The sequence below is a fragment of the Hemitrygon akajei genome, chromosome 19 (genome assembly GCF_048418815.1).
Source record: "Hemitrygon akajei chromosome 19, sHemAka1.3, whole genome shotgun sequence".
Lineage (NCBI taxonomy): Eukaryota > Metazoa > Chordata > Chondrichthyes > Myliobatiformes > Dasyatidae > Hemitrygon > Hemitrygon akajei.
The window spans coordinates 28406997-28537531 of NC_133142.1; the positions used below are offsets into that span (position 1 = coordinate 28406997).

At 41.5% G+C, this 130535-nt stretch overlaps 2 protein-coding genes across 2 annotated transcripts; one reads left to right on the forward strand and one right to left on the reverse strand.

Annotated features, from left to right (window-relative positions):
* Positions 1 to 21344: 21344 nt before the first annotated feature.
* On the reverse strand, positions 21345 to 99279 carry LOC140741846 (cadherin-related family member 3-like). Its single transcript, XM_073072308.1, has 19 exons — positions 99163 to 99279; positions 95760 to 95962; positions 90868 to 91033; positions 85786 to 85877; positions 84385 to 84476; positions 72910 to 73017; positions 69066 to 69262; positions 64111 to 64288; positions 58567 to 58729; positions 56964 to 57069; positions 52082 to 52180; positions 49134 to 49366; positions 39875 to 40046; positions 29947 to 30182; positions 28520 to 28722; positions 26237 to 26256; positions 26100 to 26131; positions 23216 to 23264; positions 21345 to 21830 (listed from the first exon to the last, which is right to left on the reverse strand). Exons 1-19 carry the CDS (start codon positions 99206 to 99208, stop codon positions 21697 to 21699), a joined length of 2529 nt encoding a protein of 842 aa, XP_072928409.1. The 5' UTR covers positions 99209 to 99279; the 3' UTR covers positions 21345 to 21696.
* Positions 99280 to 120441: 21162 nt separating this feature from the next.
* On the forward strand, positions 120442 to 127829 carry LOC140742108 (putative uncharacterized protein C3orf49). Its single transcript, XM_073072927.1, has 5 exons — positions 120442 to 120605; positions 124446 to 124906; positions 127148 to 127278; positions 127370 to 127480; positions 127638 to 127829. The coding sequence occupies exons 1-5, from the start codon at positions 120472 to 120474 to the stop codon at positions 127827 to 127829; spliced, it is 1029 nt and encodes a 342-aa protein (XP_072929028.1). The 5' UTR covers positions 120442 to 120471.
* Positions 127830 to 130535: the final 2706 nt, after the last annotated feature.

Consider the following 130535-nt stretch of genomic DNA (forward strand, 5'->3'; position numbering starts at 1 on the left):
AGGAATGATTCAGTAGAGGTACATAATAATTTTGTCTTTGAAGATGGAGAAAATTTCAATTTAAAGTCAATAATGGACAGATTTGAAGTATTTTGTATACCTAAGTGTAATTTAACATATGAACGATATAAATTCTTCACATGTGTGCAGAGAGCTGCTGAAATAATTGATTGGTATGTTACTGTGTTAAGAAAGCGTAGTAGAACATGCAAGTTTGGATTGCTCACGGACTCTCCCATTAAAGATAGACTTGTTTGTGGCATTCGAGATAATGTTCTGCAAGAAAGACTGTTGAGAGAGCAAAATTTAAATTTTGAAAAAGCTTTGGCGCTTTGCAAAGCTTCTGAGATTGTGACGTTGCAGGCTGAAGAGCTTTTTTATCAAATAATGCAATGTAAATGCTGTAAAAAAGCGTGAATATATCAAGAAATATAATAATACGTCGACAAAACGGACAGAGAGCAAGACGGCATTTGAAAGAAAAAAGTCATGTATTGCTGTACGCTGGTACATCGTCCAAATCAGTGTCTGGCATATGGCAAAAATTTTCAATGACTGCGGTAAGATTAATCATTTTTCACGCTGTTGTAAAAGTAAAAAGAAGGAAAATAAAATGAAACAAGTAAATGCAGTGCTTGAAGATGAACATGAGGAATTTTATATAGATGTGCTTTGTGAAAATAAACAAAGTAAGAATGACTGGACTATTCCATTGCAAGTGAATCAAAACAATATTCTGTTTAAACTTGATACTGGAGCACAAGTAAATTTTCTTGCAGAATCTGAGTTTAATGCTTTAAAGCCAAGACCGAAGTTACATCAGACAAATATAAAAGTGACTGGGTATTCCGGTGCAGACATTCCAGTTAAAGGAACATGCATGGCAAAGGTGTCACACAAAAATATTGTGCACACGCTTTCATTTGTGGTCATGCCAAAAAATATACAGTCGATTCTGGGTTTATTTGCCTGTGAAAAACTTTTAATTTGGTGAGAAGAGTTTTAGTCTTGGATGGTGACACACAGCTGAGGTGACAGAATGTTGCATTACAGTTGGTGGAAGTTGACGTAACTCGACTGTAGGTCCAGCTCATGGAGGCAAGTGCTGACATGGAGAATATAAAAGCAGTAGCTGCAGTGTCTGAGACAACCAAACAGGAGGCAATTGATGATATGAAACAGCAATGGCAGGAGGAGGTTGCTTCAATGCAAGCGATAATGAAAGAGACACTGGGAGAATATGAGAATCAGTTTCATCACCGTCTAGAGCAAGAACGCTCACAGTGGGCACAGTATAAGGAAGAAGTGAAAGCACAAGTGAAGGAATTGAGAAGTTTTATTGAAATGATCTAGTCTCAGCATAAAACAGAGATTACACAGTTAATGAATGAATTAGATGAGGAAAAGAAGATTCATATTTCATTACAAATGGAAGTGGAATGTGAATTGACTGATCTACGGAGACATTTGTCTGAAGGACAAGGAGACAAAGTGAGGATACAAGATAAAATGAACACATGGACACAGCCCAGATCATACATGGTCCAAACAGAGGAGGGGGCAGTGTTAAGAAGCAATCACAAAGACCTTAATAAAGAGCCAACTTCAGAGTTTTAGTTATCTGATATAGATGTGTTTTGACTAACGTTGTTAATTGTTTTTTTCTCTTTTTAAGGAAAGGAAGATGTGGTGATATCACGTGCAGTGATGTGCCAGTACATGATTGGACAGAGCACTGAGCATGCGCAGGATTGCTAGAAAGTTCCAGCACGTGGCTGGGTTAAGACATGTTTGTTTATTACTGTAAATCATATATGTCAAACTCAAGGCCTGCGGGCCAAATCCGGCCCGCGGTGGAATTATCTTTGGCCCGCGAGATAATATCTAATTACTATTAAAGCTGGCCCCAGTAATCGAAGCGCCTATGGCGTATGATATGGCTAATGCTGAGTTTATTCAGGTACCAGGTTTTCAGGGTTTTTAGTGTTTATTCGGCAGTCTTCTTCATAAGAAACGGAATTTGTAAAGTGAAACACTTTGTAGTTATAGCAGAGACTGAGACACATGAGAGCAGGCTGAAAAAATGGAGGCAACGAAAGCTGCGTTCGCACGCGTCCGACTGATCCGGCCCGCATGAAGCTGCATTTTGCTCAATCCAGCCCGTGACCTAAAATGAGTTTGACACCCCTGCTAAATAAAAGTTCTCTAATTCTTCCAGAATATTATTTTTCATTGTTGATCCACGGTACATTTAAACAGAAGTAACATAACAATAATGTATTTGTTCTCTCTCTGCACATTGGGTATTCGACGGTCTTCATTTAATGGGTTCTGTTATTTTTTTATGGATTCTATTTTTACAAACATGACGTGTTTTTTTTCTCTGCACATTGCGTGTTCAAAGGTCTTTCTTATGGTTTCTTTTGGGTTCTTTTGTTCCATGGCTGCCTGTCAGGAGATGAATCGCAAGATTGAATAATGTATGCATACTTTGATGATAAATTACTTTGAACACAAATGTGTAATGCCAACTATTGGATGGCCCGGAGGACTGGCAAGTGTCATGCTCTTCTGGTAAACAGGCAATATAGGCGGACAGGTGCACAGCATTGAATGTTTCTAAACAAATTCCCAATGTTTCCCTGTGTTTTTGGCACAGAAGTGCTGAAAGATTTTTATAGCTCATTTTGGTAGCATTGATAATATTTTTAAAGATAAGTCAGTGGAATGTTATGGTACCAACATTCAGGAAGGGTGTCCGGCCAGTATTTGACTACCTTTTCTCTGGATGGGTTACTTACACAAAATCAACAGTGTGGTTAAATATTCAAACCCTGGAATTTCCATCAAGCTTTATAATAGCAGACCCCATGAGGAGCTTCCTTTTCTTAGGCCATCCCTCAGAATCGAGGATGACCTAAACCACCCCTGTTTTGTGGACTGTGAGCTGACTGATGGGATCAAGAGGGTACCCTTGCCTGACAGGGCAGGCTGGTAGTAGCTCATGGGGTAGTCCATTCCTTTTGCTACTTATTCAGGCTCCTGCTGATGGACTCAAACTCCTCAGCACCATCCCTAATATTCCGTCTCCGCTTTGAGTGCTCAGTTCTTCAGGGAGGTTTTGATCACGTCCTTGAATCTGTTTACCCACTCCACCTGGTCCCATCCCACAATGAGCCTTAAATAGGGCATCAGACCCAGGAGTCTGGTATCGTCGGGATTGCAAGGGCAATTCTCTTTGATTATTCATGCTTTACACCATCCTGCCTGTTTTTAGAGCTAAAAGTTTAGAAGTGGCAAAGTCAGCTCGTTGACAGAAGTTTCCGTTAATAGATTTACCTAATTTACAATATGTAGACTGTGCTTATACCTTTTACTGTTCTTTTTGAATGTTCTAACAATATCCACTAGGTGATCACTTCACTAATCAATTATTTATTAATATGGCCTGATAAACTTCTACTTAACTTTGATGCTGGAAACTAGCAACTCTGCATGTTACCATGAATAGTAGTTGCGGGCTTGATGTGCCAGCGGCTAATATTGAACGTACTTTAGGAAAGCATGTCATGTTTTTGGAAGTTCGAACATTTCTATTATACTCATAATGTGCACCTGGCTTATAATCAGCTGTCAAGTTGTTGAAACCCAATCTCCATGTTTCCTGGGGGACTGCTGCAGAATAAAGATCACAAATCCAGATTGGCAGCTGAAGTTCTTAAAAGAAAATATGATAAAGCATCAACGAGCCAATCTTTGAAAACGTGGGCAGGTTTTACTTTGAATAATATATTCAGAAATAGTCACAGGTGAGAACTATTAGAAAAGGAAAATATTGTAATTGCTGCAAATGTAATAAAACACAGACAGGGCGGGAAGAGGTATAGGCAAGACAACCATAGGAATCAGTAGGTTTATAAAAGATGTCAGTCAACTGTTTGTCTCTAGAGATGGAGACAGAGAGAGCGAGAAAGGGGAGTGAATTAAAGGGCAAAGTTGATGAAATTGACGAGCTCAGCACAGATGCTTGAAGCAGCACCAATGCACTCATCAATGTTACAGAGGAAGAATTGTGGAGTATAACCAGGGAAAGCTTCAAACATGCACTGTCCTATGTAACCAAAGAAGAGGCGGGCACTGCTGGGGCCCATGCAGGTGCCCATGGCTACCCCTCGAGTCTGGAGAAAGCGCGAGGAGCTGAAGGATAAGTTGTTGAGATTGAGGACCAGTTCTGCCAGATGGAGGATGGTGGTGAAGGAGGGGAACTGGTTGGCTGTTTTACTGAGAAAGAAGTAGAGAGCATTAAAGCCTTCTTTATGGGGAATAGATGTGTATAGAGTCTGGACATCCATGCTGAAAATGAAGTGGTCAGGACCAAGGAATTGGAAGTTACTGAGAAGATCAAGAGAAGTGTTGCAAATATAGGTGAGAAGGTCTAAATCTAGGGGGATAAAATGGAGACAAGGTATGAGAACATGAGTTCAGTGGAGTAGAAGCAGGCAGAAATAATAGGCCTATCTGGACAGTCAGGTTTGTGGATCTTGAGTAGGAGGTAGAAGCAGGAACTGCGGGGTAAGGGAACAATGAGTTTGGTGGCAATAGATGGGAGTTCTCCAGAGCTGATGAGGCCAGTGATGGTGTCGGAGGCAGCTTTCTGATGATCTGGAGGGGGTTTCTCTTCAAAGGGGTAGGATTTGTGGAGTTGTGTCTGACAGCTGCCAACTAGCCTCAGCAAGGAAGGGGTCAGACCACCATAGTACAACAGCACCCCTTTGTCTGCAGAATCCCCATTGTCTTTGCAGGAATCAACTTGGTAACTGCTAGCTTTATAAGAAAAATATTCCACTCGATGTTTAATTTGCTTCTCTTTGAAGAGGTTATGCGTAAATGAGCAAATAAGAGCCAAAGAACTCCTGTAGTAAGTCTGAAAATCCGTGTACAACTCATCAGTGATGTATACCAGGTCCATTGACAGGGTATGCTGTGATTAGAATTTATTTTCTAAAATCTCTTCAGTTTCTTTACCTCTCATACTTCACACACATGCTTAGATTTCCTTCACATCAAAAAGCAGGACCATCACGTGGGGCAATAATGAGCAAACTTTTATTTCAGACAGCTGCACAGAACTAACAGCAGAACATCCGTTTCAAGTCTTCTCCAATTATTCTGTCAGCAAAGGGGGCATCATCACGCTGAACTTTCATTAATTTACACAACTGCCAAAATAGGAGGCGCCTTCTTTTGTTTAAATATGCAACAGAAAACCATACCGTAGGCTTCCAGCGCCTCACCATACTTATTAAGAGAAAACAAATAACATGGATGCACTTTCTGTTAACAGCTGTTTCCTGGTGATAAGTGGCAGTAAATGAACTGTGACCTTCAATATCATCAATTAATTTTGTTATTTACACCTCATGATGTAATCAAAAATATCCAAAACATTCAACTGCAAAGCTACCGATCAAAATCTATATTTGCTGACTGAAAAGAAATTTGCACATTTAAAGTAATAACATGATCAATATCTTACTGTAATGTTCCCTCCTGTAATAGAAAGTGAACTGTGTCCAAAATCCATAAAAAATTAAGGAAAAATGTTTTAATTAATATTATGATATCTGAAAGCAAGGCAAATCTGACAATAATCGACACCTATATTCTGGTAGATGCTGTCACTGAAGAAGTCTGCACAAGTTTATAAAACTTATTATGAACTTATAGACCATAAGACCATAAGATATAGGAGAAGAATCAGTCCATTTGGCCCATTGAATCTACTCCACCATTTCATCACGGTTAATCCATTTCGCTCTGAACTCCAATCTCTGCCTGCTCCCCATATCCCTTCATGCCCTGACCAATCAAGAATCTATCAAACTTGGTCTTAAATATACCCAATGACTTGGCCTCCACATAAGGCAACAACTTCCACAGATTCAACATTCTCTGGCAAACAAAATTCCTCCTCATCTCTGTTCTAAAAGGGCGCCCCTCTATTCTGAGGCTGTGTCATCTGGTCTTAGACTTCCCCACCATAGGAATCCTCCTCTCCACATTCACTCTATCAAGGCATTTCAATATTTGACAAGTTTCAATGCGATCACACCTCATTCTTCTGAATTCCAGTGGGTAGAGGCCCAGGGCTATTAAACTCTACTCATCTGGCAAGCTTTTCAATCCTGGAGTCATTTTCAAGAATCTCCTTTGAACCCTCTCCAATGTTAGCACATCCTTTCTTAGATAAGGGGCTCACAAAACTCCAAGTGAGGCCTCACCAGTGCTTTATAAAGCCTTCACATTAAATCCTTGCTTGTATATTCTAGTCCTCTTGAAATGAATGCTAACATTGCATTTGCCTTCCCCACCATTTACTCAACCTGCAAATTATCCTTTAATGCATCCTGCATGAGGACTCCCATGTCCCCATGTACCTCAGATTTTTGAAATTTTGCTCCATTTAGAAAATGGTCTACCCTTTTATTTTTCCTACCAAAGTGTATGACATGCATGACCATACTCTCTCTGGTACTGTACTTCATTCCATCTGCCACATTTTTGCCCATTCGCTTAATCCATGCAAGTCCTTCTGTAGTCTCTTTACTTCTTCAAACCTACCTGTCTGTCCATCTATCTCCATATTCCCCAGTGGAAGCTGGACCAGTTATCCAACAATGAAAGAAGGAGGAGCAGTAAGATTAGTATGATATGCCGACTGTTTTTCCTCTGATCATTAAATTGGCAGAGCAAAATCACAAGCTGATGAACAAACTATTTCTTATAGAAAACACAATATCACATCAATAATTTAGAAGCATTTCACCCAAGGTTGAAATATTGCTTTAGTCACGTTTCTTGCAGTTACCTCCAGGTTGAAGGAGGCAGGTAACTGGGTGACTGTCAGTTGAAGGACATGAAAGGGCAGCCAGTGCAGAGTTCCTTTGTGGCCGATCCACTCAATAATAAGCATACTCGTTTGGGGGCCTGACCTACCGGGGTGGGGAAGCCACAGCGACCTGCTTTTTGGCACTGTGGCTTGGAAGAGAAGAGCGGTGAAAGCTACTGCAGCAGTGATAGGAGAAGCCATAGCTAGAAGAATGGAGACGAGATTTTGTGGATGCAATAGAGACACCTGGATGCTATGTTGCCTCCCCGGTGCCAGGGTCAGGGATTTCTCACATTGGATCCATGGCATTCCCAAGGATAGGGTGAACAGACAGAAGTCTTAGTGCATATTGGCACCAATGACACAGGTGGGGAGGTGTTGAAGAGAGGTTTTAGGGAGCTAGGTAGAAAGCTGCCTAAAACGTTTAAACATTTAAACTAATTCAGCAAGGGGATGGGAACCGGAGTGATAGTGAGACTCCTAGCAAGGAGAGGCTGATGATAGCTCAGAATTGCAGTCAGCAGGATGAGTTGCAATATAAAAGGTGGACAAAGTTGAAAAGTGTGAATACAGGACTGGAAGTGTTATATTTGAATGCGCACAGTACACAGAATAAGGTTGACGAACTTGTAGCTCAGTTGCATATTGACATGTATGATATTGTAGGCATCACTAAATCATGGCTGAAAGAAGATTATAGCTGGGAGCTTAACTTGCAAGGGTACACATTGTATTGAAAGGACAGGTAGAGGGGGTGGTGAGGCTCTGTTGGTAAAAAATGAAATCAAATTGTTAGAAAGAGGTGACACATAGTCTCAGATCAGGTCCACGGCATTCTAAAGGGGGAGGGGGAGCAGCCAGAAGTCTTGGTACATCTAGGTAGGAAAGGTGAGGAGGTCCTGAAGAGAGCTGGGTAGAAAACTGAAAAGCAGGACCTCCAGGGTAGTAATCTCTGGATTGCTGCCTGCACCAGAAGGTAAGAATAGGAGGATCTGGCAGATGAATATGTGGCTGAAGAACTGGCAGGGGTTCAGATTTCTGGATCATTGGGATTTCTTCTGGGAACGGTATAACCTGTACAAAAGGGAACTCGAGGGACACCAATATCCTTGTGGGCAGGCTTGCTAGAGCTGTTGGGAAGGGTTTAAATTAATTTGGCAAGGCGATGAGAAAAAGTGTGATAGGACTGAGGATGGGGTAGACGGTTTACAAACAGAGCCAGTGTGTAGTGAGACTGTTGGCAAGGAGGGGCTGATGATAGGACAAAATTGCAGTCAAAGGGATGAGTTGCATTGTAAAATAGGGACAAAATCAAAAAAGGTGATGAATACAGGACTGAAGCTGTTATATAAAATCATAAGATATAGCAGCCATTGAGTCTGCTCCACCATTTCATCATGGTTTATCCAATTTGCCTCCCGGCCCCAGTCTCCTGTCATCTTCTCGTATCCCTTCACACCCTGACCAATCAGTAATCTATCAACCTCTGTCTTAAATATACATAAAGGCTTGCCCTCACAGCTGCCTGTGGCAAAGAATTCCACTGATTCCCACTTTCTGGCTAAAGAACTTCCACCTCATCTCCGTTCAAAAAGGACACCCCTCTATTCTGAGGCTGTGTCCTCTGGTCTTAGACACTCCACATCCACTCTATCAAGGCCTTTCACCATTTGATTGGTTTCAATGAGGTCACCCCTCATTTTCAGGATCCCAGTGAATACGGACCCAGAGCCATCTAACGCTCTTCATATGACAAGCCATTCAATCCTGGAATCACTTTCATGAACCTTCTTTGAAACTTCTCCAGTTTCAGCACATTCTTTCCAAGATAAGGGGCCCAAAACTGCTCACAATACTCCAAGTGAGGCCTCGCCAGTTCTTTATAAAGTCTCAACAGTACATCCTTGCTTTTATATTCTAGTCCTCTTGAAATGAATGCTAACTTCACATTTGCTTCCTCACCACAGACTCAACCTGCAAATTAACCTTTAGGGGATCCTGCACAATGTGAATGCATGCTATATATGTAATAAATATTCCTTCCTCCACCATCAACACTAGCCTTACCCCATCCACCCTCCTCCACATCAGGGATAGGGTTCCTCTTGTCTTCACCTACCACCCCACTAGCCTCCTCGCCCAGCACATAATTCTCTGTAACTTCCGCCATCTCCAACGGGACCCTACCATCAAGCACATCTTTCCCTCCCCCCACTTTTCACAGGGATCGCTCCCTATGTGACTCCTTTGTCTTCTCATCCATCCCCACTGATCTCCCTCCTGGTACTTACCCTTGCAAACAGAACAAGTGCCCCACCTGCTCTTACACCTCCTCCCTCACTACCATTCAGGGCTCCAAACTGTCCTTCCAGGTAAGGTGACACTTCATCTGTGAGTCTTTGGGGTTATCTACTGCCTCCTGCATATTGGCGAGACCCGACATAGATCGGGAGACCACTTCACCAAGCACCTTTGCTCTATCCTCCAGAAAAAAACCTGGTGGCCACCTATTTCAGTTCTACTTCCCATTCCCATTTTGACATGTCAGTCCATGACCTTCTCTACGGAGGTGATGAGGCCACACTCAGGTTGGAGGAACAACACTTTAGATTTTGTCTGGGTAGCCCCCCCACCTGATGGCATGACCATCAATTTCTCGAAATTCCAGTAATTGCCTCAGCCTCCGCCTCCTCTCCTTCTCCATTCATCATTCCTGTTTCCCTTTCTCACTTCATCTCCTTACCTGCCCATTACCTCCCTCTAGTGATCCTCCACCATCTCTTTCTTCGATGGTCTTCTATCCTCTCCTATCAGATTCACCCTTCTTCAGCCCTTTATCTCTTTCACCAATCAACTTCTCTGCTCTTTACTTCAACCCTCCTCCTCTCCTGGTTTCAGCTATCTCCTGCCACCTTGAACTTCTACCTCCCCTTCCCCCGACCTTCTTATTTTGAGGTGACTTTTTAGAGCAGCTCATGGGTGACCCCACTAGAGCAGCAGTTTACAATGGAATAAAGGGAATTACAGAGGCATGAGAGAGAAGCTTGCCAAAATTGATTGGAAGGAAACGCTAGCAGGGATGACAGCAGAGCAGCAATGGCTGGAGTTCCTGGAAGCAATTCACAAGGGACAGAATAGAAGATGGATACGAAAGGCAGCATGATGCAACCGTGACTGACAAGAGAAATCAAAGCCAAAAGAAAAGCCAAACAGAGGGCATATAATAGAGCAAAAATTCGTGGGAAGATAGAGGATTGGGAAGCTTTCAAAAATCAACAGGCAACTAATAAAGTCATAAAGAAGAAAAAGATGGAATACAAAGTTAAGCTAGCCAGTAATATTAAAGAGGATATCAAAAGTTTCTTCAGATATATAAAGCGTAAAAAAGAGGCAAGAGTAGATATTGGACTGCTGGAAAATGATGCTGGAGAGGTAGTAATGGGGGACGAGGAAATGGCGGATGAACTGAATAAGTAGTTTGCACCAATGTTTACCGTGGAAGACACTAGCAGTATACTGGAAGTTCAAGAGTGTCAGGGTGCGGAAGTGAGTGAGGTTGCTATTTTAAGAGAGAAGGTGCTTGGGAAACTGAAAGATCTGAAGGTAGATAAGTCACCAGGACCACATAGTCTAAATCCCAGGATTTTGAAGGAGGAGGCTGAAGAAATTGTGGAGCTATTGGTAATGATCTTTCAAAAATCAATGGATTTTGGCATGGTTCCGAACAACTGTTTAATTGCAAATGTAACCCACTCTTCAAGAAGGGAGAGAGGCTGAAGAAAGGAACTTATAGGCGAGTTAGCCTGACCTCAGTGGTTGGGAAGGTGTTGGAGTCAATTGTCAAGGAGGTAGTTACAGGGTATTTGGAGGCACATGATCAAATATGCAGAGTTGGCATGGTTTCCTTAACGAAAATTTTGCCTGTCAAATCTGTTAGAATTCTTTGAAGAACGAGCAAGCAGGATAGACAAAAGAGAATCGGAGGATGATGTGTACTTGGATTTTCAGAAGTCCTTTGACAAAATGCCACATATGAGGCTGTTTAACAAGTTAAGAGCCCATGGTATTACAAGAAAGATACTAGTATTGATAAAGCATTGGGTGATTGGCAGGAAACAAAAAGTGGGAAAAAAGGGAGCCTTTTCCGGTTGGCTGCAAGTGACCAGTGGTGTTCCATGTTAGGACTGCTTCTTTGAACATTATATGTCAATGATTTGGATGATGGAAGTGATGGCTTTGTGGCCAGATTTGTGGATGATACGAACATAGGTGGAGGGGCAGGTAGTGTTGAGGAAGCAAATAGGTTTTAAGGGGACATAGACAGATTTGGAGAATGGGGAAGGAAGTGGCAAATGGAATACAGTGTTGGGAAGAGTGTAGTCATTGACTTTGGCAGGAGGAGTAGAAGCGTAGACTACTTCCTAAATGGAGAGAAAATTCAAAAATCTAAGGTGCAAAGGGACTTGGGAGACCCTAAAGTTTAATGTGCAGATTCTGTTTGTGGTGAGGAAGGCAAATGCAATGTTAGCCTTCATTCTGATGGGACAAGAATATAAAAGCAAGAATGTAATGCTGAGGCTTTATAAAGCACTGGTGAAGCCTCAATTGGAGTATTTCGAGCAGTTTTGGGCCTATTGTCAAAGGAGGTTCATGAATATTGGGATTCAGGAGAATGATGGAGATCTTATTGAAACCCATCGAATGTCAATAGAATGAATGTGAAGCAGATGCTTCCTGTGGTGGGGTGAATCTAAGACCAGAGGACACAGCTTCAGAATTGAGGGAAATCCATTTAGAATGGAGATAAGGAGGAATTTTTTAGCCAGAGAGTGGTAAATCTGTGCAATTTGTTGCCACAGGCAACTGTGGAGGCCAAGTATTCCAATTTGTCAATGTCAATATTTCAGGAAAATATGCCAGCCCGCAAGAAAGCAAGTTCCTTGGGGGAGGCAAGATACCAATTTCAGTTCCAGAAGCCATCAAGTGTCATATTCGGCATATCCCTTGAAAAGGTGAGGACGCAGATCGGTAATGCTTATCACTGTCAATCTGCTAAGCCTACTAAATCAGGAAACCCAGATATAAGATATTAATGCACAGGCTAAATTAAAAAGACATTAACTTGTACAGAAGCTTCTGTATTTCTCCATATAGTAACACCCCAGTACAAATCACCTGCTGCCTGCTCCTGATTCAATGAAATGTTAACATTCAGCCCCTGAAGTCAATTGCAATAACAAAAAGTTGGAGTTGTTGATAGCAGCATATTGGTGTGAGTTGAGCTCATGATAAGCAATTATGTTCCCACATTGTGAAATGCAAAAAGATAAATAGGAGAGAGGGAAGGATATACCCTAGGGTATTTGTGAAATTGCCATGTAGTGTTAACAGAAAAAAATTGTTTAGAAAATGTAATGACTGATTTGGGAAATGTTATAAAAAGGGAAATGAGAGATGAACATGACTGTGGAGGAAAAAAGATGATGGAGAACGGAGTATTGAAGAGGACAGAGGGGCAGGGAGCTGAAGTCACAGTGACAGCCACATGGAATGTTATTAATGACATTGACCTTTACAGACATAATGCCAAGAGCTTGCTGTAGGAATTCAGAGAGTGGAGGGAAGACATACATATAAAAACTTGTAGAAAAATGAGCTTGTAAGAGACAGATAAAATATCAGAGCTGGGGTACATTTTCTGAGGAATGCAGGTAAGATAACAATGATATTATTTTAGAAGAGAAGAACACCTGATGGCAGTGAAACATTGGGACAGTGTCAGCCAGCACGCTCCAATGAAAGGAAAATGATCTGATTAATTCATTTCATTGAAGCTAATGAGAAAGAAAATGGAATAATAAAGACCACATCAGACAGTACCTGTATAGTGATGAATAGAGAGAATGACTTGGAGCAATGGCCTTTCATCAGAACTAGGGAAGTGTCTGAGGTAAGTAGGTTTTAAGTAAGGAAGAAAAAGCGGAAAATTGATAGCTGGGGAAAAAGGAAAGAACAAAAGGAAATACTGTGATAGGGTGGAGAGATTTAAATGACAAAATAAGTAATGGTGTAAGGCAAAAGGAAGTGATCATGAAGCAAGTGAGGAAACAATCAGAATACCCCAGGGAGGTTTGTGCAAGAATGGGAAAACCAATACCTAGAACTCCTGAATTTACTTTTGAGATGCAAAGGAAGGACTTTGTTCTTCCAGGAATGGAATCCTAATAGAAAGCAAAATGGAAATAACTGGTATTGTAGGAGTCTTTGAGTGAATGTGAATTGACAGCTTATTTCAGGAAATTACAGAGAGTTGAAATGGAGATGGGAAATTGAATATATAGTACACATTGGAATCAAACAATGACATTGTGCACATTGGAAGGAGAAAAGAAAACAATGACAATATTCATTAAAGTCTTAGATTATGCGTCTGAGGAGGTGACTGGATTAGAACCAGAGTACAGAATGCATCATTTCAAGTATCAGCGATTGCTTGAGTGCAAGAAGCTTCCCACAGCAACACTTTTCATTTGCAGAGAGAGTAGAAACAAAGGAAAATTGATCCTATATTACAACAAGTTCAGAGAGATAAATGAGTCTTGGTGATTATTTAGAAAGGTGAAGGGTCCTCAGTTTGTTGAGGGACGGAGATGTAGTGGATTTGGTGACAACAAGACAATAGCAGAGAAAGCAGAAACTAGTGTTGCAATGGTGGACTTCAGAAGAGCTGGAGGTAAAGGCTGAAAGAAGCTGAACAGGGGAAGAAAAGGTTTAAGTGATAAGCTTTGCAGGGCAAGCACAAGCTGAAATATGAATCTACCAGGGAAGTACAGTTATGGGAATTGGAAAGAATGTAGAAGCAGATTGTGAGAGTTTGGGTAAGAGCAGCGCTGGAACTTGCTATCTTTGACATTAGAAAGAAAGTTACTTTTGTTAAAGCGCAGGATGAGCCAAAATTGTCATGAATCTGGAGAGGTCTGAGATAAAATAAGTCAGTGCTATTGAAGTAACTAATGCAATAGGAAAAATGGGTGCAGTGTAAAATGGAACGTCAACGGGGTTGAGAGGGATAATAAATTAACCACGATGGAATGGTGTAGCAGACTCGATGGGCTGAATGGCCTAATTCTGCTCCTATGTTTTATGGTCAACCATTTGCTCTGGCAGTTCGTTTGTTTCTCCAAAATCCAACATCTGCTGGCTTTTGTGTCTCCATTTTGCCACATTGCTTAGCAGATAATTAATGTAGACCTCAAAAGTTTTTGTTACCTTGACAACTACCATTATAGCAATATAGAGACAATAAGATGCTGGGGCTGGAGTAACAAACAGTCTGTTGGAGGAACTCAGCAGATTTAGCAGTGTCTGTGAGAGTAGAGAAATTGTCAAAAGTTTGAGCCAAAATCTGTGTTTTGGAGTCACAGTATGACCTTCGCAAATGTCTACAGATGTACCATAGGGAGCATTCTAACTGGCTGCATTACCATCTGGTATGGGGAGGCTACTCCACAGGATCAAAGTAAGCTGCAGAGAGTTGTAAAATTAGTCAGCTCTATCATGGGCTCTAGCCTCTGTAGTATCCAGGACTTCTTCAAGTAGCGGTGACTCAGAAAGGTCCATTATTAAGGACACCCATCACCCAGGTCATTCCCTCTTCTCATTGCTACCTTCAGGAGGAAGTACAGAAGCCTGAAGGCACATACTCAATGATTAAGGAACAGCTTCTTCCTCTCCGCCATCCAATTTTTGAATGGACATTGAACCAAAGAACAAATCCTCACTACTTTTTTATTTTCAATTTTTTGCATTACTTATTTAATTTAACTATTTAATATGTGCATACTTACTGTAATGCAATTTTCTTTTTTCTCTACTATCATTTTGTATTGTACTGCTGCCTCAAAGTTAACAGATTTCACAACATATGTCAGTGATATCAAACTTGATTCAGACCAATGGCTCTAGATTGTGGGTGGTAATTGTACTGAAATCAGTTTAGAAAAGCCAATATCAAGGTTGTTTCTGAGTTTGCAACTAAGGACTGTATCAATCTCAATGTCGTAGCTGAGGTTAAACCCTTAAGTAGTCTGCTTTTGATCTGTAAATTACAGTATTTAGAATGAACAATTTTACACCTATTTTCACCAATGCAGTCCAATTTTCAAGTCACATCAGAGCCATTGCAAGTAAGTGTAACCCTCAGGTTCGGCTGGCGGCGTTAGTCTAGGGAAGCCCATCAAATGTGTGAAATCCGAGGAGCAAAAGCTCTTGTTTGTGTGGATGCTGTGTGATGTGTTCCCGTTACAAATCAGTACCACGAAATAACAGACCGTTCACCATATCTAATGCCCTTCCCTTGGACAACATCGGTGGTGTGGAGAGGGAAGACTTGCAACTTGGGCAACTGCTGGTCTTCCATAAAAAAAAACCTTGCCCAGGCTTGCGCCCTGGAAACTTTCCAAGGCGCAAATCCATGGTCTATCGTGACTAATGGAGGCCTACACACACTACACACACCATATGCAATTAAATGATTTAGCTTTATAATTCTTAATTTGACTGGAGGGTTAATAAAGAAAAACAAAAAGAAAAAGGCCCATTTTAATGAAACAATCTAATGTGCACTTTGGAGCTCACAGTTTCCTGTCCGTTAGTCCCCCATCGATTTCCCCTGAGTGTCATCGACTCCCGGCTCCACTCCAAGTGCACTCCATCCTGCAGTTTACTACCGCTCCGTTCTGGCACCTTCTCTCTCCATCTTCCGGCAAAACAAAGACCTCAAACAACTCACTCTCAGGCACACAAGAGAAAAACACTCCCTTCATTGGATGGCGCACATTCCAAAGCCCCCGTTATCTCAGACCTATACCCAAACACTGCTGCTACAGAGAAACCATTACATTGGCAGTGAAACCTTTCCCAGGGTGTTTTTGAGTAACTTTGAGTGAACTTGAATTATTTTCATCTATTTCTACTGCAGTATTCAAATTAGGTGCAATAAAGTCACCCAGAAATTGGCTGCTTGCAATAGTTCATTTATTTTGATTTTTATTTATTGAGATATAGTATTGAGCAGGCCCTTCAGCTCGACAAGCCGGTACCACCTAATTACATTTACAAAGTCAGATCTCTCTACTTCCATCGATAATTAGTCAGTCAGTAGCATTGCATTCTATCTGTTTTGAATCGTTATTAAGTAATTATGCCCAAAGGCTAGCTCCAAAATAATTTTTATTTTATTTTCTGTGCTAGCAAGAAGTGTGACTTCTTACATGATGCAGAATCACTATATCAACACATCCATCCAGAAAGGCGGCATTCTAGGCTTTTCGGGGTGTCTGGAACACACTTCAATGATTAGCCATTTGATCTGTCAGACCAAGCAGGAAAAAACGACCTAACAATTGTCTGGTTAGACCTCGCGAATGCCTACCTCTCTATTCCACATGACTTCATTCTAAAAGGACTTGACCACTACGACGTCCCAGTGGTTATTCAAGACATGATCACCAGCTACCTAGGAGGATACAAACTCAGATTTACATCAGCCCATTTCACTACTAGTTGGCAGGACCTCCAGATGGGGATTCCAACAGGGTGCACCATCTCCCCCACCCTATTTATTATGGGAGTGAACCTCCTAATATCAGCAGCAGAAGACATAACCCACGGCCCAACGCTGGAGTCGCCCATTGCCCAGCCGGCTCTACGAGGGTTCATGGATGATATTACCATAACAACTGTGTCACATGTCCAAGCAAGATGGCTATTGGAAACCCTGGACAATGTAGCCACTCGGGCAAGGATGTCCTTCAAGGCCAAGAAGTCCAGGTGTATGGTGATCGGAAAGGGCAAAGTTACTAGAAAGTTTAGCCTCCAAGTTCAGGGTGAGGTCAACCCTTCCCTCGAAGATAACCCAATAAAATGCTTGGGGGAAGTGGTTTAATGTGCCACTGACAGATGGGGCCAATGTCACCAATGCTGTGAAGCAGACAGACGAATGGCTGAAGAAGATCAACAAATCCGGACTTCCCAGTAAATTCGAAGACTTGGCTGTACCAATACGGCCTTCTGCCCAGGCTTCTCTGGCTCTTCACACTTTACGAGTTCCCCATGACTGCCGTAGAGGGCATCGAGAGGAAAACCAACAAGCACCTGCGGAGATGGTTAGGAGTTCCCCCGGGCTTCTCTTCAGTGGGCCTCTCTATTCGATCCAGGCAGCTGCAGCTTCCCCTGTCATCTGTTGTGGAGGAATTCAAGGTAGCTAAATGCAGAGCCTTATTAAGCTTGAGAGATTCCAATGACGACCTGGTAAAGCAAGCAGGCGTTACAACCAGATCTGGGCACAAGTGGGCAGCCAACGCAGCAGTAGAGCAGGCAGTGTGTTCTCTAAAGCTGCGAGATATCATTGGCAACCCCCACGTCGGGCGGCAAGGCCTCGGTTCAGTTCACTTCTAGCAGTGGGGAAACGCAAGCATAAGTAACAGGCGAGACATGGTACAGGCAGAAGTACGGATCCGTGAGGAAGAGAAGCAGGTGTCAAAGGCAGTGGAACAAGTGTCCCAGGGTGCCTGGACAAAATGGGATCTGCCCAACCGCAAGATCTCATGGGCAGAGTTATGGAGACTGGAGCCCTTCCATATTTCCTTCCTCTTACGATCCGTGTACGACACCCTTCCTTCGTCATTACATCTGTACACATGGGGGATGAGAGAGGACCCGAAATGTAAGCTCTGTGGTCAGAAGCAGACACTGGCTCGTATACTGTCCGGGTGTAAAACAGCTCTAATTCAAGGGTGGATGGTATAGGTGGATGATAAGGTGCTGTTGGCTCTTGCTGACACACTAGAGCGAGAGAGATGCAAGAAGAGGATGGCTGGCACAGATTTGAGGAAGGCCATCACATTCATCAAAGAGGGAGCCAGGCCTTTCGTAACCAAACAACCAAAGCCAAATCTGCTGCTAACGGCCAGGTCCTGGGAGATGATGGTCGATGTGGGAAGGAGGCTGCAGTTCCCGGAGGTGGTGCACACAACCCTCCACCCGGACATTGTATTGTGGTCAACTGAAGACCGGAAAATAATTCTGGTTGAGCTGACGGTGCCGTGGGAGGAAGGATGGGATGAGGCCCACGAGAGAAAGGCCTTGAAGTACCAGCCCTTAGTGCAGGAGTGCAAAGACAAGGGATGTCAGGCATGGTTGTTCCCTGTGGAGATCGGCTGCAGAGGTTTCCCAGCCAAATCAGCATATTAGTTGTTGTCAGCTCTGGGCCTGGATGAAAGGAGCAAAAAACAAGCAGCTCGTAGGATGGAGGAAGAGGCAGAACAAGCCTCTTGTTGGATTTGGAGTAGGTGAGAGGAGGGAAGCTGGAAGCCAGGAGCAGATGGGCAGTGATTTGGCCACCACTGCCGGCCCACCAACTGGAGAGTGTCGTGGTTAAGGGTCGAAACACTCTGCGAAGGTTGGGAACCACCTGATGACATCTGTTCCTGGCTGAAGGCTACGGTTACCTCATAAGGTATCTGGAGAATGCACCCTAACAGGTGTATGTAACAAGTACATTTACAAAGTCAGATCTCTCTACTTCCATCGATAATTAGTCAGTCAGCAGCATTGCATTCTATCTGTTTTGAAGCATTATTAAGTAATTATGGCCAAAGGCTAGCTCCAAAATAATGAACTTTTTTGTAAAGTTTCTACCTGGCAGGAAATGAATGGTAGTTAATAGAAACGGAAATAAATTTATGCCTGGAGGGAACGGTTGAAATTGACCTCATTATCACAGGCAGAGCAATCTTATCAGATGGTTTAATTGGTATTTAACAAGGTATTTATTTAAGTGACACAAATTCACAGGATGCAAAAAAAATCCATATAAATAGCTTGAAAGGTCAGCGTTTAAAGATCATTCTTTTCCTCAGATGACCAACGTTTCTGCTGAGGCACTAGAGGTGACGGTCAATTTCGTCATTCATCTGCCTTGTCTGAGAGGTGGCTCCCACATTTTGCATGGTCTAATCCATCATTGTTGTGGGCTGAGGGGAGAGTGCTTCATTGCGACACCCGTCCATACAGAGAGCTCGCGTCATCTGCTTGCTGATGTTGGGCCGGTTTTGGAATGGAGGCGAAGGTGGTCGGTTTCCACTGTGAGACTTACTGGAGGTGAGGTGCAGCATTGTGGGGAGAAAGACTGAGTAAAGTGTTGGAGTTCAAAGTACATTCATCATTGAAGAATCTATACATTATATAACCTTGAGATTTGTCTCCTGACAGGCAGCCATGGAAACAAAGAAACCCAAGAGAATCCATAAAGAGATTGTCGAACACCCAATGTGCAGCGAGAAAGAAAACAAATCATGCAAACAATAAACACAAACAAATAGCATTTTGAACTGAAGTCCTCAAAGAGAGTCTGAGACCCATTGCCAGCTGCTCCCTTGCCTTGTGCCCTGACACTCTGAACTTTTCAACCTGGCCTGCTGCCTAAATCAACATCCAAACATTGGGTTCAACTGCCTCAAATCATTCTGCGGCCTGGATCCTGCCGCCTCAATTCGGCCTGTACCTGACCTTTCCAATCGGCCTGGTTCTTAAAACAATTGAACCTCAGGACTTCCTTGCCTCGGTTTTGCCACGTCGAATTGCCTCCAAGCCCAAAGGGGAACTACAGGCTATTACTTGCAATGATCATTTGCCAGAAAAATGTGAATAACAAAGTACTTAGTTGTTTTCCTTGTCTTGTCATGAGAACGCCTTCTTTGACAGTGGTCTGCACTAAGATTGGGCATATTGCGAACCCATTGGATTAAGGTCCTGGCTTGCAAACATAAATTGGAGATGAGTTTCTGCAGGCAACCGAATCTAAGAAAAATTTTCATTATGTGGAGGACTTTCCTCATGATGGACAGCAGGCGGACCATTCTGTGGTTAACATAATCAACTTTGTCACCTTCCTTGAAGATGATAACATGTCTAGTGTGTTTCTTTCTTCCAAGACATGAGGGATAGATTTAGGAATGGTGACTGCTGTTTTTCTCTGGCAAGTTTAAGAAATTTAGCAGGGATATCACCTGCTCCTAAGGCCTTACTGTTTCTGTGTTGGCACATAGTCTTTTTGCTGTATTTGGGCAGGCCTGGTGATAATAGTGCACTCTGTTTTGCAGATTTTACAGTGAAAGACAAAAAAAGGGCTTGTACTTCTCTACAAGAAGATACTTAAACAAAATTACAAATTAAAATGATGTCAGCAGGTGATGCAAACTTGTCTGTCAGTGTTTCTATTTCTGGCAACTAAATCTGAATCTTAGGAGACTTCAATCCACAGAGAATTGGATTTTAATGAAGGACAAGCATCTTACATGTACACATCCGTAAATTGAAAAGATTAGAATAGGCTCGTTATTAAGGTTATTTTGAGAAGCTGAAAAAAATACTGATATACATCAAATATATTGTCCCTGCATCTCTTCATGCTTTTTGCCACATTTTCAAATATTGTGCCTCACACTTTGGTTATCAAAAACGTGAAAGAAATGTCACAGCTCCCACTCCAGTTCTCTTAGCTTGCGGCTCTCCAGTAACTGGGTGGCGACGTCAAGCCTTATCTTATGTTTCTGTTGCTCTCACCCGCCAAGCAAAAGAACATTTAGAAATCAAGTTGAAATAGAATATATGAGGATTTGGGATATTTAATTGGAATAGGGGTACAGCAGTCAGCGGTGCCACCTCACAGTTCCAGTTATAGAAGTTGTTCAGCCATCCCCAGGTTACAAAAATCCAAGTTACGGACACTCCTACAGATGACGGAGTTCCTGTATTATTATTATTATTAAATTTAAATGTTCAACATACACACGGTACCTTCACTCCTGCAAACAGCAGAACAAGTTTCAGCTCTCCCTCTACTTCCTGTAATTGTCCTTTCTTCTCAGTCATGTGTGCTTGTGCATCATTTAGTACAATACTGTGAAGATAGGGCTACCATACTGAATCAAAGACTGACTTGGCATCTGATAAAGAAGGAAACCGTTTGCTACCCAAGAATGGCTTTTACTTTTCTAATGGACATGGTTTGAGCTGCTGTTTGCATTGGCTTTCCATGAACCCCTCACCATCATGTACTTCTCCCAGTTTTGGGCTGGGAGATTAATTGGTTAATATAAATTATCCACTGCATTATTTAAGAGGCAAAAGAGACAAGGGTGAGTTAATGGGTATGAGACAGATGAAGTTGCAAAGAAATGGAAATGGGACTGACAGGTTGCACTACTGGAAGCCATCACAATGTTAATAGCCTGAATGGTCTCCTTCTATATTAGTAAATGCACCCAAGAAAGCAACATACTTAAACCAATTCTGTACTGTTATAGTTCCACTGGTAATGAATTGATAAAACAATAATACAGACTTCATAAATGCTCCACTAATTTGATTAAATCAAGGAATGACAAGAAAATTGCTTCATTATTTATTCATGAAACTATCATTATTTCCGTTACCCTGTAAAAAGCAGGTTTTTAAATTACAGCAAAACTGTACTTTTATGATATTTTGGAAGTCAAACAATGACATTTGATATGACCTATTGGTTGCAAAGTAAAGCTAAATCAGTAATTGTAATCAAATCTCAAAATCCAAACTTTTTAATTAAAAATATAACTCAATAATATTCTGAATGCATATTGTAAAATGTCTCCCAAACTATTAACAAGCAATCCTATATTGATTAAGAGGATAAACCTAGATCCTTTTTCAGGATAAACCTATTTATGAGATCTCCTCTTCCTATTTGTTGTAATAATTTCTCTTTATTTCGGAGAGGGAGATTTCTCAGGCTTTTGTACTTTGGGTGCCGTATTTCTGTTTTCCACGTCTGGTACATTTTCTTCCTTCCACTTCCTGGCACCTGTTGCACTGTTGTACTCATACAACCTTCCAGAAACTGAAGAAAGTAGATATATTTTCAGTTAGAAAATTATTATTCAGTTATTAAGTCAGAGTTTTTAAAAACAGCTCATCAGCAAAAAACAAAATGTCATATTTCAGTTCAGCACCTGAAGAAACAAGCATAAAAAACCTGGTAATCCCAACCCCAAGGCAACAGGAAATGCTATTCCTTCATCCTCAAGGGGTCTAAATCTCCATTATTTCTTCTTGTCGGTATTGTGGGAGTACCTTCACTGGAAGATGCACAGTGGTTCAAGGAGGTGGCTCAGCACCATCTTCTCAAGGGCAGTTAAGGATAGACAATAAATTCTGGTCTTGCTGTAATGTCCAGGAATGAATAACAGAAGACAGAACTGATTTTAACAGCCTAATAAATGATAAAAGTTCGATGTCTTCTCTGAAAGTACGAGAAATAAGAGCAGGGTCAAGTCATGCAACCACACAAATCCTGTGTCTCCAACCATTCAAGTCAAGTCAAGTCACTTTTTATTGTCATTTCAACCATAGACTGCTGGTACAGTACACAGTAAAGAACAAAACAATGTTCCTCCAGGACCATGATGCTACATGAAACAACACAAAACAACACCAGACTATGTGAGATAACTCAAGGCTACACTAGACTGCACAAAAATAGTGCAGGGCAGTACAATAATTAATTAGTTAACAAGACAATAGGCACAGTAGAGGACAAATTTCAATATAATAATAAATGGTGTAGATGTCAGTCTAGACTCTGGGTATTGAGGAGTCTGATGGCTTGGGGGAAGAAACTGTTGCTCAGTCCGGTCGTGAGAGCCCAAATGCTTTGGTACCTTTTGCCAGATGGCAGGAGGGAGAAGAGTTTGTATGAGGGGTGCATAGGGTCCTTCACAATGCTGTTACCTTTGTGAGTGCAGTGTATGGTGTAAATATCTGTAATAGGAGGAAGAGATACCCCGATGATCTTCTCAGCTGACCTCGCTATCCGCTGCAGGGTCTGGCAATCCGAGATGGTGCAATTCCCGAACCTGGCAGCGATGCAGCTGCTCAGGATGTTCTCGATACATCCTCTGTAGGATGGGGTGAGGATGGGGGGTGGGAGATGGCCTTTTCTCAGCCTTTGCAGAAAATAGAGACGCTGCTGGGCTTTCTTGGCTATGAAGCTGGTGTTGAGGGACCAGGTGAGATTCTCCTCCAGGTGAACACCAAGAAATTTGGTGTTCCTCTTGATTCTAATTATTATTCAAAGAACCTATATAACTCAGAGATCAGCAGCCACAGACCACCTAAGTATGCACATACAAAGATTTATAACCATCTGCATAAAATTTTCAGCCTAAGATTATATGTGCAAATAAATATTTCAAATCATTGGAAAAAGTATTTGTCCACCATTACCTGGATCGACTGCTTGCCCATTGAAAACAGTGTCGTATTTAGTTACCTCCTGGGAAGAGCAAACAGTTACGCATTAGTCAAATTAATTGGATTTAGTCAAATTAAGAAATTAATAATATTTACTTCATTGTGTAATCTTTTATTCTGCAGTCTTTTCAATCTTTATATTAACCTTAAAATAATTCAGAGTTCACATCCTTTGGGCAGGGTGTTGTGATCAGCAATTTCCAGCTGATGGAGACATTTCTAATGTTAGAGTAGAGTTGACAAGATAACGATCTCTTTCCCGTGTTAAAAACACAAAGGTAGTAGTTTAAAAAGTCATTTTCACATTTTCGCTCTAGAGACCAGGTAGTCTTCCTGCCAACACCCTTTGCTAATTGCTGAGAAATTGTTTGCACAATGAGAAAGCTTTAACTACTACATCAGTGTCAAGCCTACAGTCTTCCTCACCCATGCTGGGAATGTTCCGGTTGCTATGAAATATTAAACTTGATGCAAAACAAATTTATGAAATTTAAGGTAGCACACACAGACCGCTGGAGGAACTCAGCAGGTCAGGCAGTGTCTGTGGAAAAGAGCAGACGGTCGATGTTTCAGGCTGACAACCTTCTTCAGGACTGAGAAGGAAGGGGGAAGATGCCAGAATAACAAGGTGGAGGGAGGGGAAAGAGGCTAGCTAGAAGGTGATGGGTGAAGCCAGGTGGGTGGGAAAGGTCGAGGGCTGGAGAAGAAAGAACGTGATAGGAGAGGGAAGTGGACAATAGGAGAAAGGAAAGGAGAAGGGATCCAGGGGGAAGTAATAGATAGGTGAGAAGAAGTGAAATATCAGAGTGGGGAATATAGCAAGAGGGGGAATATTTGTCTGGTGTTCCCCCCCCCCATCCTCTATTCCCCACCTTGACCTTTCACTTCTCTCCTGCCTATTACTTCTCCCTGTGTCCTACCTCCTCCTTCTCTCCTTCCCTTTCTCCTATTGACCATTCTCCTCTCCTATCAGATTCTTTCTTTGCCCTTGACCTTTCCCACCCACCTGACTTCACTCATCACCTTCCAGCCACCCTCTTTCCCTCCCCACCCCACTTATTATCCTGGCATCTTGCCCCTTCCATCCCAGTCTTGAAGAAGGGTCTCAGCCTGAAACATCAACTGTCTACTCTTTTCCACAGATACTGCTCGAACTGCTGAGTTCCTCCAGCAATTTGTGTGTGTTACTTTGGATCTGTAGCATCTGAAAACTTTTTCATGTTTATGAAATTTAGACAATTTTAACTTTAACCTTTTGGCTAAATCAGCCACATAACAATATTCAAGAAATTATCTATTGTCTTGTATGTCACACTGTGTGCACTAAGAACCCAAACTAATCCGTACTATAGTTTATGCTGCCTCTCAAACCTCTTCACATCTCATTTAACCCTATTAAAATAGCATTCTAGTTTCTCTCCCTCATATATATAAATATACCTTCTCCCATACAATTCACCTCAGCTCCAGTCTCACCATTCCCCATTTAAATTTTTTCTTCTGAATTCACTATTTTGTTCTTTTTTTATATTGACAGGCTCTACGTTTGCTCTTGCCTGCATGTGTAAACATAAAAATCTTCCCTAATTTAAATAGTCCTATATTGTTATTTCTGTATTATATGAGGTGTACAGGGACACCAAAGTGGTGCAGAAACATTTAAAAAGCTGGTGCCAGAGAAAGCGAGACAAAAAGACTTTACATCTGTGCCACCAGCTTCAGAAATACTTCTGCTCCACTCCAGTAGCCTTATACACTTCCTATAACCACAATTGAACACAACATTCAGAAGTAGATTAACCGTGGTCAGATAAATCATTGTCCTTTTCAGTTTACATTTTCTACAAGTAGTGCTTAGATTTTTTTCTATTAACCTGCATCATTACTTTAACAAATTGTATATTTGTGCTTCCAAATCCTTTGAGTCTCATTTTATTTTCTTATTTTTCAAATAACATGTGAGTCTGCTTATTGTTCTCACAACTGTGTAATATCTTACCCTTACTCTATATTGGCTCCAATCAAACTGATTGATGTTGCTGTCTGTCTAATTTTTTTCCAGATCAGAGTCATTACTGACAAAGATCCCTCCAATCTGTTTCTACAATGTGCCTTAATGACAACCTGGAACTATCATTCATACTGCTCCCTCACACCTTCCCAGACCCTGCCTCACTCTCACCACTCCACTCCCACTGCATTAAATATCTAAGCAAACCTTCGACATGAATGGTAACAGAACTGTGAAACTCTGTGAAAGGAAATGGACTCAATTCAAGAAAGCTTCAAAGTAAATTTACTATCAGAGTACAAACAGTTGTGTCACTATATACTTCCCTGAGATTTATTTTCTTGCAGGCATTCACAGTTAAACAAAGACTTAATCAATGAAAAACTACACACAAAGACTGACAAACAACCCATGTGTAATAGAAAGCAAATCTCAGGATTATCCACTGTGGCATTTATGTACTTCGATAATAAAGTTTACTTTGAACTTTAGAATGCAAATTGCGCAATACAAAACTAGTTAATAATAAAAACAATAATTAATAAATAATACTGAGAACATGAGTTGTGGAGTCCTTGAAAGTGAGTCCATAGGCTGTGTTCAGTTCGATGTTGCGGTGAGTGAAGTTATCCATGCTGTGTAGGACATGTAAGGAATAATTCTCTCTTTTGCCCAGCTTCCAGATTTCCATGAACTTACTAGTGTAAGCTTGGTCTGGTGTCACACACATCACTAGATGCTGCTCATTGGGGAGGAGTTTATGAATTCGTACATATGAGACTACCCTCAGCACCCCTCCATTTCCCATCATTTTGTTTAGTAAAGTCAAAATTCTGCCCTACTTACTGTTAGCACTTCCACTTTTTCTTTCTTAGGTTCTGTTTTAAAAATGAATAGAAACTTGTCAAAATTAACACCACATCATTGAATAGTATTGTTTGCATAACAAATTTTTGGTTTTATTTATAATCTAACATACACACCTGGTGCATAAATCTTCACTCTACAAAAGTAGCAAGACGAGAAGTTAATTAAAAGAAATACAGCTTATCATAAAACATTTTACTAGATTCTCAGAGAACAATCAAGCAAACACCTTAGAGGGCGCTGGGATCATGATCGGTCTCCATTGCTTCTGACGCAAGTGGCCTTGCCTGCTTAGTTCAGATGAGGAACTGCCACTAAGTGGTTGTTGAGTGACTGTTAGCCTCAGTATGGGGCTGGAATTTGTGACAGGCTGGTGTTATAGCCAGCTAGGAAGTGTTAAGGAGACGTCCATTATGTCTGTAGCAAGTGTCTTAACTGAAGTGCAAATACCTCTGCCACTTTATTTTGATACCCAACCTAAAAGCCTGCATGTTGAGGTTTACTGAGAAGAACTGTGATGTGATCACACTGCGTACATGTGGCCTCACGCTGCAAGATTCATGTCTCCTTCTTTTCTCTCTGGCAGATTGAACTGTGAGCTCCTGGGGAACGTCTATACAAGTCTACAGCATTTGGTTGTCGCAGAGGCCTCGAAGTCAATTTAAAGTCCTTCAGCCCCTCCCACACAATTCCGCGTTGACCTTTGTAATTATAGAAACTCTCAAACACTTTAACAAGCATGGTACCCGCTTGTCAGAACTAACGTGAACACACTGATCCCTTTAAATAATTATCATGCTGAAGACATATTCAATGATGCATAATTTTAAGGGACATTGAAACCAAGACAAGAATTTACTGTTGAATACTGACACAAGAAGCACGTGGCAGGGAATTTCTGAAGATTACAGACTACGAGTCTACCCTGTGCGTCAGCAACCAGGGTGCTTCACTCCGAGAGGCTGAATGTCTTCTATGCCCAGTTTGATGGACAGAGCGAAGTACTGGCAAGGCAGGCACCCCTCCACCCCCAGGGGAGCAGACACCGTCCGGCTGAAGCAGGGGTGAGGAAGATTCTGGCCAGAGTCAACCCACGCAAAGCTGTGGGACCCGATAACGTAGTAGGTCGAGTTCTGAAAGACTGTGCTCCCCTGCTAACTGAGGTGCTGATGGACATATTCAATACCTCTCTGGAAAAGTCCACTCGGCTTTCAAAGTAGCAACCATCATTCCAGTGCCAAAGGTGGTGGCAGTAACCTGCCTAAATGACTATCGTTCTGTGGCATTAACATCAACTATTATGAAATGCTTTGAGCAGCTGGTCATGGAGTACATTAAAGCCTTTCTCCCAGCTACATTGGACCCTTTCCAGTTCACTTATCGCTCAAATCGATTCACTGACAATGCCATAGCCTCTGGCCTCCATTCTGTCCTGTCCCACCTGGAAATTGGGGTCTCATACACCAGACTGCTGTTTATAGACTTCATTTCAGCACTTAACACCATCATACCCCAGAAGCTGGTGGGAAACTGACCTCGCTGGGTCTCAATGCCTCCCTTTGTAACAGGATCCTGCACTTTTTAACAGAAAGGGCACAGTCAGTCCATGTGGGCAGCAACGTCGCTCGTCCCATTACGCTGAGCACTGGAACTCCCCAGGGCCGTGGGCTCAGCACACCGCTGACGCATGACTGTGTCGCAGGACTCAGCTCAAACCGTGTCATCAAGTTTGAGATGACACAACAGCAGCTGACCTCATCGTCAACAATGTGCAGAGAGGAAGTGGAGTGGCTGGTGGACTGGTGTGAGAACAGCCCAAGTCTGAACATGGAGAAGACCAAGGAGATGACTGTGGACTTTAGGAAGCTGCACAATTTCCCTGTGCAGATACATGGCTCCTCCGTAGAGAGAGCTAAGTGCACTATGCTCCTGCAAGCTCACATCACGGACAACCTCACCTGATCCCTCAATATCACCTCCACTACCTGAGGAGACTGAGGCAAGTGAGGCTCCGCTCCATCTTAATCGATAGAAGAGAACCCTGCATTAATGTAGCACCCTTTCAATGCAGCTTAAAGAGGCTTACAGCCAATGACTAACCTTCTTTTGATGTTTACTACTTGCCAATATAACATCCAGTATGACTCAGTTTTCAATTGCAGGCAGGCACATGGTATCACTGAAAAACTGCATGGTCTGTATTTGCATTTTCCCTTTGTCCTCACATTACAGATTTCAAATCCGTTAAACAAAGAAAACTTAATTTTGTCCCATGATCATGGCCTAAAGCAGCATAACTTTAATATTTCTACAAATGAAAGTTCTAAACACAAGTCTCCTAAATTAAAAATGCAACAAATCTAAAATCATTTCAATGTAATGAATTTTAAAGAACTTACTTCTTGGGAGGTGGTTTTGGCTTTTTCGTGCATGCTTTGCTGCAGCATTGTATGCATTTAGTCCGGGTCAAGATAAGATAAAGAGCCAGGGCAAACAGGATAGCCAGCATGATTGCCAGCAACGTGAAAACAAAGGGAACATACCACCCTGATCCATTATAGGTATTCACGGCACTCTTAATGATAGTCAGTCCTTTTCTTTCCTGTTTAAAAAAGATGAGAAATTCATTACCATACACATATGATGAATTAGTGCAGAACGGATTTACATGTTTCAGTCTCTTTAATTGAAATCCCCAGGGCCATCATTAAAATGAGAGTCACTATTATTCCAGCGGAGGTATGAAAGAAGAGGGTGAGATTAATTGAAGTCGGCGTGACATTAATTCTGTATCCAGAAAGGAATAGTTGGCAGGCAGAGGACTCTCCGTCCCAGCCAAAGGTTAAGGTGCCAGTCAGAGGGAAGAGAAAGCAGGTAGTTCCCTAGTGGAGCTGAGTATCAGGTTAGGTTTGGGAGTGGACGGAGAGGGTAGGTGGAATTTCTGGAGAGGGAGGTGGGTTGAGAAGGAGCCATGAATGTGCAAATATGTTGGTATCTTGTACAAAGTATATTGAAGCATTTCTAAAACTGGAAGAGTCACAGAGATGATGCAGCCAGCATCCGGGCACCCTACCTGGCTCCTGGCCTCTCTCATGGACTCCTTCAGTGTCAGTTGGAATTACCATGACCCAGGAAACTCTTCCAGCAATGACAGGCCATTCTTGAACCAACTGGAGTCCACCTACTGGACTCACTCTCATCTCAGCCAGGCTGTGCGCAGGCTTCGGAGGTGCGATTAGGGCACAGGACAAGCATCTCGGCCTGATTGTTGGCATAGCTCAGTGGGATGGGCAAGACCAGTAACTGTAACACATCCCTGTCTGATTCCATCAACAACGGACTGTGTGGTTTGCAGTCAGGGAAGTCGCACACAGAATACCTTAAACAAGAGAAAATCTGCAGATGCTGGCAATCCAAACAACACACACAAGATGCTGGAGGAGCTCAGCAGGGTTCCCCTCCCCGTCTCCCGATTTCACCCATCACCTACTATCTTGTGTTTCTTCCTCCCCTCCCCACACCTTCTTACTCTGACTTCTCATCTTTTTTTCTCCTGCTGAAGGGTCTCGGCCCAAAACGTCGACTGTTTACTCTTTACCATAGATGCTGCCTGGCCTGCTGAGTTCCTCCAACATTTTGTGTGAGTTGTTTGATAGAATATCTTAACTCGTTTTTAAACTTGCAGTTACCAAAAGAGTTAAAATAGTGACTGTGCCCTAATTAGTCACTTTCTACCACATTATCGGTGCATGACACCATTACAATAAAGTAATAACAATATGAAGATTAACGGGTAGTATGCTGTCTTAAAAAATAAAGTACCCACATAAAAGGATGTCGTTGTGGGAGCAGTTGTTCTTGTCTCAACTACGGTAATGTCAATCAGCACAGTTCCTGTCCTTGGTTTCACTTTATTAATATTATCATCGATGATGTGAACAACAAGATGGTATTGATGCTGAATGTCTACTTTCCCCTCAAAGTCAAATGGAGCTGTTACTATCAGCTTAGGAGTATTAAGTCCACGGACAGGATCGAAACCAAAATGATGGTTCACATTTCCTGTATATAAAATGAAATGGAACAAAACATCGTGGTGAAGAATGGATTGACAGATTAATCTCCATCTTACTCTAAAATGTTAATTATTAAAACACTGATGGAACTATGACTAGTTATGAATATGTGGGATTAACTTCATATGAGGGAAATTCATTAAGTATGCTCGCTCGAAACTGTTAGCTTAGTTAAAGCGTTTAGTATCAAACATGACATGAATTCTAAGTCATAATTGAATATATAATCTCTTCAATACAGAAGAACGTTCAGTGAGATTTTAAGTAGTTTTTGTTATTTGATAATCAAACTAAACACCCTGCAAGTTTTTGGCACTTAGTGGTGACCAGTGGTGTGCCTCGGGGATCTGTTCTGGGGCCCCTACTCTTTGTAATATTTATAAACGACCTGGATGAGGAAGTGGAGGGATGGGTTAGTAAATTTGCTGACGACACAAAGGTTGGGGTGTTGTGGATAGTGTGGAGGGCTGTCAGAGGTTACAGCAGGATATTGATAGGATGCAAAACTGGGCTGAGAAGTGGCAGATGGAGTTCAACCCAGATAAGTGTGAAGTGGTTCATTTTGGTAGGTCAAATATGATGGCAGAATATAGTATTAATGGTAAGACTCTTGGCAGTGTGGCAGATAAGAAGGATCTTGGGGTCCAAGTCCATAGGACTCTCAAAGCAGCTGCACAGGTTGACTCTGTGGTAAAGAAGCCAAGAGGTAATGTTGCAGTTATATAGGACCCTGGTTAGAACGCACTTGGAAAACTGTGCTCAGTTCTGGTCGCCTCACTATAGGAAGGATGTGGAAGCCATAGAAAGGGTGCAGAGGAGATTCACAAGAATGTGGCCTGGATTGGGGAGCATGCCTTATGAAAATAGGTTGAGTGAACTCGGCCTTTTCTCCTTGGAGCGATGAAGGATGAGAGGTGACCTAATAGAGGTGTATAAGATGACGAGAGGCATTCATCATGTGGCTAGTCAGAGGTTTTTTCCCAGGGCTGAAATGGCTAGCACGAGAGGGCACAGTTTTAAGGTGCTTGGAAGTAGGTACACAGGAGATGTCAGGGATAAGTTTTTTACGCGGAGAATGGTGAGTGCATGGAATGGGCTGCCAGCGACGGTGATGGAGACGGATATGATAGGGTCTTTTAAGAGACTCTTGGATAGGTACATGGAGATTAGAAAAATAGAGGGCTATGGGTAAGCCTAGTAATTTCTAAGGTAAGGACATGTTCAGCACAACTTTGTGGGCCGAAGGGCCTGTATTGTGCTGTAGGTTTTCTATGTTTCTATGTTTCTGTTGGACAATGAAACTAGGAACATATGCCAATGATTCCCAGAGTATGATCAGGACTTTAATGATTATCTTATCTGTTTCTAATTCCATTATAACATTTTTCTGTCCTTTTTTTAACAAAATAAACTTCATTCACAATAAAAAGATTATTGACAAAAATCGACTGTTTTATGTCTTTGCATTCTTTATATACATGGTCAATGCTTTCCATACTGTTCTCACACTCTGAACTCACCTGCCACTCTGGGGTTTTATATTAAACTCTACAGTAATTGAGAGGCTTCCTTCCCCCCACTTTGCCCCTCCCTCTCCAGCAGGAGAAGAAACCCAAACTGTGGTCTTTCCGCACGGAGCCTTTGCGGTGACTGCACCAAGTTTCAGTGGGTCCCCAGCACGTACCCCTGCCGCCTGGAAAGCGCCAGTCGACAGCATTCCTCCGCGACGTGCTGGCAGACCAACAAGTTTCGGGCCGACCAAAGAGCATCTTTCACTGAGTTGATGATCTGCCAGCAGCACCGGATGTTCGTCTCCGTGTGCGGCCCCGGGAATAGCCCGTAGAGCCGAGAGTTTTCTGTCACACTGCTGCTCAGGATGAAACGCGACACAGGCCCTTTCAGCTTCCTCCACACCTTCTTCACAAGCGCGCAGCGTGCAAGGAGGTGAGCTGCTGTTTCTTCCCCACTGCAGTCAGGGACGATGTTCCATGCACACAGGAAGGATCTGACTGGGAGGGCCCCTCTCACCAGCTAGGTCTAGCCTGGGGATGAGGCATTCTGCCAGATGGTCTGGACAGTCTGCTCAGGGATGCACCCCACTACCTCCACCACATCCTTCTCCTGCAGAACGTCCAACTGCCTGAAGGCCCTGTGTTCAAAGGTGTTGGTCTGTAAGAACTTTCCCACGAAGGACCGGTGGTGTGGCAATGTCCAACTAACTGGGATGTTGTGCAGACCCACCCTTCGCTACACCAGGGACAGGTAGAACCTCGGCATGTGCTAGCACTTGGTTCAGATTCAGATTCAGTTTATTGTCACTTAGAAACCACAAATGCAATGCAGTTAAAAAATGAGATGAAGTTCCCCCAGAATGATATCACAAAAGCACATGACAAAACAGACTACACCAGAAAATCCACATAATGTTTGGCAATCCCCAATCCAGAGTCCGGAGAGGCTGCTGCGTATTAATATCACGCTACCGTCTTAGCGCATCCCCGGAAAGGAGCTCCAAACCACCAGACAAAAACAAGACCAAAAACTAAAGCTACAAGACCTGCACAAAACCACATAGTTACAACATGTAGTTACAACAGTGCAAACAATAGCATAATTGATTAAAAAAAAACAGACTATGGGCACAGTAAAAATAGTCTAAGATGTTAAAGAACTGTAAGTTCAAAAGAAATCACCACAGTTTCCACAAGTCCCCAGGGTCCCGACAGACTCGTCATCCCACGCCAGCGGCAGAAGGGAGTACCCCCACTATGGATTTCCAAGGCGCCGCCCGACTCAGCCTCACAGACGCAGCACACAATGGAAGCTCCATTGAAACCAGCCTTGCAGACGCAGCACACACCGAATGCGACCTGAGTCCGTCGAAAGGACTCCGAGTCTGTCGAACCTCTGAGCCGACGACCATCCCCTCCGGCACAGTTTCTTCGAGCACCATCCTCCGCCGAGCGTATTAAGACGGCCCGCCAACGGCCATCAGCAACGCGACCCCGAGGACTGGGGGCCTGTTCTTCCCAGCAGAGTCCCAGACTTCACAGCAGCAGCAGCAACGAAGAAGGTCTTCCTGGAATTTCCCGATGTTTCTCCGTGCTTCCACGTCCGTTTTCACTCGATTATGATTGCCACTTCACAAATAACAGATAATCAGTTCCGGAGTGGCCACTGCAAGCTGCGTCGCGCCGCCATCTTGGATCAAAGTCCACTTATTTAGGTTCCACGTTCAGCCTGATGCAGTCACGCACAAAGGTGGTCATCAGGGTGAGGGCAACATTGCGAACATCCTTGTCCCCAGTGTCCAGGGACTTGTGTGTGGTGACCCACCTGATCTGCTCTATCTTGGATCCCTTGCTGAACCTGCAGACACCTCAGGTGATTCTCAAGTTGGGGGAGCAGGGCATGGGCCACACCGGCACTAAGCACAGCAGCCCTGAGAGCAACTCAAACCCGATATCCTGGTTCTTCCCCGTAATCGACAGGGAGCGCCCTCTCCCACAGTCCCAGTCCGCTCCAGCCAGCTCTTGTTGCATGCCTCAGCCCCTCCAAACCAGATCCCCAGCACCTTCACGTAATCAGACCTGATGGTGAAAGGGATATAGCCTCACTCTTCATGCAGTTAACACGGACGCCAACTCAAACTGGTCGCAGATGCTGATCAACCTGTAAACTGGCCTTGGACGTGAGCTGAAGACAGTGAGATCGTCCGTGTACAGGACGGTTTTCACTTGTATGCTGGTAGGCAATTAGAATTGCAGCAGATCGATTCTCTGATGGGTAGATGCATCAGCAACTAATTCACTTCCTTTATGAGACCCAGTGAAACGTCTCTGGTCTTTCAGATTATTCCCAGAAAATCTGAATAGAACAAATATTTTCAGCTAAGGCATTTTCATTCAGCATTTCCCTTCATTATTGGTGCCATTTCTCCTTGTACTTGGGTGTATGTAGATCGATCTGACAGCAGGTTGCTGGGAATACGATGTCATGCTTCAAAAGCCTGGTCCCACTGGGCCTTGTATAAATGTCATTGTTGGGGATTCACCAGAGATAATGAGCAACACTCTGGGATTTCTGGTGACCCACTTCACATTTGAAGAGTGTAACACTCTGTAAGGTTTCACTGCTATTGTAATGGTTTCTCTGTAGCAGCAGTGTTTGGATTATGACTAGAGATAACGGGGCTTTGGAGTGTGTACCATCCAATGAGAGGCATGTTGTTTCTTTCTTGTGTGTCTGAGAGAAGGGTTTTGTGGTCTTTGGTTGGCAAGTGATGAAGAGAGTTAGCAGACCGCAGGATGGAGTGGACTTGGAGCGAGGGTCCAGGAGTCGACAACTGTCGGAGGAGGTCGATGGGGAACGAATGGACGGACAACCGTGAGCTCCAATGTGCACTTTAGACTGTTTCAGTAAAATGGGCCCTTTTTCTTCGTGTTTTCTTTACTAACCCTATAGTGAGATTAAGAATTATAAAGCTAAATCATTTGATTGCAAATGGTATGCTGTCTGACATTTTGTGGTACGAATTGGTAACCTGACAACACATCATGCAGCATCCACGCCAACAAGATTTCTCAAGTTTGGCCGGGCTGGAGGCTGTCTCCCTCTAGACCATATATGTCAAACTCAAGGCCAAATCCGGCCCGCGGTGGAATTATCTTTGGCCCGCGAGATAATATCTAATTACTATTAAAGCTGGCCCCAGTAATCGAAGCGCCTATGGCGTATGATATGGCTAATGCTGAGTTTATTCAGGTACCAGATTTTCAGGGTTTTTAGTGTTTATTCGGCAGTCTTGCTCGGCAGTCTTCTTCATAAGAAACGGAATTTGTAAAGTGAAACACTTTGTAGTTATAGCAGAGACTGAGACACATGAGAGCAGGCTGAAAAAACGGAGGCAACGAAAGCTGCGTTCGCACGCGTCCGACTGATCCGGCCCGCATGAAGCTGCATTTTGCTCAATCCGGCCCGTGACCTAAAATGAGTTTGACACCCCTGCTCTAGACAATCGCATGCGGGCCAAACCTGAGGGTTACAGCTGTAGACAGATCCTCTATAAGAAGGTGTATCATTCTGCTTAGTTGAATTCAGTATTGATACTGGGAGGATTCTTCAGTACTGTAATTCATTCATTTCTAATTTATTTAAAGATACAGCACAGAATAGGCCCTTCTGGCCCTTCGAATTTGCGCCACCAGCAACCCGCCGATTTAACCCCAGCCTAAACGCAGGACAATTTACAATGACCAATTAATCTACTAACCACTACGTCTTTGGAATGTGGGTTCACACACTGGAATCCCACATGTTCATGGGGAGGTCATGCAGACTCCTTACAGATGACGTTGGAATTTACGTCAGTAAGATGAAAGAGCTGATTGTGGACTTCAGGAAGGGTAAGACGAAGGAACACATACCAATCCTCATAGAGGGATCAGAAGTGGAGAGAGTGAGCAGCTTCAAGTTCCTGGGTGTCAAGATCTCTGAGGATCTAACCTGGTCCCAACATATCGATGCAGTTAAAAAGAAGACAAGACAGCGGCTATACTTCATTAGGAATTTGAAGAGATTTGGTACTTCAAATCTTCACCAGTCTGGCCAGATGCAGTGAATTAAAATTGCCTCTTGTAGTCTTTGGTACATTGCTAATAAGCAGGATAACTCCCGAGAACTAAGCTGGTTTTCATCTGCTGTTCTTGGCAAGTTACAAGTACTGCTGCAAGTCTGCAAATTACAGATCCTCATAAAATGACATGCTATCTCAGAAACATCCGATGGCTCGCACAAACACATCTAGTTAGAAAGATAAACACTCTCAGCAGTAATTAGTCAACATTTTTCTGTACATAACAGAATTTATCCAAAAAACTGAATTGTAGCTTTGTATAGAAAACTGGGTTACTATGTCATAGGCAAGCAAGAAACTCAAAAGTAAAAGCTCATGAACTAGGTTATATACAAAACCCTCAATCTCCTCAGCAAATAGTTACTTAGAGGATGCTGCCTGGCCTGCTGAGTTCTTCCAGCGTTGTGTACGTATTCTTTGATCTACAGCATCTGCAGTTGTATTTTTGTGTTACTTAGAGTAAGCTAGCCATTTTCATAAGATGCCAAACCTGTGTGTTTTGTGGAGAGCAATTTACCAAACCTTATATTAACTTTTAGTAGTTGCATGCAGCTGAAATAGCACAGACTAACTCAATAATAGAAATTCAAAAAAAAACAAAATAAATTGTAAATGCTAGAAATCTGACAGATAATGTTCTTATAAGTTCATAGGTTGGCCTACATGAAGAGGAATAGTCATGTTAAAATTCCAGTCATGCAATTGTATATCAGTAGTTCGAATCACAGTTAACGTGCAGGGTTCTTTTTCTCTGCACAAACGCTGACTTGCCTGAAGACCATGCACTTCAATTGATTTCTTTGGATAGTTTTCTATTCACAGTTTTTCAAAGACAAAGAATGCTCCACTAAATTGGAGTGATTTTACTATGCTAAAACAGGTATGAATATTTCACAGAATTATGCTACCATTTTATATCATCGTCTAAAATGTGCTAGACTGAGAAAGAGAATTCTGATGGAATTTTATAAATGAAGCATTATTATAGCCATACAATGGCTTGGTTAGAGCATATCTGAACCAGAGTGTTTGGTTCTCGATCTGCGTCTTCCTAAGGTTATATTTGCCGTGGAGCAGAGATTCACCAGAATGTTAGCAAGGATCTAAATGATAAATTACAAGATGCAACTAAAATGATAGATTTATGTTCATTGGAGCATGGAAAATTCAAGGGTGATTTAGTTGAGGATTTATGAGTTTTGAAGGAATTGTTATAGAAAATTAAACTTTTACCTATGGTAGAGGGTGGTGGGGAGGAGATGTAAGGCACTCCTTCAGTCCGCTAGCCTGCAGGTCACCCTTGGGCAAGGGTGCTTAGCCCCCTCCCACCCCCGACCAGGGTCATGTGAAGCCATGGGACCAAATGATGGGTGTTATGAGCAGCTGGTGCATATCACAAGTTGTGTGACCACTGATGCCTGGCAGAGAATCTCTGAATGGTATTGATAACGGCTGGGGTCACCCGTCTTGCCCAAGTGAAGGCAATGGCAAACCATTTCTACAGAAGAATTTGCTAAGAACAATCATGGTCGTGGAGACCATGACTGCCCACGTCATACAATGGTAGGAAAATTCTTGTCAGAGCCAGACTATTGGGAGAGAAATTCGTAAAAAGTCTCTTTTCAGCAAACTCTCCGACACACTGAATAGCATCTCAACGATAAAGATATTAAATCTGCGACTGATGGGGCAAGAACAGAAAAGCAAATAGATCAAAGTGAGTTAATAGAAATGTAACAGCATTTGAAGGCCCAAATAGGCTGGAGGGTTGAATGGTCTGTTCCTGCTCTTACATTCGTATGAACCTGCAGCTTGTCTCTGTATCTGCGGTACTTAAGCTAATGTAGTAACTAATCCATCAAAAATATTGTTATCGAATTTTTTTGAAACCCTTTAACAAGAACCATTTAGCATACATTTGAGAGTTCAATCTGCAAGAACAAAGCACTTGACTTGAATAATGGATGTCAAACTGTGTATCACAAATTAGAAAGTATGTCATGTCAGTGGCTATTTGTGCTTAGAAAGGTTGCTGGTCAAATTGTGTCATTGATCATATAGTATTAATACACATTGTTTACTACACTTAAAAGTGATAAGCTGATATTTAACTGGTATTAAGCTGGTATTTTCTAAAAGCAGCCTTGACATCTTAAACCGCTTATTTTTAACACAAAATATAAAGGAAAAGCCTATTGTCAATCAGGTGATTTTTTTTACACACACAGAAGAGACTTTATTTTTTCAAGTCAGTCCAAGGATTTCAGCCCAAGTTGTTTGCTGTCCCTTTGCCTCCACTGATGCTGCCTGGCTCGCTGAGTTCCTTCAGCAGCTTGATTTTCTCTTGCTGCAGATACCAGCATCTGCGATCCCTTGTGTTCCTGTACTTGCCCTACCTGCTATTTTATAAGGTTTCTGTAAACTTCATTTAATATTTTCTGGAAAAAAATAATGGTGAAGATGCAATGCCAAACAAATATTTGCCAGCAATGGCATCAAGAAGCTCAGAAGGCTTTCACTGACAAATCACAATGGCACCATAATTGTCAAAGCAAGTACATGCCTGTAGTTATGCAGTGCGCAGGCTTCCTCCTGTGAGTATTGCTGTTCTCCTTCAGATGCCTATCTGACCTCCTGTTAACTATCGTTTAACTCACACTTCACTACTCTAGTTATGTTCTTCCTACATGAAAATATTTTCTCTGAACCTATCAAAAATTTTCATAATCTTAAAGACGTTATGATGTCACCCTTCAACCTTATTTTCTAAAAAAAACACCCAAATGTTCACCCTTTCCTTTTATATATATCTTCGCACCTTGCATCATCCTTGTAAACCTCTCTGGTGCCTCTCTGTAATAGACGACCAGAAAAATATGCAGTATTAAATATGATCTAACCAAGGTTCAATGCAGACTTTGCACAACTTCACAGCTTTTCAATTCTATTGCTCTAGAAATAAATCCTCAACTTGCTTTACATTTTTTTTAATTTGCTATAAAATTTTGTCCAACTATAAGTGAAATAAAGTTCAATAGATTCGGCTCAACTTCACTACTATTGCTCTAGAAGTAAATCTGCATCTTCCTTTGTATATTTTATAAACTTGCTATGATTTTTTTTGTGTAACTTCATGAATCTAGAATTTATCCTTCAAAATAAGATTCAGGGTGAATTCATAAAGCTCTTTAAAGCTATTTGAAAGTTTTTGATGGATTGAATTCAGAAAAAAAAGATTCCATGTGGGAAAGCACATAACTAGAGTGGTGAACTATTAGTAAAACTGCAGTTCACAGGAGGTCAGGTAGGGAACAGAGGGAGAAGGGACTAAACAGAGTTCTCAAAGGAAGAACTGAGCTAGTTTTATTATGATCCTTCAAATTTCCTTGGTTGGTTCAGATAATTTTATAATGCTACTGTGAAACACTTTGTAACACCTGACTACATTAAAAGTGCTATATACACATGGATAGCTGTATTAATGCCAATTTGAGGAAGACGAAAGGGTCAGCCCATTCGTAGAAGGCAGCTAATAAAGTTGGGGTAGAATGGTGGTATGCGTAATGCTATTACATCACTTGCGCCATTGTCTGTAGGGAGTTTATACATTCTCCCTGTGCGTGTCTGTTTCCTTTGGGTGCTCTGTTTTCCTCCCACAAGACTTATGGGTTAATAGGTTAATTGATCATATGGGTGTAATCGGGCATGTAATCATACTGTAAGAATTTATATTTTAAAATATCAAGGAAAAGTAACACTTTTACTTTTAGAACTATCAATAATAAAAATGCTAATTTCTGAAGTAAAAAAAAGAAAGCTGAAAAGACACAGCAGGTGAGGCGGAAAGAATTAACATTCCATTTCAGGCTGATGACCTGTTTGCGATCCATTTATATATGTGAACTAAAAACCGCACAATAGCAAGCACTGGTGAAAATGTTTCTTTTCATGCATGCTGATAAATATTTATCAAGAAAGTAATTTTGCATGTCAACCCATATTCAGACTTTTATTTCAAGACAGATGCAATATAATATACATACCTGATACAATCTCAAAGCGGGTCTCATTGTGACTGGAATCTCTGTCTTGACAGCTCAGTCTGAAGCTGTTGATATTAGTTCCAACAGCAATGTTATCAAGAATAGTTGCTTTGTAAGTAAGTGGAAAGCAAATAGGTTTTTCATCATTTTCCTCTATTATATTGATGATGACCTAACAAGGAACAGATTTCAAATGGAAAAGAAATGCAAGATTAATATGAAAAAAGAAGAGTGGAGCTTTCAAAGTTATGTTGGCTTTCATGAACATGTACCCACATCTTTGCCAGAAAATTATATAAAAGACTGCTTAAGGATTATAAACTGATGTATCATGTTAATATCCAATTCCCAGGGGAATACTTTAGTACTCTATCTGAAAACTTGCACTTAATTCACATTTCGAGATATTCTGATTTCACAGGAGAATGACTCATATTAATTTTACAGAAAACAAAAAACAGATTTAATATCAGAAGCCAAGAAGATTTACCCAAACCGGCTGCTAAAACAGCAGTGTCAGCCATTAGTAGCTAACCAGAAAGCCCAAAGATCAGAGTGATGTCTACATCATGTCAGATGATGCACTTTGGCCAACGTTTGAGGCTCTCTCCAAAAGATTTTGTGAAGCTTTGTAGTATACCAGATAATAAACATTACTGCAAACAAATCTGTAATGTCACAATATATACCTCAACACCAATGAGTCTTATATTATCAATAAAAGATCATCAATAATCAATTATCTTTTTAGTCCTCTCTTACATGATCTTACTTTTATCTTCAAATGCAAACAGAAGAAATAGGGCAAAAAATAATGAAAGAAAATTCACTGACACATGATAAATCACAGCTCTCAGCTGTAAACACAGATGCACTCTCATTAAATCCTCCTGATCCCAACCTATATTGCTCTCCTTTAAACAGAGTGGGAAGGCTGTAGTCCCAGTTAGGTCAGATGCAGACAAGATAAACAACCTCTGATACAACTTTACTTTGGTCATTTTTCTGCCCTGTCCTAAATTTAGAATTAAGCTCTCTAAATTGAACTACAGACTTCACTTTAACCCCCGGAAAATTGCCTCAACAGGATCCAATTTGACCTCCAGAGCTTCTCACATTTTTTTTCTAACCCTACCTTTCAAACATTTGATTTGTCAATTTCCCAAGAACTACCTCACAGAGCAATCTCTTCCAGCCATGTATCACTTGCTTTCAGCCTGGTCCTTTGCCAATTGCTCACTGCACTATTCGATTTGCCAGTAACTGCCACTCAACCCATACTTACATCACCAATAACCCCTCCAAAGTTGGCAAAGTTCACTTAAACCCATTGTGTATATTTCCATCCTGTCATAGAACAAAATTAAAAATAGTAGAGTTTGATTTTGCTTTTGTTGAACCAGCTTATAGTTTATAGCACTTCACCACTCTACAGGAAGGATTAAGATTGAGTGCATATAAGAGATTGACAAGGATGTTGCCTGTACTGGAGAGCTTGGTTTATAAGGCGAGGCTGTGTCTGTTTTCCTTAGTGCAGAGGAGCCTGAGGGTGACATGATTCAGTTATTGTGAGAGGTATAGAGAGGTTAGAAAGCCAGAGTCACATTTCCCCATGACAGTGCGTCTTTAATGTGAGGTCATGGGTTTCAGGGGAGAGAAGGGAGGCTTAAAATGGATCTGAAGGGTAAATTGGGCACTCAAGGAGTAGTTGGCATCTGGATTGAGCTGCTGGAGGAGATGGTAGAGGTAGGATCAAGAAGGTTGGCGTGGATGTAGTGGACCAAAGGGCCAGATTCTATGTTGTACAACCCAATGATTCTGTGAATTCTCAGATATGAGAAACAGCATCTCCATATCCATGTTGTGGAGTCTTCTCATAATTCTGTGTTTCAGTGAGATCAGGTCTCAATCCACTCAACTTGAAAGGATGGGGATTTATTTTGTTCAGTAATTTCTCAAAAATCAAACATTTACATAAACACTCTGATGAGTCTTCATTGCATTCTCTCTAAAGCAAGTATCTTTGCAAAGCAGACTAGAACCATATACAATACTCCAATATTGTGATCTCAGCAAGGAAGACACTTACTCCTATACTTGAATCTTCCAGCAATCAAGGCAAATACAGAATATCATTTTCCTTCCTAATAGCTTGCTGAACCTACTTCTCAGCTTTCAGTAACTCATGTACAAAGCTACAAATGTCCCTTTAAACACCAAAATTTCTCAATCCCTCACTCTAACAATGCTTAGTGTTTCTATTAGTCTACTGAACTGGATAGCTTCACGTTGATCTCCCAACAAACAAGCGAAACTGTTGATGTGTCAGGTCAAAACCCTGAATCAGGTCAGAGAGTCTCAATCTCTTGTGTCCCACTCTGATCTCTACTGATTTCTATCGGACTCCATTACTCACAATGTGCCAACCTGTTGTTCCTTCGTCATGCTTTCTATTTGTTACTTGGCTTTTAACTAACGCTGACATATTTCACTCAGTTCTGTGCTCTCAGTTCTTTTATTTTCACCAAACTTCTACATGGAACCTTATCAAAAGCACATTGAAAATCTAAATGCACACATACATTGGCCCAACCTCATCTTCTTTACCAAATGCACCTCAAAAAATTCCAGTGGATTAGTTAGGCCTAATTTCCTTTTCATAAATACTCTGCTGAATCCTATCATTTTCCAATTACTAATTTCACAACCATTATGAGACCACAAGATCATAAGATATAGGAGCAGAAGTAGGCCATTCGGCCCATCGAGTCTGCTCTGCCATTCAATTATGGGCTGATCCAATTCTTCCAGTCATCCCCGCTACCCAGCCTTCACCCCTTACCCTTTGATGCCCTCAAGAACATACCTATCTCTGCCTTAAATACACCCAATGACTTGGCCTCCACAGCCGCTTGTGGCAACAAATTCCACAGATTTACCACCCTCGGAGTAAAGTATTTCTCTGCATCTCATTTCTAAATGGATGTCCTTCAATCCTGAAGTCATGCCCTCTTGTCCTAGCATCCTCTACTGTGGGAAATAACTTTGACATATCTAATCTGTTCAGGCCTTTTAACATTCGGAATGTTTCTATGAGATCCCGCCTCATTCTCCTGAACTCCAGGGAATACAGCCCAAGAGCTACCAAACATTCATCATATGGTAATCCTTCCATTCCTGGAATCATTCTTGTGAATCTTCTCTGAACCCTCTCTAATGTCAGTATATCCTTTCTAAAATAAGGAGCCCAAAACTGCACACAATGCTCCAAATGCGGTCTCACGAGTGCCTTATAGAGCCTCAACATCACATCCCTGCTCTTATATTCTATACCTCTAAAAATGAATGCCCACATTGCATTCATCTTCCTCACAACCGACTCAACCTGGAGGTTAACCTTTAGGATATCTTGCACAAGGACTCCCAAGTCCCTTTGCATCTCTGCATTTTGAATTCTCTCCCCAAATAAGTAATAGTCTGCCCGTTTATTTCTTCCACCAAAGTGCATGACCATACACTTTCCAACATTGTATTTCATTTGCCACTTCTCTGCCTATTCCCCTAAACTATCTAAATCTCTCTGCAGGCTCTCTGACTCCTCAACACTACCCACTCCTCCACCTATCTTTGTATCATCGGCAAATTTAGCCACAAATCTATTAATACCATAGTCCAAATCATTGACATACATCGTAAAAAGCAGCGGTCCCAACACCAACCCCCGTGGAAATCCACTGGAAATCAGCAGCCAGCCAGAATAGGATCCCTTTATTTTCACTCTCTGTTTTCTGCCAACCAGCCAATGCTCCACCCATGCTAGTAGCTTCCCTGTAATTCCATGGGCTCTTATCTTGCTAAGTAGCCTCTTGAGCAACACCTTGTCAAAGGCCGTCCAAGTGCACCACATTTACTGCATCTCCTTTGTCTACTCTGCTTGTAATTTCCTTAAAGAATTGTAGTAGGTTTGCCAGGCAGGATTTTCCTTTCAGGAAGTCATGCTGGCTTTGTGCCTCCATGCTCGTCATGTGCCTCCAGGTACTCTGTAATCTCATCCCTAACAATCTATTCCAACAACTTCCCAACCACTGATGTCAGGCTAACAGGCTAACAGGCTCCCACCCTTATCAAATAGTGGAGTAACATTTTGTAATTTTCCAGTCATCTAGTACAATGCCAGAATCTATCGATTCTTGAAAGATCATCGTTAATGCCTCCACAATCTCTCCAGCTACTTCCTTCAGAACCCAAGGGTGCATTCCATCAGGTCCAGGTGATTTATCCACCCTCAGACCATTAAGCTTCCTGAGCACCTGTTCAGTTGTAATTTTCATTCCACAAACTTCACTTCCCTGACAGTCTTGAATGTCCAGTATACTGCAGATGTCTTCCACTGTGAAGACTAATGGAAGTTCTGCTGTTATCTCTGTGTCTCTCATTACAATATCTCCAGCATCATTTTGTATTGGTCCTATATCTACCCTCAACTCTCTTTTACCCTTTATATACTTAAAAAAGCTTTCAGTATCTTCTTTGATATTCGTTGCCAGCTTCCTTTCACAATTCATCTTTTCCTTCCTATTGACCTTTATAGTTTCCTTCTGGAAGTTTTTAAAAGCTTCCCAATCCTCCTCCTTCCCACTAGCTCTGGCTTCCTTGTATGTCCTCTCCTTTGCTTTTACTTTGGCTCTGACTTCACTTATCAGGCACGGTAGTGTTCTTCTTCCCTTTGAAAATTTCTTCTTATTTGGAATATATCTGTCTTGCACTTCCTTCATTTTTCACAGAAACTCCAGCCATTGCTGCTCTGCTGTCCTTCCTGCAAATGTCCCTTTCCAGTCAACTTTGGCCAGTTCCCCTCTCATACTATTGTAATTTCCTTTATTCCACTGAAATACCAACACATTGGAGAGTTCTCCCTTCTCAAATTTCAAAGTGAACTCGATCATATTGTGATCACTGTTCCCTAAGGGTTCCTTAACCTTAAGCTCTCTTATTATCTCCCGATCATTTCACAACACCCAATCCAGCACAACCGATCCCCTAGTGTGGGGCGACAATAAGCTGTTCTATAAAGTCATCACTTAGACATTCTCCCTTCAGGTCCAGTACTGACCTGGTTTTCCCAATCCACTTTCATGTTAAAATCCCCAACGATTATCATGGTATTGCCTTTCTGACATGCCTTTTCTATCTCCTGCTGTAATTTGTAATCCACATCTCAGCTACTGTTTGGAGGCCTGTTACAACTGCCATTAGGGTCCTTTTACCCTTGTCATTTCTTAACTCAACCTATAGAGACTCTACATCTTCCAATCCTATGTCATCTCTTTCTAATGACAATATTATTTTTATACACAGAGCCATACTACCCCCTCTGCCTACTAACCTATCTTTCTAATACACCATATATCCTTGGACGTTCAGCTCCCAATGGCAGCTAGCTACCCTTTAGCCAAGTTTCAGAGATGGCCACAATGTCATACTTGCCAATCTGTAGCTGAATTTCAAGATCGTCCATTTTATTCCTTATGCTGCATGCATTCAAATATTACACTTTCAGTCCAGTATTTGTTGCCTTCTGTTTTAACTCCACCACACCTCCATTGCCCTGTAACTCATGCCACTGGCTGTGATTAAGCCTCATCTCCTGCCTGTACTTTCTATAATCTCTGTTGCATGCTATCTTTGACTTATTTCTGTTTTCCCCTTCCTCAACCCTATCATTCTTGTTCCCAATCCCCTGCCAAATTAGTTTAAACCCTCCCTAACAGTTCTATTAAATATCTGCTGGGATATTGGGCCCCTTTGGGTTCAGGTGTAACCTGTCTTTTTTGTACAGGTCGTACCTCCGCCAGAAGAGGCCCCAATCGTCCAGGAATCTGAAGCCTTGCTCCCTACACCAGTCTCTCAGCCACACATTAACACACCTGATTATGCTATTCTTGCACTCGCTAGCACATGGCACAGGCAGCAATCCTGAGATTACTACCCTAGAGGTCCTGCTTTTCAGCTTCCTACCTAACTCCCTGAATTCCCTCTTCAGGACCTCCTCCTGCAACGTGTACCAAGACTTTTGGCTGTTCACCCTCTCTCTTCAGAATACTCTGCACCTGATCCAAGACTTCCCGTACCCTGGCACCTGGGAGGCAACACACCATGCATGTATCTCTACCAGGCTGACAGGACCTCCTGTCTGTCCCCCTCACTATGGAATCCCCTATGGCTATCGCATTCCTCATCTTCCTCTTTCCCTTCTGCACCACGGAACCAGGCTTAGTGCCAGAGACCCAATTGCTGTGGTCGTTCTCTGTCAGGTCATCCCCCTCAACTGCATCCAAAATGAGGTAACGATTACTGAGGGGATGGCCACAGGGGTGCTCTCTACTATCTGAGCTCTTCCCTTCACTTCCCTGACCATCACCTACTTATCAAACTCCTGCAGTCTTGGGGTGACTAACTCTCTGTAGCTCCTCTCTATCTCCTGTTCACTCTCCCTAATAAGCTGTAGGTCATCGAACCACAGCTCCAGATCCCTAACGCAGTCTCTCAGGAACTGCATCTCGGTGCACCTGGCGAGATGGTCATCTGGGAGACTGGAAATTCCCAGGATTCCCACATCCGACACCCAGAGCAAAATACTAACCCTACTGACATGCTCTCTATTCCTCAAGAAAATGCAAAGAGAAACCAGAAACAAAGTCCACCTACCAACTTACCTCTTCAAAGGTTCAATTTAATGTCAGAGAAATGCATACAATATATATCCTGAAATGCTTTTTGTTTGCAAAACATCCACTAAAACAGAGAAGTATCCCAAAAAATGAACGACAGTTAAACTTGAGAACCCCAAAGCCCCCCCAGCTCCCCCCTCCCACGTGTAAGTGGAGGTGAGCAACAGTCCCCTCTCCCCCCACCAGCAAAACAAAAAGCACACCCGTAACCGAACACAAGCATGAGCTATGCGATAGCAAAGACACAGACCTCTTTATTATAGACTGAACTATTTTCCCACCTTTTTCAGGTTAATAGGTCAGTAATTCCTTTTTAACAGCTCTGTGATGGACATCCTCTGGTCTTTGGGATAAATCAGTTTTCAGGTTCATTAATTTCTCTAGGAATATTTACTAACACTTTTTTTTCCTCACTTGCACTGAACCTTTGTTGCCCACTATATCTGGATGTGTTCTATTTCTTTGGTGACAACAGACACAAAGTATTACCGTAGTTTATTTCTCTGCCATTTCCTTATATCCAATTATAAATTATCTTATATGTATGGGACTCACATTTGACCTCTCTAGTCTTTTCCTTTCTACCTATCTATGGAAGCTCTCACAGGCTGATATTGATTTTGATTCTCATTCTTTGCCAAATTCTAAGATGCTCATCACTTTCAGGTTCACTGTTTCTTCTGACAATTCTATAAACCTGCTCTTATAATTTAATGCCATCTTTAATTTCTCCTTTATTATATGTTTGGACCATGTTGTGTTTTTGTGTCTTGCAGGAATGTTTATTTGTTGCATTTTATGTATTATTGTTTCAACAGCTAGCCATAGCCTATCCATGGGAATCTATATAAAAGTGGTCCCCGCTCTCCCACAACCAACCCCACCTTATTATACCTTCATAACTTCCTTTGTTTAGTTTGAAAATCATGGTTTGAAATTACATTAATTTCAGGCTTAATGCAAAATTCTAGAATACTGTGGACTTTCTTTCCAATTCTCTTTGTATAGCACTATAACCCTTGCAGTTCCTCAACAGAAAACTATCTTATATAAATCCTAGAAATTATCCTTACTAATTTGTTTGGCCAATCCATGTGACACATTTAGGTTCTCCATAATTACTAAACGTAATGACTCATTTATATCATTCCCTACTGCACTATTATTCAGTGGCCTATTCTATCAACTTCTGCTAATGTTTTCTTGCTTCTGGCTTTACCCGACCCTCATTCTTCACTTTCTATAGGGATTGGTCTGTCTGTGATTCCCGTGTCCATTCATCATTCCCCACTAATCTTCCTCCTGTGACCAAAAAGCCCTCCAAGTTACCTGCCTATTTACCTCAAACTTTTACCTCCATTCAGGTCCCCAAACAGTCCTTCCAGGTGAGGCAACACTTCACCGCCGAATCTGTTGGGGTCGTCTATTGCATACAGTGCTTCCAGTGTGGTCTCGTATACATTGGTGAAGACTGACGCACTGTAAATTGGAGGACCGCTTTGTCAAGCACCTCCATCCACCAAGAGTGAAATTTCCTAGTGGCCAGCCATTTTAATTCCTATCCACATTTCTATTCTGACATGTCGGTCCATGGCCTCCTCTTTTCCCATGATGAGGCCACTCTCAGGGTGGAGGAGCAATACCTCATATTTCATCTGGGTAGCCTCCAACCTGTTGACATGAACATCAATTTTTCCTTCCAGTAAAAATTTCTCTCTCCTTTCCCTCTTTTTCTATCCCCCACTCTAGCCTCTTGCCTTTTCTCCTCACCTATCACCTCCCCCTGGTGCCCCTCATTCTTCCCTTTCTTCTATTGTCCACTCTCCTCTCCTATCAGATTCCTTCTTCTCCAGCCCTTTATCTTTCCCATTCACCTGGCTATACCTATCATCTTCTTGCTGGACCTCCTTCCTCTTCCCCCACCATTTTATCTTTCTCCTTCCTTTCCACTCCTGGGTTGACATTTCAGGTCTCAGCCTGAAATGTCAACTGTTTATTCATTTCCATGAGTTCCTCCAGCATGTTGTGTGTGTCGCTCTGGATCTCCAGCATCTGCAGAATCTCTTGTGTTTATGATTTTCTTGCTTCTGCTGCTTCATAGCATGACCCACACTGATGCTAATTCTATACTACGCCCTGCCAAGCTAAGATCCATTCTAATCACTGTGCTAATGAGATCTGTAATTAATAGCATTACCCCACCTCTTTTTCCTTCTTGCCTATCTTTCTAAATGTGGAATGCATTGAAATATTTAGTTCCCAGTTTTGGAGGATCTGTAAAGACCGACAATTGATTTATCCTTGGAGAGTTCAAGGACAGTTCCTTCCACATGACTTTTCTAACATCATTTTCAGAAGTTTAGTCTTGCATTTTAAGTACCTCACAGCCAAAGTCTACACATAAAGATAATGTGTAACATTTTAAAAAATACATGTACATAAAAGTAGATAAATGCTATTTATAGTTTTTATCTATTATACCTTTTATTCTTTCGAAAGAGTTGCCCATACCAAACACATATTCCTACCTGGGTGACTGCAGTTTTAGGTTGATTAGGATCACTATCCACAGCTTCGACAGTGAGAGTATACTCTTTGACAGATTCATAATCTAACTGTGTTATCAGCTCCAGAATTCCTTCTTTTGGATCGATCCAGAACCGTGTCATTACTTCCACGTCTCCAGAAATGATTTTGTAGGTCACGGAATTCAGTGGAAAATCATTATCTGTTGCAACAACTCTCCCAATCTTCTGTTTTGCTGTTCAGAATACACAATTTAAAAACAAACTCATTTGTGAGACGTGCACCAGAATCTAGAATGAGCAAGGAGTTGGAGTCAGTTTACAAGCTGAGATGAAACTTCAGCTGCAGAGGATGAAGATGTGGCAGATATGGTGGCCTATTTCATAACTTTTATTTGACGTATACAAGAGAAGGATCTGGAATGATTAATGTAAGTACCCGCAAAATATAATGCTACAGTAGATGAAGAGCACAGCCCCAGTATGTGTCGGGCCTCAGGCCAATATTGGAGACCATTTAATTCTCTATGAACTGACACCCCATCCATCACTTACCTTATTTCTGAAAGCACTGAAATTCTACATTCTATTCTCATGTAGAGCTTTTGTGATCCTGTGGACAACTCACAGAAAATTGGACTCAGTTCAAGGGGAGGGGCCCCCTCTGTCCTTTCTCAGCACCCATTGTCACGGATCTGTCTATGTGCTCCTCTAAGCTAACATTTTACACCTGCTCACTGCATTTTCACAAGACCTTAAGACAGAGGAGCAGAATTAGGCCATTTGGCCCATCAAGTCTGCTCCACTATTCAGTCATGGCTGATCCTTTTTACCCATCCTCAGCCCCACTCCCCAGCCTTCTCCCCATAACCTTTGATGCCATGTGCAATCAAGAACTTATCCATCTCTGCCTCAAATACACCCAAGGACCTGACCTCTACAGTTGCATGTGACAACGAATTCCACAAATTCACCACTCTGGCTAACAAAATTTCTCTGTGTTTCTGTTTTAAATGGACACCCCTCTATCCTGAAGTTCTGCCCTCTTGTCCTAGACTCCCCCAGCCATGGGAAACATCCTTTACACATCTACTCTGTCTAGGCCTTTTAACATTCAAAAGGTTTCAATGAGATCCCCCCTCATCATCCTAAATTCCAGCAAGTCCAGACCCAGAGCCATCAAACATTCCTTGAATGATAACTGTTTCATTCCCAGAATCATCCTTGTGAACCTCTTCTGGACCCTTTCCAATGCCAGCACATCTTTTCTTTGATGAGGAGCCCAAAATTGTTCACAATACTCAAGGTTTGGCCTCACCAGTGTCTTATAAAGCCTCAGCATCACATCCCTGCTCTTGTATTCTAGAACTCTTGAAATGAATGCTGACATGGCATTTATCTTCCTCACCACTGACTCAACCTGCAAGTTAACCTTTAGGGTTTTCTGCACAAGGACTCCCAAGCACCTTTGCATCTCAGTTTTTTGGATTTTCTCCCTGTTTAAAAAATAGTTCACACATTTTTTTCTACTACCAAAGTGCATGACCATGCATTTTCCAACATGGTATTTCATTTGCCACTTCCTTGCCCATTCTCCTAATCTGTCTAAGTTTTCTGCAACCTGCCTGTTTCCTCAACACTACCTTCCCTCCACTAATCTTTGTATCATTGCAAACTTGGCAACAAAGCCATCTATTCAATCATCTAAATCATTGATACACACCATAAAAAGATGTGGTCTCAACATCGACCCCTGCAGAACACCACTAGTCACTGGCAGACAACCAGAAAAGGATCCTTTTATTCCCACTCACTGCATCCTACCAATCAGTCAATGCTCTAACAATTTTAGTAACTTTCCTGTAGTACCATGGGCTCTTAACTTGGTAAGTAGCCTCAAGTGTGGCACCTGGTCAAAGGCCTTCTGAAAGTCCAGATATACAGCATCTACTGCATCACCTTTAGCTATCCTACTTGGATTCCAACAGGTTCATCAGACAAAATCTTCCTCGAGGAAACCATGCTGAATTTGTCCTTTTTTGTCCTGTGTCACCAGGTATTCCATAACATCAGACTTAACAATTGACTCCAAAATCTTTCCAACCACTGAGATCAGGCTAACTTGTGTATAATTTCCTTTCTGCTGCCTTCCTCTTTTCTTAAAGAGTGGAGTGACATTTGAAACTTTCCAGTCCTCTGCAACCATACCACAGTCCAATGATTTTTGAAAGATCACTGCAAATGCCTCCACAATCTCTAATGCTACCTCTTTCAGAACCCCACAGTACCATTCCTTTGGTCCTGGTGACTTGTGTATCTTTAGATATTTCAGCTTTTTTGAGCAGCTGCTCTCTTGTAACAGTAACTGCACTCAATTCTCTTCCCGCACACACTACAACATCAGGCACACTGCTAGATGCATTCCATGGACCATCTGTGAAGCATGAGTTAATGCCCTGCCAAAGAAACTGAATTTCTTAACTTAAATAATTTTTCCAGAGAGAATTGTTGATCGACATCAAATTAATAAGCTTTCACATAGAAAATTGATACTTACATTCTTAATTTCTCTGTGAATTAAAATACAGTTAATCTGTAGGCCCATCAAGTTCTTACAAATGGCAGCCCTGGACATTAACATCTAAACCATGAGCTGTCAATGCCCTGAAATCACTGTTGATATTGTGTGTGTGTGTGTGTGTGTGTGTGTGTGTGTGTGTGTGTGTGTGTGTGTGTGTGTGTGTGTGTGTGTGTGTGTGTGTGTGTGTGTGTGTGTGTGTGTGTGTGTGTGTGTGTGTGTGTGTGTGTGTGTGTGTGTGTGAGAGAGAGAGAGAGAGAGAGAGAGAGTGCACACACTATATATTTATCTTAGCAGTGAAGATTTTATTGCATATACACACATTGTTTGAAAATCATTAAATCTTCCATGGTGGGAAATGAGAATAACTCACTTGCTTCTGTTTCCAAAACATCAAAGCGATACGGATTCTTCTCAAATACTGGACTGAAGTCATTTATGGGTGTAACTTCTACAATCACTGTGGCAGTTGCTGGAGAAAACAATTACTGGAAGTTATTCCTTTCCAAATGTCATTTTCTGGCCTCACATCTAACAAGAAGAAATGTACAATTTGACAATGATATTATTCCATTTCACACATGTCACATAGTAGCTAAGCTGAGAAATCATTTCAGTTTGAAGCTTCACAGGTAAGCATTCTGAATCAATGCTTACAATCGTTGTTATCTACTCTAGTTAATTAGATGCTTGGCACCCACCACTGTGTAAAAACTTCCCCTGCATACTTACTTTGAAGTTACCCCCCTCACCTTAAGTGTGTCTCAGCTGGTATGAGACATTATTAAATCCACTTTCTGAACATCACCTTTTGTTCAGTCTATAAAATGAAACTGTAAATACCAATGACAAAAATGACATAAACTTTGACAAACTTCTATAGATGGAGAGTGTGTTGATGACTGCATCACAGCCTGGCATGGAAACACCAATGCCCTTGAATGGAAAATCCTACAGAAAGTAGTGGACACAGCCCAGTCCATCACAGGTAAAGTCCTCCCCACCAATGGACAACATCCATATGGAGCATCATCACAGGAAAGCAGTATCCGTCATCAGGGACTCCAGCCACCCAAGACATGTTCTCTTCTCACTGCTGCCATCAGGAAGAAGGTACAGGAGCCTCAGGATTCACATCACTAGGTTCAGGAACGGTCATTAACCCTCAACCATCTGGCTCTTGAACCAAAGTGGAAAACTTCACTCAACTTCACTTCATCCTTGAAACGTTACCACAACCTATGGACTCACTTTCAAAGACTCTTTACTTCATGTTCTTGATATTTATCTCTTTTTTATTTATTATTATTATTTCCTTCTATTTTTATATGTAGTTTGTGTCTTTTGCACACTGGTTAAACGCCCAAGTTGGTGCAGACTTACATTGATTCTATTATGGTTATCATTCTATTGTGTATTTATTGAGTATGCCCACAAGAAAATGAATCTCAGGGTTGTATATAGTGACATATACGTACTTCAATAATAAATTTACTTTGAATTTTGAATTGAAATGAATCACCACCCTAAATCTGTATTGAAACCTGGAGTAATCAATATTTTAACGATTTTCTAAGATGAATTATTCTGTGAGGAGGATCAAGGGGAACACTTTATTTTTCAAGTTCCTTCTTTACATTTTAAGATGCATCCTTTCTAACACATTAGAAGTTTCTATCTTGGTTCGCAAGACCCTGCAGCAGATAGTGAAGACAGCTGAGAAGATCATCCGGGTCTCTCTTCCCGCCATTATGAACAGTTACACTACACGCTGCATCTGCAAAGCAAACAGCATTATGAAGGACCCCACGCGCCCCTCGTACAAACTCTTCTCCCTCCTGCCATCTGGGAAAAGGCACCGAAGCATTTGGGCTCTCACGACCAGACTATGTAACAGTTTCTTCCCCCGAGCTATCAGACTCCTCAATACCCAGAGCCTGGACTGACACCTTACTGCCCTATTGTCTTGTTTATTATTTATTGTAACGCCTGCACTGTTTTGTGCACTTTATGCAGTCCTGGGTAGGTCTGTAGTCTAGTGTAGTTTTTTTTTCTGTGTTGTTTTTTACGTAGTTCAGTCTAGTTTTTGTACTGTGTCATGTAACACCATGGTCCTGTAAAAAAGTTGTCTCATTTATACTATGTACTGTACCAGCAGTTATGGTCGAAATGACAATAGAAAGTGACTTGACTTGAATATCAAATAATACTATAAAGAGCAGTAAGCGATAAAAAAAACTAAATCAAATCAAAATTTGGTGTGACGACCTTTTGCCTTTAAAACTGAACCAATTCTCTTAGGTACACTGTGGTGCAGTTTTATAAGAAATCTGGCTGGTAGGCTGTTTGCTCCAAGCGTCTTGGAGAACTTGCCACAGTTCTTCTGCAGACTTTGGCTGCCTGACTTGATTCCATCTCTCCAGATACTCCCAGACTGCCTCCCTGATGTTGAGATCAGGGCTCTGTGGAGGCCATACCGTCTGAAACTGTATGAAAAAATCCAGGGTGTCTGAGATCTTTGCACAGTACTGTGTCTGGGAAAAAAACACCCGGAGGCTGCTAAAAAAAAATAACTAAACTAATAGTTCTGGAGGCCAGGATTTTACCAGCATTGGTATCAAAAAGCATGCCCATCAAGTTTCAGTGAGTTGATGGAGTTTGGCTTTTTTGTTTGAGACTTAGTTCAAATGAATCTGTGTTATCCGAGAACTGATGCCAAGGGTCAGAAGAGCCAACTGGACTGAAGAAAACTGACAGACAGCAAAACTCTACTAAGTAAAAGGAGCTCCCATTTGGATATATTTAAAAGGCTTTACTGAGTGCAAAGAACTGGGTGTGCCTGTAGATTAAGTTAGAATCGTAGAATAGCTGCAGTGAAGAAGGAATCCACACATTATGAAAGAAATCTTGTTATTTTAAACGTCCATGTATCTTCAAAATAATCATGTTGAGGATATTAGACTTCACGTATGAAAAGTTTTCCTTTCAAGGTCAAAGTCATGGTTCATCAGTGACTATGGCTTAGAAATTCTGTTTTTTAACAGCTTAGAAATCTGTTTTTCGAACAGCAAGAATAACAGCTAAAAGGTTGAAGTTCACATCACTTTCTAATTGTATGTTGAATGCCTCAGCAATGACCGTAATAGCGCACCCTGTGGGGAAGAACAAATCACTGACAGCAGCTTCTGAGTTTTCACTTTGAACGTATTTCAGCTTGCATGATGATGCTGTCAGCGTTCCTCTAATATAATGGTGAGCACTAATTGTCACCACAAAGACCAGACCTTGATACAATAAACACAGCCGTGTACATCATTCTATTTGTTAAACGGCAAGCAGTGTGTTAAATAAAAGCTGCACAAAAATAGCAGTCGGGTGAGCATGCTGTGAGCAAGTCATAATGGTGTGGTAGAAAGAAATACTTGCTGCTCCTTGTGATGGGCTAATGGAGGTTTGGCAAACAGTGGTGAAAAACAACGCTCAGGAGGCTAACCACATGTTAATGGTGTAGGGACAACGTAAAGTGGATATGTGTGGGAGGGAACACAAGAAATGATAGCTTATAATTACTGGAATGAAGTTGAAGGTTGAACAATTTGAAATCCATAATTCCATAGCAGTGAGAGTGCAGAGGTAAAGCTGAAAGAAAAATTAGTGCAACACCGTTTGATAATACTTTTATAAATAGAAGTATAAGGGAATAACAAATTAGGAGAATTTATAACATGAAAAAGGCTTCAGGGCCCTGGGCAGCTTGGACTACTTAATACATAAAGGATATTAAGTCCAGATCTTCCATCTTGGAAAAACTCCAGAAAGCACAAAGTGTTTGTATATTTGCAACGATAGCCAGAGGAAATTTGTTAACAATTAAGAAGAACATAGTGGATAATTCACTTAAATAAAGCATGTGGAGGGATCCCTTCCCACTGCTTGGGCACTTTAGGCGGGATAAGGTTACGAGTGACGGCCAGAATGATGATTGAGACAGTGATCTGCTTGCTGTGTGATCTCCTAGTCTGCCAGGACCAGCATGATGCACAGAAGAGGAACACATGCACATATTTATCATTATTTTTGTTCCTTTACCTGTGAGCAAACAAATCTCAAGGTTGTATAACTTATACATTCTTTGATAATAAATGAATCTCGAATCTTGAGCAGCTGAGCCTGACTTCACTTCAACCGTTCCTTTGGGAAACGGTTACAAAGAATTGTCAAATTGAAGATGTCACCAGAAGAGAGAAAACTTTAGGAGATATTTTCTGATACAGATCATGACAAAGTGTGACTGACAACAGGAAAAATACATTTTCTATTAGTGTTTACGGACTTGTTTTAGAAGAAACTGGATATTTGAAACAGAATTCAACAGAAGTCTATGGTGAGCATATGGGCTAGTGAGATTAGTTGAAGATAACTCTAGCAAAGACATGACAGATTAAAATAGGTTTCCGCAAGGCTGTAAATATTCGCCATTCCAAGATGTTATGCCAATAGTTGAAGAAGTATTAACTGCCAACTCCTAAGTCTACTGTTGAATGTAAGAAATTTAAACAAGGGTGCACAAACACAGGAACTAGCTAAGAGTGCTCTGAGAATGGCACATTCCCTACCGTAGTTGAAGCTGTATGTATTCGGTGAGACAATACATGCATAAGAGATACAGCACTAGAGCTTCTGCATGCCTTTTCTGGGGGTATTTCTTGAACTAGGTTGATTAACAACTCTGACAAAGCTGCAACAATAAACCCCTCCCATGATCTTCATACCTCATTAGTCTTAAAGGTTCCTACAAGAATACCAAACAAATATATCCTGCTGGAAGGCAAATTGGAACTGAAAGCTGGGGTTGTGATCACTACTCAAGGTGATTATCAGAAATGGACAAAGAGTCTAGAAGCTGTTTCAGATGTGGCCAGAGTCAGATACTTTATTTTAGCTTTTCAATGTGGGAAACAGTGCATTTCTAGTTCTTAATATACTCATGGTCATCATACTGAAGGTTCAGGAAACCGTTTAGTATTTAGAAAACAGAAGATCGATGGCCATGTTTCTAACCTAAACTTTTAAATTGGCATTAAATTAATAAAAAAGTGGAATTCACAAGATGTGGAAATTGCTCTTTACATTTTCTTCAGACATGTCATATTTATTACTTCAGGAAACATTATCCTCTGATAAAAATTTCCCGTTGGTATGATGACTAGCTGACTCACAATGTCAAACATATGTGAAGAAATTACTTCACTCACCAGTGTGAGTGGAGATAGTTGAATCGGACACAGCTATCATCATTGTGTATGTAAAACCGACAGCAGCAACAGCTACATCTTCGTAATCCAGGTCTTTAGCTCCTACCTAAAAACCAAAAATACCATCTCAGAAATAGTTTAAAGTGTAATTGTGACAAGCAAAAGTGGCTGTGTGTGTATGTGTATGTAACTACCACACAAACAACAAAAGCAAAAACATCAGAATAAAAACTGAAAGATGGTATAGCACTTCAAGGGTTTCCAATTCTTTCAATAAGAAAGGGAACTCCAAATTTAAAAAGCCCAAAACTGAAATGTTGACGTCAGCCTGGACTGTGGCCTCCTAACAGTCAAATGCTAATTCCAGAGGACATACAGTACATACCTAACTAGCAGAGATACCCATTTTGCATTGGTGTTGTTGTTCTGTTTCTCCAAAGCGATGCATAGAAGACCCTAATAAAGTCTGGGATAAACCCAATGCAAAAGTCTCTTTTCCTTACAAAGAATGCAGGATTAGATTTTAGATAAGTTGCATTTATTCAGTGGGTGTGGAAGGAAAATCTTGGTTAGTCTCTGTAAGTAGTGGAGTCAGAATCAGGTTTATTATCACTGGCCTGTGACGTGGAATTTGTTAACTTAGCAGCAGCAGTTTAATGCAATACATAATCTAGCAGAGAAAAATAATAATAATAAATCAAATAAAAATAATAATATATTTAAAAAGTGAGTTAATGTCAAAGATTCAATGTCCATTTAGAAATTGGATGACAGAGGGGAAGAAGCTGTTCCTGAATCGCTGAGTGTGTGCCTTCAGGCTTCTGTATCTCCTACCTGATGGAAACAGTGAGAAAAGGGCATGTCCTGGTACAGTAGATTAATGGCTAAATTACTGGATCATCAACCAAATTTCTGCAGCATTGATCCGGGAAAGTGAGTTTAAATCTCACCAGGGCAATTAGGAAATTTAAATTCAAGTAATTAAATAAATTTAGTTAAAACTAGTCTTGGTAGCAATAACCATAGAACTGCAGGATTTTGTTAAAAATCCACCAGGTCCTGCAGCATCAATGTATTTCATGACAGGAAATCTGAGATGTCTGTTTAAGAATAAAAGGATTTTTTTTTAGTTTGGCATGCAACATCAAAACCCATTATTTAGTCTGTTGGAAAACCTGCTGTGTGATATTTATAGAGTGTAATGGCATAACTAAAGCAACTTCTCTCCAATGAGAAAGTGTTTTTATTAAATGTGATGATTTATGTATCTGTTAGAGAAAAGATATACATGTGCGGGGCATGAAAATTAATGACAATAAAGCTACAAAAACACAAGGTAATATTTCTATTAGAATCATATTAAACTTAATCAGACTCTGACGGACACAAGGGATATGGATGAGTTGCACACTCAGTTATTTGACTATGATATGAAATGCATATTCAGTGCTTTTAATTTTCTGCATGGTCATCAGCAAAGATTTGGCATTCCTTAGTTAGCACTCTTTATACAGTGAAAGATAATGAATTTAATAAAATCACCTACTCCACTATAAAAATGCAATAAATTTTTGTTAGCGTAAATTGATTAAATAAGGCCTACCTGTATAACATGATCTGCACCAGATTTTTGGACAAAGGTACTTCCAGGGCCAAGGGACCCACTTATGGGAAGATACGATAAGGTGTCGCTTGGAACATCTGAGTCCGTACAGATTAAAGTTGCTACCACTGTTCCTTGAAGGACTACCTCAGGATATGAAATTCTGAAAAGAAATAGATATCAGGGAAATTTTGAATCAGGATTCAGCTTGTGTGACACAACAACCCAAAAATATTTCAGATTCTGATGGGACCCTTCTTCTTTATTTGTATATATTAATGATAGAGGAATGAGTGTAGGAGATATAATTGGTATGTTTGCAGATGATCCAACATACACAAAGTGCACTGGAATTAACAACAATAAAACATGTGCTGGTGATAGTGAGTAGTCTTTGGTTGCAGAACAACATTGATCCTGCAGAGAAATAGCAGATGGAATTTAACTTTGATGTAAGGTGATACAATTTGGGATGATAAATAAGGCTAAAATACCAAATATGTTCAGGGAACAAGGGGAAGTAGTATACATGTCCAAGGTTTAGTGAAGGCAGCAGCACAGGCAGATGAGATGATTAAGAAGGCATATGGAATACTTGCCCTCATTACCAAAGCACCAAATATAAAAGCAGGGCAGTTATGCTTTAGCAATATAAAACATTTTCTGGGCCACAGCTGGATTATTGTGTGCAATTCTGGTCACACTATGGGGAAGATGTGATTACACTGGATGCAGAGGAGATTCTAGGCTTAAGATAAAGGATAGGAGATTCCTTGGAATTCTGTGGGAGAATTTTTTCCTAATCAAAGGCATTGAAATCTGGAACACAAAGCATAAAGTGTGGCAAAGGCAGAGACTCAGAAAGCATTGCTGCAAGCACTTTAGATCACCATGTCTGTGCTGGTGACAAGTTCCTTAAATTGGAGCGATTAAATAAATTTAGTTAAAAGTAGTCTTGGCAATAATGCCCATGAAACGGCGAGATTTTGATTCATGCTGGTCCTGCAGCATGGAATGTCATTCATGATAGGAAATCTGTAATGTCTGTTTAAGAATTAAAGGATTTTTTTTTTAGTTTGGCATGTAATATCAAAGCCCATTACTTAGTCTGTTGGAAAACCTGCTGTGTGATATTTATAGAGTGTGATGGCATAACTTAAGCAACTTCTCTCCAATGAGAAAGTGTTTTTATTAACCGTGATGATTTACGTACCTGTTAGAAAGAGAGAAAAATATACATGTGCGGGGCATGAAAATTAATGACAATAAAGCTACAGAGACACAGGGTAATGAGCTTCTGGAACATCTGGGCAAAGAAAGCTAAGGCTGAGCACTAAAAAATTGGATTATTGTAGGTAGGTGCTGATGGCCAGCACAGTCATGGCGATCTAAAGTGCTTGGAGCCATACTTCCTGAATCTATGAGAAGTTTAAACCCAATGGTACTTTGTGTGATGGGTCATGGCAAAATGTTGGAAGATGCAATGGACCAGTGATATCAATAAACTCCAAGAATGGATTGTTTTTGTTATTATGGTCATAGAATTTCTGATCTTCTGATTTACTGAACACTGATCCTTAGGCACTGGTATCCAAGGCATCACGTAATGAACCAGATTCAACTTCATACCACTGTTATGAATGTAACACAACTCTGAGGGGCCGAAGGGTACAAAGTCGCCCCCTCCTTTTTGAGAATTACAAGATCGCTATTAATTCGGGTCTGGGACCCAGGAAATGAGAGAGAGACACGCAGAATACACAGGGTTTGGAATGTGTCCTGGCCTCAGCAAAACGGAACCATTGATAGCGGCTATTGTCTCTTGGAGACGGAATTGTGTATTGAGTACTGTACTATTCATTGAAACCCCTCAGGGGACAATCAGAGTGGGCTGGTTGAGGGATTGCATCATCCCAACCTGATTGACATCTGAGACCCCGTGAGTAAGGATAAAAGAGGGTCTGGGGAACAACCCCTTTAGACGCACCAGGAGAAACACTAGAAATCCCGTGACAGCGTTTAATAGCAAAGCCGGTGGGGACTCGTGTGCGTCCTCCCTGGCCAGGATGGCGGGCTCACCACGGAAGAACGGTTTAGCTAAAGGAGAGGCCACAAGTGAACGGCCACACCAACGGGACTCCTGACGGATCGAAATCGTAAAAGAAAAGCCGGCAAGTTTTTTCTCCCAAAATCTCTCTCTCTCTCCAACCATTGCAAACCCAGCGGTCCCCAAAGGCTGCAGCCTACATGAACTGAGTGAACTTTATATTTCCATCGGACAATACATTATCCCCTAGACAACGATAGAGCTTATTTCTTATTGATTATTATTATACCCGCACTTTTAGATTTAGTATTGACAACGTATATTCTCTGTATATTTGCATTGATATTATTTTTGTGTATTTTTAATAATAAATACTGTTAAAAATAGTATCATCAGACTTCAACGGACCTCTCTATCTTTGCTGGTAAGTGACCCAGTTACCGGGTTCGTAACACCACACTGATGCAATATTTCTCTTTTTCTGCTTTCCAATTTTGGGGGCAGGTGGCCTTCCTGTATCAATTCAGAAGCCGATACCAAGAACAGTGGACTTAAATCATGTCTGGGCTAGACAGTCTGGGAGGCTCTCTGCTCCACACAGGAATCTTGGAAAAGAAGGAATCTGATAGGAGAGGAGAGTGGACCACAGGAGAAAGGGAAGGAAGGAAGGAGGGAAGGAGGAAGGGATCCAGGGGGAGTGATAGGCAGGTGAGAAGAAGTAAAAGGACAGAGTGGGCAACAGAGAAGAGGGGTGCAATTAACAGTTTGCCATGATGGGAACTCACAATCTCAAGGTTGTTAAATGTGTATCATTATTACTTTCATGTTCCAACTCTCCTGACTACTCAACAGTCTTTACCTTGCCTTCATAATCTTGATACTTAACTATACCTAGATTATGCTGCACAATAGAGGAAAAGTACCTGGGTTCTGATGAAGGAGCATAGGCCTAAAATGTTAACCCTGTTTCCCTCACCCCAGGTGCTATCATGCTTGTTTTATATTTCAGATTTATATTATCTGCATTTTGTTGCCATTCAAGAAAACACCTACGTAGATATTGTAAGTAACCCATTGCTTCACCCTGTGACAGAAGTCCACTCTGCCTGCCTGTGCTGCTGAGAACCACTGGAATTCATATTGGTCCCACCACCACTCCCATTGTTTTCACACCTTGCACCTCCACTGATATGCTGCATCAGAGAGAGGGTATCTAAGAACAAAACAGCACACTCATTATCCGCTCATTCTGCAGCGTCCACCATTATCAAAAGCCTTAAATGTACAAATCCGTTATCCACTAAACCGATCACAAGCTGCCTAAATGATAAATGAGTGTTGAAAGTACATTGCCTCATAATACCCAGAGACGAGGCCATTTTGACATGTCACATAATCTGATGAACATATGAATATAGTGTAGAAAACAGGAGAAGCAGAACAGGCCACCAAGCCCTTGACGATTAAAGCTGATCCATATCAATCCCACTCTTCCAGCTCAGCCTTTACTTTCCCAAATCCCTGGATTCCCATAGCATCCCAAAATCTGTCAATCTATTGATAAAGGTGTAAAGGTCTCCATAACTGATGATCTTATGCCTCCGTGCCTTATATGACACAGAAGCTAGTCCGGAGAGAGCTAAGTATATTATTGCATAATTTATAAGCTGGAAACAATGGAGGTTGGGGTCTTAGTCCAAAAAAATTTACAGTAAAGGAAAAAAGATCTTTATATTGAATAGAAAATTCAGTATATCAAAGAAAAAAAATCAGAACCAGGTTTACTATCACCGGCATGTGTCGTGAAATTTGTTAACTTAGCAGCAGCAGTTCAATGCAACACGTAATATAGAAGAGAGAAAAATTAATAATAATCAATCAATCAATTACAGTATAATCTATTTTCAATAGATTAAAAATCTAGCAAAAAAACAGAAATAGTATATATTTAAAAAGTGAGGTGGTGTCAAAGATTCAATGTCCATTTAGGAATTGGATGGCAGAGGGGAAGAAGCTGTCACTGAATTGCTGAGTGTATGCCTTCAGGCTTCTGTACCTCCTACCTGATGGTAACAGTGAGAAAAGGGCATGTCCTGGGTGCTGGAGGTCCTTAATAATGGACGCTGCCTTTCTGTGACACCGCTCCTTGAAGATGTCCTGGATACTTTGTAGGCTAGTACCCAAGATGGAACCAACTAAATTTACAGCTCTCTGCAGCTTCTTATGGTCCTGTACAATAGTCCCCCACCCCCCCCCCCCCCCATACCAGACAGTGATGCAGACTGTCAGAGTGCTCTCCACAGTACATGTGTAGAAGTTTTTAAGTGTATATGTTGACATGCCAAATCTCTTCAAACTCCTAATGAAGTATATTCGCTGTCTTGCCTTCTTTATAACTGCATCGATATGTTGGGACCAGGTTGGGGCCTCAAAGATCTTGACACTTAGGAACTTGAAGCTGCTCACTCTCACCACTTCTGATCCCTCAATGAGGATTGTTATGTGTTCCTTCAGCTTACCCGTCCTGAAGTCCACAATCAGCTCTTTCATCTTACTGACACTGAGTGCAAGGTTGCTGCTGCAGCACCACTCCACTGGTTAGCATATCTTACTCCTATACGCCCTTTCATCTCCATCTGAGATTCTACCAGCAATGGTTCTTTCATCAGCAAATTTATAGATGGTATTTGAGCTATGCCTAGCCACACAGCCATGGGTATAGAGAGAATAGAGCAGTGGGCTAAGCACACACCCCTGAGGTGCGCCAGTGTTGATTGTCAGCGAGGAGGAGATATTATCACCAATCCACACAAATTGTGGTCTCCCGGTTAGGAAGTCAAGGATCCAACTGCAGAGGGAGGTACAGAGGCTCAGATTCTGTAACTTCTCTATCAGGATTGTGGGAATGATGGTGTCGAATGCTGACCTGTAGTCGGTGAACAGCATCCTGACATAGGTATTTGTGTTGTCCAGGTGGTCAAAAGCCGTGTGAAGAGCCATTGAGATTGCATCTGCCATTGACCTACTGTGGCCATAGGCAAATTGCAATGGATCTAGGTCCTTACTGAGGCAGGAGTTCAGTCTAGTCATAACCAACCTCTCAAAACATTTCATTACTGTAGATGTGAGTGCTACCGGGTGATAGTCATTAAGACAGCTCACATTATTCTTCTTAAGCACTGGTATAATTGTTGCCTTTTTGAAGCAAATGGGAATTTGGTAGAATTTAAACTCATCTCTCTTTTTGATGTCATAAGATTTCCAAAGAAGAATAATTTAAGACCAGTCATGAAACTAAAATAAATGCCACAGTATGAGGAAAAGGGAAAAATATATATTCCCCTTATAATATGAAGATAATAAACTTCCAAATTTAATACCTTATGAAAAGGCATAAATGTGAACCTTGTAGTCTTACTTAGCTAAAATCTACATTTTAAGGTTTATTGCTCATTTGCAATAATATGCTGCATTGATGATTTGTATAAACCACTTACCTATAAACAGATGGGTTGCAAGAAGGAGCATTGTCATTAACTGAAATAATGTTCGTTCTGACTGGAATAGTTGCACACTTCAGATCTTCATCACATGCTTTAGCAGAGAACGTCTGGACTGCCTGAAATCCATTTTGGTCCCTGTCCATTTGAGAAAAAACAACCACCTTTCCTGTGTCTGAAAGATGAACAAAGTTGAGTCTATATTCTTTCTGACAGGTATGACAGATGTGATGATAGACACATTAGATATTGCTAGCCTGACAATGTGTAGACTAATTTGCTGTTAAATAAAAACTGTGCATTGCTAAGGGAGCATTCTCATCATTGACATTCAGGAAACTGTGGCTTGGTGCACTTAAATTGTCGTTATCCTAAGTGCCAGTGAATGTAGTATCATTACATATTTTTTTATTTGGTGATTCTTTAAAGTCTGCAATCCCTTTAAATAAAGTTACATTGGATAAACATTTCCCTAGGGTCATTGTTAATTTGACACATTAGCTTTTATAAAAATACCGCAAGATAATGAATGAGAGCTATCGTGAGGGTTATTTTTGTGATCATAACACTCAAATTCAACACTTCACAGAAATTTAGAACAAAGACATGTAACAACAGGCCTTCATTTCTGAGCCTGACATTAGCTTGTGACAGCCTGTGGAGAAAGCTTCCATAAGCAGAACTTTCATTATCAAATGTTAATAGCGTAGGATCGCTGTTATGCCTCCCTTGAGTCCTTTCTCGGCTGCATTCTAAATGCATATTACTTCGGTAGGATACACATATAAATGATTATCAAGAGTTGCTAGGTGATGAATAGTGCACCAAAACAAATTTAAAACACCAGGAGGAAAAAATAAATCAGTACTTCTGAGACAAATTCAGAATTACTTTCTTTATACAAACGGCTTCATTTGCCTTCAGCTGTTTAGTTTTCTATTCCAGCACCAATAAGCATCAACTAGAATTGCTATCATATCCAGCCCACTCTTAATCCCCCATTGAAGAAGATGATGCCTTAAAAAAAACAGGTCGTTAGAATATTTCAAACATTTGATTAATAGATTTTTTTATGCATATGGGACCAATAATCAATCCAGTCTAACTTAGGTCAACATAATGAACTGTATGTCTGTAAAATAGGTCAGCTTAATAAATAATTTCCAACTGCGTTTTATAAGCTATAGTCAGTAAACTGCAGCAGGAAATAACATATATATTGTAAGCAACCTTCTTCTACTACTGATGTCTAATTAAACTGCCAGTTTTTTATTTACATAATTTTTAGACAAAATACTTGAGGCACACAAAGAAAGTAAAGACAGTTTAAATTTGATACACTATTCATCTATAAAACCACCCTTCACAAAAATGTCACAAGTCTGAATGCATTTCCAGTTCAGTTTTGCCCTCTACTTGTTCATCTCAGTCAAGCAATGTTTTACTTCTTCATACATGAAGAGTGTGTTGACTGGCTGCATCACGGCCTGGTATGGGAACACCAATGCCTTTGAGCAGAAAATCCTACAAAAGGTAGTGGATTCAGCCCAGTACGTCATGGATAAAGCCCTCCCAATCATTGAGCACATCTACATGAAACGCTGTCATAGGAAAGCAACACCCATCATCAGAGATCACCACCATCCAGGCCATGCTCTTTTCTCCTGCTGCCATCAGGAAGAAAGCACAAGTGCCTCAGAACTCACACCACCAGGTTCAAGAACAGTTACTACCCCATAACCATCAGACTCTTTCTTAAAGGGGATAACTACACTCACTTGCCCATCTATTGAGATGTTTCCACAACCAATGATCTCACTTTAAGACTCTTTATCTCATTATCTCATGTTCTCATTACTTATTTCTACCTACTTATATTTGCATTTGCATAGTTTATTGTCTCCTGCACTCTGGTTGATCTTTCATTGATCCTGTTATGGTTAATATTCTATAGATTTGCTGAGTATGTCCACAGGAAAATGAATCTTGCGGTCATATATGGTGACATATGACCATATGTATATGTAATTTGATTATAAAATTTACTTTGAACTTCACCTTGTGTTGAAATTCCCCCATGATCTCCCACACCTACAAGTCTTTACTCTCCTCCATCTGTAGATTTTGCCCCTGGAAGTCTAGTCTTCTGGAGAACTTTTCTTCCCTTCATGCCATCAATGCCTTCAGTTGAATAGGCTGAGCAAATCTGCACATAAAGGCCTCTGCCTCTCTACCTTTATCTTTCCTCCTTGGAGCCACTCCTTTAACACATGCATGAATTGATAGTTTAGTCTTCTTCCCTTTCAAAAGTTGCTTGCTGTTTTATTTTAAATATTTTCTTCAGTGATACCTTTGTAAGTGAAATATTCAAATGACTGTAAATAAATGTGACCATTCAAAATGTTGAGAACAAACTACGGAAGTAATTGAAACATTATCATTCAAATGACGTGAATGCAGCCACTCATAGGAGGAAAGTGCAATGATTCACTGAAATGGCGGAAATGTAACCATTTATAACACAAACGTACAACCATCCAAAAATTGACATGTAACCATTTGAAACGTGAAATTAATACAAATGATCTGCAGTATTCTCATCATCCTCAGAGTTGGCAATTCAGAAGTTATCTGGGATCTCAATGCAGCAGAAAAAAAAACTTTAAAAGGTATAGGGAGTGGAGGAATAAAATTGTAAGAGAAATTTAAAAATCAAACAAAAGTTATGAATAAAAGTGGAGGGTTTAAGACTATAAGCCATGGGAGCACAATTAGGCCATTTGGCCCATCGAATCTGCTCTGTCATTTGATCATTGCTGATTTATTATCTCTCTCAACCCTATTCTCTTGCTTATTGCCCATAACCTTTGATGCCCTTACTAATCAATAATAATAGCTTTATTTATATAGCACCTCTCATACATTAAGATTCAGGCTCAAAGTGCTTTACATAGATTGTAAAAATAAATCGATACCTGTATAGTCATAAAATATGAAGCAAAATTAAAAATCTTAAGTAAAGACAAACATTATATAGAAAAAAATGTAATCAAATATACCAATTATATAAATGTAATCAACATCAACAGGCACATGAAGACCAAATGAAAAAAGTAGTTTTTAGAAGTGTTTCAAAACGTTCCACAGTACTTGCCTGGCATATCTCACTCAATAGAGTATTCCAGGTTTTTGGTGCATAAGAGCAAAAGGCCGTATCATCGGTTCTTATATGCTTAGCTCTAGGAACACGAAGCAAACCTGTATTCAGGGATCTAAGATTATGATTAGGGAAGTAAGGGGATAGACACTCCAAAATATACTTAGAAGCTAGATTATTCGGAGCCTTATATACAATTAAGAATATTTTTTAAATTCATCCTAAAGGACACAGGCAGCCAGTGTATGATGCCAAAACTGGTGAAGTGTGCTCAGATTTTTTTTTGGGTTAAGAACAAGTGGCAGCTGATTTATATCTCTCTTAGGCAGTCCTGAAAAGAGTGCATTACAGTAGTCTAATTGGTTGAAAATAAAATAAATAAAATCTTGAGTTGCTGTAAGAAATTGAACTCTTGCAATGTTTCTTAAATGAAAGAACATGATCTTAATAGTATGGTTAATGTGTGATTTGATATTTAGGTCAGAGTCAAGAATAACTCCTAAATTATTTACTCCTGCCTTGATTTGTAAGGGCACTGTATCTCTAAGATTCACGCTAGTCAAGAACCTATCAACCTCTGCTTTAAATATACCAAATGACTTGCCCTGTACAGCTGCCTTTGGCAATGAATTCCACAGATTCATCACCCTATGGCTGAAGAAATTCCACCTCAACTCTGTTTTAAAGAGACATGCCTCTATTCTGAGGCTGGTGCCCTCTGGTCCAAGACTCTCCCACTAAAGGATACATTCTCTCCATGACCACTCTGTCTAGGACTTTCAGTATTTGATAGGTTTAATGAATATTTTGCAACTGTCTTCACAAAAAAATAGGAGATTATTTTGCTGCAGTTATGGTGAATGTGCTAATTATTAAATGGGATGAACATAGTAGATGAGGAAATATTCAGCAATTTATCATCCTTGAAAATAGATAATGGAAAATGGATGATATAATGATAGGCAGGGCAAAGAAAAATATGGATCTAATGAGGACAAATGGGATTCATCTACATAGGTCAGCATGGACCTCAATGAATCAATGAGTCTATATGTCAACAGATCAATAAAGTTACTCAAAAGGCAAAGACTAGGAGATCTGAAATTAATACAGAAATTTCTGGATATCTCCAGTAGGTTGGTTAGTATCTGTGGAGAAAGAAGAATTAACATTTGAGATTTCATCAGAAAATTATAGATAGCAGAACAGGTCAATAAATGGTTCAACAGATAGAAAGAAAACATGTTCCCATAGTGGAGACATTGATTATAAGCAAGAGATGAAAGTGGAACTGTATATCATTCTAGTTAGTCCACAGCTTGAGTAGTATATCCAGTATTGATCACTGCACTTAACAAAGATGTGTTTGCACTGGAGAGGGTGCAGGGGAGATGTACAAAAATGATGCCAGGAATGGAAAATTGCATCAGTGATTAAAGGTCAATTAAGCTAGTGCTGTAATATTCAGAATATCAGGGCTTGAGCGAAGACGTTGTTGAGGTATATACTATATAATGATAAATACTTTCTATTTGAAATTATTAGTACAACAGTTACAGAGCAGATTCAATGGGCCAAATGGCCTAATTCTGCTCCCATGGCTTATAATCTTAAGATTTTAAAAAATAGAGCTGTTCACTGAAAGAATGACAAGAGTTTAGAATTCACAGCCTGAAAGAAATAGAAACCCCATAAAGTTAAACAGTGCTTGGATGTGAAGACCCATAACCTACAAACCCAAACCTTGCAGAAGTTATTAATATGTAAAGAATTGTATAAGTATTGAGAAACTTACTGCTGTCAATGGTGAAATAAGTGTTTGCAGGATCAAGCTGGTAGCTGATTTTACTCTTAATATCAACATCTGTAGCTGTGCATGTGGCAATAACTGTTCCGACAGCCAGCTCTTCATCTAACTCCATAATTGCTGTGTTCCCCGAAGTAGAATCTTCTTTCAACTCTGTTTCCTTGCCAACAGTTATACTTTTGAAACTATAAAACACAACAATCTTAGTTAGACTGAACTAAGACAGAACAGTTTTCAATAAATTCCTGAAAGATTATTCATCTGCTTTAAAAACCACAATGATTATGCCAGACCTTTACATTCATATTCTTTGCTTTAATAGATAAAGTATTTATAAAATTGCAATATATACATGAAGAGCATTTTCAGATGAAATTGAACATGGGCTAATTGTTTCCATGCTGAAGACAACTAACAGTTTGAAAATTTATTAGAAATTAGGTCACTCAAAAACTTCTATAGTTGTACCGTGGAGAACATTCGGACAGGCTGCATCACTGTCTCGTATGGAGGGGCTACTGCACAGGACCAAAAGAAGCTGCAGAAGGTTGTAAATCTAGTCAGCTCCATCTTGGGCACTAGCCTACAAAGTACCCAGGACACCTTTAGGGAGCGGTGTCTCAGAAAGGCAGCGTCCATTCTTAAACCCCTCCAGCACCCAGGACATGCCCTTTTCTCACTGTTACCATCAGGTAGGAGATAAAGAAGCCTGAAGGCACACACTCAGTGATTCAGGAACAGCTTCTTCCCCTCTGCCATCTGATTCCTCAATGGACATTGAACTTTTGGACAGTACCTCACTTTTTTTAAATATACAGTATTTCTGTTTTTGCACATTTTTAATAACCTATTCACTATATGTAATTGATTTACTTGTTTATTTATTATTATGTTTTATTTTATTTATTTTTTTTCTCTCTCTCTGCTAGATTATATATTGCACTGAACTGCAAATTTCACATGACATGCCGGTGATAATAAACCTGATTCTGATTCTGATTCTGTATCATGTTTTTAGTAATTTAAACTAAGGTGATGTTAAATCAACTCTAGGTCTACATCCAGCAAGACTCTGTATTGAATTTTGGATAAAAGCTTTGAATGGTTAACAACATAGCGAAGGCTTTCAATGACATAAATTAACACAATGAGGTGAAAATTTACATCCATATGTTAATTAAAAAACATATTCAAAAAGCTCTGAGTTTCATTTGTGCAAATGGAGCAACAGTTCAACATGACATCACTGCTAACAGTTGCATTTGTTTTGACAAATTTCTTTAATAAACGATTTACTTAAATAGTGTGGCAATAGCATGGGTGAGAAATTATATTGTCAAGTTAATTGCTGCCTGACAATTGCCACTAATAACTGCCATGGATGGCCCCAAGCCTGGGTGCAAAATGAGGGCTAGCAACCCCATCCCGTGAAAACCCAGCGCTACAGAAATGCCAACAGAACCTCCAAAGACTTCATCCCTGGAGAGGAAGGAGCCATTGTTGGCCTGTGTCTCAGTAGTTTTGGTTGGCTTAAAAAGAACTGCCACTAATATTAACACAATGTCCACAATGGTTGTGGGATATTAAATTCCCTCCTGTCCCATCCTAAAGGCTGAAAACCTCTGAAGAATTGGACAGTGAATGATTTGCATGAACACTCAAGTCTGTACAGAGATTCAGCTTACAGAAAAGTCCTGAAGTATGAAATGGAATTTTGAATTCAGATTAGGGAAGACCTAACTCTCCTTGTGAGACTCATTCCCAAGCAAAAATGAATGACATACTTTTCATAATTTCTTTGAATCTAAGGATTTCACCTGGAAGGGTGGACAGCAGACCACCACGGTACATATTTAATGTACTGGATCTCAATAGCCTTGGATAGGTGGCTTAGCCTCTTATCCCAAGTGCCAGTAAGAATTATAAATGGTTAATATTAAGAGTTTAGTCACCATATCAATTCACACAAAGGAATTTGAATTACTTGCACACACCCAATTTCATCTGTGTGAGTAGGATTAATATCATTCTAATGCAGTGCTGCAGAAGAGATGTCCCAGTTGGAAATGAACCTGACAGCTTTTTTAAAATACCAAGACATAAATAAATCCTGAAGAAATATGAATTAAGCCAATTTATAAATAATTCATATTTTTTCCAGTTCAATATCGGTTTATATATCCACATTTACACATGGCCATCCGACTATTGGTTTCTTAGTAAAGAACGGTAGATCAATATTGTATCTGTGACAGTGATTACAATAATTATAAAAATCAATTTAACAAAATTATGTTTTCTTTGCCTGCATTTCTAGAAAGGCTAAAAACAAATCTCTCAAAAGCAAGCTAACACTCAATTCATCAGTGGTCACTGGTAAGTGCAGGGACATTTGTATTATTGTTTCCTCTGTAAACAGGAAGTGAACAGTTCCAATCCTCCTGCTACTCTAAATGCAAAATTCTAACAAGAAAATGTGTGCGAATCTCTCAGTGGAAAAGTAGCTTCACAGTTGCTGTGGTATGATAGATAGATAGATAGATAGATAGATAGATAGATACTTTATTCATCCCCATGGGGAAATTCAACTTTTTTCCAATGTCCCATACACTTGTTGTAGCAAAACTAATTACATACAATACTTAACTCAGTAAAAAATATGATATGCATCTAAATCACTATTTCAAAAAGCATTAATAATAGCTTTTAAAAAGTTCTGAAGTCCTGGCGGTAGAATTGTAAAGCCTAATGGCATTGGGGAGTATTGACCTCTTCATCCTGTCTGAGGAGCATTGCATCGATAGTAACCTGTCGCTGAAACTGCTTCTCTGTCTCTGGATGGTGCTATGTAGAGGATGTTCAGAGTTATCCATAATTGACCATAGCCTACTCAGCGCCCTTTCTCTTTCAAGAGAAAGACCCATATTTTGGCATCATATTGAATAAAATGATAATATTTGTTGCAAACGAGAACTGACCACTATCCCCAGTGGCTACAAGAAATCTACCAGTCTGAATATTGAAACATGCAAAAGGCACAGTAAATGCTTTATTGTGGATTGACTGACATAGTGGATTGCAACACCGGCCCCTCAACTAGTTGTAAATTTTGATAATGAATGAACTTTTGAACTAGCATTCAACAATAATCTAAAGTATATTAACTATAAGTTTGGTCTGTCATTTCAGTTCCTGGTCAACTTAAAGCATTCAGACATTCAGAGATAATTGCTACCCACTGTAAGTTATTTTCAGAGCCAACTCAGCATGATAGCTGATGCAAAAACTGGATTTTGATCTGCCAGGGCACCACTTGAGAAGATGTGTTTGGTATCATTAAGATGGCTTAACTGAATCTCGACCTGGTTTTTCAAACCTGTGAACAATGAATCTGGATGCAACAAAGACGATGTATTGATGTCCAGTACAAAGATTTCCTCACTTAAATATGTACAGTACTCACTTTAAAATGTAACAAAGTGGGGAGTTTTAAGATTGAGACTTTACAACATAATGTTTACCAGAGATTTCAATTCTGAAGTACCTTCACCTGTGAAATTGTGAAAGTTTTGAATCAATAGTTCATAACTAAAGGCATTTATTCTTATTTCAGGTGAAGACATAAAACAGACCAATTTTGCATACATCCATTTTATCAGAAGGACTTTCCACATCAACTCAGAAATTCTGCTGGAAACCACTCAATGTTTTCTAGTTCTTAGGGTCAGGACATTGTAAGTACTTGAATTTGTGAAATGCTCTGGCAGTAAATGGGGCCATTGGCAGCAGTACAATATATCTTACAGCTCATTAAATAATTATCAGGACTTACGTGCAAGATAATACTGGACTGTTATCATTGACATCGGTGATGAATACATTCACGGTTCCAGTAACAAAGAGACCACTTGTATCATTTACCTTCACTGCCAAGGAATAGCTTGAAATTACAAAGATACGTATTAGCTAGAAAATTCTGTTAAGAAGATGCACATAATAATTGATATTATAAAAAGAACACCAAGATACATGTGAATACATACGTCCACATGTAGTATTCCTGGGAATCTCTCAGCTTTACAACATGCATCTCAATGACTTGAATGAAGGAACTGAGAGAAATCCAAGTTTACATGAAGCAGCATCTTCGGAGAGGAGTAATTAGCCGACATTCTAGGCCAACACCCTTCACCAAGACCTGAAACTTCAACTGTTTATTCCACCCACCCACCCACCCCCATAGTTTCTGCCTGACTTGCTGAGTTCCTCCAGCATTTTGTGCGTGGTGCTCAAGATTTCCAGCCTCCACACAGAATCTCTTGTGTTTCCAAGTTTACGGGTTGAACAAGAGGTTACTAAAGGGCATCGATGGGGAAACCAAGTGCACAGAAAGGTAGCAGATGGATTTCAATGTATGGACGTGTAAAGTAATCCATTTAAAATTTTTGCCTTATTTTTAAAAATAGTATAAATGGCAAACTGACAATTTTTTATTACTCCATGTCAGTAAGAGAAACTGCAGGAATTCTACAAAATGGATGTGAAAATCCTAAACTTGTCAGCAATCATCACCCCTACTCTGATGGTGCCTACAATACAAGTTTAATATGGGGTTCAATGAAGCTATTCAGTTACTTCAACGAAGTGATTCTTTTTATTTACTGTACAAAGCTAACTTAACTGAAGCTTTGTACCATTCTCTTTTAAAGGCAGAAAACAGCTGCGAGAAATCTAGTGGCAGATTTTAATTTAGTTTGTTTAGGGGAAAAAATAAAGGTCTTATCAAACCTCTCCCATGAATTATTAACTTAGATGATTTTAAAAGTTTCTACAAGTTCCATTAAGTTTTAAATGTGTGCGTAAATATTTTTATTTTATTTTATTTCGAGATACAGACCTTTCCAGCTCTTTGAGCCAAACCACACAGCAACCTACCGATTTAACCCTAGCTTAACCACAGAGCAATTTGCAATGACCAATTAACATACTAATTGGTATGTCTTAGGAATGAGGGAGGAAACTGGAGCACTCAGAGGAAACCTACACATTCATGGGAAGGAACACACAAAATTGCTTCCAGAGGATGCTGGAACTGAACTGCAAGCTCTAATTCCTCGAGCTGTAACAGTGGTGCACTAACCACTATGCTACCGTGCGCCTGAGTTTAGGGACAACTTCTGATTGTGTTAAAAAGTCTAACCATAATGCTGAACAAAGTAATGACCCAGAATAGGGCATGAGGTTTTGCTGAAAAATTTTTGGTCCTTTATTATTTGCTAGTGTTGGCGCATGGCCAAGTGCTTAAGACGTTGGTCTAGTGATCTGAAGGTTGCTAGTTAGAGCCTCAGCTAAGGCAGAGTGTTGTGTCCTTGAGCAAGGCACTTAGCCACACATTGCTCTGCGACGACACCAGTGCCGAGCCTTTCCCTTGGACAACATCGGTGGCATGGAGAGGGGAGACTTGTAGCATGGGCAACTGCCGATCTCCCATACAACCCTGCCCAGGCCTGCGCCCTGGAAACTTTCCAAGGCACAAATCTATGGTCTCTCGAGACTAACGAATGCCTATAAAAAAAAGTGGAAGGATCTTTGAAGGAATAGGGGTAGTTTTTATATCAAGGTCAGCACTGTTGCCTGCAAAATCCAAATCAATTCTTTCTTAATGGTATGTCACTAGAGACTGTTGAGGAACAGATCACAATTCTCAAAAGAAATTCACAAGTTCCAGTTCCAGTTTTTAAAGATCATTCTCTCTTTCATACTCTTACTTCAGGGAGCTGCTAGCTGGAAGGAAGCTAACAATAACTTCTTGTTCCTCTCCACACATATCTGATGGCAACCTTTGCCATTTCTTTAGCATTTGTCTGTTCTTTATTTAGGAGGCCGAGTCGCTGGTTTGACACTCAACCCAGCACGGATAAAAAGCATGCAAGGAGCTGGCCGGAACTGAACCCGGGACCACTCGCCTTGAAGTCTGGTGCGGATGCCATTACACCGGCAACCAGCAAACCATAACTTTTCGGTAAAATATTCAAGTTCAGATGGCTCACAGCTGTCTCAGCAGACCTTTTGGCTGACTTTCTACCTTAGCATCCATTTCCATTCCATCTGTCTTCCTCTACTTTGCCAGTCCCTGGGGGTTGAGACTGATTTGCTTCCATTCTGGGAGGTTTGATGTAGTGAGACGTGCAAACTCTGCCTTAGGCAGGACAACCGGCCGGTTGTAAGATGGCACACCCCTCCCACCATTTACAGTGGCCTTGCTCCAAATGAATGGAGTCCAGGTTTTCAAAGCTGTCTTGAATGCCCCTTCTCCATTTTGTGTAGTCCTGGGATAGGGGCTCCCATAATTCAGTGGGGTCATTACACTTCTTCAAAGAGGCTTTGAAAACAGCCTGTTAATCACACATTATGACGGAGCCTGAATCTTTCTTTCTTCAGTCTGCTGTTTGGCGTGGAGACAATATAACCTGCCCATTGGAACTGATTGAGAGAATTCAGACCTCAGTGCTAGGAATGTTACTTGGGAAGATGAAGCTGATAATTGGCATGTTATCTTTCCAGTGGATTTGGAGGATTTTGTCAAGACAGGATTGGTGGAACCTCCCTTATGAGGTGTAATCTATGACACAAAAGTGTACAGTCAACTGGATCTCTAATCCTCTGAGGCAGTGGTTCTACTAGCTGTGATTCTGTGCCAGCCTGTGCTGAAACCATTCTATGATTCTATCATTTTATATTTATGATTGGATTGGAATGTCATCTTGTATAAATCAATATTTAAATCTGTTTTACTACTAATAAGCGCCTGTATTTTATTAACCTCATTCCATTTCATATAAAAACAAAAGCTTGCATCTAATCGATGTCAGTTAACATTAGAAGGAATTAACTGAATTTATCCCTATAAGCGCTGAGCTGACATTCTCACAGAAGTCGGAGAAAATATGGCAACTTAGTAGTTATGATTTTCAATGTTGTGCATAAATGAAGAAATTTAAATAAAAACGTGGATACCTGGGAACTTTATTCCTACACTGACATTAAAATGTTGTCACAAGGGTAGAATGCAGTTTTTGGCACAGAGATTACTGCACAACTCCACATTTTGTTGCACTGTCTCTGAGGTTTCTGCAGGTACAGTATACTTCTAAGAACCACCTTCACACATGCTCATGGTTGTCTCAGTTACCAACGTAATAAAGCTAAAACTTGGCTCTCAGTTGCTACTTGGATCAGTATTCCGTTGGATTCAGAAGATTTTGGGTTCAAGACCCACTTGAGAACCCGAGCATGTAATTTCAGTCGTGTTCTGAATCTATTGTTTATGTAGCTTCATAAAACAACATCACACAGAAATATTTTAGGCTGTTCAGATGAATGTAAAATTTGCAGTCAAAGGACAGAACTTGTTTCTTTTACATGGCATCACCCCGCAACTAAAACAAAGTTATCTGTAACCACATTTGTTTTAGAGTTAGTGAACTTTGCCTTGTTCACCCCCAAACAACAAGACTTTGGTTGACTTTGAGCTGCATTCCAGCAGGCTGCAGCTCCCCAACAGCGGCCTATCGGAGGAATTCAAAGTCACTCGAGCCAGGGAGGTTATGGTGTACCGAGACTCCTCTGATGTTAAAGTCGCTTCGGCAGGAATCCGTGTAAAGACCGGAAGGAAGTGGCAGGCACAGGAAGCTGTCGACAGAGCGAAGGCACAGCTGCGTCACAACATTTTGGTAGGCACTGTAGCGGTGGGGCGGGCAGGACTGGGCTGTTTTCCCAAACCACGCCATGACAAAACCCGCGGAAAGGAGAAGCGTCAACTGGTTCAGGACGAGATACGAGCAGAAGTGGAGGAACAGCGATACAGCAAGATGGTCGGCGTGTACAAACAAGGTGCCTGGACTAGATGGAAACATGCGGAACCTCACGAGTTCACCTGGACAGAGCTCTGGAGAGCCAAACCATTGTGCATTAAGTTTCTCATCCAATCAGTCTATGATGTTCGCCCAAGCCCGGCCAACCTGCACAGGTGGGGCATGGCAAATACTCCAGCACGCCAACCGAACCAGAAGAAGGGCACTTTAGAGCATGTCCCAAATGGCTGCCCGAAGGCGCTGGGGGAAGGGCAATACCACTGGCGCCTTGACCAAGTCCTAAGTTCTATGGCGGACGCGATCAGCACAGCTATTCAAGACAGCAAAAATCAGCACTCTCCCAAACAGTCCATCACCTTTCTTAGAGCGGGAGCGAAGGCTCAACATCGGCCTAGCTCCTCGGGAGGGCTTCTTGCCACTGCACCAGACTGGCAGCTCCAAGTTGACCTAAGGAGGCAGCTCAAGTTCCCAGAGATCATAGCAGCTACTCCGCTCTGCCTGGACATGGTGTTAATATCGGAGTCTACAAAGTAAGTGGTCCTGCTGGAACTTACTGTCTCCTGGGAAGAGCAGATCGAAGAGGCCAATGAGCGCAAGAGGGCTAAATACACAGATCTTATTGCAGGATGCTGGAGCAGTGGCTGGAGAGCTCGCTGTGAGCCAGTCGAAGTTGGGAGCAATGGCTGGAGAGCTCGCTGTTAGCCCATCGAAGCTGGGAGCAATGGCTGGAGAGCTCGCTGTGAGCCCATCGAAGCTGGGAGCAATGGCTGGAGAGCTCGCTGTGAGCCCATCGAAGCTGGGAGCAGTGGCTGGAGAGCTCGCTGTGAGCCCATCGAAGCTGGGAGCAGTGGCTGGAGAGCTCGCTGTGAGCCCATCGAAGCTGGGAGCAGTGGCTGGAGAGCTCGCTGTGAGCCCATCGAAGCTGGGAGCAATGGCTGGAGAGCTCGCTGTGAGCCCATCGAAGCTGGGAGCAATGGCTGGAGAGCTCGCTGTGAGCCCATCGAAGCTGGGAGCAGTGGCTGGAGAGCTCGCTGTAAGCCCATCGAAGCTGGGAGCAATGGCTGGAGAGCTCGCTGTGAGCCCATCGAAGCTGGGAGCAGTGGCTGGAGAGCTCGCTGTGAGCCCATCGAAGCTGGGAGCAATGGCTGGAGAGCTCGCTGTGAGCCCATCGAAGCTGGGAGCAGTGGCTGGAGAGCTCGCTGTGAGCCCATCGAAGCTGGGAGCAGTGGCTGGAGAGCTCGCTGTGAGCCCATCGAAGCTGGGAGCAGTGGCTGGAGAGCTCGCTGTGAGCCCATCGAAGCTGGGAGCAGTGGCTGGAGAGCTCGCTGTGAGCCCATCGAAGCTGGGAGCAGTGGCTGGAGAGCTCGCTGTGAGCCCATCGAAGCTGGGAGCAGTGGCTGGAGAGCTCGCTGTGAGCCCATCGAAGCTGGGAGCAGTGGCTGGAGAGCTCGCTGTGAGCCCATCGAAGCTGGGAGCAGTGGCTGGAGAGCTCGCTGTGAGCCCATCGAAACTGGGAGCAGTGGCTGGAGAGCTCGCTGTGAGCCCATCGAAGCTGGGAGCAGTGGCTGGAGAGCTCGCTGTGAGCCCATCGAAGCTGGGTGCCGGGGCTGGAGTGCTCGCTGTGAGCCCATCGAAGCTGGGAGCAGTGGCTGGAGAGCTCGCTGTGAGCCCATCGAAGCTGGGAGCAATGGCTGGAGAGCTCGCTGTGAGCCCATCGAAGCTGGGAGCAGTGGCTGGAGAGCTCACTGTGAGCCCATCGAAGCTGGGTGCCGGGGCTGGAGAGCTCGCTGTGAGCCCATCGAAGCTGGGAGCAATGGCTGGAGAGCTCGCTGTGAGCCCATCGAAGCTGGGAGCAGTGGCTGGAGAGCTCGCTGTGAGCCCATCGAAGCTGGGAGCAATGGCTGGAGAGCTCACTGTGAGCCCATCGAAGCTGGGTGCCGGGGCTGGAGAGCTCGCTGTAAGCCCATCGAAGCTGGGAGCAATGGCTGGAGAGCTCGCTGTGAGCCCATCGAAGCTGGGAGCAGTGGCTGGAGAGCTCGCTGTGAGCCCATCGAAGCTGGGAGCAATGGCTGGAGAGCTCGCTGTGAGCCCATCGAAGCTGGGAGCAGTGGCTGGAGAGCTCGCTGTGAGCCCATCGAAGCTGGGAGCAGTGGCTGGAGAGCTCGCTGTGAGCCCATCGAAGCTGGGAGCAGTGGCTGGAGAGCTCGCTGTGAGCCCATCGAAGCTGGGAGCAGTGGCTGGAGAGCTCGCTGTGAGCCCATCGAAGCTGGGAGCAGTGGCTGGAGAGCTCGCTGTGAGCCCATCGAAGCTGGGAGCAGTGGCTGGAGAGCTCGCTGTGAGCCCATCGAAGCTGGGAGCAGTGGCTGGAGAGCTCGCTGTGAGCCCATCGAAGCTGGGAGCAGTGGCTGGAGAGCTCACTGTGAGCCCATCGAAGCTGGGTGCCGGGGCTGGAGAGCTCGCTGTGAGCCCATCGAAGCTGGGAGCAATGGCTGGAGAGCTCGCTGTGAGCCCATCGAAGCTGGGAGCAGTGGCTGGAGAGCTCGCTGTGAGCCCATCGAAGCTGGGAGCAGTGGCTGGAGAGCTCACTGTGAGCCCATCGAAGCTGGGTGCCGGGGCTGGAGAGCTCGCTGTAAGCCCATCGAAGCTGGGAGCAATGGCTGGAGAGCTCGCTGTGAGCCCATCGAAGCTGGGAGCAGTGGCTGGAGAGCTCGCTGTGAGCCCATCGAAGCTGGGAGCAATGGCTGGAGAGCTCGCTGTGAGCCCATCGAAGCTGGGAGCAGTGGCTGGAGAGCTCGCTGTGAGCCCATCGAAGCTGGGAGCAATGGCTGGAGAGCTCGCTGTGAGCCCATCGAAGCTGGGAGCAGTGGCTGGAGAGCTCGCTGTGAGCCCATCGAAGCTGGGAGCAATGGCTGGAGAGCTCACTGTGAGCCCATCGAAGCTGGGTGCCGGGGCTGGAGAGCTCGCTGTAAGCCCATCGAAGCTGGGAGCAATGGCTGGAGAGCTCGCTGTGAGCCCATCGAAGCTGGGAGCAGTGGCTGGAGAGCTCGCTGTGAGCCCATCGAAGCTGGGAGCAATGGCTGGAGAGCTCGCTGTGAGCCCATCGAAGCTGGGAGCAGTGGCTGGAGAGCTCGCTGTGAGCCCATCGAAGCTGGGAGCAGTGGCTGGAGAGCTCGCTGTGAGCCCATCGAAGCTGGGAGCAGTGGCTGGAGAGCTCGCTGTGAGCCCATCGAAGCTGGGAGCAGTGGCTGGAGAGCTCGCTGTGAGCCCATCGAAGCTGGGAGCAGTGGCTGGAGAGCTCGCTGTGAGCCCATCGAAGCTGGGAGCAGTGGCTGGAGAGCTCGCTGTGAGCCCATCGAAGCTGGGAGCAGTGGCTGGAGAGCTCGCTGTGAGCCCATCGAAGCTGGGAGCAGTGGCTGGAGAGCTCACTGTGAGCCCATCGAAGCTGGGTGCCGGGGCTGGAGAGCTCGCTGTGAGCCCATCGAAGCTGGGAGCAATGGCTGGAGAGCTCGCTGTGAGCCCATCGAAGCTGGGAGCAGTGGCTGGAGAGCTCGCTGTGAGCCCATCGAAGCTGGGAGCAGTGGCTGGAGAGCTCACTGTGAGCCCATCGAAGCTGGGTGCCGGGGCTGGAGAGCTCGCTGTAAGCCCATCGAAGCTGGGAGCAATGGCTGGAGAGCTCGCTGTGAGCCCATCGAAGCTGGGAGCAGTGGCTGGAGAGCTCGCTGTGAGCCCATCGAAGCTGGGAGCAATGGCTGGAGAGCTCGCTGTGAGCCCATCGAAGCTGGGAGCAGTGGCTGGAGAGCTCGCTGTGAGCCCATCGAAGCTGGGAGCAGTGGCTGGAGAGCTCGCTGTGAGCCCATCGAAGCTGGGAGCAGTGGCTGGAGAGCTCGCTGTGAGCCCATCGAAGCTGGGAGCAGTGGCTGGAGAGCTCGCTGTGAGCCCATCGAAGCTGGGAGCAGTGGCTGGAGAGCTCGCTGTGAGCCCATCGAAGCTGGGAGCAGTGGCTGGAGAGCTCGCTGTGAGCCCATCGAAGCTGGGAGCAATGGCTGGAGAGCTCACTGTGAGCCCATCGAAGCTGGGAGCAGTGGCTGGAGAGCTCGCTGTGAGCCCATCGAAGCTGGGAGCAGTGGCTGGAGAGCTCGCTGTGAGCCCATCGAAACTGGGAGCAGTGGCTGGAGAGCTCGCTGTGAGCCCATCGAAGCTGGGAGCAGTGGCTGGAGAGCTCGCTGTGAGCCCATCGAAGCTGGGTGCCGGGGCTGGAGTGCTCGCTGTGAGCCCATCGAAGCTGGGAGCAGTGGCTGGAGAGCTCGCTGTGAGCCCATCGAAGCTGGGAGCAATGGCTGGAGAGCTCGCTGTGAGCCCATCGAAGCTGGGAGCAGTGGCTGGAGAGCTCACTGTGAGCCCATCGAAGCTGGGTGCCGGGGCTGGAGAGCTCGCTGTGAGCCCATCGAAGCTGGGAGCAATGGCTGGAGAGCTCGCTGTGAGCCCATCGAAGCTGGTAGCAGTGGCTGGAGAGCTCGCTGTGAGCCCATCGAAGCTGGGAGCAATGGCTGGAGAGCTCACTGTGAGCCCATCGAAGCTGGGTGCCGGGGCTGGAGAGCTCGCTGTAAGCCCATCGAAGCTGGGAGCAATGGCTGGAGAGCTCGCTGTGAGCCCATCGAAGCTGGGAGCAGTGGCTGGAGAGCTCGCTGTGAGCCCATCGAAGCTGGGAGCAATGGCTGGAGAGCTCGCTGTGAGCCCATCGAAGCTGGGAGCAGTGGCTGGAGAGCTCGCTGTGAGCCCATCGAAGCTGGGAGCAGTGGCTGGAGAGCTCGCTGTGAGCCCATCGAAGCTGGGAGCAGTGGCTGGAGAGCTCGCTGTGAGCCCATCGAAGCTGGGAGCAGTGGCTGGAGAGCTCGCTGTGAGCCCATCGAAGCTGGGAGCAGTGGCTGGAGAGCTCGCTGTGAGCCCATCGAAGCTGGGAGCAGTGGCTGGAGAGCTCGCTGTGAGCCCATCGAAGCTGGGAGCAGTGGCTGGAGAGCTCGCTGTGAGCCCATCGAAGCTGGGAGCAGTGGCTGGAGAGCTCACTGTGAGCCCATCGAAGCTGGGTGCCGGGGCTGGAGAGCTCGCTGTGAGCCCATCGAAGCTGGGAGCAATGGCTGGAGAGCTCGCTGTGAGCCCATCGAAGCTGGGAGCAGTGGCTGGAGAGCTCGCTGTGAGCCCATCGAAGCTGGGAGCAGTGGCTGGAGAGCTCACTGTGAGCCCATCGAAGCTGGGAGCAGTGGCTGGAGAGCTCACTGTGAGCCCATCGAAGCTGGGTGCCGGGGCTGGAGAGCTCGCTGTAAGCCCATCGAAGCTGGGAGCAATGGCTGGAGAGCTCGCTGTGAGCCCATCGAAGCTGGGAGCAGTGGCTGGAGAGCTCGCTGTGAGCCCATCGAAGCTGGGAGCAGTGGCTGGAGAGCTCGCTGTGAGCCCATCGAAGCTGGGAGCAGTGGCTGGAGAGCTCGCTGTGAGCCCATCGAAGCTGGGAGCAGTGGCTGGAGAGCTCGCTGTGAGCCCATCGAAGCTGGGAGCAGTGGCTGGAGAGCTCGCTGTGAGCCCATCGAAGCTGGGAGCAGTGGCTGGAGAGCTCGCTGTGAGCCCATCGAAGCTGGGAGCAGTGGCTGGAGAGCTCGCTGTGAGCCCATCGAAGCTGGGAGCAGTGGCTGGAGAGCTCGCTGTGAGCCCATCGAAGCTGGGAGCAATGGCTGGAGAGCTCACTGTGAGCCCATCGAAGCTGGGTGCCGGGGCTGGAGAGCTCGCTGTAAGCCCATCGAAGCTGGGAGCAATGGCTGGAGAGCTCGCTGTGAGCCCATCGAAGCTGGGAGCAGTGGCTGGAGAGCTCGCTGTGAGCCCATCGAAGCTGGGAGCAGTGGCTGGAGAGCTCGCTGTGAGCCCATCGAAGCTGGGAGCAGTGGCTGGAGAGCTCGCTGTGAGCCCATCGAAGCTGGGAGCAGTGGCTGGAGAGCTCGCTGTGAGCCCATCGAAGCTGGGAGCAGTGGCTGGAGAGCTCGCTGTGAGCCCATCGAAGCTGGGAGCAGTGGCTGGAGAGCTCGCTGTGAGTCCATCGAAACTGGGAGCAGTGGCTGGAGAGCTCGCTGTGAGCCCATCGAAGCTGGGAGCAGTGGCTGGAGAGCTCGCTGTGAGCCCATCGAAGCTGGGTGCCGGGGCTGGAGTGCTCGCTGTGAGCCCATCGAAGCTGGGAGCAGTGGCTGGAGAGCTCGCTGTGAGCCCATCGAAGCTGGGAGCAATGGCTGGAGAGCTCGCTGTGAGCCCATCGAAGCTGGGAGCAGTGGCTGGAGAGCTCACTGTGAGCCCATCGAAGCTGGGTGCCGGGGCTGGAGAGCTCGCTGTGAGCCCATCGAAGCTGGGAGCAGTGGCTGGAGAGCTCGCTGTGAGCCCATCGAAGCTGGGAGCAGTGGCTGGAGAGCTCGCTGTGAGCCCATCGAAGCTGGGTGCCGGGGCTGGAGTGCTCGCTGTGAGCCCATCGAAGCTGGGAGCAGTGGCTGGAGAGCTCGCTGTAAGCCCATCGAAGCTGGGTGCCGGGGCTGGAGAGCTCGCTGTGAGCCCATCGAAGCTGGGTGCCGGGGCTGGAGTGCTCGCTGTGAGCCCATCGAAGCTGGGAGCAGTGGCTGGAGAGCTCACTGTGAGCCCATCGAAGCTGGGTGCCGGGGCTGGAGAGCTCGCTGTGAACCCATCGAAGCTGGGAGCAGTGGCTGGAGAGCTCGCTGTGAGCCCATCGAAGCTGGGAGCAGTGGCTGGAGTGCTCGCTGTGAGCCCATCAAAGCTGGGAGCAGTGGCTGGAGAGCTCGCTGTAAGCCCATCGAAGCTGGGTGCCGGGGCTGGAGAGCTCGCTGTGAGCCCATCGAAGCTGGGAGCAGTGGCTGGAGAGCTCGCTGTGAGCCCATCGAAGCTGGGAGCAGTGGCTGGAGAGCTCGCTGTGAGCCCATCGAAGCTGGGTGCCGGGGCTTTGGCTGCCATTCATTACAGCCGACTCTTAAACTCCTTGGAGTAAAAGGACTGCAGTGCAGAAGAGCCACCAGGAACATTCTGGAGGCTGCTGAAAAGGCCTGGCGGTGGCCATGGATCCAGAGGGGGGGATCTGTGGATTAGTGTGCCACTTGGACACAAGTCGGGGGCTGATCACCCCCGGCTGGGTCGCCTGGGCGAAGGTGTCTGATGATTAAAGGTCCAAAACATCCTACAACCCCAGGTTCATCACTGAAGACATGTCCAAGTAGCACCAGAAGATGTATTCTACAACTATAAAACTGCATTTCAGAGGTAAATAATAAATTTTGAAGGCCTTTTTGACGTCCTAAAAAGGACATGTTAAGATGTTTTGTGAGTGCAAATGTGTCTTATTCTTTATTGGAAAAACAGATTGAAGCAAATTTGCTGAATTATATTTGATTTACCTCTTTGATGCACCTTCATAATCAAGAGTCTTCCGAACAGATATTGAACCTGTAGCACCTATCTGGAAGTCTGCGGTGCCTGATAATGAATACTGTCAGAAACAATAACACCAATTTAATTGTTTGAATAATAATATTTTGGAAAACATAGTTAACTTCTTTTGTTAATCTGAGTGCTTTTTAAGTTTCTAACATCTGTTCAAATCAACATCTAATACAAAATATACCCACAATATAGGGCTATGAATGGAGGTTTGTAATTTTAACTCTTGTGTTTGATTTCCCTCTTGACAATGCAGGTTAATTATGGATCATAATTAACTCAAGACATGAAATGAGAGCAGGAGTGGACATTCAGCACCCCCCCCCCACCCCCCAGCCGGCTCTGCCATTCCGTAGGATGACAGCTAATCTGGTTTTGAACACTTTTCTGCCCAATCCCAATAACTCTATTTTCCCTGCAGTCCAAAAACAGAGGATATTTATGGTGGAGATGAAACAGTGATTCTGCCTCCACTACTTTTTTCTGAGACAGTAAGTTCAAAAGGTGCACAATCCTCTGAAAGAAGGAATTCCTCCCCATCTTAAAGAGGCAAATCCTTGCCCTGAGGCGGTACAGACCCAATACGCCTAACATTTTAATCCTCTCCTCAGCTAGAAAAAAAGCCTGCAATCAAAGCAGAACAAAATGTGCTACTCCACGTCGGGTTTTACCGATGTGTACAGTGACATCAACATGACTCATCAATTTTACTTCCAAAGAACTCCTGCAATCTAACATAAAATAAAATAATCAGCGTAATGTTAGAAAGTACCCATGACTTTAATGGATTCTGTTCTGATCAGATTTTTCATTTGCTGGTGACATGATGATATTACCTATGACAAAGCTTTTCATTTAATGAATTGCCCATTTTCCATATCCATGCTAAGCAACGAACAACTCGCTGTTGCAAACAAATATTTTACGATTATTTTTAATTGCCAATCAGAGAAGGAAGGAATTAAATGAATGTACTTCATGTTACAGTAGATGAGCCCATTGCCTCATTTCTGGGACTTGGGCTCGGATCAAGCCTCAAAAGCAAGCTGGAAGTTCCTCCTCTGTGGCCCACAGACATGCAGTGGCATAACAGCTTCGGTAGATGTGTTTACAGCGTATTATGAACGTGGCTCAAAATTAACAACGTCTCTCAAGTAGACCATAGAGAGAAGAGTTCAGAGGGGGTATGTAAGTACTCTATTAGTGCATAGGAGATCATTGTCTGTACTTAGTACTGTATATAGGCAAACTGTCCAGTCAGGGTAAGGGACCTGGGTATGATTGACGCAGTTTTTCCTTGCTCAGTGCAAGTATTCCTGAAAAATAAGAAAACTTCGAAATGAATAAATAGCTTGTACCTCCAGGACATCATTTTTGTCTGGATCTTTCGCTGAAACTTTGTATATTACTGTGCCAACCGGAGTATTTTCTGCAATATAAACTTCAGCATCTGCAAAATCAGATTAGTTTCAAAGCTCAAAATGACAGTGTTTAATGAAAAAACATAAGCTATTTCTTTACAGTTAAAATGCAATTGTGCTCTCCATCTTCTTCGACTTTGACAGCAGGACTGCAAAAGAAGAGCCAGACAGTAGAAAGGAGATGCTTCAGAATGCTCCACAGCAACTCCTATACAGACCATGTCTCAAATGACAAAGTGTGATGAACCACCACCCAACGCATGAGACAGTACGAAGATCTACTGTCCACAGTAAAGAAGAGGAAACTGAGATGGTATGGCCTCATAACAAGATCAAGTGGACTCTCAAAGACCATTCTTCAGGGAACAGTTAAGGGGAAAAGAAAAAGGAGTAGACAGAGGAAGAAATGGGCAGACAACATTGCAGAGTGGACCGGAGAGAGCTTTGCCACAACCCAGGCATTCACCCACAACTATGAAAGATGGAGGCAACTGATGCTGCATCCCTACAGCCCAGGCAGGTTGCAGGGCCCACAACCATAAATGCAACTCAAAGAGACAATGCATTTTAACGATCAATTAAAAATTAAAATCTTGTGAAGCTAAATCTTGTGAAACAGATCTTGTGGACCAGGAAACCCGAGCAATTATCAATGGGCAAATGTTTAAGATCCTTTCTGAAACGATGTCCCTCTGCTCTGAGGCCGTGTCTAATAGTCTCAGACTCTCCCACCATAGGAAACATCCTCTCCATATCCACTCTATCAAGTCCTTTCATCATTTGATAGGTTTCAATAAGGTCATCCTTCATTCTTCTGAATTCTAGTGAATACAGCCCAGAGTCATCAAATGATCTTCATATGACAAGCTATTCAATACTGAATCATTTTCATGAATCTCCTTTGAACCCTCTCCAGTTTCAGCACATTCTTTCTAAGATAAGAGCCCCAAAGCTGCACACAATACTCCAAGTGAGGCCTCACTCGTGCATTATAAAGTTTCAACATTACATCCTTACTTTTACATTCTAGTCCTCTCAGAATGAATGCTAACATTAAAATGCCTTCCTCACCATAGAGTCAACCTGCAAATTAACCTTTAGGGAGCCCTGCACAAGAACTCCCAAGTCCCTTTGCACTTCTTTTTTTTTTGTATTTTCTCTCCATTTTGAAAATACTCAACCCTTTCAATGCTTCTGCCAAAGTGCATGACCATACACTTCCCAGCACTGTATTCCATCTGCCATTTCTTTGCCCATTTTCCTAATCTGTCTAAATCCTTCTCTACTCCCTCAAAATCACCTGCCCCTCCACCTGCATATCATCTGCAAACTTTGCAACAAAGCAATCAATTCCATCATCCTAATCACTGACATATAATGTAAAAAGAATCGGTCCCAACACAGACTCCTGTGTAACACCACTAGTCACCTGCAGCCAACCAGAAAAGGCTCCCTTTATTCAAACTCTTTGCCTCCTGCCAATCAGCCACTGCTTTATCCATGCTAGAATCTTCCCTGTAATGCCTTGGGCTCGTAGCTTGTTAAGCAGTCTCATGCGTGGCACCTTGTCAAAGGCTTTCTGATCTTCCAAGACACAACATCAACTGATTCTCTTTTGTCTATCCTGCTTATTATTTCTTCAAAGACTTCCAACAGATTGGCCAGGCAAGATTTTTCCTTGAGAAAACCATACTGACTATGACCTATTTTGTCATGTGCCTCCAAGTATCCTGAGACCTCATCCTTAATAATAGTCTCCAACATCTTCCCAAACACTGAGGAAAGACTAACTGGCCTATGGATTCCTTTCTTCTGCCTCTCTCCCTTCTTGAAGAGTGGAGAGACATTTGCAATTTTCCATTCCTCTGGAACCATTCCACATATCTAGTCATTCACGAAAGATGATTACTAATGCGTCCACAAACTCTTCAGCCACCTCCTACAGAACTCTGGGGTGTACATCATCTAGTCCAGGTGACGTATCTATCTTCAGACCTTACAGTTTCCCAAGAACTTTCTCTCCGGTTAAAATAACTTCACATACTTCATGCCCCCTAACACCTGGAACTTCCACCATACAGCTAGTGTATTCCACAGTGAAGACCAGTGCAAAATACGTATTCAGTTCATTCTCCATTTTCTTGATCCCTATTACTATGGCTCCAGCATAATTTTCCAGTGATCCAATATCCACTCTCACATCTCTTTTACATTTTATATATCTGAAGAAACTTTTGGTATCCTTTTTAATATTATTTCCTAGCTTACTTTTGTATTCCAACTTTACCTTCTTAATTACTTTTTTAGTTGCCTTTTGTTGGTTTTTAAAAGCTTCCCAACCCTCTAACTTCCCACTGATTTTTGCTATATTATATGCCCTCTCTTTGGCTCTTATGTTGGCTTTGACGTCTCTTGTTAGCCATGGTTGTGATCTTCCCTTTAGAAGACTTCTTCATCTTTGGGACATTTGTATCCTTTGCATTCCAAATTGCTTCCAGAAATTCCAGCCATTGCTGCTCTGCCGTCAACCCTGCCGGTGTTCTTTCCCAATCAGTTCTGGCCAACTCCTCTCTCATGCCTCTATAATTCCCTTTACTCTACTGTAATACAGATATATCCAACTTTAGTTTCTCCTTCTCAAATTTCAGGATGAATTCAATCATATTATGATCACTTGCCCCTAAGGGTACTTTTTCCTTAATCGCTCTAATCAATCTGGTTCATTACACAACACCCAGTCGAGAGTAGCTGATCCTCCAGTGGGCTTAACCACAAGCTGCTCTAAAAAGCCATCTCATAGGCACTCCAGAAATTCCCCTTCCTGTAATCCAGCACCAACCTGAAATTCCCAATCTACCTGCATATTGAAGTCCCCCTTGACTATTTTAACATTGACCCTTTGGCATGCATTTTCTACTGTTGTAATTGGAAGGCCACATCCTTACTACTGTTTAGGGATCTGTATACTACTCCTATTCAGGTCTTATCACACTTGTAGTCCTTAACTCCTTAATAATGATTCAACACCTTCCAACCCTATGTCACTTCCTTCTAATGATTTGATTTCATTTTTTTCCAACAGAGCAATGATGCTCCCTCTGCCTTCCTGCCTATCTTTCTGATGCAATCTAACTATTACATTAAGTCTTCAAATCAGTCTGTGGCCAAGGACAAAAGGCGGTGACTCAGACTGGGGCAAGTAGGAGGACAGGAGATAGTGCTGGAGGAGCCTCAGCCCTTGAGGTGCCTGCAGGTCTGAGATTGTTGCTCCCCACGAGAATGAAAGCAGAGGCTGTAAGAAGGATAAGCAACTGAACCATGGCACGTGGCGCAGGGAGCCATTCAGGCGGGTGGAGAGAAAAGAAATGTAGTTGTAATTGAGGGTAGCATGGTCAGAATAGACAAAACTCTGTCACAAGATCAAGAGTTCCAAAGATTGTGTTGGTCATGACAGAGAAGATCCGATGGCCTAAGTTTAATCACATGTGTTATGGTCTTATGGTCTCTAATAAAATAATGGACAAAAGTATTTGACATGTGAAGCATTGTTTTGGATAAATGATCAATACTGAAGTTTTAAGATACTTTATATGCCATGCTGATAAATGTTCTGCTGTTTTGATCCCAGAAGAAACTTTTGATTTCAAATGGTGTTATATAATTGATTGGTTCAAAATAAAGCTGTGCTTATATTTCCAAGGAAGTTTTATTTTCTGGTGAAGTTAATGGACAGCTGAATGCTCCCAGTCACAATCAAAATCATTCTGCCATGTGTTGCTAGGAGATGCACAGAAATCTCCTGAGTAAACACTCCCTGTGTGTTGTGCACGGCCTGCAGTTAATAACTTGCCTGATAATCAGTTTCAGTGTTTTCATTCTTTCATGCTAGTTTTTATGAATGTATGATCATGGTTTGCAACTTAGAAAGGCAGAATAAAATTAATGACAGAACCAAATAACATAGTGATAATGGCCCTTGCATTTACATTATTTATCGAATCAGGAATTACCCTAGCAGAGTCAAATCATATTTTTCTTTAACTGGGCCACACTCAATGAAAACAGACCAAAAAATCATCTCTTAACTGTATTTTCAATTATTCTTACACTTGCACAATCTTCTTGAGTGAGAATGTTTTCTCGTTTAATTTGATTAAAATCAGTTACTCAGTTAAATTGATGCTTGCAGCAAAATCAATAACGAAAATAGAAAAAAATAACTTCCTAGTTCAGTGCACTTAGCAAATATAGGAATGTATCGAAGTTCCAGATAGCCCAAGTCAAAATTAAACAACCTAGAGAAAGCATAACAAAACCTTTTCTTCAGTTGTAGTTTAGACCATTGTGGTCCCTTCTCTTTAAAATTATAATCGTGATCTGCAATCTTAGATGTGCATAAGGTGATCCTTTCACTCGAATTAGTGCCAAATAGAATGATACTGAACTTTTTAAATGGGATTGACTCTTAAGGATATGTGCATCTGTAACAAAGGCAATATTTACTATCTTAAAATTATCATCATGAGTCAATTATCTCTGAGAACCTTGCCCTCAGGTTACTTGGCTTCAATTTACCCCGTAATGATCACACATTTTTAGTGCTCATCAGTATGATGTAAAAGGTTTATGCCAATATTATTACAAACCATTGTTCTGGTTTTTATGTACTGTTACACAGAAATCCTTGCCAAAAGCGCTGAAGTGCTGGATGTTTTTTTTGTATAGATCTCAACTCATCTCAGATGATCAGATTGGAGGTATTTATCCTATAAATACAACCCTGTTAAATAATCTATTTCATTAGATCAGGCTCAGATTCTTAATATATATCAAATATTATCTGGACTGTCCTCAATTTACTACAGTGTACTTTGGCTATTTGTAATGTGCATTTGCTAATGAGAAACTACTTAATATGTGGTACTCACGTAGATAGCAATGACTTCCAGACACGTGTATTTTTAATACATACTACATACCTTTTTAGTCTGTGAAGATCTGCTGGATGTAAATGCATACCTTGATTACCCAAAGTTCCCAGAAAGACGGGCGGCTCATTTACATCAAGAATCTTGATTACGATGGTTTGGGAAGCTGAACTACCCTTCTGGTCTTTCACAAGCAGTTGAAGTGTGAAACGTGGAGTGCGTTCAAAATCAAACTCAGGGCTGTTTGTTGTCACTAGCTGTTACAAAAAGTAAAAACACAGTATTAAGTAAAATTGAGCATATAAAAACTGCATTCAAATATATTGATGAAAATTTGAAGTAAGATTATATTATATTCCATTGTTATCCTTTTAGGCATAGAGATAGGGTAGACAGCCACAATCTCTTTTTTCGGGAAGAGCTTAGGACCAGAGTACATGTGTTTAAGTTGAGGGTGGAAATATTTACAGGAGATCTGAGAGCAAGTTTTTCCACACAGCGTATGTCAGTATATGGAACAGGAGGATAATGTTTAAAAAGCATTTGGATAGCTACATGGACAGGAAATAAATTGAGATCTACATCTCAGTCACATCCTCCCCATAGCCTATATAGGTATCTTGGTCAGCATGGATGAGTCAGGCTGAGGAATCTGTTTCCATGCTGTATGACTCCATGACTCTATTTTAGGCGTTGGTGTTATACGAAGTTACTTCCTCTCAATGATCATCTGAGTTTCAGTTCAATCGTTCATGCCATGCATCATGTGGGAGCTGGTGGAGCCCATTGTGGCTGCTGGTGACCACATCTGCAGCAAGTCTCGGCTGCTGGAGAAACTCAGGCTTAAAGTTGATGGGTTGGAATCTGAGCTTGCAAATACATCAGGGAGGGAGCGAGCTACCTGGAAGCTGTATTTCAGGAGGCAGTCACATTGGTTACATTAATTACTTCAAATTCAGTCTGTGGTCAGGGACAAGAGCGTGTGACTATGACTGAGGCGGTTCGGGAGATCCAAGTGGTAGTGCTGGAAAAGTCTCAGCCCTTGAGCTTGACCAACAGGTCTAAGATCGTACTTCCTGGACAGTTGGGGGTGGGGGCTATAGAAAGGATGAGCAACTGGACCACAGCACCATGGTTACGGAATCCATGAGACAGGAGAGAAGAAAAGTGCAGTTCAACCGGAGGTGGTATGGTCAGCACAATGGATACAACTCTCTGTTACAATGATTGAGAATCCTGAAGACTGTCTTTGCCCACTGGTGCCCAGGTTTCCGACCCCTCACCGAGCCTGCAGAGGCATTTGGAGTGGAAGGGGTAAGATCCAGTTGTCGTAGTCCATGTGTGTACCAACGACACAGGAAGAACAACAACAAAAGTCACTGCTGAGGGAATTTGAGCAGCTAATGACTAAATTAAAAAGCAGAACCAAAAAGGTAATTGTTGTGTCTGTGTAACTACATATCAATTATAATAAAAGAATGCACACAGGAGATGGCTTTAACTGCTGTATTCACATTGCAGTGAAAGAGAGAACAATGCACATGTGTAGACAACAGATCAATACATAGTGCTGGGGGGGGGGGGGGGGTCATTGCTCTAAAATAAATAGGTCCATACATTACACTTCCTCCCCCTTTAGATTAATGCAACATAAAACTATTCTGTATGTACAAAACAGTCAATTTCCCTTTCATAAACCATATTCCAAATAAATATGCTTTCACAATAATGGTCCATAACTAACTTCACGATACTAAAGATTCAGTCCTTTGGGCGGTGCTCTGTTTCTTTCTGGATCGCGCCTCTGGACCTGTGGAGTGCCATCAGGTTTGGTAGTAGTCTTGTCTAAGAAAACATTCGCGTTTGCCGGTGTCACGTTGCTGTCAGTGACCCGATCATCACTGAGAGGTAAGTCTGGTGACTGTAATGTGTCCATCTTGTTAGATGCAGTCGACTCAGGTGTGTTCTTTGGTTGAGCATCCAGTATCTGGTCCACATGATGTCTCCATGTCTGAGCTCTAACATCCACTGTGTACAGCAGTGATCCTGTTCTTGTAGCTATCCTACCAGGTGTCCGCCCGTCTTCTCGGTAATCATGTACTAGGATTTCCTGCCCCACCTCGGAGCTCCTTGCTGCTTCCCTCGGCAACTGGCTGATCTGTTTATTCTGCACTTCCCTCCATAGATCTGGTGTCAGGAGATCTATGTGAGATCTCAGATTCCTGTTCATGAATGGCATTGCAGGTGTTTGATTTATTGTTGCAGGAACAGAGTTCCAAAACACAAAAAGAAGTTGTCCACCTTGTGCTGTAGAGAAATATCCTCCTTGTCCATCACTTTAATTGACTTCTTAAAGGTTTGGATAAACCTTTCAGCTAATCCATTCATTGCTAGGTGGTGGGGAGCTGTCTTGATATATCTGATGCCATTGTTCTTCATGAACAGTTGGAATTCTTCTGACATGATTTGTGGTCCGTTGACACTCACAATTTGTTCTGGTAAGCCATTTCTGGTGAAGGTAGTCCTCAGGGTGGAGACAGTCTTTGCTGAGGTGGTTGACTTCATTGGTATGAACACCTGGCCACTTCGAATGAACATCCACGGCAATCAGAAACATGGAGTCCATGAATGGCCCAGCAAAGTCAATATGTACTCTTTGACATGGTGATGACGTCTACCCCCCCCCCCACCCCCAAGTGTAACAGAGCCTATGAGGTGCATTCTGAACTTTTTGGCATCCTGAACAGCTTTTAGCCATGTCTTCAATCTGCTTCTCTATTCCTGGCCACCACACATAACTCCAGACAAGACGCTTCATCTTGAAGACTGCCAGAGACATTCCAGAAGTCACCACCATAACGAACAGGACAGAAACTTTAGAAATAGATAAAAATGTAACTTCAGGAAATAGGCAGAATTGAGAAGAAGGTTAGTGAATCAGACTGAAGGTGTTATATACAAAGTAAGTTAGATGAGCTTATACTACAGTTAGAAGTCCGTGGATATGATCTTGTGGGTGTCAGAAGGTCATGGTTGAAAGAAGATCACAGCTTGGAGCTGGACATCCAAGGATACACATTGCATCAAACGGACAGGCAGAAAGACAAGAAAGGTGGGTGGCTTTGTTGATGAAATATGAAGTCAAATCACTAAAGGGAAGTGGCATACTGTGGATCAGAAGATGTAGAACCCCTTGTGGATGGAGTTAAGAAACTGCAAAGGTAAAAACACCCTGTTATATGCAGGCTTCTGAACAGTAGCCAAAATGTGGAGTACAAATTATAACAGGTAATAAAGAAAAGGCATGTAAAGTGGCAATGTTACAATAGTCATGGGGGATTTCAGTGTGTGGGTACATTGGAAAACTCAGGATTGTACTGGATCCCAAGAAAAGGAATTTGTGGAATATCTGTAAAATGGCTTCTTGGAACAGCTTATGATCAATCCTACTAAGGAAAAGGTAATTCCGGATTGGGTGCTGTGTAATGAACCAGATTTGACTATGGAGCTTCAGGTAAAGGAACCTTTCAGAGACAGTAATCATAATATGATACAACTCACCCTGCAGTTTGAGAGGGAAGCCAAGATTAGATATATTGGTATCACTGTTGAATAAAGGTAACAACAGAAGCACAAGAGAGGGGCTGGCCAAATTTGACTTGAAAGACAAGAAGGTCAGCAGATGCTGGAAAGCCAAAACAACACACACAAAATGCTGGAGGAACTCAGCAAATCAAGTAACACGTATGGAAATGAATAAACCAAGAATGTTTTGGGTCGAGATGAGAGTTGCACTAAGGCAAGGGTTAAAGACTTTTCAAGTGAGACCGCCGGAGACTCATCTGCTTAGTACAGATCGGACAGGTGGGTGTGTCCTCATGCCTCACTGAGTGAGGCCTTACACAATAGGGGTGTCGGAGACAGACAAGTTAGGAATAACAGAAAGATGTGAAACACACCCACCAGCTAAGGGACGATAGTTTTACTAACTTCAAAGCAGCATCAGTTGTCAGCTTGTAATTTCCATTAACTTTTCACACCTCTATTGTAAGGAATTGAAACAAATGCAATTTACCAAATGGTATCCATAACTGATAAGCTAATTCTGTGTAAAAATTAGCAATTTAGTGTTCTGGCCTCAGAACAGCGTTGCGACAGGAGTCATGCAGTTCTCCTGCACGTGACCATGTGTTCTGGGTCAAGGTATTTTATTTTCAGCGATGAAAGTATGAAAGAGAGGGCACAAAATATCGCAAAAATTGTGGGAAGCTTTTAAAAACCAACGGAAAACAACTAAAAAGTCATGAGGAGAGAAAAGGCGAAATATGAAGGTAAGCTAGCCCACAGTATATGGGAGGATACCAAAAGACTTTTCAGATACATAAAAAGTAAAAAAAGAGAGGTGAGAGTGGATATCAGACAGCTGGAAAATTACACTAGAGAAGTAGTAATGGGGGAACAAAGAAATGGCAGATAAAGTATTTTGTGTCAGTCTTCACTGTGGAAGACACTAGCAGTATGCTAGAGTCAGGGGACAGGAGTGAGTGTAGTTGTTACTACTAAGGAGAAGGTGCTTGGGAAGCTGAAAAGTCTTAAGTTGCATAAGTCACATGGACTAGATGGACTACACCCCAGGGTTTTGAAAAAGGTAGCTACACACATTGTGGAGGCGGTGGAAGTCATCTTTCAAAAATCATTGGACTCTTGAAATGGTTCTGAAAGACTAGAAAATTGCAAATGTCACTCCCCTCTTTAATCACCAGCCTAATAATGCACATCCATAATATTTCAATGTATGTTGGAAATTTCATAACATAATAAGCCTCTTCAGGTAATTTTTTAATGGAAATGTATTATTCTGTTAATAAAAACAATACAAGAAGTTTAAGAGATTGCCTAAGGCATTTTTGGTAATGAAGTTAAAGATGGAAAAGATTTGGCAATTTTTTTTAAAGTTTGCAAACAAATTGCTGTGAAGCTTACATCCCATTGATTTGTTGCATTTGGAATAATGTCAAATGGATGTTCCGCTGGATCAGCATTAATGATAACTGGACCACCAATCAAGTTATCTCCTGCTGCCACAGTGGCAGTGATAGTGGTGAGCAGATGATGCACTGGTGTATCTTCTCGAATCTCAAGATTCAGTGGGTTCACACCTGAGATCGTTGGTGCATTGTGTGTACCTGCATAAATGAAAGAGACATACACTTTTCAAAGCAGGTACATATACGAATGATAATTTAATTTTTTACTCCTTTCTACTAAAGTTGAATTAACAACACTGCTTATGTGACTTGGGCTGAATGGTCTACTTGTTCTCTCCAATCGGAAAGTTAATTTTTAGTCAAATGGCCACACTCAAACGTCATATAAACTCATATTTTTATCCAGCTTTTATACAATCAACTTTGTGTTCTGTTGATATTTTTATTTTTAATTTTAATTAATTTCAATACTTATGTTTTCATAATTTTATCTTCCTCATTCAAAATAAATATTTTAATTAACTCTTACAGTAGCTGACAGGGATTTCTATTTGTCACCATTTTTCCCATTCCACAATCTACATGTCCTTGTAGTTTCCAGTGGTCCACAGAATTATTCCAAATCTATCATCATCTGCTAATTTAGATTTTGCTCCCTTATGTCATTAATAGACATGGTTTACTATTGTCAGCTGTACTCAGGTACAGTGCAAATTGTCTTGCATACTGTTCACACAGATCATTGCATTACAACAGCAGTACAAGGTAAAACAATTACAAATTGCACAATGAACATGTTAACGTTACAGAGAAAGTGCAGAGTAGGTGGACAATAAAGTGAAAAGCCTTAACAAGATAAATTGTTATGTCAGGAATCTATCCTATTGTTCAATAGTTGTATAACAGCAGGAAAGAAGCTGGCCTTGAGCCTGGTGGTACATGTTTTTTGACTTTTGTATCTTCTGCCAGATGGGAGGGAGAAAGAAAAGAAAATGCCCAGGGTGGATGAAGTTTTTGGTTATGTTGTCTGTTTTACCAAAGCAGCAAGAAGCATAGAGTCCATGGAGGAAAGACTGGTTTCTATGATGTGATGGACAGTGTCCACAAAGATCTGCAGTGTTTTGTGGTCACAGGAAGAACAGTTGTCATACATGCCATGGTGCATCTCGATAGGATACTTTTTTATGGTGCATCAATAAAAATTGGTAAGGATCGACAGGGCCAAGTCAAATTTCTTTGGCCTCCTAAGGAAGTAGAGGTGATGGTGAATTTTCTTGGTCTTGGAATCAACGTGGTTGGACCAAGACAGACTAATGGTGATGCTCACTCCTAGGAACTTGAAGACCCTCCCAACCTTGGCACCATTGATGGAAACAGGACATGTGTGTTTCCCCACCCTAACCCACTTCCTGAAATCAATGACCAGCTCTTTTGTCTTGCTGACATTGAGGGATGGTTACTGTCATGACACCATTTCACTACACTGTCTATCGTTATTTGAGATAGGGTCCATACGATGGCACCACACTTGTGGATAGACTTAGAGGAGAATCTGGCCACACAGTAGTGAGTGTATAGAGATCTGTAATGAGTGCGTAGGAGTCTGTTGATACAGCCTCGTGGAGGTATTGTTCCCTATCCTTACTGATGGTCTATTGGTCAGGAGGTCAAGGATCAAGTTGCAAAGGGAAGTGTTGACTCACAGGTCTCAGAGTTTGGCAATGAGTTGCATGGGGTTATGGTATTAAGTGCAGAGCTGTAGTTAACAAAAAACATGCCGACGTACTGTAGATGCTTCAGGGATGTGCGTGGAGTGAGGGAGATGGTGTTTGCCGTAGTCCTGCCTCGGGAAATGATGAATTGCAGTGGGCCAAAATTGTCTGGGAGGCAGGAGTTAATTTGTGCCATGACGGCCACTGAAAGCACTTCCTAATGGTGGATGGAGGAGCTGCAGGGTGGTAGTCATTAAGACACGTTACCTTGTCTTCCTTTGGCACTGGGTTGAAAAAAGGACCCTCACATTCAAGCATGGAGGGATTAAAAGATACCCTCACCAGCTGATCTGCATAGAATCTAAGGACACTTGAATATAACTGATCTCAAAACAGAACCCTACAATCCATTTTCGAATGTTCCAACAAACTGTTCTTTACATCCATTCACTTTTACTTCCGTACTAAAAGAAATTTACTCACAATACATCTTTTTATTTAACTATCTCCCCCAAGGTCTTTTTGCATGACTAAACTACATGAATGCAAACTATAGGCACTGTGTGTCCCTCATCGACCCTTTACCTCTGCTCCTTGGTATGGATCAAGTAAGTATTATGTTCTGCAATGGTAGACTGCAGGGACATTTATTATGTAGTTGCTCATTTACCATCATCAAGTGGTTTGTTGATCCTTTATCGTCATCGTCACAACAACAGAAGTAGCTATTAACTAATCCATAACTTTTGCAAAGAAATACAAAGTTATTGCAATTATCTACATTGAATTTAAGAGGAGCACGAGTAGGCCATCTGGCCTGTTGAATCTGCTCTGCCATTAAATAAGATCATGGCTGCTCTGGTTGTGCATTGAGCTCCACCCACCTGCCTTTTTCCCCATAACCCTTAATTCCCCTGGTATGCAGAAATCTATCTAACTATGTCTTAGAGTAAATATATTTAATGAGTTAATGTCTACTTTTTCCCTCAGCAGAGAACTCCACAGGTTTCCTACTCACTGGCAAAGGCAGTTTCTCCTCATCTCCATTTTAAAACTATTCACCTGAACCTCGAAGCTACATCCTCTAGTTCTCGTCTCACCTGCCAGAGGAAACAACTTTCCTGCCACCATCTTTTCTATCCCTTTCATAATCGTATACATTTCTATGAGTCCCTCTCATCCTTCTCAGTGTCTGAGACAGCAGACATTGTCTCAGTTACCATGGAAAGAAAACACCTACAACAATCGTCTCATTTTATTGCTGAGAATAATATAATGTTTTGACAAAGTTGAATATTTGTATTGAACACACAAAAAAGTCACGTCCTTTTTAATAAGGAAAGCTGTTACTAAAAGAAAATATCATTACTAATTTTTAATGATATCTTTTGTATTATTTCATGAGTGAGTTAGTTCAGTAACAGATTAGAATGTAGTAATCTACAAGACAATAGTTAGCATTTCTGTAAGTTTTTAAAGGCCAATGACTGATGAAAGTGAACGCAATTGTTATCGTTCATTCTTAACTGGTAATATACGACTGTCTATTTCTGGTGCTGGTAATATTATTAATAAAGACACACAAAAGCTGTATAAGCCATTTTAAACTACTAATATTATAATTTTAAAGTCAAATTGGTGAACTTAGAATAGAGTGGAATATTTAATTAAATATAAAAAGCTGACCTGTTAATGATTTGAATAAATAGATGAGAAACAAATATTTCTCCATGTTTTCTTCAAAATAGATGTGTTAAAACAGCGTAGGACCGTTGATCAGTTTAGCTGCTATCCTCAGGTCTGTTTTATTTGTTTGGAGTTTTAAGGTTGAGTTGTTTCCTGGCATCCAACACAAACACTGGGTGGTTACACCCTCTGAACCATAGGGAAGGTAGCTTAGGAAACAGGTGCTGTGCAAGAGTTGCCTTCCAATCACAGGAGTATCACAGTTCAAGTTTAGCCCAAGTGTATGTTAAGAAATATGATATTCTAAACAGCAGCATTGTCTCCTGTTCCAGCCAATATCTAAAGTCTTATTACATGAACATAACATTTTCCAATACATTTCAAAACGCAAGAAATGATTGACAAACCATCCTGTAACAGAAGTATATTAAAAAAACAGTGATGAAATAATTTTTTATTCCATTAGGTCTGAATTTCATATAAATAAAGTAACTATTAAATATGATACATGGCTCACAAAATTCCATATCAAAACATATTGTAAATATTTAAGCTAGCTTATATGCAGTTTTGTAGCTACATGGACTGTACTTGGCAACATGGAAAAGATTTGTAATATGACACTTGCTCATGTTCACTCTGGCATCTCAAGAGTTAACTCTTAAAGAAAATCACAGCTTGTTCAGAACTGGATTTCCCCATGCATACAGAAAGAGGAATCTCTGGTTCATTAAACATTACTTTCTACTTGAATCCATCCAGGAAGTTTCTTTGCACCGCACAACTTTGCATCCCATTTGTTTCATATTTTCTTGCACCATGGAAAGAAACCATTTGGCTCATTGGCTCGTTGCTGATTCGAAGCGCATTCCCACATTTATTTCCTTGTAACCAGTTCTCCCTCACAAAGCCACCCACAACACCTTCCCCCACACCACATACACGATCCCCCACCCCAAATTTTCTTGCCTACTATCTACACTCAGGGTCGTATACAGTAGACAATTGACCTACCAGTCTTTGGGATGTGGGAGGAAGCTGCAGGACACAAAGAAAATGCACAAGGTCACAGGGAAAACATGCAAACCTCACAAAAGCTCACAGAACCAGCGTCTGAAGTGTGGATTGAAACCTGGTTACTGGAACTATACAGCAGCAGCAAACTTGGTCTCCCCTGAAGGAAGTTAATTTGAAACATGATCACTAAGCAAGCTTGGGTCGATTGTGTGTATTCAGATAATTTCGTAAATATTGTTTGGAAAACGCTGTCAAATGCATGCACACTGTCATTCACAATGACTGGAAATAGAGAAAATGGTGCAGTGACATTGTAACACACAATGCAAGCTTCTAATTCATAAGCAATATTTATTAGTATATCTGTGGCCCTCTAACAGAATAGGCAACTCACAGAGAATCAGGCCTTCATACGATGCTCACGCCAAGTCTAAGCTGATTAGAGAGATAGCCTTGCTGGTTCATTGACTGTTGTAACAATCTCTAAAACTTTTCCTCCTCCCTTGGCCTGCAGTTGTTTCTATTCAAAACCCTTATACTGTTACCACATTAAAACCCAATTACATCCCCATTTTCCACTCCTCCTACCTGCACAGCCCCAAGCCTAATCATAGACCTTCTCCTCACTTCCCCCATCAGAACTTTGAGATCATGAGCCCAATCATGTCTCCAATCCGGTCACAACCACTTGTAGCCCAAAACTGCACCCTCTTCCTCCAACTTTCTCTTCGATACCACTGCAGACCACCTCAATCTACCTCTGCTTTCATCTGCCTACCACTCCCTCCTCTTGACCAGCCTGGCCCACTCTTTGTAATGACGTCCCTGAAGCCCATGCCCTCACGTGTTTGCCTTTCCACAGCAGCAGAGAGAAATGCCTTCCTGACTGCATCTCCAAATGGTGAAGTAACAATGCAGCCATGGAAGTTCTGGAGACAAGAGAGACTGCGGGTGCTGGGATGTGCAGCAAAAGAAAAAAACAACTGCTAGAGGAACTCAGCAAGTCAGGCAGCTTCAGTGGAGGCAGAGGGATAGTTGACATTTTGGGCTGAGAAGCTCCACCTTGACCTGAAATATTGACCATTCCTCTGTCTCCACAAATGCCTGGTTCACCGATCTCTTCCAGCAGTTTGCACAGAGGTAATGTCCACATTAAGCAACCTCCCTCCTCAATCTCTAATCTTCCCTGATTTTCCAAACACAATTCTCTCTCAACAAACACCTCACTGCACCCTCCCTTTTCAAACAGTGGTGGGGCAAGTGGAGGAAAGGCCTTTGCGCACACTTATGAGTGCAACACCGGTCCTACAGCACTTGACACATTGGGAATTATATATGATAGAATATTTGGACTGCAGCACTTCCCTTTTTCACCAAAGCAAATTGAACAGTTCCCCTCAATTCCTTCACGTCACAATCCACACGTGTTTGACTCTTTCTTCTTTGCTCCCCTACTCCACTCCTTTTACTTGTCACTCACCTATCTTCAGCTCTTTCTCATTTCTTCTTCCTCTGATTACGTTGGGCATGATGAAAGTATTATGTTGCAGAAAGTATTGATCTTACCTGCTCATCGAAAGGCGGACTCCCATGCTAGCTAGAGATTGGCCCATTTAAGGAGCATTGCGGCCCTTCCGCTGGCGGCTGTTTGGCGCCACGGTGCCAACTGATGATGTCATGGCACTGGTAGAGCGTAAATCTAGCATGCTGAAAGCACTTGGTCTTTTTCGCTTTGAGGGCTCACCGATTAACTGAGTCACAACCGGTGCCATGGAAACAGCGGAGGTGTGCTGCAGTGCAAGAGGGCCCAAGCACACTCTTTAGTCTTTTTTAACTGGGAAGGGTTTACAGAATGTATAGTGTCTGTCTTGTCCTGTAAATAAATAGCTAACTTCCTTGTTCCCTCTAACTGTTTTTCACAGCTGCACAGACCAACCAGTGCTCTGACCAGGGAATTTTTACATGGACTGAAAACTGCACGGTATTTTATATTAACATTATATTTTAGAAATTCCAGCTACAAAGACTACGTGCACGGGATCATTTCAGTTTCTGTGCTCCCGCACACCTGCACAGCTTAGAGGGAACAGTGTTTATTGGCTGTGAGTGTCTTCTGCCCCACTCACCAAGCCTTGAACCTGATTTCACACCACAATGACTGAACTTGATGGTGAATACCTAGGCACAATGCTATAGATGAAAGGTGTAAATGGTTAAAGTGAACCAAAGGAATATTGATAAGATATAAAGCTCTCTAAAAGATAGCTGCAGGTATCCATGGAAGAGGGAAGGGATTTGATTTTGTGGTTCAGATAGTTTTAATGCTAATGCATTAGGTAACCAACCATAAAAAAACAATGCAATTTATCGAAATATAAAAGCCAAGAAGCAATGATGAGCCTGTATAAAACCACATTAAGTTCCGAGCTGGGCTACTGCATGCAGGATAAAATTCAATAACAAAACCAATTCCACTTCTTCCTATAATGCATCAAAGAGAATTACCCTAATGTGCTTCATGGGAGAGTTACTAAACGCAATTTAACTACAAGCCACATAAGGAGACATTAGACTGGTTGGTCAAAGCAGTAATTTTAATAAATGTCATAAAGAATTAAAATGAGATAGAAAGGCAGAAAGTTTAAGAAGGAAGATCTAGAGTTCAAAGCTTTGCAGACTGAAGATATGGCCTCTGATGAGGAGTAATGAAAAGTAGAAATAACATCAAGATGGCGGCGCGACGACGCAGGGCGCAGCGGCCACTCCAGTAAGGAATATCCGTTATCTGTAAGTAGGGGCCGTGCACAATCCTGATTTGATTGAGACAGATGTGTGAAGCACGGAGGAACATCTGGCGAAACTTCTGACATGCCTGTGCTGCTGACGCTGCTACTGAGCGATCGGAGAGATCTCCAGAGAGGAAGGCCCCGAATCCTCGGCTTTGCCTGTTGCTTGGTGGCCGGAGCCGGGGTTGAAGCACTCGGCAGAGATGGTGCTCGGTGCTCGGTGTCGGAGGGCTGGTCGGAGGCACGAAGTTGTCGGAAGTTTTCGGACGGACTCACAGTTGGCTGTGCTCGGGTGCTTCCAGAGGCTGCATCGGGAAGTTTTTGCCACGTTGGAGGTTTCTTCCTTCTGCCATCTGCGTGAGATGATGGGCTATCTGGGACTTTGAGACTTTTTTTTACCGTGCCCATGGTCTGCTCTTATCAAATTATGGTATTGCTTTGCACTGTTGTAACTGTATGTTATAATTATGTGGTTTTTTTGGTCAGTTAGTCTTGGTCTGTCTTGTGTTTATGTGATATCATACTGGAGGAACATTGAATTTCCCCTTGGGGATGAATAAAGTATCTATCTATCTATCTATCTAAATATTCAAAAAGCTAGAATTTGTGGAACAAAGGTACCTCACAATGCAGTAGCCAAGGAGAACATCACAGGGTGGAGAGAGTAAAATTATGGATGGATTTGCAAGAAAGATTGAAAATTTTAAAATCAATGTGTTGCTTAATCTGCAGCCATTGAGCGCCAGCAAGCACAGGGTGGAAAGTAAATGGGACTAGCAGAGAAGTAGGATGCTGCCACGTGGCTATGCAAACCTCGGATTTACGGAAGGCAGACAGACAAGGCTCATCATGATAGGATGTATAATACATCAGAACTTTAGAGATGCATAGTGCTACTTCAAATTTCAGAGTAAATTTTATCATCGAAGTACATATATGTCACCACATACAACCCTGAGATTAATTTTCCTGTGACAATACTCAGTAAATCTAGAGAATAGCAACTATAACAGGATCAATGCAAGATCAAGTAGAGTGTAGAAGACAACAAACTGTGCAAATGCAAATAAAAGTAAATCGCAATAAATAATGAGATAAAGAGTCCTTAAAGGGGGATCATTGGTTGTAGGAACATTTCAATAATTTGACAACTGAGTGTAGTTATCCCCTTCTATTCAAGAGCCTGATAGTTGAGGGATAGTAACTGTTCTTGAACCTGGTGGTACGAGTCCTGAGGCCCCTGTACCTTCTGCCTTATTAGGACATTTGAAAATTTAAGCACAATGAAATAATTAGAGAATTGAATTTGTTTTCCATTATAACAACATAGATTGCCTTATGATGCAATAGAAGTTCTTTAGATTATGGAAGTATAGGACAAAGTGGTCAAGAGCAAACTCTGCTGGTACCTGATCAGGAGTTCATTGATACAAGATTAAATAAGATTAATTTTCAACCCAAGTAGACCAAAATTCAAAATCCAGTTGGATGAAAATCAATTACTTAAATCCTGAAAAAAGAAACTTCATGGTGGTCTAAAAGTTCATACAGATTCATGGTTCACTGTTTTCGTCAGAAATAAAGATTGACCAGGGAATTACCCAACTCCAGCTCTGGAGCGATAAAAGAGAGCAAGGCTGTGTAAAGTCAAATCTAAATATGGGTTTGAACAGGAGAGGAAAGAGAAAGTCAGATATAGAGTCTGAGCAAAGTTACAGTTCCATGCTTTTGTGATGCTATAAACGATCATGTGTCATTTTGTTTTGAGAAGTAAATGTATAAAAGGGTCAAGTTAGGAGGAGCACTGACCATGGTACTTTTGATCATGTACAGCAATAATAAAATAAATGTAAACAAAATCACTTCCACTTGATAATATATTGTGTACCACTACAATTTCTCTAACCTCGCTTTGAATGGCACTGTAAATTTCAGCAATAAGTTAAACCGAGTCAGCAAATCTATAGTGAAAACTGTTTGTGAGAAGTTGATCATGCAGTGCCAGGTTCCAATTGACTTGGGAAATTTCAAACAGATACACCGTCCCAAAAGAGCTCCCCATGTGTTGCAACAACTCCTTTGACAAAAGGAAATTACTTGGCATCAATCATTCTTGTCCCTGAACAATTGCTTTCAGTATCTCTTGACACAAAAGCAAAATAAAGTTCTGCTATTCCTCTTCACTAGTTATACATCAAAGTAACAAGTATACTACTGCAGCTCATCATAAAATAATAACTACAGTGCCTTTAAAATGTATTCACACCCCTTGGAAGTTTTCATGTTATATTGTTTTACAACTTTGAATCACAATGGATTTAATTTGGCTTTTTTTGTCACTGATCAACAGAGGAAGAGTCTTTTGTGTCAAAGTGAAAACAGATCTTTACAAAGTGATCTAAATTAATTACAAATATAAAGCACAAAATAATTGATTGCATAAGTATTTACCCCCACCCACCTTTAATATGACACACCAAATCATCACAGGCGCAGCCAATTGGTTTTAGAAGTCACAAACTTCTTTGGAAGGCATGTGAAGGTAGAGGGTGAAACGAATGCAGCAAAATACAGGGAAATCTTGGAGGAAAACCTAATGTGGTCTGCAAGAGAACTGTGACTTGGGGGATGATTTGTTTCTAACCAGACAATGACCTCATGCATGAAGCCAAAGCTACGTAGCAATGGCTTAAAAGCAACAAAGTTAATGTCCTGGAGTGACCATGTCAGAGTCCAGATTTCAATCCAATTGTGAATTTGGGGCTAGACTTGAAAAAGCCCGTTCACTCTCCATCCCCATGCAATCTGACAGAGTTTGAGCAGTTTTGTAAAGAAAAAGTGAAAATTTGCAGTGTCCAGATTTGCAAAGCTGATAGAGACCTATCCACACAGCCTGATGGCTGTAAGTGCTTCCAAAGGTGCATTTTACTAAATACTGACTTGAAGGGGGTGAATACTTAAGCAATCAATTCTTTTGTGTTTTATATTTATAATTAATTTAGATCACTTTGTAGAGATCTGTTTCCGCTTTAACACGAGCCTTTTCCTGTTGATCAATGTCAAAAAAAAAAGACCATTTAAATCCACTGTGATTCAATTTCATAAAACAATAAAACTTCCAAGTTGTGGTGGGGGGGGGGGTTGAATACTTTTTATAGGCACTGTATATAGCACCTTCAATGACCTCAGGACATTTCAAAGTGCTTTAGAACTCATAAAGTACGGGGACTCTCCGGGTTGCAAATAATCCAAATCTCAGATGTGAAGACTGAACTAACTAAATTTAGGGAATATTGATTTGCAGCTTCTTAATAGACAAAACATATCAAGCATTTAAAAATTAATTCAAATCCTTCAGTATCTCACTGAGAAATGAAGATATCTAGGAGAAAAGTGTTTTAAATGTGTCTAAGAGATTAAAAATGACTTTAGGTTAAAGATACAAATTTATAAGACAGCAGCATCTTTTGCTAAAGACCCTCACTATCTGGGTATGCTCCTTCCTGTTACTATCATTGGGGAGAAAATACATAAGCCTGAATTCTTCCACTCAAAAATTCAGAAACAGCTTCTTTACCTCCACCATCAGATTCCTGGGCAGTCCACGAACACTACCTCATTATTCCTTCTATTTGCACAACTTATTGTTGTAATTTGTAATAAGTTTATTACTTTACACTGTACCACTGTCACAAAACAGCACATTTCACATCACATAATTTAGGATAATGACCCTGCTTGTCATTCTGTTTCCATTGCCTAAAAATTTGATAAAGAAAAAGTCAGATTTTTGAGAGTAATTTAGAATATATATAAAAATAGCAAGATATTAAGAGTTTCAGTATAAAGGAAGAGATAGCAAGAGTAACTGCAGGTCCCTTGGATTCAAAGGCAGGAGTATTTGTTATGGGGATTAGAGAAATATTAGAGACATGAAATACACCTTTTACATCAGCCTTCACTGACTTAATAAATTAGCAAGAATAAAATCCAAGGGTCCAATGACATTGAGAATGTAAAGGTAGTTAGCATCACTGAAGGTAAAGTACTGAAGGCAATACAGAGAGAAAAACATTAAAATATCTTCTGTACTTGACAGATGCATCCCAGGGTTCCAGAATAATAAATTCAGTAACGATGATGTACCAAAATTGCTTGGAATGGCACCAAGAGACTGCAAAGTAGCAAATGTAATCTCACTGTTTACAAAGGAGAGAAAGACTAAACAGGGAACTAAACACCAATTAGCCTTGCTTCAGTTGTCAGGAAGAAGCTGAAATCGATTACTAAGGCAATGATTATAAGACACTAAAGAAAATCATAACAGACGGCATCAGTGTGCTTTTATAAAGGGAGTGCCATAATCAAAATGGGTAAAGTGGAACCAAACCGAGAATTTGAATTTGCAATTGGTATTTGGCGAGGCACTGTTGTATAAAATGGGGGTTAATGATGTTGGGGATAGTATTCCAGAATGGAATCGTGATTAATTAAAGGATAAGGGAGCAGGCAGGAATCAAAGAGTTCATGCAACAAGGCAGGAAACTAGTCTTGGGCAGTTTAACAAAATTACAGAAAATTTCACACCAAAGGGGACCATACTGGAGCCGATAATTTCATAGGTCAACAGTGAACATGAGCAAGTTGTCCAGAAATCTAAGTTGTTGTTATTAGTCATATTCTTTTTATATTAGTCCTCAATATCCCACACAATTAGATGAGATGGGGGCAAAGGTTAGAGTAATAATATTGACCAGGAGGCAGAATAACTCAAGCAACACACACAAAATGCTGGTGGAACGCAGCAGGCCAGGCAGAAGAGGAAGAAGCAATGTCGACAGAATAACTCTGTCCTTTTCTTGTAATTGTGGTCAAAGTGGTCAGTCTTATCAATTATGGTTAATGTTGTCAAAGTCAAGAAGCAAATATGGCTTCAGATTAATGCCCAATCTGGCAAAATGCCATTGCTTTTTAAGACACTTACGTCAACATAACCTACAATCCCAATATTGCTCAAGATGGCTTTCTGACTTGGCCTGGAATTGCATGAGTGAAACCTGGAAATCAGTTCGTCTCTGTTCTGTTGTACTGTTTAAATACCAGGTTATAGGTGTTCAACGTCTGCAGCAGGCATCATGTTTCATCACAGGATATGAGCTCAACAGCATATAAAATCCATACATAGAAGTGTTTGGGATGGGCTTGCAACCAGTTCAGAACCGAGATTTCAGAAGCTTCACTGCAATTATCGAATGGTACAGAGGAAGGGGGCCATGAATTTCTCCTGTAGAGGGGAGAAGAAGTCGACAGCTCCCAACAAGAATGGGTGATGTGCACAGGTCACTGATTTAATGTAGAAAGATACATGGAAAGAACAGATGAGCTTCGACAACTTTCTGCCTTGAAGTAAATATTTCACTCCATTTTGCTGAGTATTCTCACACCTTTAGTTCTGAGTAGCAGCCACCCTTAACTTTCTTTGTAGTTCATCTCTCTAATGCTGTCAAACTCTCCAATCCACAGACGATGAGCTGCACGCTTGCCCTTTCACCCACGCCAAATCCATCAAGTGATTTGCTCCTTTCCCAACAAGTCGGACGGATAAAGAGGACAGTGCCCTGTACAGTGCAACAGTGGCCCTTTCAGCCATGCACTGGAGCTGATTGATAGTCAAGTGGATCCAGTTAGTGAGTTATTTGGGATTTTGCCCGATGCTTCGACAGAAGTGAAGCAATCAGCAGTCTGCTGGAGGAACTCGGTGGGTTGAGCAACATCTGTGGAGAAAAAGGAAAGAAACCTGCATCAGACTGAATGCATCCTGATACAAGGTTTCAATTCCAACACACTCCCCGCACCCCTATAGATGCTACTCAATGCCACTGAGCTCCTTTGCTGCTCCGGAAGCTGCAGCCTCTTGTGTCACCTTATTAAAAACTGATGCTGGTGGCACCAGAAGAGATGGGGAGATCTGAAATGGATTTTTTGCATCTGTATTTACTCAGGAGATGGACTCAGAGTCTACAGAAATGAGACAAAATGGCATCAGCTTCATGGACTCTATACAGATTACAGAGGAGAATGTGTTTGCTATCTTGAGGCATATTAAATCCCCAGAGCCTGACCAAGTGTTCTCCCAGACCCTGCAGGGGCAAATGCAGAAATTTCTGGGGCCCTAGCAGAGATATTTAAATCATCCTTAAAGACAGGTGTGGTACCAGAGATTAGGAGGATAGCCAATGCTATTTCACCGTATAAGAACGGCTCTAAATAAAACCAGGAAATAATAGGCGAGTGAGCCTGACATCAGCAGTGGGTAAGTTATTGGAAGATATTCTAAGCGACCATATATATGAGTATTTGGACAGACCTGGACTGATTAGGGATAGTCAATGAGGCTTTATGTATGGTAGGTCATGTCAAGCTAATCTTACAGAGATTTTTGAGAAAGTTATCAGGAAAGTGGATGAATGCAAGGCAGTGGAAGTTGTCTACATGGAATCTAGCAAGGCATCTACAAGGTCCCACATCGGAGGTTAGTCAAGAAGGTTCAATTGCTTGGCAGTCAAAATGAGGTAGTAAATTGGATTAGACATTGGTTTTGTGGGAGAACCCAGAGAGTGGTAGTGGATGATTGCCTCTCCAACTGAAAGCCTGTGACTAGTGGTGTGCCATAGGGATCAGTGCTGGGTCGTTGTTGTTTGGTGTCTATATCACGATCTGGATGATAATGTGTTTAATTGGATCAGCAGGTTTGTGGATGACACCAAGACTGGGGTGTAGTGAACAGCAAATAAGACTTTCTTGGCTTGCAGTGGGAACTGGATCAGCTGGAAAAATGGCAGACGGAATTTAATGCAGACAGGTGCAAGGTGTTCAAATTTGTTAGGGCCAACCAGGGTAGGTCTTACACAATGAATGGTAGGGCACTGAGGAGTGCGGTAGAATGAAGGGATCTGGGACTACAGGTTCGTAATTCAATTAAAGCGGTGTCACAGGTTGATAGGGTCAGAAAGAAAGCCTTTGACACATTGGCCTTCATAAATCAAAGTACCGTAGATTCCGTACTACAGAGCGCACCTGATTAAAAGCCGCAGGCTCTAATTTTAGAAAGAAAATCAATTTTGTACTTGTACAAGCCGCACCGGATTTTAAGCCGCAGGTGTCCCACGTTGTAATATGAGATATTTACACAGAAAGATATTACACGTGAGGATTTTTTAACTTTTAATTAAATCCGTATGGTAACATAAACAAATACATATTGCAAATGCTTTTTTTCGAACCGTGCCTGTGACACGGCTACTTTTAAATATACATACGTATCGGTAACACACAAATTACGTTGCGTATACTTTTTTACTGAACAGTGCACGAACAACATTCCAATATCTCCTAACGACTGGTAAAAAAATATATACTGCAGCCTACCAGGAAAAGTTATTGATGGCCTTTAACTTAAAAGCAGCGTTTTCGCTCGGGTCTAATGCGCTCGCCCCCACCTTTCCGTTTATCGCAAACCGGTATTTTCCCACAAGACACGGCGAAACTGGATGTGACGTCATAGCATCCCAGGATGTAGTACAGAAAACAAATATACTTAAAACACTTCTAACTTTAACTAGAAAATACTAACAAATGAATTACTAAGCGAAAATATTATAAACTAAATAACTGCCATAAAGGCAGCACAATGCTTTTCTTCGAGTGTTTTCCATGTTGATGAGGGTGAGTACAAATGACTGATTTACAATAATTTAATTGTGAAAGTGCGCTTGATTTATCGTACAATTTCATTGGACCTCTGTGAACTACTCATCAATTTTATTGGTCTACTGTTACGAGGCAAAATGTTTTTGGCGGCATGAAAAAAAACCATGCATTAGCCGCACCGTAGTAAAGGCCGCAGTGTTCAAAGCTGTTCAAAGCGTGGGAAAAAAGTAGCAGCTTATAATCCGGCATCTACGGTACTGAGTACAACAGATGAGTTGTTATGTTGAAGTTGTATAAGACATTGGTGAGGCCTAATTTGGAGTATAGTGTGCAGTTTTGGTCACCTACCTACAGGAAAGATGTAAGTAAGGTTGAAGGAGTACAGAGAAAATTTACAAGGATGTTGTCGGGCCTAGAGGACCTGAATTATATGGAAAGATTGAAAAGGTTAGGACTTTATTCCTTGGAGCAAAGAAGATTGAGAGGAGATTTGATCATGCTATACATAATTATCAGGGGTATGGATAGTGTAAATTCAAGCAGGATTTTCCACTGAGGTTGGGTGGGACAACAATGGGAGGTCATGGGTTAAGGGTGAAAGGTGAAAAGTTTAAGGGGAACACCAGGGAAACTTCTTCATTCAGAAGGTCATTTGAGTGTGGAAAGAGCTGCCAGAGTAAGTGGTGCATGTGAGCTCAATTTCAACATTGAAGAGAAGTTTGGTTAGGTATATGGATGGTAGGGGTATGGAGGGTTATGGTGAGGGTACAGGCCAATGGGAGTAGCCAGTTCAAATCAGCCGACATGGACTAGGTGCCGGTCTTCCGTTCAAGCTGGCGCCAGTGAATGATTCCTCAGGCGACATCTTTCAGATAGCAAATCTTCCCAATTGTTTCACTTTTTCTACATCTTCTGCTTGTTCATTTTGATTTGTTTGTGTTATGGAAACTGTTGGAGGATCCACACTGTGCTGTGTCTGGAAAGCTGCCTCTGGAGATCAGAGATGGGAGTGCGGGGGGCAAAAAGATCCGAGAACACAAGCTGGCCCACGGAAAAGACCAGAGATGGGGTGCGTTGTCATGAACGACTCCATCTCGAAACAGCGAGGAAGATTCAAGCTTCAAGGTGAATGTGGAGGGGTCAGTGATGGCTCTTAACAAAGACAGTCAGTAGCTGGATTGGAGCATTTGGCCACGGGTCCGTGGTGTTAGGACGGTGGTCACTCTTTACAGAACGACTGAGTATGTGCAGCTGCTCTCCTCATTTGCAGGCGAAAAGACATTTCCCATATTCTGAGATATAGCAATTATTGGACTGTACTTTATATTGGCTTCCTTCACGCTCAATGCCACGCATTTGTCTGGATTAAATTCCATCTGCCATTTTTCCAGCTGATCCAGTTCCCACTGCAAGCCAAGAAAGTCTTATTTGCTGTTCACTACACCCCAGTCTTGGTGTCATCCACAAGTTTGCTGATCCAATTAACCACATGATCATCCAGGGGATGTCCAGTCCCTATACACCACCATCCCCCACAGGGAAGGCCTCAAAGCTTTGTTTCTTTCTAGACACCATACCCAATCAGTTCCCCACCACCACCACTCTCCTCTGTCTAGCGGAACTTGTCCTCACTCTTAATATTTTCCCCTCTGGCTCCTCCCACTTCCTTCAAACCAAAGGTGCAGCCACAGGCACTCGCACGGGTTCCAGCTATGCCTGCCTTTTGGTCAGCTACATGGAACAGACCATGTTCCAAGCCTACCCTGGTGACCATCCCGCACGTTCCCTACCTTACATTGAGGACAGCATTGGTGCTGCTTCCTGCACATACGCTGAGCTCATCAACTTCATCAACTTTGACTCCAACTTCCACCCTACCCTCAATGGTCCATTTCCAACACCTCCTCCCCTTTCTCAATCTCTCTGTCTCTATCACTGGATAAAGCTTATCTACTGATGATTTTAATAAACCCACGGACTCTCACAGCTACCTGGACTATACCTCTTTCCACTCTTGTTACTTGTAAAAACACCACCCCCTTCTCTCAATTCCTCCATCTCCACTGCATCTGCTCTCAGGACGAGGCTTTTCAATCCAGAACAAAGGAGATGTCTTCCTTTTTCAAAGAAACGGGTTTTCCTTCCTCCACCAACGTTGCCCTCAACCACAGCTCTTCCATTTCACACATGTCTGCTCTCAGCCCACCCTACCAGGGAGAGGGTTCCTCGTGTCCTCACCTACCACCCCACCAGCCTCCCCGACCAGCAAATAATTCTCCAAAACTTCTGCCATCTCCGAGCACGTCTTCCCCTCCCTCCCCACTTTGTGCTTTCCGCAGGGATCTCTCCCTATGCAACTCGCTTGTCCAATCGTCCCTCACCACTGATCACCCTCCTGGCACTTATCCTTGCAAGCAGAACTAGTGCTACACTTGCCCCTACACCTCCTCTCTCACTATCATTCAGGGCCCCAAGCAGTCCTCCCAGGGGAGGCAACACTTCACCTGTGAGTCTGTTGGGGTCATACACTGTGCCCGGTGCTCCCAGGGCAGCCTCCTGTATATCAATGAGACCCGATGTAGATTGGAAGACAGCTTCGCCGATCACCTATGTTCCGCCTGCCAGAAAAAAAACCCGGATTTCCCAGTAGCCACTCATTTTAATTCCATTTCCCATTCCCATTCCAACATGTCTATCCATGGCCTTCTCTACTGCTGCAATGAGGCCACACTGAAGTTGGAGGAACAACACCTTATATTCAGTCTGGGTAGCCTCCAACCTGATGGCATGAACATCGATTTCTCAAACTTCCAGTAATGCCTCCACCCCATCCACCATTCCCCATCCCCTTTTCCCTCTTTCACCTTATCCTTGCCTGCCCATCCCCTCCCTCTGGAGCTCCTCCCCCCTTTTCTTTCTTCCATGGCCTCTGTCCTCTCTTATTAGATACCCCCTTCTCCAACCCTGTATCTCTTTCACCATTCAACTTCCCAGCTCTTTACTTCACCCCCCCCCCAGTTTTACCTACCACTTTATGTTTCTCCCTCCCCCCCCCCACCTTTTAACTCCCACTCCTCAGCTTTTTTTCTCCAGTCCTGCTGAGGGGTCTCGGCCCGAAACATCGACTTTACTCTTTCCATAGACGCTGCATGGCCTGCTGAGTTCCTCCAGCATTTTGTGTGTGTTGCTTGGATTTCCAGCATCTGTCGATATTCTCGTTTGAGATTCCTTCAGGTTTTTGATGTTCTCTGTCTGGTGGACCATTGGCGTGTGGGTGCTCTTTTAATTTCAAGGTGTGGAGGGTGACGTGTTGGATGCAGAGGCTGAGGGGTGGTAGGTAAGGAGAAGAGGAACTATCACTGTTAAGGCAGCAGGAAGAGCGGTTGAGCGCAGATGTTCAGGAAATGGAGGAGATGCGGGTGAGGGCAGTATCAGAGGAAGGAAGCCCCATTCTTCGAAGAATGGAAATCTACATTGTGGGAATGGATGCAGCGGACACAAACAAAACTGAGAGAAGAGAATATCATTTTAAAGGGGAGAGGGTAGGAAGAGAGTGGAAAGATCCCATTGGAATCAGTAGGTTTAGAAAAGATGTTGGTCAACAGTTTGTCTCCAGAGCTGGAGACAGAGAAATCAAGAGATAGACTGTCAGAAGTAGACTAAGTGAATTTAAGGGGAAGGTGGAAGTTAGGGGAAAAGTTGGTAAATTTGATGAGCTCAGCATGGGTGCATGAAGCAGCACTGATGCAGTCATCAATGTAACAGAGGAGAGTTGGGGAGTATCACTGGGAAAGGCTTTGAGCATGTACTGTTGTGTGTAACCAATGAAAAGGTGGGCACTGCTGGGGCCCATGGCTACCCTGAGTCTGGAGAAAATGTGAGGAGCTGAAGGAAAAATTGTTGAGATTGAGGACCAGTTCCGCCAGATGGAGGATGGTGGTGCAGGAGGGGAACTGGTTAGTTCTTTTATTGAGAAAGAAACGGAGAGATTTAAAGCCTTCTTGATGGGGAATAGAGGTGTATAGGGTCTGCAGATCCATGGTGAAAATGAGGCGGTCAGAGCCAAGTAATTATAAGTTACTGAGGAGATCGTATCTTGCAGTTCTCTTCTTTCCCTTCTCCCCGAGAAAACTTTCAAAAATCTTTTCATTTAACATGATATAATAATTCCTTGAATTATATGTTAACAAAACCCACAACAGAAACATTTACAACAATTCCCATCAAATAAGAAATTCGGTCAACATGATGCCTAACAAGAAGTGGCATTACAGTAATACTGAGCACTTGGTAATCCCACTTACACAATTATTAGATAAAGTGAAAGCCAGAAATTATAACTAGTATAACCTTTTCAGGAATTGGAATTGTTGATAACTTATGATGTGTAATATATTACTGTAACAGTATTTTAAGATACTGCCAGTCTTTACTGCCATCTGCTGTTGAAAAAATGAATGTCAGGTGTTACGTATTCAGGCAACAATAAATATATATGTTAGGCATGGGTTTTTATAACAAATAACACGTTTATTAAACACTGAAAACAAACCCCCCAAAAGTAAACAAACACTAGCTTAACCGGAATTCAGCTGCTGTGCGGCAGATTCACAGTTCTTAATAGCGTTGCAGTTCAAACTGTTCTTAAAGCGGTATTGGAAAAACACAGTTCTTTAAAGCGGTATGCCGAAAGTTCAAAAGCTCACAGTCCATTTAAAAGGAGAGACTTTTTAAGACGATTTAAATTCTCTTCCATGTCGTTGTCCTTCTATCCCCGGCGTCGAACTCTTCCCACGTTGAATTTTTATGAAACGTAATGGTTTAATGGCACTAACCTCTTCTTCCACACTCTGTCCTCAATCTCCCGCTATCCCAGCGGAGATTAACACGAGAACAGTCAACGAAATCCTTCCGAATGAGGATCAAATAAGGTCGAAACCAATCCACCGTTGAAAATCGATTCTCCTCGATTTTTATCTTCCAAATTCTTATCTTCACTCTCCACCAGCAAATAAACTGTTGGCAATGACCTTTTAAACTTTAGGCATTATATAAAACTTCATTTTTCAACTAAACTGCGTCATCACATTAAATCACGCAGTGACATGAAGTCAGCTTGGCAAATCCCGCCACGAACTGCCCCACCTGACAGGGTGGGTCCTCCTTTTATACCCTGTAAAAAAAACCTGTCACATGACCTCTACTGGCAGGAAAATGACGTCGCTCCACCATCACAAGACCATTACCTCAAGTCCAGTATAACTTCAACCCCAGTCACGTGACAAGGGTACCACTGTCACGTGTCACGGATACGTAACACAGGTAATAACAAATTTCTATTGAAAGTCAATCAAACTGCAACATAACTAAATACACCGCTCTTCCTGTAGTCACCTCACCTTTCAACACTTCCTCAATGATCTCTCATACCATTTCACATTTAGCTAATTCCTTCAGTTGTCCCTAATCTTTCTTATCCCTCCCTCTAGCATGCTGAGACCAATAGCAAACCTTGATAGTTCTTGGCTGAATTATACGGAAATAAATCATAGAGAAAATGGGGTTGAAGTAAATGTACATAATAGCGGTACAGCAGCAGTATAAAAAGACTGGATAAGTTAGAAAAATAATCAAGGATCATCAAACCCATTTGGAGTAAGGCCAACCTTATAGTAAATCACCAAACTTACTCACTGCTCATCACACCGTTAACATCAATAAGGGCCCTCCATACCATTGCATGTGGATATAGGATTCTTCATTGCTGTTTCCATAACAGTTTTATTTGGCCAGTCAAGGTTGTTAGCCCTGAGCCGAACTCGCAAACCTGGAGGATTGGTGGACCACTCTTAGTCTTTCCTCTACCCTTTGACCTGCTTGGCATGGGTGACCCTACCTAGAGCCAACTGACTCCAGCCAGCATAGCTCTCCAGGTCATTGAGGCACGCAAGCCTCCAAACCATGACAAGGTTGTGGTCACCTTAAAGGTAAAAAAAAACCAAAGCACAATTATAAAAATGTTCGACAATCCCTAAAGATAATGCACATTAGAGTCAGGTAAGGTGTGAAATTATTTGTTTCAAACAACAATGTATGACACCCAAGCAAGGACGATCCACAATGATACTTACAGATAATGAACTAGCATAGTTATAATAAGTAAAACTAGGGGAACAAAAGTATGGAGAATGAGTTCAGTATTTTCAGGAAATAACTGAAGAGGCTATAAGTACAGAAAAGACTTGATTAATAAGAGAGAAAATAGTTAAAATGTAGACTACAAAAATAAAGTGAAAAACATTGGCAAAAAGATTGCATAAACGAGCAATTTAAAATTTAAAACATTAGAAGCGGTATTGAGATCAGATGGGACAGAAATTAGATATCAAAGATGAATAAAGACCCAAAGATCAATACATAAGGAATGAAGGAGCCACAAAATAAATAACAGGGTGTCAAGGAAGAATATGGAGTGAAATGAAACAACAGTTGGGAAGCAAAGTGTAATTATGAAACTAAATGATCACTTGTAAAATATAATACTCCACAGTTACATAAAGAGAAGTGTTAAAATCAGATGGGCAAAGGGCATTTAAAAGATATTTGAAGATATAATCAAATGTGTCAAGATGGAAAAAAACATAAATATTTATTAATTATTACCTTTGAGCATTTAGCAGGGTGTAAGCTCAGGGTGAAGACGAGTTTGAGATGATACTCTATATACTAGAATGATACATTAGGCAAACTAATCAATCTCCAAGATCAAATCTTTGGTGAAATTCCAACTTCTTTTAAAAAAAATATGATGACAGAGGCACTATAACTTATGTTTAATTATAATTTCTAAAAAGATATTATGCAATGACTAAAATTATAGCTACATTTGAGGATGTCTCCAGGCAATCACAGAATATATACAGTATCTTAATATCAACAGTGGGAAAAGGAGAAAGAGTTATTACTAAAGAAGAAAATAGAAAAAATAGAAATCAAAATTATATTTTATTTGTAACTCAGAATATAATTAGATGAATGTAATCTTGGATTTCTTTGCAAACTAAGACTTCCCAGAGCCGTATATCAGAATTCTATTTAGAGTGGTGACTTGGCAAATGATTCTAGTTAAACATAAATTTATGCCTAAAAGCACATTTTATTTTGATTTAGAAAGAGCAATGCATGGAAAGGACTTCATGACAGAACTGACATCTAGAAAGAACATCGCCCCAATCCCAGAAAAATATTGATAATAAGATATCGAGATTCAGTCAGCATAGATCTTGTACTCTATGTACTTGGTTGCTTTCTGGGTTTACAGATTGCACAAGGAGTTTACGTCAAATCAAAGTATCTTAATACTATAACCAACATAGTCTACATGACAGAATTCCATGAATCCCTAGCTTTGGTTGGAAGTTATATTTGAAGAAAACGCGGTCCAGAAAATGGTTAAAATATCATTGGCCTAGTTCTACCAATCACTGAATCCCCTTGATAATCAGTGGTTATATCAAGAATAAGATCTATTTGATAGGCTTTTCTTAGTCACTAAAGTCACACTTAAGGTCAAAAACAATCTGAGGAGGGATGGCTATATTATCAGGTTAATATTGAATGGTGGTTATTTGCATATTGAAATAGGGTTATCACAAAGCATAATCTGAAGGAGAATAGGGAAATGTCATATTTTAAGCAAAAATAACCAGAAACAATATTTTATGCACTGCCCTATAGTGTGCAAACTGTAAATTAATGGCATTTAAATATTCAGCTGTCTCAGAATTTGCAATGGTGCTGTAAAATGTAGTTTTCCTTTTTAAACGCGAGAGTGCTGTTGGACAACTAGATACAGTAAAATAATCAACCCCCTGACTCTTCCAAAATCCTTGCAGTTTGGCAGCTGGATCACTGCAATCCCTTGAAGCTCACACCTTCCCCATTTCCAATGCTCTTTTATACTCAGCCAGCTCCATTTCCCATGCTCTCTTGAATCACATTGGTGTCTCATTTCCCATACTCCCTTAAAATTACTGGGCTTATGGAATATGTATTATAATAGTATGTGACATTTTTAAAAGGTTTTGCCAGGAAAATCTGCGAATCTACAACCACCAAAGTCCAATTGCCAGATTATTGGAATTTCACTGTACTTACGATGGTGTCGCAAATTAATGGGGTTCAAACACCAACAATACATGTTATATGATGGTCTCTCTCTTTTTGAAAGAACATCCACCAGCTGCAATTATATTGCCGAATGGAAGATTGCAACCTCAGAAAGAAGGTGTGACACAATCAGTCTCTGCTCGTAAAATTGCAGTACGTGTCAAATCTCTAAAAGACTTTATTGCTTTGTCCTTGTCAGAACAAGTTTTTTCCTTTGAGTCAAAGGCAAAACACAATAGCAAGTGGATGAAAATTCAGAATGACGAAAAATTGACATAACTACCAGACTCCACAGAATTGCATTCTGGCCCTTTGATTACACAGGGGACTTGACATGACTGTTGAAATCCAAAGGGCAGATAGACACTTCCCCTTGCTAGGAGACTAAGTATAACAGTATAGATGAAGTAATTTGACCTCAAATATTGACTCTTCAGTTCCCTGCAGATATTGCCTGACAAGCTGAGTTCCTCCAGTATTGTGTTTGTTGTCGCCCGTGCAGTCTCTCGTGTCTCCAATTACTAATGAAGGCTGCACTGAGCCTGTGAACATAATTGACTTTATCTTGATTGAACTAAGTTAAAAACTATTTGTTGCACTGTTTCCTGCAATTTTTTATATTCTTTTAAAATGAAATGCATTATTTTATAGCATATTAAGAACAGCCTTCAATGTGAGGTCAAATAAAAATCTGAAGACTGCATTCAGCAAGTCAGAAAGCCTCCATGGAAAAAAGCAACTGAATTATGGCTTCAATATGGACGTTTGTCCCTCTGGAACAATAACTCTGTTTATCTTTCCATGGAAGCTGCCTGAACTGTTGAGTTTTTCTAAAACTTACTGTTTTCATTGTGCAGAAGTTTCAGGAGTCATTGATCAATCAATCTGTAGCTTCTATGGTCTGAGATCATCAAAAATAATGCCATTTTAAGAACTTGGTGGCATATATGATCTGAGAGGGACTGGTATAAAGATTATGGATACTAGAAAGCAGCTTGATGATAAGGTTCCTGTTCTTAATTTTTATTTTAAATTGCATTTAACAAGAATCTATTACTCAAATATTATCATGTTAATACTTCAATAGCAACTGATTTTAAAGAGTCTGAATAAAGAGCTAATGTGAGGTGTTTTGAAGGTACGATCACATTAACTCAAATTGCAGCTTTGCACTTATTAAATTTCTAACTGATAGAAGTTAGTCAACAGTGCAAACCATGTTACGCAAATCTACATACTATGTATTAGAATATGTAAAATGAAATATTTTGGTGAACCTTCTTCACAAATTCTAGTGCATTGCTCTGGCCATTTTCTGTTCCTGAGAAGGTAAAATATCTTTAACAGTTGGTCTGCCTTCTGTATCAATTGTCTTACTTGCAGTACCTTACGGAATTTCACAAAGTTGTGTCTGATTTCTCATCCGCCTAGTCTTACTGCCATCCAGTAATCATGCTAATGATGCACTTCACAAATGCCAGCGAATAAATCTGACATTCCATAAATGACTGCTGAGAAACTTGCGCAAGAACACAGTAATGACTTAAGTATTTATCCATTTCTCAAAGGGTTTATCATCAAGCACAAAAAGCTTTGCTTCAGTTTATAGCTGAACTCCATTAGCTGCATGACAGCTATGCATAAAAATCACATTAGTTGCTTTCCTTCTCAACAAGTTTATGATCAAAATCTAGACTACAGTGAAGATCTAGCTGAAGGAGAAACAGAAGCACTTGAACACAGAGATAAAGGAATTGTGAGGTAAGTATCCAGCCAATAATAATGGTTAAGTTTTGAGAAGTCCTATTACTGCTGTGCTGGTAAAACTGATTAGAAATACTTTAGTTTTAATGTGCACCTGTACCATTATCTACTTTGCTACTTCAGATTAACCTTAATTAGCATCAAATTTCATTGTAACTTTATATACAATGTATTTAAGTGTATTTTTGTGAATATTTATATTTTCATATTATTGTGAACTATATCCCGTCTTACTCTTTAGTGTTTAGAACTTGCACCAAAATATAAATGACTTATTTTATAACTTCCTATTTTAATAAAATACCATAATGCACTAAAATAATCCACTGTACTCGAATTGCTGCTCCATAAATCTGAATTCAGTTCTATAATTTTTGAAATCAGTCCCTTAATGTTGCTAAGTCCAGTCACAATCTTGAAATATTTAGTAAGTTATAATTGAACTTCTGTCCATAACATATGAGAAAGTAGCTATTGTTTAATCTTTAAGCAGAATCAATCTTTGTAATTGCCAGTTTTAAACATAATATTTAGAAATGTATGCCAGAATTCTGATAATCAGAATTGTGTGGTCACAGTAACGATGGGGAGTATTTGATCTCTACTTGTTCTAATACAAAACAAACCAACTCTCCCTATTCCACTACATTCTCTCCATATCTTCCAAATGCTTTCCTTTTAGACAAAGTCCCTATCCCCCCCACCTGGGTTACAAACACATGAGTAATGGGCATCCTTACATACTAATGAGCTCCCATAAATACTAATAAACTCAAATGAGAGCTAGTCTAGGTTAAGTCCTGTTTACATGAAATTTCCCTGAAATAATCATACATCATTGACTTTTAAGAACAAGCTGCCAGTTTCACTGTGGGATGCCACTTAAGAGGGTTGCTTTGGAAATTGACTAGCAGTCACTTCTATTTATACTTGTGCAACAATTCCTATTGAACAATGTGACAAAAACTGATACATCAAAAGCAGCCACTGAGTGTGGGACATCTTGATTCTGTAGCATTGTATCTAGTCAGGGGAAGACAATAAATCAATGTTAATTGGTTCTCATCAACAGCATTCATTGGAGATATGGTTTCTGTATCAAGTGTTTTTTGTGTATTTTCTTACTTTTGAACAAAATTGACACAGATGAGTGTAAAAACTGAACCTATCTGTAACCCAGGAATAGACTGGATTCATCCAAATCTCTTTAAGATACCGCTGTGCCCAACAGTTTGTGGGAACTTAAAGGGAGACATCGAGGATACCATGCTCAAAGTGCATTCCAGAAATTAATATTGTATAAAATAATTTTCCTCATCTTTATTGGTTGTTTTATCAATCACCTTAATCTTATTGTTGGTATCGACACTGATACAAATAGTATCTTTCTGTTGATCTATATAATGATTCTAAATAAATCCTTGCAACCTCCTATTTCCAAACCAACTTCAGCTTCTCAAGTTATTCACAAATAACTATTTGGAACTGTTTAAAATTAGTTTAAAACCCCTTTCACACATATGTCAAAGTCTTCACATCCTCTTATGGTGTAGTTCCTGCAACCAAAGAGAATATTCCAGATGTAGCAGAACCAGTTTTTTTTATAAATATTCATCATGATTTCCTTGCTATTGTCCTCCATGCGGCTAAGGATCCCATGTGGCTTTATAACCACTTTCAACAAACAATGCACAAATACAGCCTTATCTTCAGTTCTGTCTGTCATGTACACTTTTTAGAACTGTCTATATTGCCTCTTCACACTCCACTTACCAATCATCACACTTATAAATCATAAGAACTTCGGCAATTGCATATTTATGATTACTAAAGTTGGGATGTTGTGTTGAAGCAGTACCAAATATTGATCCTGTCTCAAAGTATTGTCTACAGTTCTGGTTGCCACCTTCAAAGAACAACGTGGTAACATTAGAAATAGTGCAGAATAGCTTGACATAGAAGGCTTTACTCATAGAGAACTGGGATAAGTTGGGTTTATTCTTAATAGAATGTAAGAGGCTGCGGGTGACCTCAGAGGTTTATAAAATTGCGAGTGGCAAAAATAGGAAAGGTGGCCAGAATCTTTTTCCTAGCTTGGGGAAATCTAAAACTGGAAATTGAAAGGAGATATGAATGGCAAGTTTTTCAGAGACTGGTGGATGTATGGAATGAGCTGCCAAAAGGATGTGAATGTTTAAAAGGAATTTGGGGAAGGAGAAGAGGGATATGGGTAAAATGCAGACTAATGGAAGCAGCATAGATAGGCAGAACAGTTGCATTGATGAATTGGGCTGAAGGGCTTGATTCTGTGCTATATACCTTTATGGCTGCATCATAAGAACTTCCCAGCATTAAATTTTATTTGTTCTTATCTGCTCTTCTAGCAACCCATCTATAAATCTTGAAACTGATAATCATCCTCCTCACAATTCACTATATCTCCAAGTTATGTATCATCCACAGATTTGGAAATTGACCCCCTGTACATACATATTTTATAAAAGAAAATCAGTGGTCATGGTACCAACCTTAACAACTTCACTGTTCCAATCCAAAAGGCAACTTTTCACTATTATTCTCTATACAGTATTCTAATTTTCCAGACAAATGCTACAAACTTTTTTATTCCATGGGTTTAGAATTAATGACAAGCTAATAAGGTGACAATTTGAATGCATATAAACTGTTCTTCCTTCATCAACCATTTCTGTTACCTCATTATACATTTGTTTCAAATTAGTTACATGATTTGCATTTAACAAATCTATTCACAACCAAGGGTTGCTAATTTTGTCCCTGATTGTTTCATTTAATCTATGAACCTACAGTACGTCTACATTTAAAAGATTATCAATATGTTACATCTTTAAACCAAAAAGAATGACACTTCCTAAATTAATGAGTTTGCTTAAGGCCTAGTTTTCTATATAAAATCTTCATCCATCACATGAAACTTTAAAATTGAGGAAGAAATAAAATGCCTGAAAGGCAATGTTTTAGATAAAAATTCCCTCCAAAAAATATTACCTTAAAATTTTGCACTTGTATTTCACACAATTTCATGAAATCTGAGAACCAACTTCAAGTCCCAATTAGAAATATTACATAATGAATCACTATTAATAACTGCTCATTAAAATTCATCAATATAAATATAACTAATCATCTGAGTTTTAAAGTGAATTTAAGGGTTGACTGGTATTGTTTAGTTTTAAAAGAGAACTGCATTTGGCCGATCGTTACTCCCAACTGTATAGGAAAGCAGAGTTTCCAATTCAATTACAATTTGTTCAAGCTATTTATTACCAAATCTTCCTTGTTAAGTTCTCCATTCCATCACACCTTTTATACCATGATCAGAGACAGTCCAAGACGTAACTCTACTGATCATGAGCAGATTAACAATTTTCCTCTTGAATACAGCAATGATAAAATACTCTACTCAATGTATTTATTAAAAATTGAATAAGCATTACTAACAATTTTAAATAACAATCATAACTGAGATAACTGAGCTCCTGAGAGCCAAGCATTTCCAAATTATTTACTTCACTCACTAATTAGCTGCTTAGATTCACACTATTATTTTTAAAAGGCAATTAAAATATAAACACCTCTGCAGATTTTCTTGTGAGATAAAAATCCTAAAGTATCATAGAAATAGCAGGTGAACATTGTGCATTGAAAGTGAAAGTTCAATATTTAGCTGGTTAACTGCAAACAATGAAACAATTAACTTAAATTAATAGAAAGACTTCATTGAAAATAATGAAAGCGACAATGTTTAGAAAAGTTGGGAGCTGACTCCTGTTTATTTCTACCTACTATCTTGTGCAGGTGGCATAGAGGCACATCTACCAGTGTAGTCAAGGCTCCAATTTTAGTTCCGGAAGATGAATTATCCACAGAGAAAGGCTCAGAGTACAGTGAAGGCAAGAAAAAAGGTCTCATCAGTAAAGTGAGAAAAACATTAAAAGGGTTTGTGACACATCACTACCAACACAAACAGTTAAAGAATCTTGACAAGAAACTTGAAAGAAATTGCAGAAGTGGTATTTCGAGAACCAGGAACATCCCACGACTTCCAGTACAATGTTATCGTTTTCTGAGAAGTAGCAAGATTGCTGACTCACCGCAGAAGTTCCTGGAGAATAAAACACCAAATCACCTCCAGAACACTGATTCATTCTTATTCAGATCCATAGACAACAAACCTTCCACAACATGGGCCAAACAACTGGCAAATATTGATGAAAATAAAATATTTGCAACATTCAAAGCTAAACTACAAAAGTCAGGTTTGTATTCAGGTTTACAGAAAAACTAACAATAAAAAAGAGGAACTAATTTTACATACTTTTATGTAATTTTATGTATTTTCTGTCAAGAAATACATTAATACAAGCCTGGGGCAGGTACATACCTGCTGCACTTCTGAAATTCTCAGTTAACTGCTAACTGTTAACTGCTGTCTTTAGTCAGTATTGTACCTTGGAGCTGTGGTATTATGTACCGGTAGTTAAATACCAAAGTGGCTTTGGTTCAGAGAGAAACACTAAAATGGCACTTTCTGAGATGTGCTATGTTTTCCCTTGTGGGGTCACAATTTTGCAAAGTAAAAGTAAGTTAATCTTAAAGATTTAGTTAAGATCTTACTGTACATGTTTCATTTACATTTAAAAGGCAAAGTATTCTGAAATTCCACCAACTGATGGTACTGCATTCATGATTGCCTTTGATTTTTGAGTACCACTGCAGCACACTTTTTAAGTCATGTCATGGACCTTCTTTCGTATTCATTATGAACTTGTATCCACAAGAATGACAACAGAGTTTATTAACTTCTTTATCTTGTATCATTAATCCTCTTCTCTTCAGAACCCAACTGCAAAATTCAAATCACAGTGTACTCTGCAATCTGCAGTTCATCGCTGACGCCACCAGATGCCAGACTTGCACACCGGGAAATCTGTTTTACTGTCGGCTAATGGTTCACACATCACTTTAAAGCCACTATTCAAAAATTCTGTTGAAAGAAGTTTCTCACATCACTGAAATATACTCATTAGTTATTTAAACTTTCAATATCTTTCCTGAAGCAAATCTTAAGCACTGAAGGATGCATTTTAAGGCATTTCAGTTCAGCAAGCTGCATGGTTCCAGAATGACTTTCATAAAAAGCATTTCCTTTATTGCACATCTAAACTAAGTGCAAGTCAGCATTTTAAAACAATTGGAAATTGCATAAAAATATTTGTAAAATGCAGATTTACAATATAAGGAAACACATGGCATCAACGCCCTCACCTCCAATTCAAGGATTTCCTATAACGACATACATTTCCATTTAACTTGTTCAAACCTGTAAGCCCTTTGCCTACTATTGCTAGGGGAGAAAGGACTAACCCTCTCAATTCTTTTCAGCCATTTAATTAGATTATAGTTAATGGGCTTTTAAACTCCATTTACCTTTGCTTCATATTCCTTTCCATCCTAACCAACAAGATCTTTTGCATCATGCCCATGATATTGTTATTTGTTATAGTTAAAATTCATTTAGCAAAGGTAATCAGAGATCCAGTCATCATGTGTACATCCTGATAAGAGTCCTATTACAAATCTTCCATCAGTCCAATGAAAGATTCGCACTATTTGCAGTTATTTTCTTTCAAACCCTTCTAGATTTCATCCTAACCCGAAAGGTGATCTCTTCCAGCCCTAGAATACTTGATGTTTTTTTGAATTCCTCCAATTCTAGTCTACTGCCACCTTCAAATTAACTACACACACCATCAATGCCACCCAAGACCTCAAGTTCTGGAACTTTCTAACTTTCTCTTCTGCTCTGGCCTCTGTCTTCCTTATGATAGTTTAAAACCTAGCATAATGATCGTTTTAGGGTAAGCTTCCAGTATCTCTTCATGTAGATCAATGTCATAGATGTCCCTGTAAATTAATTTGAATGTTTTGCTCCATGAAATAAGCCATGAAAGACATTATTAATATGCACTTCAACCTCTTGGGGGGAAAAAAGTTCTGAATTTCCAATGTTTATTATGCAATAAATTTATTTTTTAAAAGTTGGATGTTCTGTATTCTATTGCACAGATCTAAAACTTAGTTTAACTTGGAAACCTAATAAAATTCATGTATAACATGAACTTTTGCACCCATGACATCGCCCCTAAAATGCTGAATAAAATAGTTGCATAGGAGTACACTTTTTACACACAAACTCACAAAAATTGATCTTGATCTGGTTAACAGTTCTCATTAAATTTATTAGATTAAAAGCTACTATGCACAGTAGATGGCCTCCAGGTATCTTAAGACATAGGAGCAGAACTAGGCCATTCAGTCATTCAAGTCTGCTCCGCCATTTCCCTCTCAACCCCATTCTCCTGCTTTCTTGAGGCCCTCTTGAGCAAGTTTCTGAAATCTTTAACCTAACTTTGACAAATTGAAAAATAATTTGCATTGATCAATGGACCATAGAGATTTACTAGAGATGTATAAATCTGAGGTAACTTTCTTTGCAGCAAGAATCCAGGTTGATGTGGATGTTGTGGAGGCAGAAACAGCAAGTATTATTGGCAACAATCTAATCGTAAGATCACGTCGCATGTCCCGTCGAGTGTCTGTTACAAGCCTCTCTGCTGATCAGCAAAAGGTTTGAATAATTTACATATCAGCATAGAATATGAGGCATACAAGTATTTTTTTTATCTCCTAATGATAAATTCATACTAATTTCATTTTAGGTAGTCAACACAAACAAAAGGCAGTATTTAAAAATATTCAAGAAAAAGAAAAAAGATATGGTTCAAAACAGACGACATTCCTTTTTAACAATAGGAAAGCTTCAAGCACAGGTAAGCATTCAATTTTTCCAAATGCATTATTTTTATTTTGCATGAAGCCATACAATTACGCAAACTGTTATTAGATCAGATTTTATACATTCATGTATCTTAAATCCAGAGTGGTAATTATTTCTCTTATCAAAACTTTAAAACTTTTTCCAATCAGGTAAATGATTTAATAGAAACTGCTTCAGAAAAATCAATGAAACTACTGGCTCAAAGGCATGCAGAACTCCAGCAGTGTGAGTATTTGGGAGATGAAATTCTACAATCATCAAAACAGTTTCAGCGAGTTTCTAAGAAAAGTGCCCGAAGGTACAAATGGAAGAAGTGTTTACTCTGCAGATGTTGCTGCTAAATTAATTTCTTATTCTTGTGACACATTTTTGGAAATAAATTTCTCTATTCTTCGCTTCAGGAGCACCGTCGTGATTGGTGGCATAGTGGTTAACTTTCAGATAAATCCATAACTCTGGATAAATGATTCAGATCCATGACAGTCGTACAATCAGAATCACGGTAGTTAAAATAAAATAATTAGAGTAAGGAAGCTAGCTTTAGTAATGGAATAAAGCTACCAGATTGCTGTAAAAAAAAAGCATCTAGTTTACTATCAATGACCATTAAAGAAGGTATTCTTATATGGTTCTACCCTACTTGTTGTTAAGTCTTTACACCATTGACTTGGAATATATTACAATTTCTTCATAATGATTTTACTTAAACTTCAAGTGCCTACCTAACTGTACTAAGGTACTACCATTACCAAAAGGAGTGCACTAATTTAAGTGGCTCACTTTCTTTCAAGCAACGAAAGGTGCATAATAAATCCTGGCTTTGCCAATGACATCCAGATCCCCATAATGAAAAAATACATTAAATTAATATACAAGGTCATACATATAGATTTACTATTCAAGTAGTATGATTAGGCTATAGGTGAATCAGAAGCTATCAACAGAGCTTTCATATAATCAAAGTTACAACAATGCATTATTTTCACATACAAACCCCATTTCCAGAAAAGTTGGGATATTTTCCAGAATGCAATAAAAACAAAAATCTGTGATACGTTAATTCATGTGAACCTTTATTTAACTGACAAAAGTACAAAGATTTTCAATAGTTTTACTGATCAACTTAATTGTATTTTGTAAATATACACAAATTTAGAATTCGATGGCTGCAACACACTCAACAAAAGTTGGGATGGAGTTAAAATAAGATTGAAAAGTGCACAGAATATTCAAGCAACACCAGTTTGGAAGACTCCACATTAAGCAGGCTAACTGGTAGCAGGTGAGGTATCATGACTGGGTATAAAAGTAGCATCCATCAAAGGCTCAGTCTTTGCGAGCAAGGATGTGTCGTGGCTCACCCCTTTGTGCCAAAATTCGTGAGAGAATTGTTAGTCAGTTCAAAAGGAACATTTCCCAACGCAAGATTGCAGAGAATTTAGGTCCTTCAACATCTACAGTACATAATATTGTGAAAAGATTTAGAGAATTCAGAGACATCTCAGTGTGTAAAGGGCAAGGTTGGAAACCACTGTTGAATGCACGTGATCTTCGAGCCCTCAGGCGGCACTGCCTAAGAAACCATCATGCTACTGTGACAATTATAACCACCTGGGCTTGGGAGTACTTCGGAAAACCATTGTCACTTAACACAGTCCGTCGCTGCATCCAGAAATGCAACTTGAAACTGTATTACGCAAGGAGGAAGCCATACATTAACTCTATGCAGAAACACCGGCGAGTTCTCTGGGCCCGAGCTCATCTCAGATGGACCGAAAGACTGTGGAACCGTGTGCTGTGGTCAGATGAGTCCACATTTCAGCTAGTTTTCAGAAAAAACAGGCGTCGAGTTCTCCGTGCTGAAGATGAAAACAACCATCCTGATTGTTATCAGCGAAAGGTGCAAAAGCCAGCATCTGTGATGGTATGGGGGTGCATCAGTGCCCATGGCATGGGTGAGTTGCATGTATGTGAATTGTATGTAAATTGACTCTGAGTCATATATTAGGATTTTAGAGAGACATATGTTGCCATCAAGGCAACGTCTCTTCCCAGGACATCCATGCTTATTTCAGCAGGACAATGCCAGACCACATTCTGCACAGGCTACAACGGCGTGGCTTTGTAGACACAGAGTGCGTGTGCTTTACTGGCCTGCTGCCAGTCCAGATCTATCTCCTATTGAAAATGTATGGCACATCATGAAGAGGAGAATCAGACAACGGAGACCACGGACTGTTGAGCAGCTGAAGTCTTATATCAAGCAAGAATGGACAAAATTTCCAATTGCAAATCTACTACAATTAGTATCCTCAGTGCCAAAATTATTAAAAAGTGTTATTAAAGGAAAGGTGATGTAACACAATGGTAAACATGCCTCTGTCCCAACTTTTGTTGTGTGTGTTGCAGCCATCAAATTCTAAATTTGTGTATATTTACAAAATACAATTAAGTTGGTCAGTAAAACTATTGAAAATCTTTTCTTTGTACTTTTGTCAGTTAAATAAAGGTTCACGTGAATTAACATATCACAGATTTTTGTTTTTATTGCATTTTGGAAAATATCCCAACTTTTCTGGAAATGGGGTTTGCAAATTTAAAGGAACAACTTTTGACCCTTTACACAAGACAAAACTGGCAATCTCAGCTTTAGGAAACATGTTGTACAAGTAGATTTGGTTAGAATGAAAAGATAATGATTAGCTTTATCTGTTACATGTAGTGAAATGCGTCGTTTGCATCAAGTCAAATCAGTGAGGATTGCACTGGGCAGCCTGCAAATGTTGCCACTCTTCTGGCACCAATGCCCACAACTCATAACCCTAACCATGTGTCTTTGGAAGCACCAAGAGAGAACCCATGTGGTTATAGGGAGAACATACAAACTCCTTACAGACAGCAGTCAGAATCGAACCCCAATCTTACAGCTGGCACATTGTAAAGCATTATGCTATTTGTCTATGTCAATTGGAACAAAATTTCAGATATAAGTATTTTAAATACTTGCAAAGTAACATAGCTTATTTTAGGAAATGTCAGGTTTTGCC

Bases quoted from the DNA above. Each gene is read 5' to 3' on its own strand.
- LOC140742108 (XM_073072927.1), top strand. From the start codon at position 120,472: ATGACAGCTATGCATAAAAATCACATTAGTTGCTTTCCTTCTCAACAA. The intron at 120,606-124,445 runs GTAAGTATCCAG...TATCTTGTGCAG, and splicing joins AGAGATAAAGGAATTGTGAG to GTGGCATAGAGGCACATCTA. The intron at 124,907-127,147 runs GTTTGTATTCAG...CTTTCTTTGCAG, and splicing joins AGCTAAACTACAAAAGTCAG to CAAGAATCCAGGTTGATGTG.
- LOC140741846 (XM_073072308.1), bottom strand. From the start codon at position 99,208: ATGGAGAAATATTTGTTTCTCATCTATTTATTCAAATCATTAACAG. The intron at 26,257-28,519 runs GTAAGTTCTTTA...CTACTTTTGTAG, and splicing joins CCAAAACCACCTCCCAAGAA to AGTGAAGATTTATGCACCAG. The intron at 26,132-26,236 runs GTGTGTATGTTA...TTTTTAAAACAG, and splicing joins AGTGAAGATTTATGCACCAG to AACCTAAGAAAGAAAAAGTG.